The 144,179-nt window shown below is 42.6% G+C and overlaps 1 protein-coding gene across 1 annotated transcript; it reads left to right on the top strand.

The window, feature by feature from the left end:
• Nucleotides 1–50,285: 50,285 nt before the first annotated feature.
• Nucleotides 50,286–135,937, top strand: LOC145412626 (cytochrome P450 9e2-like). The gene is made up of 7 exons (XM_080282542.1): nucleotides 50,286–50,440; nucleotides 50,606–51,269; nucleotides 110,877–110,888; nucleotides 117,537–117,755; nucleotides 127,412–127,472; nucleotides 130,512–130,702; nucleotides 135,566–135,937. The coding sequence occupies exons 1-7, from the start codon at nucleotides 50,354–50,356 to the stop codon at nucleotides 135,736–135,738; spliced, it is 1,407 nt and encodes a 468-aa protein (XP_080138668.1). The 5' UTR covers nucleotides 50,286–50,353; the 3' UTR covers nucleotides 135,739–135,937.
• Nucleotides 135,938–144,179: the final 8,242 nt, after the last annotated feature.

Genomic DNA, 144,179 nt, shown 5'->3' with positions numbered 1-144,179 from the left:
CATAAAATGATCCACAGGTATACATGGTGAGTGATGAGAAGGGTGGGTGGTGAACTGAATGAAAGGAAGGCAATGATTGATTTTGTGTGTGTGGATGAAAGGATGCGAAGATGTGTAATGGATGCAAGAGTTTATAGAGGTTGGGGGAGTGGACTTTCTGACCACTACTTGGTGGTGGCCAGAATTAAAGTTCAAGTAAGATGGAGGAATAGAAGAAGGGAAAGACGAGAGGAAGGAGTAGTTGCAAGGAGAGTGGAAAGGTTACAAGAGGATGAGAAAAAGGCAGACTATAAGAGAGAAGTGGAGGAACGATTGGGCAAATATGAATTGGAGCAGATGGGAGACGTGGAAGGTGTGTGTAGAATATTTACAGAAGAAATATGTGCAGCATGTGATGTGGTGTGTGGAAGGAAGAGAAGACGGAGGGGGGTGCAAGGAACAGCGTGGTGGACTGAAGTTGTGAAACTGGCTGTGTCACAAAAGAAGAAAGCATACAATGAATGGATTATAAATAGGGCGTGGAAGAGGTTGAGAGGCGGAAGAGAGAGTTATATGTAGAAAGAAAGAGAGGTGAAAAGATTAGTAAGAGAGAGTAAGAAGAGAGTGGATGAGGAATTTGGAAGGAATTTGAGTGTAAAGTGGAGGGACTGTAAGAAAATGTTCTGGAAAGAGGTGAAAAGAGTAAGACAGGGTGGAAGTGAAGTTAGCAGGGGAGTGAAAGATAAAAATGGTAGATTACTAGTGGAGAAGGGAGAAAAAGTGAGCATATGGAGAGAACACTTTAAGGAATTGTTGAACGTAGAGGATGGAAGTAATACGAGTATAAGTGGCTGGGGAATGGCTGGGAGAAGGAGGGAGGTGAGAAGACAGGAAGAAATCAGTAGGATAGAAGTTGTGGAAACAATGAAGAAAGTTAAATCAGGGAAAGCCCCAGGAATTGATGGAGTGTGTGGTGAAATGCTGAAGCATGGGGGAGAGATAGTAGTAGAATGGATGTGGAAGATGTACAGATTGGCCTGGGAGGAAGGTAGAGTCCCGGAGGATTGGAAGTCAGGTATAATTATTCCCTTGTACAAAGGAAAAGGGGAAAAAGAAGTGTGTGGTAATCATAGGGGCATTTGTCTTCTTAGTATAATAGGAAAAGTGTATGGTAGGATACTTATTGACAGAGTTAGAGAAAGAACAGAGAAATTAGTTGGAGAAGAACAGGGAGGCTTTAGGAAGGGAAGAGGTTGTGTAGATCAGTTATTCATTCTCAGATCTTTAGTGGAAAAGTTTCTAGAGAAAGGAAAGAAGTTGTATGCGGCTTTCATGGATTTGGAGAAAGCATATGACAGGGTGGATAGACAAGGATTGTGGAAAGTGTTAAGAATATATGGAGTAGATGGGAAGTTGTTGAATGCTGTGAAGCGTATGTACGATGGTGCGAAGGCTGCAGTGCGTGTGGATGGTGAACTAAGTGAATTTTTCTCTTTGAAAGTTGGGTTGAAACAGGGATGTGTCATGTCTCCATGGTTGTTCAATCTGTACATGGATGGGGTAATAAAAGAGGTACAAGGTAGGGTAGTGGATGCTGGAGTGGCCCTGGTGAGAGAGGATAGTGTTTGGAAACTCCCTGTACTGTTGTTTGCAGATGATACTGTGTTGTTGAGTGAAGACGAAGGGGAGCTGCAAGGCTTGGTGGATGAGTTTGAGAGAGTGTGTAAGAAACGGAATCTAAAGGTGAATGTAGGGAAGAGTAAAGTGATGGTCTTTGAGAGAGGTGAAGTCAGTGAATGTACAGCGAGGTTGGATGGTAAGGAATTGGAAAATGTGATTACGTTTAAGTACTTGGGTAGTGTGATGAGTAAGGATGGAGGTTTGGAGGGTGAAGTGCTTGAAAGGGTACAGCAGGGAAGAAAGGTTGCTGGTTCTTTGAAAGCAGTGATAAGAAACAGGGAAGTGAGCATGGAAGTGAAAAAGTTACTACATGATAGTATTGTGATACCAACTTTAACGTACCGAAGTGAAGCTTGGACGTTGTTGGAAGGACACAAGTGAAGAGTGAGAGCAGTGGAAATGAGTTATTTAAGAGGAGCCTGTGGAGTCACATGGAGAGACAGGCTGACGAATGAGGATATAAAGGAGCATTGTGGTGCTGATGTGGATGTGATAGGAAGCGTTATGAGGAACACACTGAGGTGGTTTGGCCATGTGGAGAGGATGGAGGGTGAAAGACTGACGAAGAGAGTGTATATGAGTGAGGTGGAGGGGGAAAGAGGGAGGGGGAGGCCGAGGATGAGATGGAGGGATGGGGTGGAAAGGTATATGAGAGAGGGGGGTGTGAGTTGGGAGCAGGGGAGTGAAATGGCGGGGGACTTGTGAATAGATGCTTATCGCACTGGAAGCCACACGTGCTCATTTTTTGTGAATAAACAGTGAATATACTGCAATACCCCACCTCTAGACCACATGGGAATTTACAGTGTTGTGCAGTGTAAAGAAATTTGAACTTAGAGTGCAAAGGATCAACTGTGGAGTGCAAATTGGCAGTTTATCTGGCGGTTAGAACTGCAGTGATGCAGTTAAGAACAATGTGCAGTGTTAAACAATTATAACTCACAGTGCAAAGAATTAAGTGCTGCACAACAATGGATTACTGTGCGTGCTTCAAGAGCATTTTCAACACTGCCAAAACCTTAGAAAGGCTGCCACAAACGTGATGTAAGTACCCTGGCTGTGGTACAGTCACTTCTAGTTCCTCATTCTTTGGTTCCTTTTCATTTATTTCATGCTTTATGTCCATTATTGGTGTGAATAGGGTCTTAAATAGGTTTAAATAGGTGCTATGCATGTCCGGTAGGGAGTAGTAGTAGTAGTAGTTGTTCCTTAGGCAGTCTGGCCGAACAGCCCCCAGTCCCTTAGGAAGGCCATGGCCGAGATCGGGGTTTCCCCCAGAGCTCTCAAAGAGTGTATGTTGTGTTGTTGGCGTAGGTGATTATGTGCAATACAGTCTTCCATAATGTGCTTAATAGTATGGGGTGCTGTGTTGCATCCTGGACAGGCATCAGTGACAAAGTCATCCAGCCTCTTCTGGTAGCTTAAGAGGGCTGGATGGTGCCCACATCTCAGCCTGGCCAGGTGGACCCTGTCCTCACGAGGAAGATAGGATTCAGAAGGGTGGATGTCAGGAGGCCGTGCATGCAGCTGTGTGTTGTCTTTAAGTGACTGAATGGAGCGGCGAGTGATCTGAGTGTGGATATGCTTCTGGAAGCTGGTCTGAGGTGGGCGAGGGGGAAGAGATGACAGTATTTGTGTATGGTATCGTGTGCTGGGTGTTGTTTTGATGTTCCTTGGTGTGGGTGGATGTGCTGCCATGTACTGTAGTGGATGTTGTGGGTTTGTGGAGGCTGCAGCAAAAAACTGGGTGCCTCTCATGTCTAGGTGATCCTTGACTTTTAGGACTTTGGTTTCTTGATGTAGGTGGTCTGTGGGTGTAGTAGCTGTGCAGCCTGTGATTATTTTTAGGGCCTTGTTCTGTATGGTCTGTAGAGTGTTGTAGTGTGTTTTGGTTAGGTTAGAAGCCCAGGCAGGGCTTGCATAATTCATCACTGAACGTATGTATAGTTTGTATACTGTGGTGATGGTTTCTTTGTTGTGTCCGAATGTTGTATGGGCAAGTGACCTCAAAGCATTGAGTCTTGGTGTTATTCTATTTTTAATGTTTGTGATGTGTTGTTTAAATGACATTGATGTATTGTATGTTACACCAAGGATTTTGTGTGTGTGTGTATGTGTGTGTGGTAGGGGAGTGTTGTTTATGGTGAGGTGTGGGATGTGACTGTGTTCTGCTTTCCAGTTTGTGAGAAGAGTCACTGTAGATTTGGCTGGGGCTATTTTGAGCCTGTTTGTGGTGAACCATTCGTGTAGTGTGTTGAGGTAAGGTTGAATGATGTGTGCAGCTGTGTTTGCATTTTGGTGTGTACATGTAAGTGTTATATCATCTGCAGAGGAAGCTATGTGTATCTGTGGTGTGTGGGGTGTGGGTACGTCGTGCATGTATACATTAAAGGGTGTAGGGGACAAAGGAGTTATTTAGGTGGTTTTCAAAGTTAGGCTGAGTTAGGGTCCATAAGTACTAGTCCAGGAGGCTGGTGCCCACTATCCGGACAGGACCACTTTCTGGACGTGCCTTTGGCTCTATTACGTTGGATAGTGGAGGGATTACTGTATATATATATATATATATATATATATATATAGACACATTTTCCCCTCCTTCTATATATATATATATATATATATATATATATATATATATATATATATATATAGACACATTTTCCCCTCCTTCCCCAAACGTTCCCCCAACACATGATACAATATTTCCCACGAACACTCGTGGCACATATCACAAACATTTTAGATAAGAATCATAAATTTCAACAATTGTTTCTGAAAGGTACACTACCTGTCCACTGACGGCCGTGGTTGTTCGGCGTTGCAAGGTACAGTACCTGTTCGATGACGTCCCTCGTTCCTTGGCATCGTTACCTTTCACAGCACACCTGCCGCTAAAGTATCGCTCACCTACGCTATGCACCTAAACGAACACTCATCGCACAGTTCACGTATATTTTACATAAAGTGTAATTTATCACTAAATGTCTGACCAAGGTACAGTACCTGTTCAGTGACGTCCCTCGTTCCTTGGCATCGTTACCTTTCACAGCACACCTGCCGCCAAAGTATCAATCACCTATGCTACGCACCTAAACGAACACTCACGGCACAGTTCACATATATTCTACATAAAGTATAATTTATCACCAAATGTCAGACCATGGTACAGTACCTGTTCAGTGACGGCCCTCGTTCCTTGGCATCGTTACCTTTCACAGCACGCCTGACGCTAAAGTATCGCTCACCTACGCTACACACCTAATCAAATACTCGTGGCACAGTTCACGTATATTTTACATAAAGTATAATTTATCACTCAATATCTGACCAAGGTACAGTACCTGTTCAATGACGTCCTTCGTTCCTTGCCATCGTTACCTTTCACAGCACACCTGCTGCTAAAGTATCGCTCACCTTCGCTACGCACCATAATTTATGCAGTCATGAGGATACGTGGTACATTTCACTTACACTTGGCACAATATCATACACAAATACATGACTACCACAATGATTCCACCCTAACCTCTGCAATTACTCCCTTCCCTACTACAGTTCAACGTGACTGTGATGCAGCATCCTCCGCCGGGAGAATACGATGCAACTCTATTGTATTGGCACACACCACATTCCTTCACAAACACCCGCAGCATGTTTGATGTATATTTCACACAATTCCATACGCATTTTCACTATCAGAATCACAATAATTCCATCCCTAAACACGTCTAATTCTCCCTTATTGACTATAAAAACTGTACATGATGTCTGCCCCATTCCACACTATGGTTCATGGCGTCCACAATGCTAACTAATTCCATAATTTCACCAAGCCAGCCACAATATCTTTCACACAAAAAACAGTTTAGGCATTGGCTTCATTATATACGTATTTGTATTCACGCCATAAGGCCTTGAGGAGGGCGATAGGGGAAACCCCGCAACAGTGAACACGCATATCGGCTGTAGGCCTAACGCTTGATAACGGACACAATTCCTTTTCGAGACATATATCTGTGTTCCATCGACAATATCACATACAAATATGCTCACAAATATTGCATTATCACACTGAGTCCATTGGGGCTTCAGCTCAGGCAGGATTAGGAGAATTAGTAGGAGTTTAAAGGGACAGTACACGTGACGCAACCCCACCACCTGGCTGCTTGGAAGAGACTGAGGTTTCTCGGTACGTGCTGGGCCCCGTGAGGCAGCTCAGTGTTGCCAATGCCTTACCATTGGAAAGTGCTACAAGCGTTATGACGCATCAGAATTTGACGCAAATCCGCCAGAAACCTAATTTTTGGCAAATTTTTTTGGTACTTATAAACGCGATTTGCGTGACTGAAGAAATTTAGAACAATCCACATGACATGCAAATCGCGTGACTGACACTGAGAGGGTTAATAGTGTGTCGTGTACAACTCCCATTCATATTGTACGAAGGTTGTAATTTGGATAATACACATGTAAGGTTGTTGTCCAGAGGTTTTATGCCCTGCTCTTCTCGTTGTGCTCTAGCTCTGGTCTCAAAAGAGGACCCCGGCTCTATCGCTGGTGTTTGAGGACGAGAAGTCACCCTTAAAACACCTAACATAACACTGTTGGCCAGTAATGGTTCTTGATTAGGGCAGAATACAGGGAGGAGCAAACAGGGACAACAGCAAAATGGCAACTAAACCTCACATACAATTACCTGAATTCGACCAGGAACAATATGACATACACACATACCTATCCATAATCAAACCGCTGCTAGACATATGGTTTGAGGATGACAGACAAAAGATAGCAGTCACCCTACCCCTTTTGGGTAAAGCAGCGACCAGCATCGCACCCAAAATCGTCCCAGAGCTGACGTGGGCAAACTTTACCAAAATAATCGTCGAGGCCATCACGCCATCACTAGGAAGAGTTGTTGCAACTCTCGCACTCAACAGCTTAACCTACAACGAAAACCTGGATGACACACTCATCCAGGCCAGGAGACTTGTCATTGCCGCATACCCAGATACTGATGCAGCAACCCGGGAAAGCTTTTGCTTAACATACTCCTAAGGATCCTCCCCAGTGTCATCAAAGAACATTTTATAATACATGACCCAATGGGAGACCTTGATAAAGATATCCAACTGATGAGATGCCTCCTAGCTGCCCACTCCACCCCACAACTCATCGGCGCAGTCAGTAAATCCCTCTCACAGAGGATGATACCCCATACCCATGCAAACCTTTTAGCAGCACCCACCCCCAAGGAAATTACTAATATCATCTCCATTAACCCATGGGAATTTTCTGCCTGCAGCCACGGATGGCCTATCCACGACATCTGTGAGCAGCTGAAAGCTACTCAGCAAAGGACAACTACCCAAGGGTGTCTACAAGTCTCCTCACCAGACGACAAAGGATGACACCTCATACACCGATTACTCTGAGCCTAGGGGAAGCAGAGCTCGACAAAGAAGGCACACAGGAGGCAGAGCTCACGGAAAAGACGCCCCACACTGCCCCTGCACTTACCCATATTGGCGGGGGCCACCTTACAAAAACATCACTCCCCAGTCTATGATAGGGTGAGACTGAACGCCTCATTTTACTCTCCTCCCGCTATATCTTCTACCTTACCCTTTCCTGTCCCTAACCTTCCTACTCCTCCACACACCACTTTCCTCACTACCATCGCCTCCTCCCATCCTGTTCTTCCTCAGCACAAAGCTTGCCTCCACACACAGGCCCACCAAAGCCCATACCTTATCCTCCCCTAACCAACCTCCTGAAACCATCTCATGTCTACTGTATCCCACCTATCACTCCTCACCACCCACCTCACACTGCCTCCCAGCCGTGCCACACCCACTCTCCCACCCAGCACACTGCAGCACCACTACCTCCCTCACCAACACGGCTAACTCATATGCCTGCTTTATCATGCCATCCTCCTCCTCACCCTCAACCAAGCCAAAAGAAATTATGCTGCCACAAAAAGAGAGTGCCTTGGTATCATCTGGGCACTAGAACACTTCCGGGCCTACCTCTCGGGTATGAACGTCACCATCATCACAGACCACCAATCACTCCAGTGGCTTCGGCAGTCTGACACACAATGCCCAGCTTATTAGATGGAGGGAAACACTAGAAGAATTCAGCTACAAGATTTCCAACCACCCTGGCAAACTACGTTCCAATGCCGACGTCCTATCCTGATTGCCCATCAACTCAATCCACGGCGAATCTGAACTCCTATAACCGTGGCACAACAAAGACTGCCCCCAGTGGCTGCCCTCACACCTGTTCTCTAAACTCCACCAGCAGGGCAACCACCTATTTACCCAGGTGGGACATATAGTGCTTGACCCCAAGACCACCTTGGACACCATGACACACCTCCACTCTGACAGTGGGATTCACCTGGGCATCAAAAAACTGCTACAGGTATTTAACGATGCCTACTGGACCCCTAACCCCTCCACCCTAGCCAAACAAGTCACCCAGTCTTGCCGAGCCTGCGCACTAGGCCCGTCGGGGAGCATCACCGCTCACAAACCCTGGCAATTATTATCTGTCGATGTTGTGGGCCCCCTACCACCCAAATCTGGCTACAGGTATATCATCACTTTTGTGGACACCTACTCAAAATTCCTCATTGCCTGCCCAGCCAAGGAACACCACACCGTAGCTGTGTCTGACGTCCTCGTCCACCACGTCTTCCCTTATTTTGGGATTCCCCAGGCCTGCACTCAGACAATGCCCTCGAGTTCACCTGTGCCGTGTGGCAAGAGCTCGTGAACATCTTTTTACTGCCTCTCACACTCCTCCCCATACTGGCCCCAAGGAAATGACATATGCGAGAGGAGCCATTGCACCTTCGTGAACCAGGTGCGAACCCGAATATAGGAAACCAAAAATGAGGACTGGCTAACCCATGTCAAAACTGTTCAGTGAGGGATCAACTCCTGCCTCCAAGACGACAGTATATCTCCCCACAAAAGGGTATTTGGGGAGGCTCCCCTCCTCCTGCCCCTATGACAACACCTGCAGCCTCCTGCCACGTCCCCCATGTCTGACCCTCTCTACCACCTCAAGAGGCGATCACACCACCTACAAAAAAAACTAAATCTTCAGCCAGACAGCACCCCTTCCAGTCCATACAAGATGGGTGACTCAGTAGTGGTGGCAAAGCTACCCACACCTAGTAAAATCTCCCAACGCTTCATGGGTCCATATACCATCACTTGCATCCCGAACTTCTACCAGGTGGTCATAGACTATCATAACACACTGCGCATGTATCGCAATCGCCATGTGTGCCTGTTTCTGACCACCACCACCCCACACCATGATCCTGCTTCCCCCATCACCTGCCTTGCCTCACCACCATCCACCACCCCAGATCCTGCATCCGACTCATACAGTTGGTACATCACACCTTCCTCCTCCCTGCCCTCATCCCCCACTCCTTCCCCACCAGCCCACTCCCCCGCTACACCTCACACCTCCTCGGCTGCCACCTCACCATCACCACAAATCCATGACCCAGGAACCCTTAATCCATCCCACTCCGTAGTGCACCCACAGCCCTACCTGCCACCCACCACTGACTCCACCCCTGCACCATCCCCCCCACCCGCCACTCCTTGTACACCACCCACAACCCATCCCACACCTCAAGCACTGCCCGCCACCACCACCCACACCACCCCGTCACCGAACACCCAGAAACCATGCTAACCCCTGACACCGCGTGGCCAAACTTCCTCCTCACCACCTATACCATCACCTCACACTCGAATAGCACACCTGACCCTGGCACCACGAGGCTGCACTCCCACCTCACCACCCACACTAACCCTCAAAACTACCATCACCCACTCCGGCCGCCTTTCACACCCACCAGCCAGATTCTTCACCACATCTTCCTCTACTCCCCCCACCTCTCCTACAATAAACCACCAGAACAAACCTCCCCTATCTCACACACACCTAACACGGCCCCCATGACACTAACACTACACCAGGCCCATTGGAAACTTCCACCAGCCCTTAGCCCCAAGGAAAAGAGCCGCACCTGCCCTCGACAGCTGCATAAACCCCCACCACCTCACTGGTCACCAGCATGCACCTAGGACATGCTGAACACCAACCATCACCAGCCATGAAGGTACAGCATGTCACCTGGGCCCCAACCTATGGAAGAAAACAACGCGTCCATGGGACAGACCACCTCCTACGACTCCTCTAGAAAACACCTCAGGCCTCCACCCTATACTTCACCAATGCCCATCACCAGGACCCAGACCTAGCCACCCAACACTGGACCACCCTCCTTCAGCACCTGGCACCAACCCACAACACTGCCACCACAGAGACCTACTACCTCCAGCTATGGGGACATGACTTTCCCCCCCAAGACGGTGGTGATATACCCGTCTTAGCAGCAGAACACCGCCGAGACGTAGCAACTCCCACCCCAGGAGGAGACCATGGAGGGGCTTTGAGGGCATGTGCACTATCCAGGCAGTATGGGCATATATCTAATACTACCTTGCGCCCTTATTCCCTGCAACAGACCCAGTGAGGACTGTTCAGTGCAAGGGCATTACCCTCCAGCCGGACCAGCCCTCATCATGTTCAGAGTGGGGCTGAAAAGACAATCCTGAGCAGCACCCCTGTGATGGCCTCTAGCCACACAGACAAGGAGACAGCCTCTAGCCACTCCAAAATACTGATGGCCTCCAGCCACACACCAAATGTGATGGCCTCCAGCTGCACACCAAACGTGACGGCCTCCAGCAGCACACCAAAACGTGATGGCCTCCAGCCACTCAGGTGCTGCTTGACCCCCCCCCCCATTCCTGCAGAAACCAGCGATGGCCTCCAGCCACACTTGGGGAGAGCTAGGTACACCCCCTCTCCCTCTGCAGCTGCCTGCAGGAGTATGACACCGGTGACGACCTCCAGCCGCACCAGCAGGCAGATGATGGCCTCCACCTGCACCTTGACTGCATGTCACTCCCCTTGCAGGATACAGGTGACGGCTTCCAGCCGCACCCTTGGACAGGTGAAGGCCTCTGCCCACACCTTGCCCATGGTCCTGCTAGGAAGTCGGGCCTTGATGATGGCCTCCAGCTGCACCAACAGAGAAGGGACGGCCTCTAGCTGCCCTCCTCCTGTTTCCTATGGAACCTCGGCGACAACCTCCAGCCGTGTCAGGGAGAGCCAGCACCACCAAAGCCCCTCATCCCCTGTGACTTCCTCAGCGATGGACGACCCTAGCTGGCTCGCCCCTCCTGTAGCCGAGTGGGACGTTCCTCCGCCCCTCTTCACCGAGGCAGCCCCCAGGAAGAACCATCCTGCCTGGAAGAAGTGTGGCGAGGTCTGGTGCTGTCCCCGGGAATGTGTGCCATCCAGCCAGCACCTGTGGGAAATGACCAACTGATGGGCCCCTGCTGGAGGCGATGCTGCAGTCCAACCCTGATGGCTGCCCGATGGAAGGGAGACCGCAGTTGCCGGACTCCCCAAGGCACCCCTACAACCCTGGAGCGTGACCTCTCCAGCCTGAGATTAAGGCGACCTTCTCCCCAGGGTATGCGCAGACAAGCGTGCCTGCTCACGCTGTTTGGCCCGAGCCTCAAGGACCAGACTACCCTGCCTCCCACCACGCCCGATTGTAGCTCCCAGCAGATGATGTCACCTTTGTGGGTCATCCTGTGGCCCTCGAGAGAAGGGACACCAGATGGGATCCCTCCAACACCTGACTGACAACTGGAGACTACCCGGTCCCTGCAGCCAGTCCCCCGGCCTGCCCAGTGTAATAGTGACTGCCCAGACCTATAGTGACTATAGTGCTCAGGATATATACAGTGTCAAACTAGTGGCCATGTAGTATGCCTGTGTGTCTACAGTATGTGTGTATACTGTGTTGTATAAGTGCTTTTGCCACTGTGTGATACATGGTGAGATGCATACATTTAGACTGATATCAGAGCCCGAGTAACAAACTGTGTTAAATCTTATATCTTTCATTGTGCAGTGTCCGTCCAGCGTCCTTCTGACTGGCTAGTATCCTGTGTGATACCCACAAACCAGTCGGGACCCACTAGTCTGTCCAGCACAGTTGATGGTAAATAGTGTGTCGTGTACAACTCCCATTCATATTGGACGAAAGTTGTAAGTTGGATAATACACATGAAAGGTTGTTGTCCAGAGTTTTTATGCCCTGCTTTTCTCATTGTGTGTTCTAGCTCTGGTCTCAAAAGAGGACCCCGGCTCTATCGCTGGTGTTTTGAGGACGAGAAGTCGCCCTTAAAACACCTAGCATAACAGTATACATTAAAATAAGAAGAGCTGTAGATTTACATCGTCAATGGCCAATCAGCAGCCGCGAATGAAACACACCCTATTTGCACAGGTCAGTCAAATAGTGTGTAGTAGGCTAGGTGGAGCTCATCAGCCTTGGTTGCCAATCCCCCTAGAAGAGAAACTCTGAGGTAAAACCTGGATAGCCATAGTCTGGGATTCCACTCTCCTGTCTATAGTCTAGCTGTGAGCCCTCCCCTGACTTGGGAGGTTGGGGTGGGATTTGCATCCCTTCCCTGTAAACAAACAACCTCGTGTAAAACAAGAGAAGGAAGAGGGGCAGGGGTCAGTGCATGTTGCTTAACTCTGACCCATTCTTGCTGGGGGGTCCTCCTTCAGGTGCCAGCCTGGCAGGGCTTTTAGGGCCTTGTCATGCTGGCACTCATCATGATGGTTGTTGGGTAAAGCCTATGGGACTCCAGCAATCAGATGATGGGGAGGGTTACCCCCTAGTCCAGACCCTGCTTTTGGTGGTTTTATATGTTTTGACACAACTGTTTGGACACTGTCGCTTTGGCACAGCAGTTTGGGCACCAAATGCAGTTTGACGCGCGAGCCCATTTGTCGACGGACGTTTTGGTGCCAAGAACATTTTTTTTGTTTGTAACTCTGTCTGTATGGACAGTTTTAAGGGAACAAAATTGCAATATATCTATTATAAATTGAGCTAGAGCGATGATAAACACATATTTGGAAACAGGAAAACTAACTCTCCTCTTTCAGCTGTTTGTTCTGTCTACAGATGGTGCTACTGTTCCTGCCAACAAACGACATATGAGTTACTGAGTTACTCCTTAGTCTCAGTTGAGTTTGTTGTGGGTGTGCTGCTACAAGTGTTTTGTACTTTTGCCATCTTTTTATATATTTTTTAAGCTAATACCGTCATTTTATCTATAAGATGGTTGAGGAAGCATTATTGAAACGTGGTAAAGAAAAATTTGTGCATAATGGATTCCTCTACATCTTTGACAAAGCAAGCAAAGCTGATAGCGAGCTGCGATTCTGGCACTGTGAGCAAAATAAATCGGTGCAAAGCAATGCTGCATACGAAAGCTGGAGAGGTGGTGAGGGACCTGAACAACCATTCGCATGAAGCTCCTTCTGCACAAGTAGAGGTTGCACTTGTGATAACTAAAAAAAAAAAAGAGAGCAGTGGAAACTCTTGAGTCACCAACTATAGCTGTTTATGTCAAAAAAAGAGAGCAGTGGAAACTTTTGAGTCACCAACTGTAGCTGTTTATGTATGTTTGACAGACATATCCCAGGCTAGTTTAGCTGCCATTCCTAATGTGTCTGCTTCGAGGAAAATAATATGTAGAAAGCATAACTCAGTGATGAACGCCCCCATGAATCCAACCAATTTACAACAATCATTTCTGCCAGAATGCTAAAGAATGTACTGTATGTTCCTCAACAAGGGTGGAAGAAAATTTCTTTCTGTGTGATATTAGACCAGGTCCCGACCAGATGTTAATCTTCGGGAGACAGAGCTGGGCTCCAACACTTAAGTGGAAATTGGAATATTCATCATCTACTTTTATTTTTCTGTTGCTGAGATGTAAGGGAAGCAGACAGTGGTGGGCAGCACAAACGAAGAAGGACCTTGCGCAAGCGCAATGCACAATCCACAACTCACTACCTTGTGCAAGCGCAAGTGTGCAATCTGACAAATATTTAGCTTGCACAGTGTCGCAAAGTGCAAGCACAAACCATCTGGATATATTTGAGGGAATTACTGTAAAATATTGAGATATTTACATAAAGTAGCATACTTATTTTTATTTATTATTTTTTATTATTTGTAATTTGCACAAGTGCGCAATCTAATATTTAGCCTGCGCAATGTTGCTAAGCACTAGCACAAACCATTTGCATATATTTGTGGGAATTACTGTAAAATATTGAGATATCTCAACAATTTAACATACTTACCTTTATTATTCTTCTATCTATCTATCTATTGCTAGACGCCTAAATCAGGTAAGGGGTGGCCACTGGCCACAAACAATCAACAAATCGCCTCCATGCGCCCTGTCCCCCGCCATTTCACTGCCCTGCTCCCAGCTCACACCCTCCTCTCTCATATACTTCTCCACTCCAACCCTCCATCTCATCCTTGGCCTCCCCCCTCCATCTCCCCTTCCCCACCTCACTCACATACATTCTTCTCGTTAGCCTCTCACTCTCCATCCTCTCCATATGACCAAACCACCTCAACATGTTTCTACTAACGCTTCCTATCACATTCACATCCACACCACAACGCTCCTTCACTTCCTCATTTGTCAGTCTGTCTCTCCATGTAACTCCACAGGCACCTCTCAGATAACTCATTTCCACTGCTCTCAGTCTTGACTTCTGTCCCTCAAACAAGCTCCAAGCTTCACTCCCATACATTAGAGTTGGTATCACAATATTGTCACGTAGTAACTTTTTCACTCGTGGAAGATCAAACAGAGGAGTGAGAAGGCTACGAAGCAGAGGGGCAGGGAAACAAAGGCTGTGATGTTGCCAGTTTTACTTTTATCTGCATGTGTAATTCCTTACAAAAATCATTAAAACATTTTATTTAAATCAAATACCCACAGCCTAATAAATTATTAGGCTGTGGGTATTTGATTTAAATAATATGTTTTAAGGATTTTTGTAAGGAATTGCATCTGCTACTCTTAATAAATAATGTATTTTTGATTTATTGTTATTTACTAATAATAATAATTTAAAAAATATTAAAATACATTATCTCGAAGCATTTTAAGAAGTGCTACTACCCTCCGTCCCTCCCACCTCCCCCCAGCAGAACCCTCGCGGCCCGCCCGAGCGTCCCCCATCCCTTGTCCAGACATACGGGAAGCTCCCAAGACCACGTGTCCCTTCGATTACGCAGTGCGCAATCCACAGGACAGGTGTGCAAGGCAAGTGCGCAAGCGCAATATTGCGCATGGTCTCATGCGGTGCACAATTTGCAAACGATATTCACCGGAGCACAATGGTGCGCAATTGCGCTTTACACAAGTGTTTGCGCACCTGCCCAGCACTGGAAGCAGAGGAAAGAAAGACGTTAGTCCATAGGAAGGAAGTTTGGACAGCAGGGAACGGTACCATACTCTGTCGAAAGCTTTTGAAATATCAAGGGCTACTGCATAAGTTTCCCATGTAGGTCGATTGATTGATGGATGGTATGAGTCAGGAGACTGAGTTTGTCAATGGTGGATCTTTCGTGTCGAAAACCATGTTGTTTATCACTAATTAAGTTGTTGGATTCAAGATGTTTAACTATATGCATATGAATTAAAATTTCAAATACTTTACCAAGAGAAGATGTGACAGCTATTGGTCTGTAATCAGAGGGGTCAGAGGAACTTCCTTTCTTTGGAATTGGGTGGATATTGGCTTCTTTCCATGAATTAGGGAATGAAGAAGTACACATGCATAGTCTGAATAATTTAGCTAGAACAGAGGCTAGTTCTGTGGAACACTTTTTCAAAACAATTGGAGAAATTCCATCTGGGCCTGGAGCTTTGTTGGTAGGTAAAGTGTAGGATGGATTTACGTATCTTCTCTGTATTTTAAGTGGAACAGTTTCGGGAGAGTCAACTTCTAATACTGGGACGTTCTGGCTGACTTCCACTATGGTAGAATTTCTGGCAAATATACTGGCAAAGATATATATATATATTTGCAGTCCCACGCGGGTCATTTGTAGTGTTGCCGTCTGAAGACTTTAGTGGGGGAATGGATGATGACTTGTTGAAGTTATTATTGAAAGAAATGAGAGCTGACCAGAATAACCTATTGTCATAAGGGTTGTTAATTAGTTTTGATGTTTGATTTTGAAGAAAGTTTGATTTTGCGGATTTATAACAACTTTTGCATGATTACTAGCACTATATATATATATATATATATATATATATATATATATATATATATATATATATATATATATATATCGTCTGACCTCCTTTCGCTCCCTAGGGCAGGGTGAGGAGTAGCAACGTCCAGACAGTTTAAGTTTGCCCAATTCATGGGCCACGTTCCATTAACTCATCATTCAAGCCACCCTGAATCCAGGGTCTCTCTGATACGCCAAAAACTCTCAACACATTTTGTAGCTTCACATAAACGTATCCGATAGAGTCAGTTCGAACGCTGTCACATCAAAAAGGAGTGCAAGATCCCTAATCATGCACTTCATCGCACAAAATTCATCCAGCCAGCTTGTCCCCTATCGTCACCGACTTCCATACCTCTGTTCCTCACACACTCATTTACCATATCCCTCCACCTTCACCTTGGCCTATCTTGCCTCCTTCCTCCTTCAGATTCACTTAAATATATCTTTCTCACCACTCTATTGTTATCCATTCTCTCCACATAACATACCATCTCAGTACACTCTCTTCAATTCTGGTGTCCACCGACTTCCTCACTCCGCATCTTCCACGAATCACATTGTTTCGTATCCTATCCACTTTCTGTATTCCACATACATTCCTCAGCAGTCTCATCCCCACTGCTCTCACTCATGCCACACCATAGTCTCACAATCATATGTTAAAGATGGCACTAACACTCCTTCATGTAAGCCTCGCGCAGCTGCAACACTCAAGCCTCTCATTTTTATCAAGGCCTTCATAGAACCACCTACTTTTCTTCTGTGGGTCACTCTACTTTCCACTTCTTTTGCACATTTTCCTGTCTTTTCTATCACTGTACCCAGGTATCTGAACTCTTTCACCATTTCCAGTCTCTCTCCATTCACTGTAACATCACACTTGGTGCCACCTTCTCTCTCGACAACATCATTTTACACCTTTCTACATTTACTCTCAAGGCACGACGCTCACAGACATCAACAAAACTCTGCACTTGTCTACCAAGTTCTTGTCCTGTATTTGCAAGTAGCATTGCATCACCAGCATACAGCAAGTTTGATATATTCCATCCATCATCATTCATTACCAACGCCATCTGTCACTCCATAACTCGTGTTTTCACTTCTCTCATCATCCCATCCTCATATATAGTGAACAACCATGAGGACATAACACAAACTTGTCGCACGCCGACATTGATCGTGAACCTTTCATTAGATGTCCATTCACCCTTACACATGCCTGACTGCCATCATAAAAGCTCTTGACGGCACCTAGCAGCTTACCATCTACACCGTGCATGTGCAGAACCTTCCACAATCCTTCTCTGTCTACTTTTGTCGAATGCTTTTTCCAGATCCATATATGCCATAAACACCTTATAGTCCTTCTCACTAGTCGTCTCCACTATCTGTCTCACTGCAAATATTTGATTCACACTTCCTCTGTCAGTCTTAAACCACCCTGTTCATCACTCACTAGGACTTCTGATATCTCTTATACTTTCTCTTTGATATTTCTTCCCTATACCTTCCCTACAACACTCAATAAACTTATGCCACTCTAATTCTTGCACTCACTTTGATCACCTTTATTTTGTACGGAGGAACAATCACAGCCTTTTTCCACTCTGATGACACAGTTTCACTCATCCATGCCTTGTTAAATAATTATCTCCGACAAGCACTTCATTCCGCCGCTCTTTCCACTACACTTAATCATCTCTGCATACACCTCATGAACCCCAGCTGGGTTACCATTTTTCAGCCGCTTCACAGCGGTGTTCACCTCTCCGAGTGTCACGTTTCCTGGCACTGCATTCCATCTCCGCACCCCCCACAAATCAGTCATGTTTACAGTCGCCTTGCTCTCTCTATTCCCATTCATCAGGCTCTCAAAATATTCTTTCCATTTGGTCTTTACTTCATCCTCATAGGTTAATAATCTACCACTTGCATCCATCACACTTTCACATCTCTTTCCGGTGTCACAGCTACATTTCCGCACCTCTTTTCAGATCAACTTCCTATTTTCATAGTAATTTGCATTAATATTTCTTCCTAGATCATCATTTACCCCCTTCTTTTTCCTCTTCACCAGTCTCTTTACGTGCGTCTTGCTCTTAGTATATTCAGTTCATATTTCAGTTTTCTTCCTAGATCATCATTTACCTCCTTTTCCCTCTTCACAAGCCTCTTTACGTGCTTCTTGCTCTCAATATATTCAGTTCTTATTTCAATTGAATCTCAGTTCTGTTACCACACTAGCCACTTCTTTCTCTTTTCCTCCACTGCTCTTTTAACCTCTTCATCCCACCATACCATACCTTTCTTCTTTGTTGTTACTCTTGCCACACCACACACCGCTTTAACATTCATAACTAAGCAATCCCGATATGCATCCCTCAGGCTGTCCAGATCAATTTCATTCCAGTTCACTGATTCCAGCTCCTCCCCTACTTTGGTCCTGTATTCATCTGCCATTCCTTTGATCCTCAGCTTCTCGACATTCAGTTTTTCTCTCTGACTGTTCCTCTCTCTCCTTGTCCACCTCACTCCTCTCAGCTTGCATACCACAACCATATGATCTGACAGACCTCCGCATCGTCCTCTCATGGTCCTCGTATCAGTAACCATTCTCAGCATCGATATGTCTACTAGCACGAAATCAATTAGGTTCCTTTCAACATACCATATATATTTATGTGCATCTTTGTGTTTGAAATACGAGTTACAAATGCACAACCTCCTTCCTTGACACATATCCTTCAGTCGCTTCCCATTATTATTTTCTCCTGGTACTCCACTGAGAGTTTGAGAGAGTGTGTAAGAAACGGAACCTAAAGGTGAATGTAGGGAAGAGTAAAGTGATGGTCTTTGAGAGAGGTGAAGTTAGTGAATGTACAGCGAGGTTGGATGGTGAGGAATTGGAAAATGTGAGTACGTTTAAGTACTTGGGTAGTGTGATGAGTAAGGATGGAGGTTTGGAGGGTGAAGTGCTTGAAAGGGTACAGCAGGGAAGAAAGGTTGCTGGTTCCTTGAAAGCAGTGATAAGAAACAGGGAAGTGAGCATGGAAGTGAAAAAGTTACTACATGACAGTATTGTGATACCAACTCTAACGTACGGAAGTGAAGCTTGGACATTGTTGGAAGGACACAAGTCAAGAGTGAGAGCAGTGGAAATGAGTTATTTAAGAGGAGCCTGTGGAGTTACGTGGAGAGACAGGCTGACGAATGAGGATATAAAGGAGCGTTGTGGTGTGGATGTGGATGTGATAGGAAGCGTTATGAGGAACACACTGAGGTGGTTTGGCCATGTGGAGAGGATGGAGGGTGAAAGACTGACGAAGAGAGTGTATGTGAGTGAGGTGGAGGGGGGAAGAGGGAGGGGGAGGCCGAGGATGAGATGGAGGGATGGGGTGGAGAGGTATATGAGAGAGGGGGGTGTGAGTTGGGAGCAGGGCAGTGAAATGGCGGGGGACAGGGCGACTTGGAGGCGATTTGTTTGTGGCCACCCCAAACGGGATTGAGGCGTCTGACAATAGATAGATAGATAGACTCCACTACAGAACGTTGTCAATCACTGGAGCAGTGCACACTCTTCCATTCATATCGCGAATAAATATAAATATAAATAAATAAATAAATAAATATATATATATATATATATATATATATATATATATATATATATATATATATATATATATAACAGAACAGAGAAAGGACAAACAAAGGAATACAAAATAATCCATACACCAGGTTACTGGCGTCCTCCATTCATAAAAAATCTGAAACAGGTGGACTTGAACAGCTGTAGGTTGAAGTTTGGGGGGAAACAACTCCAAGGAAGTGAGTTCCACAGAGATGAAGTTCGGGGAATAAAAGAATTCTGATAGAAGTTCTGCAATATAGCTGTGTGACATTCCAGTCATGAGCACTATCAGATGCCCATGTAGCACGAGGGAAGGCATGCAGAAGTGGCACAATGGACGCAACTTCGTCTGAGCATTTGCCACAAAAACATCTGCAAAATATTGCACGGGAGGCAACACTCCTTCCCACTTGCAGGGGAGGCAGCCCATCTATAATAGCAGGGCCATCAACAATTCCAACAGCCTTGTTCTGAACTTTGTCCAGATGTTCCACTGCAACCTCTCCACATCTAATCCACAAGGGTGAGCAACACTGAAGGTGAGAGCGCACATGACCCATATAAATCACAACCAACTGCTCGTCAGTGAAGAAGTTACAGACTCTGCACAGCAATTCAAGTTTCTATTAGGCGGTTTTAGCAAGAGATCTGACATGAGAGGTCCAGGTGAGGGCACTATTAAGTGGGACACCGAGAATTTCAATACTTTTAAAGATGGGAATATTAGTAACACTGAAGGTAATATACAAATCTGGCAATATCTGTCTATTAGTAAATTGTATATAATTGGTTTACTAGCATTAAATGAGACAAGGTTGTTTTGTCCCCATTCACTGATCGTAGATAAGTTTTGATTTATGAAGATGGCTGTACTGAGTTGAGAGTTACTGTAGAGATATTAAACTTTGTAAATGGGTGTCTGAATGTGAATGAACTGTGAAGTGTTGAGTCATCTGCATATGAATGGTTAAGACTGTGGTTCGGAAGATCATTAATATGAACCAGGAACAAGGTTGGCGCCAGAACTGATCCCTGCAGCACACCGGCATTAATTAAGTGAAAATTGGAATATACATCATCTACTTTTACTCTTATTTTTCTATATCTATCTATCTATCAGTCTATCTATTTATCTGTCTATCTATATATACAGTATAAACATATATCCATCATCCAATCCTAAGTTTCCCCATGAGGAGCATAGAAGCCCAGGGTTAGGCAAGTTGGTCCTCACATTTAAGATGAGAGTGATCAGCCTCACTCGTCCCTGAGTGGCATTACGTGAGAAATACACTCCAACCAATCCTTGGATATAAACCTTCACCGGCTCAATCCGACTGGAGTGCCGTAATTACCCACTAAACCACCAAGCACCATAATTTGGTTATATGGTTATCAGCCAGCGTAGAAAATGGTTTCCTGGAGTACAGAAAACCATTTGGCTTGTCACTCAGTGTAGAGTCACCTATAAGCAGAGGAAGAGGAAAAAATGAAGGAAAGATAGAAGAGGGTGTGTAAAGTCACCCGTCGGCAGAAACACGAGGAAAAAAAATGAAGCAAAGAGCAACAGAAGAGGAAGGAAAGAAAGAAGGACGGAGGAGAGGAAAAGACAGACACCCGAGAGCAGCACTACATCAAGTGAGTGAATGGTGAGCACCCCCACCTACCTCTAATATATATATATATATATATATATATATATATATATATATATATATATATATATATATGCTGTATACAGATATATAAAATATGCATATATCGCCTTCATATAGCCCTGTCCCCCTCATTTCACTGCCCTGCTCTTTGCTCACACCTCCCTCTCTCATGTACCTCTCCATTCCATCCCTCCATGTCACCCTTGGCCTCCTCCTCCCTCTCCCCCCTTCCACCTCTCTCACATACACCCTCTTCGTCAGTCCCTCGCTTTCCATCCTCTCCACATGGTCAAACCACCTTAGTATATTTCTCCTAACGCTTCCTATCACTTCCACATCGACACCACAATGCTCCTTTACTTCCTCATTTGTCAGTCTGTCTCTACATGTGACTCCACATGCTCCTGTCAAATAGCTCATTACCACGGCTATCACTCATGACTTGTGTCTTTCTAACAAGGTCCAAGCTTTACTTCCATACGTTTGAGTTGGTATCACAATACTGTCATGCAGTAACTTTTTCACTTCCATCCTGACTTCCCATTTTCTTACCACTCCTTTCAAAGAGCCAGTAACCTTTCTTCCTTGTTGTACCCTTTCAAGCACTTCACCCTCTAAACTTCCATCCTTCCTCATTGCCCTACTCATGTACTTAAACGCACTCACATTTTGTATTTCCTCCTCATCCAACCTCACTGTACATTCAGTGACTTCATTTCTCTCGAAGACCATAAATTTACTCTTCCCTACATTCACCTGTAGACTCCGTTTTTTTACACACTCTCCCAGACTCATTCACCAACCCTTGCAGCTCCCCTTCGTCTTCATTTAACAGCACAGTATTATCTGCAAACAATAGTACAGGGAGTTTCCACACACTGCCCGCTGTCATTAGGGCCGCTCCAGCTTCCATTGCCTTACCTTGTATCTCTTCTATAACCCAGTCCAAACATAGATTGAAGAACCGTGGAGACATGACACATCCCTGTTTCAGTCCAACCTTCAAATCTAAAACTTCACTCAGTTCACTGTCCACACACACTGCAGTCTTAGCACCCACATACATATTCTTCACGGCATACAACAACTTCCAATTTACTCCATATATTCTTAATACTTTTCCACAATCCTAGTCTATCCACCTTGTCATATGCTTTCTCCAAATCCATGAAGGCCGCATACAACTTCTTTCCCTGTAGAAACTTTTCCACTAAAGATCTAAAAATAAATATCTGATCTACATAACCTCTTCCCCACCTAAAACTTCCCTGTTCCTCCCCAGCTAATTCCTCTGTTATTTCCTTAACTCTGTCAGTAAGTATCCTACCATATACGTTTCCTGTTACACTAAGAAGACAAATGTCCCTATGATTACAACACAATTTTTCCCTTTTTCCTTCGTACAGGAGAATAATTATTCCTCTCTTCCAATCCTATAGGACTTTACCTTCCTACCAGGGCAATCAGCACATCTTCCACGTCCATTTTACTACTATCTCTCCCCCATGTTTCAGCATTTCACCACACACTCCATCAGTTCCTCGGATTTTCCCCATTCTGACTTTCTTCATTGCTTCCACAACTTCCATCCTAATAATTTCCTCTTCTCTTCTCACATCCCTCCTTCTCCAAGCCATTCCCCAGCCACTTATACTTGCATTACTTTCATTCTCTTTATTCAACTTTTCCTTAAAATGTTCTCTCCATCTCACTTTTTCTCCCTTCTCGACTAGTAATCTACCATTTTTATCTTTCACTCCCTGACTAACTTCATAAAACCCTATCTAATTCTCTTAACCTCTTTCGGGAACATTTTCTAACATTCCCTCCATTTTACACTCTTCATCCACTCACTTCTTACTCTCTCTTACAAATCTTTCACCTCTCTCTCCCTCTCTACATATAACTCTCTCTTCCGTCTCCCAGCTTCCTCCACACTCCTATTTCTCATCCACTTGCAATATGCTTTCTTTTTTTGTGCTACAGTCTGTCTCACTTCTTCATTCCACCATGCTCTTTTCTTGCACCCCCTTTCGTTTTCTCTTCTCCCCACACACCACCTCACATGCTAGACAGATTTCTTCTGTGAATATCTTGCACACACCTTCCACATCCCCCATCTTTTTTTTTTTTATGTGAGGAAGAAGGAACCAAAGGCAACGAGCCGGCAAAACTGTTCCTTCCAAGAGAAAAACAAAATACAAGAGAGCCAAATTCAAGATCCGATCATTTCAAGATGCCTGGGCACACTGCATTTGAAAGACTGGAGATCATAGGAAGCAGGAAATACAGACAGAGGGAGACAGTTCCAGAGTTGACCTGTTGCATAAATGAAGGACAGGAGTAACGGTTAACTCTTGCATTAGAGAGTTGGACAGAAAAGGGATGAGAGTTTGCTGCTAGACGGGTACTACGCGGACGTCGTAGAGGTGGAGGAATGTTTGCAGACAGTTCAGAGGAGCAATGAGCATTGAAGTAGCGATAGAAAAGAGAGAAAGATGCAACAGTGCAGCGAAGAGGCAGAGGTTGAAGGGAGTCAATAAGAGGAGGAGAGTTAATGAGGCGAAAAGCCTTTGACTCCACCCTATTGAGAAAAGCTGTATGTGGGGAGTCTCCCCACACATGAGAGTTGTACTCCACACAAGGGCGGATAAAATCCCATTATCGAGTCAACAATTGTGCAAGGGTAAAGAAGGAACGGAGTCGGTTTAGGACACCCAATCTCTTGGAAGCAGATTTTACAAGAGATGTAATATGATCTTTCCAAGATAAGTCCCGAGTAAATGAAACCCCAAGCATGTTCAGGATGATGCGGGATTTAGCTGAATATTATTAAACATTAGTGGGTATACCTGTTGAAGATTTTGTCGGGTTGATAGGTACAAAAACGAAGTCTTTGATGCATTAAAAACAACCAGATTATTTTTACCCCAATCAGAGATACGAGCCAAGTCAGACATTAGCTGTGCCATAGCCTCATCCCTTGTCTGTTGAAGTAACTGCTGAGATGGATGTTGCGGGAATCGAATGGAAAGGTGAAGGGTGGAGTCATCAGCATAAGAGTGGATAGGGTTAGATGTACAGCTTAGAAGGTCATTGATGAATAAAAGGAAGAGGGTTGTTGATAGGATAGAGCCCTGAGGAACACCACTGTTAATAGATCTAGGAGAAGAACGATGGCCGTCTACAACAGCGGCTATAGGACGACCAGAAAGGAAGCTATAGATGACGGCACAGATAGAAGGATAGAAACCGTAAGAGGGCAGTTTGGAAATTAAAGATTTATGCCAGACTCGATCGAAAGCCTTTGAGATGTCAAGTGCAATGGCAAAGCTTTCGCCAAAGTCCCAACAGGAGGATGAACAGGAGTCTGAAAGGTAGGTGAGAAGATCGCCAGTGGAGCATCCCTGACGGAACCCATACTGACGATCAGAAAGAAGTTTGTGATAGGAAAAATGCTTTAGAATTTTTCTATTAAGAATAGATTCGAAAAATTTTGAGATACAGGATGTTAAAGCAATTGGACGATAGTTAGAGGGTTGGGAATGGTCATCCTTCTTTGGGACTGGCTGAATGAGAGCAAACTTCCAGCAAGAAGGAAAGGTACAAGTTGATAGACAAAGGCGAAAGAGTTTGCCTAGGCAGGGTGTAAGCACAGAAGCATAGTTCTTGAGAACAATAGGAGGGACTCCATCAGGCACATATGCCTTATTAGTATTGATGCCTGTGATGACAGAAAATACATTAGCTGGAGAAATTTTAATGTCAGCCATGAGGACGTTTGAGCTGGGAAGTGATGGAGGAACTGCATCGGAATTGTCTAAGGTGGAATTGGAGTAGAAAGTCTGAGCGAAGAGATCTGCTTTTTCAGTAGAAGAAATAGCTACAGAGCCATCAGAGTAGAAAAGAGGAGGGAAGGATGATGAGGTAAAGTTGTTAGAAAGGTTTTTGGCAAGGTGCCAGAAGGAGCGGGAAGAATTCGAGTGAGAGAGTTGACAGCATTTAGTATGGATGAAATTATTTTTAGCAGAGTGAAGAACAGACTTAGCACGATTCCGGGCAGATCATATTTACCCAATCACTCCTCTGCTTTCCTCTTATATTCTGCCTTTTTTTTTTTCCATCCTCTTGTAACCTTTCTACCCTCCTTGTAAGACCTACTTCCTCCTGTCCTTCCATTCTTTTAGTCCTCCACTTCATTTCAACCTTGACTTTCATGAAGTCCAAGTGGTGGTCAGAAAGTCCACTCCCCCAACCTCTATATGCTCTTGCATCCAGTACACACCTTCTCATTCTATCATCCACACACACATAATCAGTCACTGCCTTCCGTTCATTCAGTTCGTCATTCACCCTTCTCATCACTTGCCATGTATACATGTTGATCATTTTGTGTCTGAAGAGGGTACTGGCTATCACCAACCCCCTCCCAGCACAAATGTCCACTAGAGCACTGCCATTCACAGCCACTTCTGCAGGCATACCCCAGTCACCAACTGTTCCATCCGTCTTCACATTCCCTACTTTTCCATTCATATCTCCAATCAAAAACACGCTCCCATTCCTTTCAAACTTTTCCATGCATGTTTCCACATTTGTCTAGAAATCTTCTTTAACTCTGCTTGCACGATCTTCCATTGCTGCACACACACACACACACACACACACACACACACACACACAATCGTTCACGTTTGTAGTCCAATTTTCAATCCTATCCACACGATCCTAGAGCCAAATGATCCATTCTCATACATACATACATATACATATATATATATATATATATATATATATATATATATATATATATATATATATATATATACAGTATATATATATATATATATATATATATATATATATATATATATATATATATATATATATATATATATATATATATATATATATATATATATATATATATATATATATATATATATGTATATATATATATATATATATATATATATATATATATGTATATATATATATATATATATATATATTTTATGCGAGGAAGAAGGAACCAAAGGCCAAGAGCCCGCAGTAACAGTTCCCTCCAAGAGAAAAACAAAATACAATAGAGAGCCAAATTCAAGATCCGATCATTTTGAGATGCCTGGACACACTGCGTTTGAAAGACTGGAGATCATAGGCAGCAGGAAATACAGACAGAGGGAGACAGTTCCAGAGCTGACCTGTTGCATAAATGAAAGACTGGGAGTAATGGTTAACTCTTGCATTAGAGAGTTGGACAGAAAAGGGATGAGAGTTTGCTGCCAGACGGGTGCTACGCGCCCGTCATAGAGGTGGAGGAATGCAAGCAGACAGTTCAGAGGAGCAGTGACCATTAAAGTAGCGATAGAAAAGAGATAAAGATGCAACAGTGCAGCGAAGAGACAGAGGTTGAAGGGAGTCAGTAGGAGGAGGAGAGTTAATGAGACGAAAAGCCTTTGACTCCACCCTATTGAGAAGAGCTGTATGTGGGGAGCCTCCCCACACATGAGAGTTGTACTTCACACAGTGACGGATAAAACCCCTGTATAGAGTCAACAATTGTGCAGGGGTAAAGAAAGAGCGGAGTCGGCTTAGCACACCCAATCTCTTGGAAGCAGATTTTACAAGAGATGTAATATGATCTTTCCAAGATAAGTCCCGAGTAAATGAAACCCCAAGCATGTTCAAGGATGATGCAGGATTAAGCTGAATATTATTAAACATTAGTGGGTATACCTGTGGAAGATTTTGTCGGGTTGATAGGTGTAAGAACTGAGTCTTAGATGCATTAAAAACAACTACATTATTTTTACCCCAGTCAGAGATACGAGCCAAGTCACACATTAAGTGTGCCATAGCCTCATCCCTTGTTTGTTGAAGTAACTGTTGAGATGGGCGTTGCGGGAACTGAATGGAAAGGTGAAGGGTGGAGTCATCAGCATATGAGTGGATAGGGTTAGATGTACAGCTTAGAAGATCATTGATGAATAAAAGGAAGAGAGTTGGTGATAGGACAGAGACCTGAGGAACACCACTATTGATAGATCTAGGAGAAGAACGATGGCCGTCTACAACAGCGGCTATAGAACGACCAGAAAGGAGGCGATGAAGGCACAGATAGAAGGATAGAAACCGTAAGAGGGCAGTTTGGAAATTAAAGATTTATGCCAGACTCGATCGAAAGCCTTTGAGATGTCAAGTGCAATGGCAAAGCTTTTGCCAAAGTCCCGAAAGGAGGATGACCAGGAGTCTGAAAGGTAGGTGAGAAGATCGCCAGTGGGGCGTCCCTGACGGAACCCATACTGATGATCGGAAAGAAGGTTGCGATAGGAAAGATGCCTTAAAATTTTTCTATTGAGAATTGACTCGAAAACTTTTGAAATACAGGACGTTAAAGCAATTGGACGATAGTTGGAGGGTTGGGAATGATCATCCTTCTTTGGGACTGGCTGAATGAGAGCAAACTTCCAGCAAGAAGGAAAGGTACAAGCTGACAGACAAAGGCGAAAAAGTTTGCTTAGGCGGGGTGTAAGCATAGAAGCACAGTTCTTGAGAACAACAGGAGGGACCCCATCAGGCCCATATGCCTTGTTAGTACTGAGGCCAGTGATGGCAGAAAATACATCAACTGAAGAAATTTTAATGTCAGCCATGAGGAAGTCAGAAAGGGGAAGTGATGGAGGAACAGCACCGGAATCGTCTAAGGTGGAATTGGAGGAGAAAGTCTGTGCGAAGTCAGTAGAAGAAATAGCTACAGAACCATCAGAGTAGAAAAGAGGAGGGAAGGATAATGAGGTAAAGTTGTTAGAAAGATTTTTGGCAAGGTGCCAGAAGGAGCGGGAAGAATTCGAGTTGGAGAGTTGAGAGCATTTAGTATGGATGAAATTATTTTTAGTAGAGCGAAGAACAGACTTAGCACGATTCCGGGCAGAAACGTAAAGATGATGTGACTCAGGGGTGGGTTGGCTCCGGTACCTTTTGTAGGCCCTCTCCTTGTTGCGGACAGCATTAGAACAAGCGTGATTAAACCAAGGCTTTCTTGCGTTAGTCAAAGGATATGAGAAAGGAACGTATGCTTCCATGCCTGAGAGAATAACCTCCGTAATGCGAAAGGCACACTCAGATGGCTCCCGGCCATGGAAGCAATAATCATTCCAGGGAAAATCAAAGAAGTACTGCCTGAGGGCCTCCCAGTCCGCGGCTCCAAAATGCCACAGATGACGTTTCCCTGGAGGGTCCACAGGCCGTACCGGAGTGATAGGACAGGTTAAGGTAATAAGGTTGTGATCCGAGGAGCCGAACGGAGAGAAAAGATGAACAGAGTAAGCAGAAGGATTAGTTGTGAGGAAGTGGTCAAGTATGTTGGAGCTCTCTCCAAGGCGGTCAGGGATACGAGTAGGGTGCTGTACAAGCTGCTCTAGGTCATTAAGGATAGAAATGATGTAGGCTTGTTCACCAGGTGGATCCGTGAAAGGAGAGGAGAGCCAAAGGTGGTGGTGAACATTGAAATCTCCTAGAATGGAGATTTCAGAGAAAGGAGAAATGGATAGAATGTGTTCCATCGTAGAAGTAAGATAGTCGAAGAATTTTTGATAGTCAGTAGAATTAGGGGATAAGTAAACAGCACAGATATATTTAGTCAGAAAATGACAGGAAAGCCGAAGCCAGAGTGTAGAGAATTCAGAAGAATAGAGTTCAGGAACACGAGAGCAAGATAAGTTGTTGCGTATATATACACAACAGCCACCTTTGGCTTTGAAATGAGTATAGAGAAAGTAGGAGGACACAGAAAAGGGTTTGCTGTCAGTTGCCTCAGACAGCTGAGTCTCCGTTAGAAAAAGGTGAGGTTTAGAGGAGGAGAGGTGGTGCTCAACAGAGCGAAAGTTAGAGGAAAGGCCGCGAATGTTGCAGAAATGAAGAAGAAGAGAGTCAGACAGTGGGTTCCGGGCACCTCGAGTCGTCATCGGGAGAGGGGCGGATGGTGGGGGCATTTATGGTCCACCCCCCTGGGGACTCCGAGGCTGGGTGATAAGATGCCATGTTTTTTTTTTAAATTTTGGAAAACGAAGTGTAGTGTGTACTGTGCATGTAGTTTGGTGTAGATAGTTAGAGAAATTTGTACTGGAGAGCATGCTGGCCTACTCTCTGTGTAACTGAGACACTGAAAAAGTTCAGCAAAGGGGGATAGTGAGGAACTAGTCCTGATTGCTGATGAAACGGGAGCTCCAGCACTCCCTGTCATCAGCTTTCCATCCACCTCGGGAGTACTGCCCTGCTCGACTAGTGCTACAGTCTACTCCTCTGAAATATATATATATATATATATATATATATATATATATATTTGGATGGTCCTTATTTTCGAAGTTGTTGATTTTTATGGGCCACCCCGCACTTTTGTTCCTTTTGGTACAAACACTCTCCGTGCAAAATTTCAGTCTTATACTGTAGCATTTACTGGTGCCCCAAAGACCCAGAAGTTCACACTCTCTGCCATCTGGATTGAATACCCCGCCGGTGCACCTAGGTCCCCCTTACAGTGTAAGTATTTGCTCCTTGTTGGGAGAATGTCATGGGAACCGATCCCCCACTCATTGTTGCCTAGTTTGAGAGGTCATGCTGCCTTTTGAGTGTCTGGGAATCACAAACAATGAGCCTCTATAACCTGGAACAAGAACTGCCGCTGCTTCTCACTTTCGTAATAACAGGGAGCGCAAATCTTCGCTCAACAAAACTGTTCGTGACATTCAATGACTTGATGCATTGCTTGGCTTTCTTGTAGTCATCTCGTTCAACCCATGTGGATGGGTTAACATCCAGAAAACCATTGGAGGAGCCAAGGAAAAACGGAAAGCAGTGAGTGGTGCTCAGTGCGAAATCAGGGAGGTTTTTCACTCGAATAACAGCCACATACAGCTCCAGGGTCCTCTTCTCAGGCTCATCTTTAGAGCTGTGACCATGGCCCTCTTTGTTTCTAAGTCAAGGGACTTGTCAAAGAATGCCAGGCCAACCAGCTCCTCATAGAGGTACCAGGGATGAGGACTGAAAGCCTTCATAGCAGTGGATGAGAAATCAAAGTCACTGTAGTCTAGGATGTCTTGAAGAAACATGAGTTTGTTCTGAGAAGCAGATACAGCAACCGGTGCTGTGAACCAGTATGGGACGTAAATCATGTTGGCAAATATGAAAAACCACTTGAGTGTAGCAAGCTCTTGCACAGTTGGCTTGAACTGCCTGCAAAAGAGGCAAACCTTGACTGAGTAGATGATTTTGGCCATCCAATGGGCAAGGTGGTAGGAACCAGGCCGCGAAATGTGGAAGCCACGAGGAGGAACTCCAATGAGGATGATCACCATGAGCTCAAGCAAGTCCCAGTAATCTTCACGTGGCTGTTGGGTGGTGAGTTGAAGATGGCAGAAGATGATGACCTCGTTGCAACGGGTTGGAAGGTTAGCGAGCAGTTTCAAACGATCATCTACAATGAAGGGCAATTCCTGCTTGAAATGCTCAAAGAGAGGGATGTCCGGCCCTAATGTGATGATCCTTGTGTAGACTGTGAAGACTTTCTGGATGCAGATCTCACTGATGTGCTTTCTGCATGTGAGTGCAGGCCCCAGAGCGAATTCCGGTGTTGCTAGCAGTTGTGTAGAAGGTCATGATTGTCACCGAATCCACCAAGTCCCATTCTTGCAGGGTAGCAAAGATCACCTCCACCATGGCAGCTTCTGTTTCTGATTGCAGTTTGGGGATGTTCAACAGCTTCACAGCTCCCTCTCCAGACACCAGGATGGGTAAATATTCGAACATTTCTTGGCCAGGTTCGTCAGCAACCAACGTACTGTCCCAGGGAATAGTGAATAGAATATCACGCTTGATGGATAAGTGCAGAGATACTGCCTGTTTGCCACTGGCCTTGATTTGCCCCCAATGGGTGCTCTGGTGGTTCAAAGCCAAACTGAAGGATCCTTGCCATACTCAGATGCTGCAGCGGCCAAAATGTGGACAGCATTGTGGTTGCAGATTTTTGTGTGGTCCAGAGCATTAGGCAACTCCAGAGTGATGACAGGTGCACGAGATCGGGATCGTTGTCGTTTGGGTGAGAATGTTGTAGCTGACGTGGATGGTCTGGGAACAGGGTCATTGTTTTCTTTGCCTTCTTCAGAGTCCTCCAATTCAACAGAAGATTCCAATGCTGCCAGCCGCTGCTGCTCTCGTAGTTTCCGAGTTTGGGAAACCTCCTCTTTCTCATGCTTCTTCACTTCAGCATCACACAGCTTCCAGTCAATACCGAGCATGATGCCTTGCTGGCTTTCCTCCCCTTGAGACTTCAGAAACACTTTGTCTTCTTCATTCCTCAGCAGCTTCATGGCATCCATGTGCGCCAAGTCGAAGAGGTTCTTCAGTTTCATTCTGAAGTCAACTTACTTCCCCTCTTCCACTTCTGTCTTCCTGTCCTTACTATTTCTCAGGGAACGCCATTCCTTGTATAGATTATCGTCTTCAGGGATCCTGTGCTTGCTTTATGTCACTGGAAGTCTGGCACAGTATCAGAATCCAACGACCTCAGAGTCCACGATCTTTGCAGTATCAGGTATGATCCTCTTTTCCTTCCACAGAAAATGGAACAGCTACTGGAGGTCCTCACTGTTAGATGGCAACTTACCACCTGTGAACTGGGTGAGGGGCTGTCCATCCAACCAGATCTCGTTCTTCTACCTGGGTTCCTTGTCTTTCTTACATTTGTCGTGGTCGTCATTCTCCTAGAAATAGGGCTGTTTGCCAGCTGTAGCCAATGCAATCAAACCTCAAGATTGCCTAGTTCCCTCCCCCCCCTTGCCCTACCCCCACCCTTCCAGGAGCCACCACATCTCTCCTCCCTCCCCGTCGCTTTCCCGCATGACCACGCCCTCTTGCGGATCGATGAGAGGTTCCCAGGAATATGGTCCCATTCTCCTATACAGGGAGAAACTTCAGGGCCGTTGGGGCACCAGAATTTTTTGAGCAATGTGCAAAAAAATTTTACATACGGTGTTTCATATCAGTGGCACAATACTAGGAGGTGGCCCGTGAAGATTTCCCATATTTAGTTTTCACTATAAACCTAAGGACTACCCTAATACATAGATACATATATATATATATATATATATATATATATAGAGAGAGAGAGAGAGAGAGAGAGAGAGAGAGAGAGAGAGAGAGAGAGAGATGTCTCTCTATCTATCTATATCTATATCTATCTATCTATCTATCTATCTATCTATCTATCTATATCTATCTATCTATCTATCTATCTATCTATCTATATATATATATATATATATATATCCTAATAGTTTAACGAAACTTTATAGCATACCACGTCTGCCAGGCGATGTGATGTGGCGAGTTGAGAGTCATCGTATAAATAAGTGGGGGAAAACCCTAGAGATAAGTGTTGGCAATCCACAAGATTGAAAGGGAAACAACTGCGGGCAGTGTATATGAATACATGAAGGTGCCTTGCCTTTATAATTAGACAATGATGAAAGATATTCGTCAAAGATAATTTTCTTGAGTGAATTTGTTCTAAACGTTAACTACATGTGGGGAAGAGTTAATAACACTGGGTTCCGATGTGTCAAATTATGTTGGCTGAATGTGATAGATTCCTATTTTTTTTTTTTTTTTCTGAGTAATGACTCATTTCCCTGTGTATATATGTGTCTGAGATGTCGCTGTGTTTCATTTTAACCTATGTTAATTAACATTATACATCCCCTTCCATTTATTTCCCTTAGTGGCTTATCCTGCCCCAGTATGAAAAGGATATTGGATCTGGTTACTTTCAAATGATTCTATTGATTTGTAGTACTGAAACCTTGTATTGTATAGTAGTGTACTTTATGTAACAAATTATGAATCTTGCCATACCCTTAAAAAACTGACACTGTGAGTCTGACTTTTAATGCATAGTCATCATCATCATCATCCGGCCACCGTACGGCAGGGTGAGGAGTAGCAACGTCAAGACAGCCCAAATTTGCCCAAATCCAATGGGCCACGCTTCCATTCACCAACCATTCAAGCCCCCGGAATCCAAGCTATATTTGATACGCGAAAAAAAAAAAAAAACATTCATCACGTTCTGTAGCATCATATAAACGTATTCGATAGAGTCAATCCGGACGCAGTCACATTAAAAGGGGATGCCAAATCGCTGATCACGCGCCACTCACAATATTCATCCAGTCAGCTCGATCTCTTGTCAGTCCCCTAGCCTCACCGACTTCCAAACCACTCTTCCTCACACACGCATCCACCCTTCTCCTTGGTCTACCTCACCTCCTTCCTCCTTCCAATTCACTCAGATATACCTTTTTCACCACTCTATTGTTATCCATTCTTTCCACGTGCCCATACCATCACAGTACACTCTCTTCGATTCTCGTGTCCAAGGACTTTCTCACTCCACATCTTTCACGAATCACATTATATCGTATCCTATCCACTCTCTGTAGCCCACATATAATCCTCAGCATTCCCATCTCCACTGCTATCACTCCTGACTTTTCATTTTCATGCCACACCATAGTCTCACATCCATACGTTAAAGTTGGCACTAACATTTCTTCATGCAGGCCTCATGCAGCTGCAACACTCAAGCCCGCTGCCCCTGTTTGTTATCAAAGCCTTCATTGCACCAGCTACTTTTCCTTCCTTGTGTCACTCTACTTTCCACTTCTTTCGCACATTTTCCTCTCTTTTCTATCACTGTACCCAAGTATTTGAACTCTCACCAATTCCAGTCTCGCTTCATTCACTATAACATCACGCTGGGAGTCACCTTCTCTCTCAGTGGCCATCACTACTCTTCTCTACATTTACTTTCAAGGCACGACACTTACAGACATCAGCAAAACTCTGCACTTGTCTACTAAGTTCTTGTCCGGTATTTGGAAGTAGTACTGCATCATTAGCATACAGTAAATTTGAGATATTCCATCCATCACCATTCATCCCCCTTTCTATTACTCGTGTTTTTACTTCAATCATCACCACATCCATATATATATATATATATATATATATACTGTAAATATAAATATAAATATTTATATATATATATATATATATATATATATATATATATATATAATGTATATATATATATATATATATATATATATATATATATATATATATATATTGTAAATATCAATATATATATATATAAATATATCTATCTATCTATCTATCTATCTATCTATCTATATATATATATATATACATATATATATATATATATATATATATATATATGTATGTATGAGGTGCTATCCAAAAGTTCCAGTAATTTGAATATTGTAGGAAAATAAGTTACCCTACCTCCTAGTTCTCACTCTCTCCTTTGAAGTAGTCCCTTTGGGCATGCATACAGTGGTCCCAGTGCTTTTTCAACGAGTCCATGCATCCCTGGAAGGCTTCAGGCGTGATGGTCTTGAGCACCTCCTGCGATTCTGTCTGGGGAGTCAAATCGACGCCCTTTCAGTCGTAATTTCAGCTTGGGAAACAGGAAATAATCGCAGAGGGCAAGGTTAGGTGAATAGGGTGAGTGGGGAATGACTACTATGTTAGTGGAACCCAGGAACTGCTGGACAACAATTGATGGGTGGGCTGGGCCGTTGTCATGATGCAGGACCCAGTCCTTGTTCTTCCACTGTTCTGGACGTTTCCGACGGATGTTCTCCCTCAGACGCTGCAAAACTTCACATTAAAACTTTCCACTGACAGATTGACCAGGTGGGACGAATTCCCTGTGAACAATCCTTTGGATATCGAAGAAAATGATTAGCATTGACTTGACATTGCTGCGAACTTGACATGCTTATTTTGGCCTCGGTGAATTGGGAGACTTCCATTGTGATGACTGCTGCTTTGTCTCTGGGTCATAACCATAAACCCATGATTCATCGCCAGTTATGACCTTGGAGATGAAGGTGGCATCATCTCTGACCTGATTCTCTAGCTCCGTGGAAACTGCAATGCGATGTGCCTTCTACTCGTCACTCAGCTGTCTTGGCACAACTTTTGCAGCGATGCGTCTCATGCCCAACACATCCAACAAAATGCGTTACACGCTCCCGTACGACAGTACAATGATATCACAAACATCATGGATAGTTCGTCTATGATCTGCAACGATAGCCTGATTAACATTTCCGACGTTTTCTGGTGTTGTTGCCGTTGACGGTTGTCCAGAACGGTCATCGTCTTTGACAGACGTTCGTCCTTTTTTGAACCGCTTGTACCAGAAAAATGTTCTACTTTGGGACATAGCATTGTCACCAAAGGCTTGCTGAAGCAACTGGTGAGTTTCTGCAGCCGTCTTGTTGATCTTGAAGCAGAAGTGGATGCATGTTCTTTGTTCCATAAGGTCCACCATTGCAAAACCGCCAAACCACGTACACACCACGTTGCAGTAGTAAGCATAGCTCAACAACACATCCGCTCACAGACACGGCCGGTGCCACACTGACGCACAAGGGTGCTGCTGACTCCTGCTAGCGGCAAAAGGCAAAACTGCGAACGGTTGACTCCCTCTGTTCAAATTACTGGAACTTTTGGGTAGCACCTCGTATATACTGAACAACCATGGGAACATCACACAACCTCGTTGCACACCCACACTGATTATGGGCATAGTACTTGAAATTCAAGCGTTGTTGCAATAATATTCTATTTCATTTTATCACAGTAGGCCAAATGTGGTAAACGCAAATTATACAAATACGGCATATATTGCAACTCTACTGCCTTACATTTTCTTCTTTGGAGATGAGAACATTAGAGGGTACCTGCTGGATTTTATGTTTGCAAATCAGTCAATTACTTATATATGATTAATTATGAGCCTTCTTTTCAACAGACAAAACTGCCAAACAATTCTTTGCTGTTTCTTGACACTCCTTAGCCATGTGTGCAGCCTTCTCAAAGAACTGTATGACTGCACACAGCTACAGCTGGTGATTGAATAGTTGGTGCCACTTGAAATAGTTTCTACGGTGTAGGGAACACATCTTCATCCAGCAGCCTGTCGACACTGATGATATCAGGTGTGACTGACTCTTGCAAAGTTTTTTTTTTTTTCCCCTCCACAATCAGACCTGGAGCTATTCAAATAACTCCCCCTCTAACAACGGCCCTGGTAATGCCAAGTGGCCACACAGGGTTTCTCATATATGACTTTAGTCATCTCCAAGTATATATCTAGTAATAATGTACTTGTTGCACACGTACTGCATCGCTATACTTCCAACAAAATTTGTACAGAACTCAAAAACATATTGGTTATATGGGGTTTCTCAAGTAGCAATAGACGGCTGCTTCCAGATGAATGTAGATTCTTATTTGAAAAACGATTTTAGTGCAAAAAACACAGCACAGACATACCCTTTATGGGAGTGACTGGGTATTCCTTGGTGTTTATAACGGTTTGTATTGTTGCAAGAATCCATTGTAGGAATAGCTTTGTTCTGTGAATAAAGTGTGAATTCCAACTTGGATAAAGGGTGTTTGTGAAAAAGTAAGACGACTCGTATAAGCGAAAAACTGGATTTTGGTCATTTAGATACCGGGGTTTGCCAGTAACTTTTTTTTTTTTGTGGGGTGGGAAGCAAAAAAATACGCAGTAAAAAATTGTCTTAGTTCATGATTTAACCACCCAAAGCCACCATTACGTCCTCATCCCACACTACCACAGACCCCAGTGGCAGTAGTACAGTACAGGAATGACATCGCCCAGTGATTTGTTCCTTGTACGGTAAGCTTTTCAATGTTCACAAGATCAACTCAGGCATCATAATAACACAGGTTTCTCGCGTTCGAAGTCTTTATTTTCCAAGTAAGTACAGTGTCTGCTTAACTAATTTCACTAGTGCCAGAGCCACACTAATTTCACAAGACCAACAAGTAAACTAACTCCTATACTCTCTCCCCCGATCCTTTTTACATCCTTCCTTGATACTCAGACATTTCAAGGTGCTCCTAGTAGCAACAGAATTGTAAGTCGGAGACATCCAAAATATTCCAGAGATTTTTTTTTTTTTTACATTAAGTAGCACTTTAAATGCTTTAGCATACAAACTAAAGTATAATATGAATATTACATAATTTAACAATCATCCAAATAAAACATTATAGAAAAAAAAAAATACAGATTTATAAAATACCTCCACTCACGACAGCAGGCTACCCTGCAACTCTGACTAGCAACTAAAACTGCAAGAATTACTTGGAATTTTCCACTACCACATAACTAGCACTCCTGCTTCTTAACACTTCCCCTTCCTTAGTCATTTTCTTGCACCGACAAAACTGCACAATATATACAAATATAATCCTTATACACAAAACAATATATACAAACATAATCCTTATACACAAAACAGTCATTTAACTCATCAGGTTGTCTCCTATCCTGCTTCCAATTGCTTCCCTGCTCCACCACACAGTCCACTCTTCCTGGAATGAATTGGTCCTCTTCCTGATTCACTATTTCCCTAGGGAAACTGTCACCATCCTCTTGCACTGCAACTCTTTGGTCCTCCTCAAATCATTGGCTGCGGGGGGTGCTCGATTCATTGTATTGTCCTGGTCCATGGCACTGCCACAGATAATTCACATGTACCACCTTTGGGTAAGACTTCCTGCCTTTCTGAATCAGGTATGTTATGTCTGACAGGTGCTCCTTCACAGTATGAGGCCCACCCCACGGGCTCTGCAGCTTTGGTGAATGTCCCTTCTTCCACTGAGGATTGTACAGCCAAACTTTGTCAACAGCCTTCAAGCTCACCTCATTTGCCTTGGCATCATACTTGCACTTTATCACTTCGCCTGAGAACTTCAGAGCTCCTCGAACTTGATGATGTCCCTCATCCAGGCTTTCCTGAAGATGCTTTGCATAGCTGGAGGTGTCTGTATGCAGCTTTTCACCAGCTGGTCTTCCCATTAACAGATTAACTGGCAATCGTAACTCGTGGCCCAGCATCAGTTTTGCAGGGGTGTAGTCGGTAGTCTTGTGGGATGCAGACCGATATGCCATCAGCAAATCAAGTAATTTCTGGTCCCATTCCATCTGTCCCCTACACGGTACTTGGCCAGTTTTTGTCCAAGGGTCCAGTTGAATTTCTCCACCATACCATCTGACTGTGGGCTTAGTGGAATTGTCTTGGTCATCTCGATTCCCAGTAACTTGATTCACTCACGGGACACAGCAGACTAGAAGTTTCTACCCTGACCTGAATGTAGCTCTTGTGGCATCCCAAAATGACAGGTCAACCAATGCCTGCACAACAGTTGTGGCTTCCTGATCTGGGATGGTGTAGGCTTCTAGCCACTTTGTGAAGTAGTCCATGGCAACACATACAAACCTGTGTCCCTTTTCAGTGAGTTGCAGAAGTCCTCCAATATTCACTGTGTTTCTTTCCATTGGTGCACCCACTTGGCACAACTGAAGAGGGGAGCAACGTTTCTTGGTCTCTTCTTAGCACAGCATAGATCACAGGCCCAACACCACAGTCGACTTAGAGTTATCTTCACTCCCAAATGCCCGGTAGTGATCCGGTTATGAGACTCTTCTAAGAAATTTGACCTCATTTTCTTAGGAATAACCAGCTGTCAATATTTGCTGAGGCCATCAGGTTTCTCCAACTGATGCTCCAGAAGTCTGTTGCTAAAATGAAGAAGGTCCCACTGCTTCCAGTAGCTCTTAGTCGCAGGGCCAAACCTGGAAACCTCTTCCCAAGACTGTTGCACTGAACTCCACTGCAGCCACTCTAGCACTGGTTGTAAATCTGCATCCTCCATCTGCATCCTCTTCAGGTCTTCTTCAGCTGACATTGGCCCTCACACTGCAGTACAGCAGAATTTCATGCTAAGATTTTCTTCTCTACTACACTACTTGCACACTGGGTCACAGGGCCGATGACTCAGGCTGTCAGCATTGCTATGTACCTGCCCAGGATGGTGTTGCACGTCATGGTTGTGCTGGTCCTGCTTCTCAAGCCAGTGTGCCAGTTGTCCTTCTGGATTCATTAATGTCTTCAGCCACTAGAGTGCTGCATGGTCCGTCCTGATGATAAAGTAAGACCCATACAAGTAGGGATGGAAGAAGTCAAAGCTTTTCATCACTGCCAAGAGCTCCTTATGGGTTACACAGTAGTTCCACTTCAGTGGGCAGAGCTTCTTGCCGTAATACGCAACGACATACTCTTTGTCATCTTTCTTCTGTGACAGGACTCCACCAATGCCATGGTCACGAGTGTCACAGTCCAGGATGAATGGTTGACTCTGATCTGGGTACGGCAACACTATAGAGCTTGTCAACGCGTTTTTTAGTTCTTTGAAGGCCTTCTGAGTCACTGCAGTCCACATAAACTTCTGCCTCTATCCTGACGACTCTTGCAGAGGTGCAGACTGCAGCGACAATAGCAAAGTCTTTGACAAAGCCCCGTTACACAAATACAGGAAACTCTGTAGCTCCTTCACACAAGCTGGAACCTGCCAGTTTTTCACAGCTGTCACCTTCTCCAGATCAGTGCAGATGCCGCCTTTGCCTACAATGTGTCCCAAGTACTTCACTTCCTTCTGGAATAAGTTGCACTTTTAAGGGTTCAGCTTGGGATGCACTGCTTGGATCCTGCTGAACACCTCTGACAACCTCTCCAGTTCCTGGTCAGAAGTCACTCGAAACACAATTACATTATCAAGATAGATGAGAGCTGTCTGCCAGTGAAGGCCTTCCAGTATTTTATCTATGAGGCACTCAAAAGTAGCCAGGCCAAATGGCATCACTCTGAACTGCCATAAATCCTGCCTGTAAGAAAAGGATGCTTTCTCCTTGTCATTTTCCAGGACCTTGACATGGTGATATCCTGCTTTCATGTCTAGGGTGGAGAACCACTTGGCACCTGACAGAGCATCCAGTGTGTTATCAGTTTTTGGCAAGGGGTATGCATCATTCACTGCCACTTCATTTAGGGCTTGATGATCTTCACTGAGCCATCCTTCCTTACAAGAACAACAGCTGATGCCCAAGGAAAGTTGGACTTTTCTATCACTGTTTGGCTTTGAAGATTCTCCAACACCCTCTTCATTTCTTGTTGTTGAACTGGCACCATCCTCCGAGCAGGCTGTTTAATCAGACAGTGATCCCCGGTGTTGATACATTGCTCCACCAGATCTGTGCATCCGTGGTCTAGGTCGCCGATGGAAAAGCATCAGCAGACTCCACTAGCAGTTGCCTTAATTGCAGCACTTGTCTCATCCAGGCACTGGCAACTCCTTGAAAATAGGTCCTGTATGTGGTCTGGCAGATTCTAATCCTCTCTGACTACAGTCTTTTTACAGGCCTTCCATGGTTGCCACTCAGGGTCCACTGGCTGGCACAATCCCATTACTTCTCCCTCGTTGATCTTCTGTGCCTTGTGGGAGAAATTAGCCACCACGAGTGGCACACCATCTGCGCCAGTCACCACAAAAGTCTCTCCACCATCACTCTATCCTTCATCTTCTACCGTCCATCAGGCTCCACAACCTTAGATAGCTGTCAAAAGTGCCACTCACCTTACATTGGAGCAATAGTTCTAATCTTGGGGGTATTACTGTAGTGTACAGTGTACTCACCTCACCACCGGAACTGGTATGTCTCACTGTCGTGACGGGAACCGACTTTCCTCAGACTTTGAGCTTCATGGAGCAGAAGTCCAGCTCACATTCCATGGACATCAGATAGTCTAGACCAAGATAGTGGAGCAGATAAAGCCCAGTTTCGAGAAGAGTCAAGCAAATTGTGATACAAGCAAGAAATTTAGTATGAACATTCTTTGGAAATGTTGAACTAATCAGATGTGCCCAACTGGCCATTTGAAGTGTCAAGATGGTGATCATTTTTCAAGATGGCCACCATTTTGGACTGCTGAAACCGACATTCCGTTAATTTTTTCAAGAATTTGTCTGTTTTAAGGTGTGTTTATGTTGATATCCATGTTTTGTACATGGAAAAACTGTATGTTACACTGACAATCATGGAAGGTATACATTGAAACTTAAAGCTGAACTTTAGGGAGCCGGTACGCACATTTTTAATGATTTTCTTATATTTGGTAAACATTCAAACTGCACTGAATATATTATGGCGTAAGACATGTAAATAAATACTTATTTTAAAATATCATATGAAAAAGTTGAAAGACAATAAGAAATGCAAGTTTAAAACTCCATATTCAATTGCATGAATATATACTGACATTAAACCAACAAACAGTGTGAACTACACAACAACTACAGTATAAACAATGAAAAGTTTCGAAAGCTTATACTAAATACTCTTGTACTTTACAAAACAATAGTATTTCCCTCTTACAGGACTAGAAGTAACAACTAAAACATGGCATAAATGAACATGAACAAGAATAAACAACAAATAAAACATCATTGTTTGATTACCCATGTAATGACAAGTATATAACATGTTTAGGACGGAAAAACATTCAGTGCGAATTGTTATAAACTGTTAACTAAATTCTGAACAATATTGTTCAAAGACACAGCTGCATATTGCCGTGCAAAAAAGGCCTTATCAAGAACATCTGCATTTCTTCTAGCATCTTTTTTTACAAGCATATTTTGTTAATTCCTCACAGCCTGTTGCAGTTGGTGGAGGGGTACTCCAGCATATTTGTCATTTTACCCCATTCTTTTGCCAACCCCAGTTAACAGGAAAACTGATATCTGGGTTGGAAGTAATAGTTTGACCCCACATAATGCCGGCGTGGTAGGCATCATGTTTTGCATGTTCGTTTTAGGGCTGATTTTCTTTTTTTATGCAAGAGAGAAGGAAATAAAGGCCAGTAGCCCGCCAACTGCTCCTTCCAAGAAAAAAACACACACACACAAAAGAGAGCCAAATTCAAGATCTGTTCATTTCGATATGCCTGGACACACTGCATTTGAAAGACTGGAGATCATAGGAAGTAGGAAATACAGACAGAGGGAGACAGTTCCAGAGTTGGCCTGTTGCATAAATGAAGGACTGGGAGTAACGGTTAAGTCTTGCATTAGAGAGTTGGACGGAAAAGGGATGAGAGTTTGTTGCTAAATCGATGCTACACACCCGTTGTAGAGGTGGAGGGATGCAAGCAGATAGTTCAGAGGAGCAATGGCTACTGAAGTAGCGATAGAAAAGAGATAAAGATGCAACAGTGCAGTGAGGAGACAGAGGTTGAAGGGAGCCAATAAGAGAAGGATAACTGATGAGACGAAAAGCCTTTGACTCCACCCTATTGAGAAGAGCTGTATGTGGGGAGCCGCATAATAAAACCCGTGTATAGTGTCAACAACTGTGCAGGGGTAAAGAAGGTACAGAGCGGGTTTAGCACACCTAATCTCTTGGAATATGATTTTACAAGGGATGTAATATGATCTTTCCAAGACAAGTCCTGAATGAAACCCCAAGCATGTTCAAGGATGATGAAGGATTTAGCTGAATATTATTAAACATTAGTGGGTACTCCTGTGGAAGATTGTGTCGGGTTGATAAGTGTAAAAACCGAGTTTTTGATGCATTAAAAATAATAAGATTATTTTTATCCCAGTTAGAGATACGAGCCAAGTCAGACATTAGGTGTGCCATAGCCTCATCCCTTGTTTGTTGAAGTAACTGCTAAGATGGATGTTGTGGGAACCAAATGGAAAGGTGAAGGGTGGAATCATCAGCGTACGAGTGGACAGGGTCAGATGTACAGCTTAAGTCATTGATGAATAAAAGGAAGAGAGTTGGTGATAGAGCAGAGCCCTTAGGAACACAACTATTGATAGATCTAGGAGAAGAATGATGGCTGTCTACAACAGTGGCTATAGGACGACCAGAAAGGAATCTATAGATGAAGGGACAGATAGAAGGATAGAAACCGTAAGACGGCAGATTTGAAATTAAAGATTTATGCCGGACTCGAACAAAAGCCTTTGAGATGTCAAGTGCAATGGCATAGCTTTCGCCAAAGTCCCGAAAGGAGGATGACCAGGAGTCTGAAAGGTAGGTGATAGGAAAGATGCTTTAAAATTTTTTTGTTAAGCATTGACTCGATAACTTTTGAGACACAGGATGTTAAAGCAATTGGACGATTGTTAGAGGGATGGGAATGGTCACTCTTCTTTGGGACTGGCTAAATGAGAGCAAATTTCCAGCAAGAAGGAAAGGTACAAGTTGACAGACAAAGGCAAAAGAGTTTACCTAGGCAGGGTGTAAGCACTGAAGCACATTTCTTGAGGACAACAGGAGGGACTCCATCAGGCTCATATGCCTTGTTAGTATTAAGGCCAGGGATGGTAGAAAATACATCAGCTGAAGAAATTTTAACGTCAGCCATGAGGAAGTCAGAGGGGGAAAGTAATGGTGGAACAGCACTGGAATCGTCTATGATGGAATTGGAGGAGAAAGCCTGAGCAAAGAGATCTGCTTTATCAGTAGAAGAAATAGCTACAGAGCCATCAGAATAGAAAAGAGGAGGGAAGGATGATGAGATAAAGTTGTTAGAAAGGTTTTTGGCGAGGTGCCAGAAGAAGCAGGAAGAATTCGAGTTGGAGAGTTGAGAGCATTTAGTACGGATGAAAATATTTTTAGCAGAGTGAAGAACAGACTTAGCACGATTCCGGGCAGAAACATAAACAAGATGTGATTCAGAGGTGAGTTGGCTCTGATACCTTTTATAGGCCCTCTCCTTGTTGCGGACAACATCAGAACAAGCATGATTATACCAAGTCTTTTTTGCATTAGTCAAAGGATATGAGAAAGGAATGTATGCTTTCATGCCCGAGAGAATAACCTCCGTAATGAGCAATGCACACTCAGATGGCACCCGGCCATGGAAGCAATAATCATTCAAGGGAAAATCAAAGAAGTACAGCCTGAGGGCCTCCAAATTCACAGCTCCAAAGTGCCACAGTTGACGTTCTTTGGAGGGTCCACAGGCCGTACCAAAGCAGTGGGACAGGTCAAGGTAATATGGTTGTGATCGGAGAAGCCCAACGGAGAGGAAAGATTAACAGTGTAAGCAGAAGGATTAGTTGTAAGGAAGAGGTTAAGTATGTTGGAGCTCTCTCCAAGGCGGTCAGGGATACGGGTAGGGTGCTGTACAAGCTGCTCTAGGTCATTAAGGATAGAAAAGATGTAGGCTTGTTCACCAGGTGGATCAGTGAAAGGAGAGGAGAGCCAAAGGTGTGTTGGTGGTATGGAATCATAAAGTATTTTCTTTCGAGCAAAATGATCTTACCTTATCTCATTTACGTTATTTACTGTACTGGTCCTGTCATACACGAGGACAGTAAACCATTCTAGCTTCTGGAGGTCAGAATCAGTGTCCTCAGTTGGATACCGACTTAGTTTGAGAAAACTTTCAGACGGTTCATGATTCACATCCCATGTTCGATATGCAGATTTTTTGCCCTTCCCACGATGATGACCCTGTATCACAACTTATGAATACATGAAAATATAGAATACCACTGGCCACTTCAAGACCCATAGCTATTGCTGTTTCATGAATTGGAATCCATCTAGTTTTTGTTCCTTGCCAAAAGGAGATCCACAAGTGTTCCAGACCAATTTTTTTTTTTTTTTTTAATGATGGATATACTTCATTGCAGAGACAGACCAAGCTATTGTAATGATGGAAATACTTATTTGCAAAGACAACTATGTCAGTGTCATTAGCTTCGACAGTCAAGTCTTTACATCCCTCTGATGAAGCATCTCTGGCATGGGCAAATATAAGTATGTCTGCTTCTTCACGTGAGCATGGTTTAACTCCATCCACAGGTTTTCACAGATGGCCTTAGCATCTTTAGTAACAATGAGTGATCTGTACACCTCCTGGTTAATTTGCACGTGACGGTGTTCGAGATGAACCGTTTGTAGGGAGACTCGTCCCTACAAACGGTTCATCCCGAACACCGTCACGTGGCTACGGTATGTTGACGACATCTTGCTCATTGCACCCAGACGTTTCGACATAGGTAATCTGAGGGACAGACCTAATGAAGTGGAACCGTCAATTCAGTATTCCCTTGAAGAAGAAGCTGACAGTTGCTTGTCCTTCCTGGATACCCTGCTTATTAGGACCGAAAATAAGTTGGCATTTAAAGTGTATAGGAAAGCCACAAATAAGAATGACCTTGTTCACTGTTATTCCAGCCATAACGATAGGATAAAGGAAAGTGTATTAACAGGCTTCTACCTCAGAGCCTTCAGGATTTGCAGTGAAGATCATTTGAAAGAGGAATTCCAGTACATAGGTAGCACATTTTCTAAACTGGGGTATCCAAAACACATGTTATCCAGTGCCAGAAAACATGCTATATAGGGCTATCAGGGAACGGGCAACGGCTGAGAAATCCAGTGATGTGACACGTATAATCCTGCCCAATAACAATACGAGCAACAACAATGATCGGTTTCTAAGAAATGCAGGAACTGAGGTAGCTTTCATGACATCTCAGACAGTGGGTGATCTGGTCAGACACAAGGTACGAACCTGCAACACAACCGAGAGAGGTGTTTACTCCATTCCATGTGCAGTATGTGATAAGGTTTACATAAGTGAAACAGGACGTGATTTGAAAGAAAGGATAAAAGAACATAAGTATGCAATGAGCCGGTACAACACCAACAAGGCATGTGTAGCTCACAGATTTAATACAGGTCCCGTAATGAAATGGGAAAACGCTAAATTTTATACAAGGAAGCAGACTTAAAAAGACGCAAATGCCTGGAGGCAGCAGTTATACTATGATCCAATACCATTGAAAAGAACAGCGGATCTTACCACCTCTCGGAATCTGTGGCCAAATATATTGTCAATAGGATAACTTCCCCACACCACCACCCCTAAACTCATAACATCACCCCTCCTTCCCTCCCATCCATCCCCAACCCCTCTCATCACCCAGCTGCTTGCTCACATATGCAACACTTGTGCGCACACACACACACACACACACACACACACACACACACACACACACACACACACACACACACACACACACACACACACACACACACACACACACACACACACACACACACACCTGTGCTGGGATCGGTAATCCCTTTCCCCTTGTGACCTGTATTTCCTTACCCAACACCCCTTCTCTCTCCCTAAGGATTTCTCACTTCACGTGTCCCTTGTTTCTCTCCGTCTTTGTGCCGTGATCCATAATCCCTTTCCCCTGGACCTCCCTTTCCTTACACTACCGCCCCCCCCTACCACCCCTAACCAATACCTCACCCCCCTCACACCCCCACTGCCTTCTGCTATATATACAGGAAATGTGGTGTATATTCAGCAATTGTATTCTGAGGAAGCCATGAGGCGAAACGTCAATACACACTAAGTCCCACATCGGTGTTTCTTTCTCCAATTTGTCAACAAAAAGTGAATTAACACCGTTTTGTTGCAATCGTAGATTTCCTTGCACTGTTCTGTTCTTGCTCCTTCTATTTGTAACAATCCTCCTTGTGTCCTGGCGCAGAACCAACAACCTCCTCTGATCATCTCCTGTTCACTCTTCCACTTGTAGCAGTCCTCTTTCCTATATCCTGACTTCTCATAATACCCTTCAAATTTCTCTGTTTCACATACCTGCCCCTTTCTTGCTCTGAATCCTGCACTATGTCCTACATGCAAACTGGATGTACTGAGCTGACAGATGAGTCAAATTCCAGGGCCTTGACTAGTGTTTCTTGCATGCATCTTGGTTGTGCCTGCTTCATTTGCACATTAAACTCCACACTAACAAGAGAATCAATGAACTGGTTCCCCAGAAAAATAGCCGACAGGTTTGGTGGTGCTTCAGGGTATGCATTGTGTACCATACTTTTCAGTTCTTCAGCAAGCTGCTGAAGGGATTTATCTTGAGCCCGTAGCCTAATGGATCCGGAATCTCGTGCTGTAGACCTTAGTCTGGTACATGGTCCCATATCAACACTCCCCACTTCTGCTGGGGACTGATAACTGTTCCTTTCCTCCACTGACGTCTGGCCAAGAATCTCCATTGCGGCACCCTTAAGGCTAATAGCAAGGTGCACAGCCCTCTGCCTATCGTCCCAACCATTCTGGTCATCAAGTAACTCAAACAGCACATGAAAATTTCCTAGTATACTTTACCATGAAATTCCTGAGGTTTCTTTTTAATTGGACACCCATTATAACCATGTATTTGGCTGGTTTGGAGCATAAAAATCTGGGACATTATAATTAAATCCAAGACTCAGAACTTCTACATTCTGATTATTCAACCCTGTATTAGATGCATGGGATTTATCAAGATTCACCCTACACTGTCTATTTTTTACATATGCTCCCCGTACACTAATCTGAGGCTCAGCAACACCAGATTTCTCTATAATCTCAATTCCAACTGGTTGCCTACATGCATTCTGCACTCCATCACATCATTGCTCACCTCATGCTTCTGCTGCTGTAGCTCAGCATATAGTTCCTGCTTCAGCTGTTGCTGTTCTTCCTCAGTTCTTCCCTGAAAGTGTCTACTGTTGCTGTCCCTGCATTTTCAGTTGTAACTCCTTCTGTTGCTCCTGTAACGCCTTTTGAAGCTGCTCATATCGTTCTATTTGTTCTTCACTTTGTGTTTTAGTTGTTCTCTGAGTTTTTTCCTTAGCTTTTTCTGTCCTTCACTTTGTTCTTGTAATTGTCCACTTTGTGCTTGTAGTAACTCCATGATTGCAGCCACAGATGCTTCCTTTTGCCTACCTTGGCATTTTGTCTGTACACCTTCTGGCTCCATGTCGAAGATTTGACTCTTTTCTATCTCAATTCCTGACACCACCTATTACGTCCTTATCCCACACTGCCACAGGCTTCAACAGCAGTAGTTCAGTTTAGGATAGATGTACCCCAGTAAATCACTCCTCATAGGATAAGCCTTTCAATGTACACAAGATCAACACAGGCGTCATAATAACACAGTCTTTTTGCATTCATAGTCTTTATTTTCCAGTTAATTACACTGTCAGCTTAACTAATTTCACAAAAGTCAGAGCTACACTAACTTCAAAGGGCCACAAGTAATCTCACTCCTGTACTCACTCCCCCCATCCTTTTTATAACATTCTTTACTACTCGAACGTTCTAGGTACTCCTGGCAGCAACAGAGTTCCAAGTCGGAGATATCTAAAATATTCCAGAGCTTTTTTACATTATGTTGCACTGTATGTGCTTTGGCATACAAACTGAAACAAGAGGCGGTGCCAAAGCACAGCAAACCCGTTCCCGGCAGTCATCTTAGTTTTGACGTATAAACACAACAGGATATCTAGTCAAAGATGTCACATATCAAATTTCGAGTAAATTGGGTGAAAATTGACGATTTTTATGCCCATTCGAAATTTTAGGCCCAACCTCCTTACACTGACCCCTCCCTACCGCTAATTGGTGAGGGGTGACCCCCCTGATGTATTGAGGCATGTTATAGGATGCAGATTTGAAAGATACACCTTTAGGTTTTGGTTTCCTGTCGATATGACGAGTTTGAAAGGATTTACGGCGGAAAAAAAAAAAACATTTTGTTTTACATTTTTTGGTCCTACAGTCTGGGCTTTGACTCAGTTTGGCCTCAAATTTATTCAGATGATGAGAATATCATAGCCCATTATCCCTGCAGATTTAGTTAAAAATCCCACAAGTAGTTTTTGAGTGAAGTTAACAGACAAACAGACACCGAGTGAAAACAATACCCGTGCCCTAATCCCTCCGCGGGGGGGGGGAGGGTAATGAATCTGAATATTACATAATTTAAGAAACAGTCATAAAAATAAAACATTATAGAAAGATAGAAAAAAAAATAATGCAAAATTTTACAAATACTTCTGCTCACAACGACTGGCTACCTGGCAACTCTGACTAGCTACTAAAAATGCGAGAATTATCCGGAATTTTCCACTATCACCTAGCTAGCACTCCTGTTTCTTAATTCCACTTTTGTCCCAGTCCACAAAGCAATTTTAGACACTTGGGAAACTGCTCAGTTAGGCTACCAAGAGGGTGTTGTGTTTATACTTCTGAGTTTGCCTGCAAAGCTGCTCCTGAATAAATTGATATAGAACTAGCATGGATAAGACAAACTATGAACACGATGAAGAAAACAGAAATCATAATTCAAATAATAAGGTAGACAGGTAGGTTGAACGATAAAAATTCAACTGCTGTATCACCTTTATACACAGATTTGCTCACTGTGGATTATTTAAAAGACAATGATAGATTTTTTCACACATTCGTATCCTATAACTCTATAAAACAAACTAGCACTTGACACATTTATATCATAATCAGTTACCTCACTGCAGAATATACAGGAGGATTACATTTGCTATGTTCCAAAATGCCAGCAGCCACAATCAATAGCATTTAGTATAAGGGTTTTCACCTAGCACTGTATGAGTTATTAGCTATATTTTTATGAAACCCAAGAACGAAAAACCAAGAAGGAACACGATAACACAAAGAAAAATAAGATAATCAAAATAGTAACTGAAGTAATGTACCGTAAACACACATTGATGTTATGTGCTATTGCTAAACACTTCAAACACAACTATACGATCATAAGATACTCGACATAGGACAGGAATAATTTAGACCAACACTTCCTTCAGTGGCATGGATGTAAATTTACTACCCAGCACGTTCCTTCCATTTCATGTTCAGACCAAAAATGCATGGAACGAACCTGGATTGTCCCTACCCACCCCTTCAATTGCCAATGCCTATTTGTTGCTACCTTCAGTAAGCTAGGAAACACGTTCCAATAAGGTTTCATGCCATTTAATCAAATAGTTCCTGAGGTACTGATAGTTGTGCCAAGTGGGGTTACCAAGGTTCAATGATATTTTACATCAAAAATTTCACATACTATACTGTAGATGCTTTTTGAGATCCAGTCTCCTACTGCAGGTGTTAATGTAAGTTTTCTCCACCACAGACATTGTAGGTGAAGATGCTATTGGAGCTTTCACTAGTTTCCTTGACTGTGGTGGTGTCTGCTTGGTGGTACTCCAGGTGGCGCCACAGTTACTGGGCTTCAATGGGCATCCCAACAGAACCCGGCCTACCATTTATTGGCAACTTACACGAAGGCATCATAAAGCCTCTATGGATTGTTTTTGATAATGTGAGTCACATAAGATTACTGGTAGCAATTTTGTATATTTTTCCGCCCTTTCACATGCTGTTACGTATGTTGCATGATAACTAAGGCAATGATTGTAAAAACTGATATTAAAAATATAATTCACTGCTGGGCAAGAATGTTAAAAATGTTACATTACTGTTGCAGATATACAAGAATTGTGGTGGGTCGAAGTTATGTGGGAGATATGAAGGTTTTCGACCAGTGCTGGTTATTGGTGATCCAGATATTCTGAGGGATGTTTTTGTTAAGGACTTCCATCACTTCCTTGGCAGGCGATTCTTTGAGAGCCAAGATGGTGATGTGATGAATGACATGCTGATGAATAAAATTGGTGATGAGTGGAAGATTCTGCGTTCCATCCTGTCTCCAACCTTCTCCTCAGGCAAGATGAAGAAAATGTTCCATCTTGTGTGTGACAAAGCCGACTTGCTCGTGTCCTCATGTCTTAAAGATGCAGCAGAGGATCACAGTATCGACATAAAGGACAAGACTGGCAGGTTTACTATGGACACAATTGCTTCATGTGCCTTTGGTATAGAATGCAACTCTCTCACCCAAGAAAAACCAGAGTTTGCTCAAAAGGCTGACCAATTTTTCTCCATGCCACTAATGAAGGGTTTGCAGATACTTCTAGCATTTATGTTTCCAAAAGTTGCCAATGCCATTGGAATAAAGGTATTTGCATCTGAGATGGAGTTCTTCAGTGAGGTTGCAAACATGACTATTAAGTCTCGTGAGGCTGGCCAGAAGAGAGGCGACTTCTTAGACCTGATGCTGGAGGCGCGAGCTGAGGACAGTGACTCCAACAGTACTACATCAGCCAAACATGGTTAGGTCTTTGTGTGTTTTATTCCTATCATGCCTCATTACTCTCATTCAGTGTGAGGTTAGAGCCATTGTTTATGTAATCATTATCACTTTTAGTTTTACCTCCTTTTCCATGTAATTTGGGTCAGACTCGTTCATTTGATAGCACTCCTCCATCTTCCTCTGTGCTGCATCAGCTCTATATCACCTATAGATCTGTGGTCACAACACACCAACTTATCCCCTGTCTTCCTCTGGTTATATTTGCCAACGGCCTGGAGACTCTGCCCTACTACAGAATATCTCTATGCCCATCTCCCTGAGTCCATCATTCCAGCATGCCCAAACCATTCCAGGATCCTCCTTTCTGCATCCCTCCTGAAGCTTTCCACGCCCAGCAGCCTTCTCACCTCTTCTGATAATGTTTTGTGATTTGGCTTCACTCCACATAACGATCGGAACATGCAAACGTCATTTTATTCCAGCAGAGTAGCCAGGCCTTCAAAAATGGGGAAGAGAAGAGACTTGAACACAGTGTGCACACATTAAATAATCTAAAATTTCATATAGGGGAGCCAATGGGGATGAGTCAAAGTTCTAAGCCCCTCCCCTTATGGCAGCACCGTTGTTTTGTTCTCATATTAGTATCTCCTTTTTTACACCCCTTGTTTGAATCCCATAAGATATGACACTCCCAGCAAAGGTACCAAACTTTCCCTTGTGGACAATGAATGCACTCGAGATACAAGAAGGGGTAGCAGTTCTCAGAAAAATTTTTAGCATCTACACAACCTTGCAATGGCTTTCTGATCAGCAACACACACACAAAGTAGCGACAAAAGAATATATGGCTTACACATACCGTGATGGTCGCTGGTGGCGACCATCATCCACACACACACACACACACACACACACACACACACACACACACACACACACAAAGTAGCTGACAAAAGAATATATGGCTTACACATACCGTGGTGGTCACTGGTGGCGATCGTCATCCACACACTTGAAGTTGGGCTACCTACTTCTTCCTTCACCTTTTTCATTCTTTTTCTGTTGCTCTACACTTCAGGTGACTACTAAGTGACAAAACTAGTGGTTTCCTGTAACCCAGATACCATGGATAATTCTGGATGGTAACCAGATAACCAAGTAACGGCGTGATGTGGCGCCTACTACGGTGCCCCTGTACACTGGGTAGAGTCGCCAATGCGTTTCCAACCAGGACATCCATCCAGGAACACACCTCTGCATTCTTCCCTGTGTATCACTGTGGCGAGGCGTTGTCTGCCCCAAGGGAAGATCAATTCACTGCAAGAGACGGCCGTGCAGGAGCGTTTGCATGCTTGCTGCGGTTGATGGGTATGCTCGGCCAGACGGATCGTCGCTGATCAACAACAACATATACCGTTTGCACCATGTTGATGATGCTGTTGTTATGGCTGCATTGCAGTGTGGACAAAGTGCATTCTTTGGGTTGTATTTTGTGAAGGTGTTATTGCGGGGAAGTGTGGTGATCGTGTAACACTCTGGCTAGATATATTTATTTCTCTCTTGATAGGATATTTTCTGACGTAGATTTTGTCTGGTTGAAGTTTAGGATGAGTGTGGTTTTTGTCTGGCTGAAGAGATTGGATAGCTGTGGTGTTTATGTGTTTATAAGTTTGTAGTGTGGTGTTATACGGAGGAGGGGGTGGGGGGATGTGGCCGAGATGTCTGTGTAGTGTTGGGTATTTTTTTTTATTTTTTTTATGCGGTGATGTAATATGATATTATAAGAGTGTAAAAAGTATTGGGCTAAAGCAATAATGTGCGAGCCACTCATATGTGCATGATCTTCAGTTGGAAGTATTTTTGTTTCTTGTTGCAAGTTATCTAGGTTTGTATTTCTTCGCACCTTCTGTTATTACATACACGGTTTCGTTTTGTTTAATTTTTTAAGCTTATGCATTATTTTTGTTTGGGGCTCAACGTGGGTTAGGATAATTCAGAATTGTAATCCTGAAATGTCTGAACAATTTTCAGACATTTTTTTTTTTCTTTTTTGTCTTGTCCACAGATAGTGCATCTGAGTTTCTTCATGTTCTCGAGTTTGCAGGATGCTTTTGAACTAATATTATTCGTATGCTGACAAAAGACCATGTATTTAGGTAAAATTGGTCATAGAATTTGAGGGTGTTTTCCAAGAATGAGTGATTAAAGTAAGTCATACAAATTGGGGCGTTTTCTCAAAGAGTGGTTAGCTGAAGAGGGGTATTGAATGTTGTGTTTCAGATTCCTGTATTTATGGACTTAAAAGGGTAATGGCTATTTTGACTGGTTAGGCAGTCATTCTATTTTGTCTGAACGAAATTTCTAGCAAGTATACTAATATTTACTGCTGAAGTTCAGCTTATTAAGTTTTGGATTATTGTGAAGCTATGACCAAGTAGCAGGGATATACTGAAAAGGGAGGAGGACTTGGCATGAGATAGAGGAAAATATTAGAGTTAGGATGAAAGGAGTGAGCCCTGTGGAATACCACTGGCTAGTATTCGGACTTTAGAAATTTGGTTTTGGTGGAGTATCCTGGCTTGTCTGCCTGAGAGAAAGTTGTCCAGCATTTCTTCTCTCTCATTTTCCTCGATTTTTGAGGGGACTAGGGACCCCCTCCTCTGTTTTTCAGTTCCTAAAAAGAGACAGGCCAGAGAAAGGGATGGGGGATGGAGTTATCCCCGTACGCTGAAGATTGGGTCTATGAATGTGCGTGGATGTAGTACGATTGAGGCTAAAAGGGAGGACATTGGGAGAATGTTTGTGAGAAGAAAGTTGGATGTGTTAGCTTTGAGTGAAACGAAGATGAAAGGGAAGGGGGAGTCTATGTTTGGAAGTGTGAATGGAAGATTGTCAGGTGTTGATAGAGGAAGGGCAAGAGAAGGTGTGGCCTTGTTAGTGAGTCCGGAAGTACAGCAATGTGTGACTGAATGGAAGGAGGTGTCATCGAGACTGATGTGGGTGAAAGCGAACTTTGAACGTGAGTTGTGGGTGTTTGTGAGTGCATATGGGACTGGTAGTGAAAAGGATGAAGAAGAGAGGGAGTCTTTCTGGAATGATGTTGATGAGTGTCTGCGGAGTTTTGGAGCGAATGTGAATGTGGTAATGATGGGAGATTTGAATGCTAGAGTGGGAAATGTAGCAGTTGAAGGCGTAGTTGGTATGCATGGTGTGCCTGGAAGAAATGAAAATGGGGAACGAATGATGGCGATGTGTGTTGAGCGAGAGATGGTGATTGGGAATATGCTGTTTGAGAAGAAAGATATTTATAAGTATACATGGGTGAGACAGGAGGGTGGAAGGGTTGTTGATAGAGCTTTGATGGAGTATGTGGTTGTGTCTAGGAATGTAATAGGAAGATTGTTGGATGTGAGAGTTCTGAGAGGGGAGGGTGGAGGTATGTCTGACCACTACCTGGTGGAGGGAAAGTTAAGAGTAGGTAAGAGATGGGTGAGAGCTAGGAGGGTTAGGTGTGGCAGGGAGGTTTTGAAAGTGAGTGAGTTGGATAAAAGAGAGAAAAAGATAGAGTATCAGGAGAAATTGAAAGATGAGTGGAACGCAGTGAAAGATCGGGAAAATGGCAGCGTGGAGGAGGAATGGCAGTTGTTTAAGAGTGCTGTGGTGGGGCATGCAGAAGAGGTGTGTGGTGTGAGACGTGTGGGTGGTGGTGTAAGAAAAGGAAGTGAATGGTGGTGCGAGGAAGTAAGTATGGCTGTGGCTGAGAAGAGACGTGCATATGAAGTGTGGCTGCAGAGGAAGGATGAGATGTCATATGAAAGGTATAAGGAGAAGAGGAATAGAGCGAGAAGGGCTGTGCGTGATGCTAAAGTGGCAGCTGATGAGAGGTGGGGTAGGCGGCTGACAGAGAATTTTCAACAGAATAAGAAAATGTTTTGGAAGGAGGTGAAAAGGGTGCGAAAGGGAGAGTCTGGGAAGGAAGAACGAGTAAAAGCAGAGGATGGAAGGATGTTAATTGAGATGGATGCAGTAAGGAAGAGATGGGCAGAGTATTTTGAAAGATTGTTAAATGTAGAGGAGGAAAGAGTGGCTGAGATTGGGGCGGATGGGAGGGTGCAAGGAATAAATGTGTTGGGAGAGTTGAATGATTCTTTGATTACGAAGGAGGAAGTGGAGAAGGCAGTAAAGGAGATGAAAACAGGGAAAGCTGCAGGTATGGATGGGTGTGCTGTGGAATGCCTGAAGGGTGGTGGAGTGACTATTGTTGACTGGTTAGTAAGATTGTTGAATGTGTGCTTTGAGAAAGGTATGGTGCCAATTGACTGGGCAAGTGCTTGTGTGGTCCCGTTGTATAAAGGCAAGGGTGATAAGTATGAATGTACTAGCTTTAGGGGTATAAGTCTGTTGAGTGTTGTAGGTAAGGTGTATGGTAGAGTGTTAATTATGAGAATTAGAGAGGGTACAGAGGGAGTGATTGGTGATGAGCAGTGTGGCTTTAGGAGAGGGGAGGGGATGTGTTGATCAGGTGTTTGCTGTGAGACAAGTGTGTGAAAAGTATTTAGCGAAAGGCAAGGATGTGTTTTGGGCATTTATGGATTTAGAGAAAGCGTATGATAGAATTGATAGGGAGGCTTTGTGGACTGTTTTAAGTTTGTATGGACTTGATGGTAGGTTACTAAAAGGGGTGAAAAGTTTTTATGTAAATAGTAGAGCGTGTGTAAGAGTGGGAAATGCTGTGAGTGATTGGTTTCCCGTGAGAGTGGGGCTGCGACAGGGATGTGTGATGTCACCTTGGTTGTTTAATATTTACATGGATGGTGTTGTAAGGGAGGTGAATGCAAGAGTTTTAGGTGGAGGTCTGAGTCTGGTGAATGTTGATGGTGGAGAGTGGAATCTGAAGCAGCTGCTGTTTGCAGATGATACTGCACTGGTGACTGATTCAGAGGAGAGATTGAGACAGTTGGTAGAGGAGTTTGGAAGGGTCTGTGAAAGGAGAAAATTGAAAGTAAATGAGAATAAGAGTAAAGTGATGAAGAGTACGAGGTTGATAGATGGTAGGGGGATGAATATAGTTTTGAATGGTGAGTTGCTTGAGGAGGTAGATTGTTTTAAATATCTAGGGTCAAATGTTGCTGTGGATGGAAGAATAGATGCAGAAGTGAAGTTTAGAATAAATGAAGTAGGAAAGGTGCTGGGAGGAATGAAAAAAGTGTTTAAATGTCGTTCGCTAAGAATGGATGTAACGAGAAGGCTGTATGAGGGTGTTGTGGTACCGACTGCGTTATATGGGGCTGAAACATGGAATATGGGTGTAGCAGAGAGGAAAAGTTTTAATGTAATGGAGATGAGGTGTCTGAGGAGTATGTGTGGAGTGATGCGTATGGATAGGGTGCGAAATGATGAAGTGCGAAGCAGAACTGGAGTTGTTCGGGAGATGGCTGGTAGAGTTGAGCAGAGGGTGTTGCGATGGTTTGGGCATATGGAGAGAATGGATAATGAGCGATTGGTGAAAAAGATAACTATAGTGTTCCTCCTCGTAACATAGGGTTTGGGTGGAGTCACCCCCTCCCTACACTATTGCCATGTTTCCTAACCCTACGATGTATAACGCCTGTGGTTTGTGTAGTAGGAATGATACATAAACATAACTTATACTAATATAACTGTAATGAAAGTGCTGACATGTATCAAGGAAGAATAAAACTATTCTGCATACTATATTATACGATAATAGAGAAACGTGGCATAAAAATTTGGCAGTGTTGCTCTAAAAATATTCTAATTATTATTTACTTCCCCAACACTTCTAACATTGCTAATTAATTTAGCAAGTATAATTGCAAGAAAATTTGAAGGGATAAAAGTGGGAAGAGGCGATCCTTTCATAATTAAAATAAATATATCAAACAGCTCTGGGGTGGCAGCACTCACGCGACACGTGTTTGTGTGTACGCTGTGGGAGGTCACCAACCCCCTACAGGATTTAGGCCTATTGGGGAAACCTCTATAAAAAAAACGCGCCGTGACTTTTACCTCAAGGGTGGTGCGGAAATAAAGTCAAAATTATAATCCATACATAAAAATGGAAGTAAAAAACCATGGATGACACATAACAAAATCTAGCGAGAGAGAGAGAGAGAGAGAGAGAGAGAGAGAGAGAGAGAGAAATAATAATAATAATAATAATAATAATAAAACTTTATTTCCACTAAACAGTGGGTATTCTTATACATTATACAGTAGTACAGCATACAGTATGAAAGTTCTATACACAATATAATACAAGTTGATACATATGGTGGAGAATAGTGACAGAGAGGTAAATGGTTTAAAAGGTGTGGGGACACTTAGGTTAAAAATAGATCAATTAAGGGATTTAGGAACGAAGGCAGTGGGAAGGATTAAGACAGATGGGATTGTAAGATTAGGGAGTTTGAGCAATAGGGTAGAATGTATGCTCTCAATAAAAGTATAGCAATTATCAACGGCTAATTATTATACAGGTGTTGATGGTGGGGGTCTATATTTATAGGAGGTGTTGGTGGTGGAGGTATAGCGGGTGTTGTTGATGGGGGTGTTGTTGGGGGTAGGGGTATAGGGGGTGTTGGTGGCAGGGGTATAGGGGGTATTAGAAAAACGGAGATCACAAGAGGGAAACAGTGTCAAGGTCATCGCTGATGGAGAGGTCAGCTCGGAAACGTGGCAACAGTGCAGGGAGGGGGTGACTCCACCAAAACCCTACGTTTCGATCTGTCAGACTATAGATCTGATGTGAGAGGTGTAAGGCTGAGAGGAAGACCACGAATAGGATGGATGGACAGTGTGAAGAGAGCGCTGGATGCGAGAGGGATGTCTGTTGAGCAAGGAAGAGTGGCTGTGCGTGACAGAAATAAATGAAGAGAAATTGTGAATGAATAAGTGATGACGCAGCCCTGAGAGGATATTCTCCCGCATTTGGTCTGATCAGCTAGTCAGGTCAGGTGCGGGTAAGGGGATGGGTCAGTTATGATGTGGCAGGGGTAAACCAGTTCTTCTGTCGGGCCCTGCTGCGGATGTCACTGATTGCATTGAGCAGTTGACCCTTGTGCGGTGAAGATCTGTCCGTTCTCCCCTTTGGGGCTAAGATGCGAATGAATGTGTTTGAATGGATGAGTAAATGGGGAGTGTGTCGTCCTGTCTCGGCTACCTCCCTTTCCTTGGGGGAAGCAGCCTAGGTATATAGATAGATAGATATTTACTAGGATGTGTTCTAGTAATGTGTCAAAAACTTTGTCTGTTTTTGCTATGATAGTTCTTAATGGTGTTGGTTTCTCGTTGAAGGCATCAAATATGAGTTATTTTCGAGAGGTGGGTGGTAGTTGAGTGTTAAGTCGAAATCCAAGTTAGTAGTCAGACAGAGGAATGTGGGGGTTATGTTCTTGAAGATTAATTTTTTCATGATTTTTTAGATGGTGTGTACAGTAGATATTTTGGTCTTTATGATGCAGGACTGTTGGAATTTTTGTCTAGGTCTGATCTAATGGATAATGGTGGCCTTCTTCTAGTTATTAAAGATTTTAATGCAAGTCCAGATGATGAAAATTAAAGTAAGGGCATTTATTGCTATAGGGCCAAGATGTTTTAAGTGGATGGTTGAAATACGATCAAGACCCACTGTTTTTGAGGTTTTTGCATTTTTGATTATTTGTTGTACTTGCCAATTGAATGGAGGTGGTGCTTGTATGTTTCCTTTAATTTGTCTGATTTTCCTTTTGATAGCTCTGTACTGACTATTCATTTTTTCGCTTTTTGGTGCATAATAATTGATACGATTGCTCTTTTGTTCATTCCTTCTGAGAATGATTCTACCACTGCCTAGCAGAACTTCGTGAGTTAGTGAAGGCGAGACTTTGGATGTGTTGATATTTCTTATTGCTTTCTGGAACTTGCTTCAGTTCCAGTTTTCTTGCTTATGTGTTTTACAAGTTCATATAATTGTGCTGTTGTTTGGGTTTTGCAAGATTTCAGGCTCTGCTTGGGAGGACTGAGTTTTACCTTTCAGTTTGTTTCTGTTTTTGGCAAGCTGTTTAATTTTAGGGGAGAAAATGGGGTTCAAGTTTTTGATGTTGCTACTAGGAATAAGAAGTTTGATGGATTCTGTAATTTTTTTAAAGGTTGTAATTGCTTTGTCAGTGTTTACAAAAAAAAAAAAAAATCTAGGGTAAAACTTAAAAATCTTTCCTTTACTGTATGTCTTCAGTGAATTGTGTCCAATTTGCTTTCATACAGTTGTGAAGTTTTTTCCTTCTTTGTATGTTTTTTCTTTTGTTGTGTACGACAAGATGAAGGGGAGGTGGTCTGATGAGAGATCATGTATTATTTTCCATGATGCTTGTGTGTCTGGTGTTGGGGTACACAGAGTGATGTTGTAATAACCGAAATGAAACTTAACAAATTAATCACAGTCCTGGCCGAGATTCGATCCCTGGCCCTCGCGCTTGTTATGCATGGACGTTACCACTGAGCCAAAGAGAGGATCCCCACTTTGCCTCTAGGCAATGCGGGCTTTTATACACCCCATTACACCCCTCTTTTCCCCCCTTGGTGATTTCGAACACACAAGGTAGCGTAAGCATCGGAGGCCACCATGGGGAGGCTGCGGACCATACCGAAACAGCCCATCCCCGGGATGAGGACAGGGACGCTGTCAGCTAACCAAGGACAAACATCAAATTGCCAACCAAGCCCCGCCTCACATCCCACACCGCAGCCAACCAATGTAACAATCGAAATGAAACTTAACAAATTAATCACTGTCCTGGCCGAGATTCGATCTCGAGCCCTCACGCTTCATACACGCGCACGTTACCACTGAGCCAAAGAGAGGATCCCTTCCCCTTGCCTCTGGGCAACACGGGCTTTTATACACCCCATTACAATGTCTGGGGAGGAGTCCGTCGCATAGCGTTTGTGTGGTCGTGCTAGAGTTTGATGATTATTTAAAACAGAAGTTCCCAAACTTTTTTGGTCGTTCCTCACTTCTAACAGAAAATACTTGATGATTTACCCACCTCCCCCGCTATGAAGGAAGGGTCCTATCCCCTTCTGGTGAGTTATTTAATTAACTCTAAATTCTTGAGTTACTCGTCTCAAATTTGTGGTAGCGTACTATTTATCGTGTATGGAGATTTTTACAAAGTGAGAGGAATTTTTTTAGATTTTTTTACAGTCATGTAGCGTGATAATTTTTGAAGAAAAGAATTGTGGCCTGATTTAAAAAACAACAACTAATTTTAAGCCAAAAGTCATCAGGCCATAAAGTAAATGAAGTCGCAACATATAAATAAGGCTATTTTGACATTTTGGCTTTATGTGTTTGATCCCCGCGTCTGTGTGGCTAACCATGAAGGGTCTGCAGTGCTTAAATCTCCTGCATCAATTACAATGGGGATGTTCTGGAGCAGATTGAGTGATGGGGTGTATCCTGGAGGGCATGATCTGGATGGTGACATGTAAGTAGGTAAGTCGGTATTTATTGACCACAATATCCAGTTACTCATACAAGATTTCAAGCAACAATAAACATTAACGTGATAAACAGCACATCAGATATTAGCAAACAATTATGGTCCATAAAACAAGCGAAGTATTAAAGGGTTGATCAGTGCACCTACTGTATATATCCTTAATGAAAGCAGGAAATCATTATATTTCTGAATAGTACCATAAGTACAACTTGACCAATCACGTGTTCACAAGAATTCCTAATCGTATATCGTGGTTAGAATGGGAACATTCAAAATGAACTGAATACACTTTGAATAACATACGTTATTTTAAACATTATGGTACACACTAGCTGAAACAGGAAAGAACCTTATACACTATCTCCTCAGTGGGAAACTGAGCATCGTCACCAATGATTTGACTCTAGGAAGTAAAGTTATACCTTTTACGTATGTGCTGAGTCAGTGGACACACCTCCAGTATGTGCAACTGTGTTTGCACAGCACCACATGGACAGAGCCGCTCTGCTACCGGGAGACGTCTTTCAACGGCCTGTCACAATCGCCAGATTATGACTGACTACCCACAGCCGATTAATTGCAATTCTATGTACCTCACTGGTTTTACCACGAGTTTTAGAATAATCGTGAACTGTTAAAAGTAGGGCTCATAAAGTTATAAATAGTCTTCTAGAAGATGTAGAGTTAGATTGATTGCTTTGAAGATTCAGTGCCAACTTTAATATCGTCAACAGAATTATCAATTAAACTCTTTATATGTTTACTTGTTGGTGTGTTGCTGGCCATGATCAGCCTGACGCCGTGCACCCATGTGTCATCGGGCATACCAGGCCTCTCCCCCCCCACAGTCGCTGGAAAAGTTTCCTCTGCCTTTCTAATACTGAAGATTTCAGTGGCGGGTATCCGAGTTCCATGTACCAAACGTCCATGCGCGCCGTCATATGAGCCCCCAACAGCTGTTTAATACCCCAGTTATACAATTTTTCCATGAGTCTCAAGTTCCCATTGAACCAGGACTCGCAGCCACATAAGATGGTTGACATAAAGGCTGCCTCAAACATTTCTTTTTGATATAAAACAGTGTGTCTATATTCCTTTCCCAGAATGACACAAATTTTAGAGTGCAGCACATTTTTGCTTGTGAATGGGCGATGATGGCTGATGACAGGGTCCCAAAGCTTGTGAACAGATTGCCCAGATACTCATACCTGCCACACCACTGCACGACCATCTCACCAAAGCAGAAAGGCTCTTGATCCCCCACCGACGCATGGATTGCAAAGAACTTGGTCTTAATATTATTCACAACCATAACGTTATTTACACAGAGCTGATTCAGAAGTATAAGTTTATGTTCCATTTCGCGTCTCGTTGTCAAATGAAGAACAGTATCGTCCATAAGGAGAAGGAGGTGAAGCCACTGTAAAAAATCACCTGGTCCACAATTGGACTTCATCAAATTAGTCATGCTGTTTACAAAAAATGATAAACAATAAACAAGATGTTGGGGACCCCTGTCTGACGCCGATCCTGGACGTTACGACGGCTGTCCCAGTATTGCTCAGAGTAACCCCATTTATCGCGACCAGAGCAGCTAACATTCTCGACCCACATTCCCGCTCACGTAACATGTGAAAGAATTTGGAGTGAATGGCCTGATCGTACGCCACTGAAAAGTCGAGAAAGCAGACAAAGAATTAATGCTTTCACCTGTGAGCTAAATCTATTAACACTACTGTATTGCATGTTTCATTGTGTATTTTCATATTTTCGTTATTTCTGCAGTGTTGTCTTTGGTTACGTGTTGTTCGATTTGTTATGTAGTGGAATGTTTTTGTGCACGACGGTGATATGTCCACTCCCCCCCGTTTTTTTTTTGCTCTGCCTTATCTGACTGTAGTGCAGTTCGTAAAGTGTGGAGTGCTGGATCTGTTTTTGAATTTAGTATCTTGTATTAATGCATTGGTAATGCTGTGTGTAGAGAATGTTGTTTAATTCTTTAGTCTTTGTGGTAATTCCGTTGGTGTTTGTAATTTTTTTTTTTTTATCATCTATGACTTATAATTACACAAATGTGATCTTTGGTGTGTGTGTGTGTGTGTGTGTGTGTGTGTGTGTGTGTGTGTGTGTGTGTGTGTGTGTGTGTGTGTGTGTGTGTGAATTGTGATGTGTTATGATTGCATGATGGCAGATCTGAGCAATTGAGATGCAATCACCTTGTACAACGGTTGCACTCAACCCATCAGTGTTTGCGTATAATTTTGTTGCATCAGTGGCATGTATTCATGTGTAGACCAGGGTTGTGTTAGACATCTTCGGCTAGGAGGGGCAAGACAGACTGGCATTTGGGAGTTGCTGTAGGTCCTCTGGACCAAAAAAAAAAAAAAAAAAAAAATAATAATAATAAGTGTAACAACGGAAGTGTGGCTTTGTGCAGTCACCGTAGCACACAATCCACCTTCTCAAGGGATGCTGAGAGGTGAGGGCTGTTTGTTGACCCAACTAGAGTCTTTATTCGGGCTGAACTGTCTCCTTCTCTGGGCAGGTCTTCCATCCAGGCTTTTCGACGATACCATGGGAGGCGGCCCACTCCAGTGTCCATTTGCATCATAAAGAACATTAATGCTATTAAGAATACACATGTTCACATCTCATGCCAGAAAAGTGTAACCTCACACACACCTCTCGCAACATAAAGAAAGCAACTACATCAGTTCATGAAGACAGCACTGTGTAATGGATCCCCTCAAACGTTACAATGGGAAGAACCTAAGCTTAGATTAAGTGGCCAAGCCTAACATTGTCTAACCTGATTCCAGCTTAAGCAAACCTATCTCTGCTTTGTAAGTGGCATATAAGGCTTCGTAGCAGCTTTTTTCTTGACGATTTGTACGTATACTATACTTCACCCAATCTTTCTCTTTTCTGTATTTCTACTGCCATCACAGTCGGCTGGAATAACGTAAAACATGGTACATACTCGTAGGTGTAGCATTAAATGTTGCGAAAGACTCACTACAGCGTCTCATATCTCACTTATTAAATAATCCCTAAACTCGCTATGAAGCATAAATATTACCCAATTCTACCAAACCTGTTACGAGAGATATCTACAGACCTTCCATAAAACTAGGATGGTGGTGTGATTTGCAAAAATTCATCTTGCTTGCCTCCACTATTCATTTTTATACATGTACAGAAAAAAGGGTAATTCTAATACACAGTCTGTAGATACCATGCGTTTCCCTTGGCATCTGAAACACTGATGTCAGTTGATGAATTTCTCATTGTCCTTCCTTTCGCAATTCCATTTACGTTATCTTAATTTACACTGTCTTAATATCCTTAGCAATCTTGCACTATGCTAGTATATTATTTTTCACTTAATGATACTTCTTAGCACTTTAACACCAGGGAATGTCAGACAGGACAATTTCAGAAGACGGTTGGATGTACATATATGTTGTTGCTTCACGCTTTGTTGAGAGGTAGTAAGCATTTTACAGTGGTTAAGACGAATGACTCACATGGTTGAAGATGTTTTGCCTAGATCGCTGATTTTTAATTGAAAGTTAAATCTTCTGTTGATAATGCAGGGTGGTGAAGATAGACACATGGTGAGAGGAGTTCCTTGGTGTGAGATAAGGGGTTTAGGCCTCGCACGCGTTGGTCATCTTTCATGATGGGAGTGCTTACTCTACAGAAAGGGTAGGGAAGAGAAGTCAGTCTGGAGATTGAGTGTGGAGAGTAAACACATAAGAGTCCGTGAACTGCAGTTGTGGGTGTGCCACAACCGTGGATAACAGTAACGTCAGCAGCCACACGCTATGCCCCCACGAAATCACAGACCCTCACCACGTCAGTTGTCATCACGTGTGGTAGCACTAAGAGTCTAAGGATTTATGTAATTGTGGCATACACATGTGTGTATGTATGTATGTGTATATACCAGTAATTATGATGGATATGATAGATCAGTGTACTTAATAATGCTGGAGTAAAGATATGGTGTTCATACTGTGTGTTAAACGCTGGGCAGAGTGGATATAGAGTCTCTCTGTTGTTATAGGTTTGACAAATATAGGAACGAGTCCAACTGGCAGGTCCTGTTATTATCCTGAAGACTAGGGTTTAGCAGTGTGGCGCTCACAGTGAAACGTGAGGTCTGTCAACGAGCAGGACCTACAAGCCCTACAAGCTACGAGTGGAGTATACCTCTCTATCTATCTATTGCCAGACGCCTTAATCCCGTACGGGGTGGCCACAAACAAATCGCCTCCACGTCGCTCTGTCCCCCGCCATTTCACTGCCCTGCTCCCAACTCACACACCCTTCTCTCATATACCTCTCCACTCCATCCCTCCATCTCATCCTCGGCCTCCCTCCCTCCTCCCCACTCCACCTCACTCACATACACTCTCCTCGTCAATCTCTCACCCTCCATCCTCTCCACATGGCCAAACCACCTCAGTGTGTTCATCCTAACGATTCCTATCATATCCACATCCACACCAAAACGCTCCTTTATATCCTCATTTGTCAGCCTGTCTCTCCATGTGACTCCACAGGCTCCTCTTAAATAACTCATTTCCGCTGCTCTCACTCTTGACTTGTGTCCTTCCAACAACGTCCAAGCTTCACTTCCATACGTTAGAGTTGGTATCACAATACTGTCATGTAGTAACTTCTTCACTTCCATGCTCGCTTCTCTGTATCTTATCACTGCTTTCAAGGAACCAGCAACCTTTCTTCCTTGCTGTATCTTTTCAAGCACTTCACCCTCCAAACTTCCATCCTTACTCATCACACTCCTCAAGTGCTTAAACGTACTCACATTTTCCATTTTCCTCACCATCCAACCTCACTGTACATTCACTGACTTCATCTCTCTCAAAGACCATCACTTTACTCCTCCCTACATTCACCTTTAGATTCAGTTTCTTACACTCCCAAACTCATTCACCAAGCCTTGCAGCTCCCCTTCGTTTTCACTTAACAACACAGTATCATCTGCAAACAACTGTACAGGGAGCTTCCAAACACTACCCTCTCTCACCAGGGGTACTCCATCATCCACCGCCCCACCCTGTACCTCCCTCATCACCCCAACCGAGTACAGTCATAAGAAAAACTATCGTTACCCTTCAGAGCTATGCATTATGACACAACGACGAAGTGTTGTGGAATGACGGGACATGAAAGTTTGTACTGCAGACTCGTCAATGTCCGTTATGTGTGACACAGATATTTGAATTTGTGCTAGAGGTACTAAAAGCTAATGAGATCGTTTGGCGTCTGTGCATAGAGACAATTCGTTTTATTATCCGGCACCGAATTCATTAAATAAAAATATAAACAATGGTGTATAGTTGGCAACACACATGCAGACGGGAAATGAGTATGTGCACCCATACTAGACATATGATAGTACTTCAGCCGATACAAATCAAGTTAATAAATTTAAATGTAATGATGATACGTATTGCTTGCTACATATAATAAATGTTGAGTAGAAGGAAAATAATAATACTGTTACATCCCAGTCCCCACACTGCCACAGGCTCCAACAGTAGTAGTACAGTACAGGAAGGACGTTGCCCAGTGAGTTGTTCTTCTTATGGTCAGCCTTTAGGTGTGTAGTACACAAGATCAGCTGTGGCGAAAATATACACTGGCTCCTTAAAGTTCACTGTCTTTATTTTCCAAATAATTCCGCTTAGTGCTTATCAACTTCACTGTTCTCACAGGCGCTGGAGCTATACACACTTTACTAACTGCTATTACACTTAATGCTTAATAACACTTCACAGTTATTACACTTAATACTTGACACTTCACTGTTCTCTCAAGTTCCAATGATATACAAACTTCAGTAACCCGTCACTGTTTGCCACTGTTTTCACAAATACCAAAAGTATACAATCTTCACTGACACCAGACTGACTGCACTTCACTCAAACTGACCTGAAACCCAACTAAAAACTCAAAACAGTCTCTACCTCATCCTTATATAAGCTTGCATTACTCTCGAAACTTCTACTTCTCCAACATTCTAGGACATACTGTCTTGCATCAGCCCCTTGCAACAACAGTTACCAACTACTAGACATCAAAACATGCTAGAGTTGTCTCACATTACATAAGACTGTAAATCATTTACCATACGAACTTAAAGTACATAATTTAACAAGCAATCACTGAAATAAAACATTATAAAGAAAAAGAGCATAAAAATAATTTAATGTTTAACTTACGAAATAACTACGCTCACAAACAGCAGGCTAACTGGCAACTCTGACTCGTACAGGAACTTACGGTACCAGAAACGTCTCGAAGGTACGAGACTACCAAACTGGCAAATCCCCCCTTCATAACACTACCCCCTCCCTAGTTCTTTGTCGTCCCGACAAAACTGCACAATATATACAAACATAAACTTTAATCTTAATAAAACATCTAACTATACAAAAAATGATCTTTCAACTTATCAGGTCTTCTATTCCGCTTCCGATGATGTCCTTGTTCCTCCACATAGTCCAATCCTCCAGGAAGGTCTTGGTCGTCTTCTTGACACAGCACACATCACAGGTCTGACACCACTCTTCAACAACCTGATGCATGCCAATCCAGTAGAACTTGTGTCGCAGCCTGCTTAGAGTTGTCTTCACTCCCAGGTGCCCACAAGTGATCTGATTATGGGACTCATCCAAGATCTCAGACCTCATTTTCTTCAGAACCACCAGTTGCCAATACTTGTTGAGGCCATCGGCTGTCTCCCACTGACGCTCCAGTAGTCTGTTGCAACGAAGGTCCCACTGACTCCAGCAGCTCCCGGTCACAGTACCTGGAAACACCTCCTCATGATGGTCGTACTGCATCCCGCTGCAGCCACTCCAGCACCAGTTGCAAATCAAATCTGTACTCTCCATCTGCATCCTCCCCAGGTCTTTTCCATCTGACACTGGCCCCGCACTGCAGTACAGCAGCATTTCTTCCTATGATTCCCATTCCTACTATGCTGCATGTCGTCTGTCCTTCTGTCTTCTTGCACACTGTTCATCAAGGTTCTCTTGTATTTCTTCAGTGGTGGATCTTCTGCAGCCTTCTTCTTGTCATCCCAACCATTCTGATCCGCAAGTAACTCAAAATGTGCATGGTAAGCTTCCCAAGTTACTCTACCATCACTTTCTTGAGGGTTCTTCTTAACTGGATCCCCATTATAGCCATGCACTTCCCTAGTTTGGGGCCTAGAAACTGAGGCATCATAATTAAGGCCAGGACTTAAATCTCCTACATTCTGATTATTCAACCCTGCAATGCTACCTTTAGATGCTTGGGATCCGTCAAGATTCACCATACACTGTCCACTTCTTTCATATGCCCCCTGTACACTAACCTGAGGCTCAGCAGTGCAATATTTCTCTACAGCCTCAATTTTCTCACTCAATATCTTCACATGGTCAACTACATGCTTCAGCTGGTTATCTACATGCTGTCTGCACTCCGCCACTATTCCCTCACTAATCTTCAGCTGGTTGTCCACATGCTGTTTGCACTCTGTCACTATTTCCTCATTAACCGTCTTCAGTTGGTCATCTACATGCTGTTTACACTCCATCACATTATTGCTTACCTCATACTTCTGCTACTCCAGCTTAGCATCTACGTCCTCCTTTAATTGTTCCTGTTCTTCCTCCATTTCCCCCATGAAAGCATCCAGCTGTCCTTGCATCCTTAGTTGTGATTCCCTCTGTTGCTCCTCTGATGCCTCTTGAAGCTGTTCATCTCGTTCTTTTTGTTCTTCACGTTGTGCCTCTAGTTCTTCATACTGTGCTTGCAGTTGTTCCTTGAGTTCTTTAGTATGTGCCTGTATCAGTTCTTTGAGTTCTTTAGTATGTGCCTGTATTTGTTCTTTGATTTCGTTTCTAAGCTCCTTCATTTGTTCCTCTAATAGCTTCACGATTGTCGCCAGGGAAATTTCCTCCTCCTGTCCAGCTCGAGACCTTGTTTTCACACCTTCCGCTTCCATGTCGAAGGTTAGACTCACTGCAGCCCTGAAATAATATTCCTCACTTCTGACATCAGTGTTACGTCCCCTCCCCACGCTGCCACAGGCTCCAACAGCAGTAGTACAGTACAGGAAGGACGTTGCCCAGTGAGTTGCCTTTAGGTGTGTAGTACACAAGATCAGCTGAGGCGAAAATAAACACTGGCTCCTTAAAGTTCACTGTCTTTATTTTCCAATTAATTCCACTTAGTGCTTATCAACTTCACTGTTCTCACAGGCACTGGAGCTATACACACTTTACTAACTGCTATTACACTTAATGCTTAATAACACTTCACAGTTATTACACTTAATATTTGACACTTCACTGTTTTCTCGAGTTCCAATGATATACAAACTTCAGTATCCCGTCACTGTTTGCCACTGTTTTCACAAATACCAAAAGTATACAATCTTCACTGACACCAAGCTGACTGCACTTCACTCAAACTGACCTGAAACCCGACTAAAAACTCAAAATAGTCTCTACCCCATCCTTATATAAGCTTGCATTACTCTCGAAACTTCTAATTCTCCAATATTCTAGGACATACTGTCTTGCATCAGCCCCTAGCAACAACAGTTACCAACTACTAGACATCAGAACATGCTAGAGTTGTCTCACATTACATAACACTCTAAATCATTTACCATACGAACTTAAATTACATAATTTAACAAGCAATCACTTAAATAAAACATCATAAAGAAAAAGGGCACAAAAATAAATGAATGTTTAACTTACGAAATAACTACGCTCACATACAGCAGGCTAACTGACAACTCTGACTCGTACAGGAACTTACGGTACCAGAAACGTCTCGAAGGTACGAGACTACCTAACTGGCAAATCCCCCCTTCATAACAATACATATTCAGTCTCACTGCTTTAATATTTTGTATACCCACTCCCTGCTTACAAACAGCCTCTAGACGTCTGAAGCATCCATATGAAGCATTTAATCACCCATCTAAAGCAAAGAAATGAACTCGTGCACCCCTGCTACACTGTCATTAAAAAAAAAAAAATAACAGTCAATGCCTATAGATTTAAGACCCTTCAAAATAATTTATTTGTTGTATTCTATAGATCATAGGTGTTGAATAGTAGGAAAATAATAAACGTGCTGAGTTTCATTATTAATCCTCGGCAGGATGCTGAGGGTAACGCTAACATGTCCTATATACTTCCCCCCCATATGGCTCATTCTTGCTCATTATTCCAACTCTTATCATGGGATTGTGATATGGCAACACTAGATAGGAGAGGGGCGAACAGCAAGGAACTGCCCACATAACCCTGCTGACTTTCGTTTCACATCGAACATTCCTGGGGGTAGTGATAGTTTTTCGTGTGATCATACACACTGAACAACCACGGAGACATGATACATCCCTGTTTCAACCCAACCTTCAAAGAGAAAAATTCACTCAATTCACCATCCACACGCACTGCAACCTTAGCACCATCATACATACTCTTCATGGCATTCAACAACTTCTCATCTACTCCATATATTCTTGATACTTTCCACAATCCTTGTCTATCCACCCTGTCATATGCTTTCTCCAAATCCATGAATGCCACATACAACTTCTTTCCCTTCTCTAGAAACTTTTCCACTAAAGATCTAAAAATGAATATCTGATCTACACAACCTCTTCCCTTCCTAAAGCCTCCCTGTTCTTCTCCAACTAATTCCTCTGTTATTTCCCTAACTCTGTCAATAAGTATCCTACCATACACTTTTCCTATTACACTAATAAGACAAATGCCCCTGTGAATATCACACACTTTTTTTCCCCCTTTTCCTTTGTACAAGGGAATAATTATACCTGACTTCCAATCCTTCGGGACTCTATCTTTCTCCCAGGCCAATCTGCACATCTTCCACATCCATTCTACTACTGTCTCTCCCGTATGCATCAGCATTTCACCACACACTCAATCAATTCCTGGGGCTTTCCCCAATTTGACTTTCTTCATTGCTTCCACAACTTCTGTCCTACTGAATTTCTTCCTGTCTTCTCACCTTCCTCTTTCTTCCAGCCATTCCCCAGCCACTTATACTTGCATTATGTCCATTCTCTATGTTCAACAATTCCTTAACCCCTTAACAGCAGGGCGTCACTTTTGTGATCCTCGGGAGCAAGGGATCATACCACGGGGCGTCACTTTTGTGATTCTGTGTTATTTTGAATTCACCGGGGCTTTCAAGTGGTGGCTTGTATCATCTATCAGTACTGCCAGTGTCCAGCTATACTCAGTTCTGCTAATGTCACCTGTACTCCTATCCACTGTTGACAGTTTAGCCATTTTTCTCCTCTCCTTGACTCCCCCCCTCCTTACCTCCCCCCCATTACCCTCTCCTCCACCTGACCAGCTGCGTTGCACTACACAAATGCTGGATGGATTTTTCCACTCATTTTATCCATTGAAATGTGCCCTTTGCCCTATTCTTATACAAAATAATATATACAGTAAAAGAAAGAGAAAAGGTAATTGATACTGCCATACATCTGGAATGGGCTAATTATCACCTGGCAACACCTCACGTGCACTCGTTCGCTAATTTTCCCTGTTTATCTCCCCTTGAAATATGCCGTATGACCTGTTCTCATAATAAAAATATATATAAGAAAGGAAGGGAGAAGCCTAAGTGATATTTCCATTCACCTGGAACTACCTAATTTATTATGTATTGTTTAGATTTCCTGCCAATCATTTCACACCATATTTATTAGCAGCTGTCACCATGCTGACATTGGCAGCCCTTCACTGCCCCTAGGCCACAGCATTCAGTTTACTGTCGTCTTTCAAGGTGAAACCACGTCGGATTCGCGCCTGTCTAATTCCGCCGCTTTTTAGCCCCATGCAAAGGGCCCTGTGACCTCTACCCCTACTAAACCTCATGTGGAAAGGGGTAAAGGGCTAAGTGACTGCTGTGGAACGTGAACTGGCTAATTAACAGTGATAATGATGGAAATTGACTATGATCTTTCTGGTGACTCTAAAACAGTGCAAGTGGAAATGTAAATAATGTGTAAACAGCAAGTGAAAGCAATAAATGTAAATATAACTGAACTCTGGAAAATAGTTTTATAAATCACTGCAAGTGACAGTGCATAACATTGTGTAAATATAACAGAAATGTAAATAATGTAAATAAAATAGAGAATGTAAACAGAAATGTAAAAAAAGTAGTAATATAAGAATATGAGTATATATACTAGGAGTAATGAAAGTGAAAGTATCACTCTAGCATGATGAATACTGGGAGTAATGAAAGTGAAAGTGACAGATTCGCTCTCAATGCTAGTATACAGGATGAGAAAGAGAATGCCTGGAATAAAAATAAACTACTAGTACTGAAAGAAACTTAGAGATAAATATTGTATATATAAATATGTGGTAGTTGTTTCAGAGAGTCTCGGAGGGCCCAATACCTGCCCAGGGCCCCAACCAAATGGGCAGACTCGCTTGGCCATGTGGAATGTGAGAGGTGTGAATGAGAAGAACAAGAGGGTTTAAGTGGTGAATGTGTTCAAGAGTGCGAGATATGCTGTGATGGCATTGTGTGAAACGAAGATGATAGGGTGTGAAGTGGAATGGGAGGGTGTGAAATGCGTAAGATCAGGAATGAATGGGCGAGGAAGATGCAAGGAAGGAGTTGCTTTGTTGATGAATGAAGTGTGGCAGAGTGGAATGAGAGATTACAAATGTGTTAGCTCGAGATCTATGTATGTCAAGTTCAAGTTTGAGAAGGTGAAAATACCAGTGATTGTAGCATATGCACCATGTGAGGACAGGAATGAGAGAGAGAAAGACAGGTATTGGGATGAGCTGGGTGAAGTAGTGGGAGAAATGCCCAGGAGCTATAAAGTGATTGTGATGGGGAATATGAATGGAAGAGTAGGCACTGGTCCTGAGGATGACATAATGGGCTGCTATAGAGTACCAGGAGAAAATGATAATGGGAAGAGACTAAAGGATATGTGTCAGGAGAGGAGGTTGTGCATTTGTAACTCGTATTTCAAACACAGAGATGCACATAAATATACATGGTATAGAGGGAATGGGGATCATGTTGAAAGACGCCTGATTGATTACGTGCTCGTAGAGAGGTCGATGATGGGAATGGTTGCTGATACGAGGGCTGTGAGAGGACGATGTGGATGTCTATCAGATCATATGATTGTGGTATGCAAGATCAAACTGAAAGGAATGAGATGGATCAGGAGAGAGAGAAGCAGTCAGGGAGAAAGACTGAAAGTTGAGAAGCTGAGGATCAAAGAAATGGCAGATGAATACAGGACCAAAGTAGAGGACGAGTTAGTATTACTGAATTGGAATGAAATGGATCTGGACAGACTGTGGAATGCATATAGGGACTGCCTAGTTAGGAATGCTAAAGCGATATGTGGTGTGGCAAGAGTAACAACAAAGAAGAAAGGTAAAGCATGGTGGGATGAGGAGGTAAAGAGAGCGGTGGAGGAAAAGAGGAAGAAGTGGCTAAAGTGGTTACAGGATAGGGGTTCAGTTGAAATAAGAACTGAATGTGTTGAGAGCAAGAAGCACGTAAAGAAACTAGTGAAGAGGAAAAAGAAGGAGGTAAATGAGGATCTAGGAAGAAAAATTAATGCGAACTACTCAGAAAATAGAAAGTTCTTTTGGAAAGAGGTGAGGAAATGTAGAAATGAAAGCGGTAAGAAATGGGATGGTGTGAAGGATGCAGGTGGTACATTATTAACCCATGGAGATTAAGTAAGGACCAGATGGAAAGAATATTTTGAAAGCCTGATGAATGGGGATAGAGAGAGCAGAGTGGCTGTAAACATGAATGGTTTTGGGGGCGTGCAGAGAAGGAATGCAGTGCCAGGAGACGTGACTCTCGCACAGGTGAAGAGTGCTGTGAAACGGCTGAAAAATGGGAAAGCAGCTGGGGTTGATGAGGTGTATGCAGTGGAGAGAATGGAATGATGTGCTTGTTGGAGATATGTAAGAAGGCATGGATGAGTGAAACTGTGCCTGCAGAGTGGAAAAAGACTGTGATTGTACCCCTGTACAAAAATAAAGGTGAACGAAGTGAGTGCAAGAATTATCGTGGCATAAGCTTACTGAGTGTGGTAGGGAAGGTATATGGAAGAATTATTATAGAGAAAGTAAGAGAGATATCAGAAGTCCTAGTGAGTGATGAACAGGGTGGCTTTAGGAGTGGCAGAGGATGTATGGACCAAATATCTGCAGTGAGACAGATAGTAGAGAAGGCTTGTGAGAAGGACCATAAGGTGTTTTTGGCATTCATGGATCTGGAAAAAGCATATGACAAAGTGGACAGAGAAGGATTGTGGAAAGTTTTGCGCATGTACGGTGTGAGGGTAAGCTGTTAGGTCCCGTCAAGAGTTTTTATGATGGTAGTGAAGCATGTGTCAGGGTTAATGGGCATCTAAGTGAATGGTTCACAATCAGTGTGGGCGTGCGGCAAGGTTGTGTGATGTCCCCATGGTCGTTCAATGTATATATGGATGGGGTGATGAGAGAAGTGAAAACACGAGTAATGGAGAGAGGGATGACATTGGTAATGAATGGTGAGGGATGGAATATCTCAAATTTGTTGTATGCTGATGATGCAGTACTGCTTGCAAGTACCAGACAAGAACTTGGTAGGCTAGTGCAGACTTTTGCTGATGTCTGTAAGTAAATGTAGAAAAGAGTAAAGTGATGGTTATTGAGAGGGAAGCTGATTCCCAGTGTAATGTAACAGTGAATGGAGAGAAACTGGAATTGGTGAGAGAGTTCAAATACCTGAGTACAGTGATAGAAAAGAGAGGAAAATGTGCAAAAGAAGTTGAAAGTAGAGTGACACAAGGAAGAACAGTAGCTGGTGCAATGAAGGCCTTGATAAGAAACAAAGGATTGAGTGTTGCAGCTCCATGAGGCTTACATGAAGGAGTGTTGGTGCCAAAGTGAGACTATGGTGTGGCATGAAAATGAAAAGTCAAGAGTAAGAGCAGTGGAGATGGGACTGCTGAGGAATGTATGTGGAGTACAGAGGGTTGATAGGGTACGAGATAATGTGATTCGTGAAAGATGCGGAGTGAGGAAGTCGGTGGACACCAGAATTGAAGAGAGTGTAATGAGATGGTATGGTATTGTGGAGAGAATGGATAACAATAGAGTGGTGAAGAAGGTATATCCGAGCGAATTCGAAGGAGGGAGGAGGCGAGGTAGGCCAAGGAGAAGGTGGAGAGAATGGTGGATGAATGTGTGAGGAAGAGAGGTTTGGAAGTCAGTGAGGCTAGGGAACTGACAGGAGATCGAGCTGGCTGGATGAATTTTGTGAGGAGATGTGCATGATGAGGAATTTTTGGAACCCCTTTTTAACATGGCAGAGTCTGGATTGACTCTGTCGGATACGATATGTGAAGCTACAGAACGTGGTGAATTTTTTTGGCGTATCCGATAGAGCCAGGATTCCGGGGGCTTGAATGATGAGTGAATGGAAGCGTGGCCCATTGGATTGGGCAATTTTGGGCTGTCTGGACATTGCTACTCCTCACCATGCCCTTGGGTGGGAAAGGAGGTCTGGATGATGATGATGATGATGTAATAAAGTACTAGGAATATAAAGTGTGAGTGTTTTTAAATAATAAATGACAGCTCTGCCTCAGAATACTATCGGGGAACCAGCACGGGAGGAAAGCTCGTATGCGCTCGTAATTTACATTGCTTTCACGGTGTTTTTTTTTTGGAATATGGATTCCAAATTACTTAAAATTCATAGAATAGTGTTTGTAGTTATAATATCAGGCAGTGGTAACCATATTACGAGGTATCGGAAAGTGTAAAGTGGACACTTCGTTACCCAACTTCAGAAGTCTCCACAAGTCCTACGATAGATGACGAAGGCTCAAAAAACACCCCAGGGGAAAGCTGAAGGTATGTGCCATAAGCAAATATAATTTTAATATTCTAGGACTAATATCTGATTTTTGGCAAATATTTTTAAAAAGTCAGTCAGAGCACGAATATCCTCGCGGGATGTGCAAGGAGTACAAAAACATCCCCGCAGTGTAGGGGTTAAAGTGTTCTCTCCATCTGCTCACTTTTTCTCCTTTCCCCACTAGTAATCTACCATTTTTATCTTTCACTTCCCTACTAACTTCACTGCCACCCTGTCTCACTCTCCTCACCTCTTTCCAGAACATTTTCTTACAGTCTCTTCACTTTACACTCAAGTTACTTCCAAATTCCTCATCCGCTTTCTTACTCTCTCTTACTAATCTTTTCACCTTTCTCTTCCTTTCTTCATATAACTCTCTCTTCTGCCTCTCAACTTCTTCCACACCCCTATTTCTCATCCATTCATTGCATGCTTTCTTCTTTTGTGCCACAACCTGTCTCACCTCTTCATTTCACCATGCTGTTCCTTGCACCTCCTTCCGCCTTCTCTTCACCCCTCACACCACATCACATGCTGCACATATTTCTTCTGTGAATATCTTGCACACACCTTCCACATCCCCCATGTGCTTCAATTCATATTTACCCAATCATTCCCCCACTTCTCTCTTATATTCTGCCTTTTTCTCATCCTCTTGTAACCTTTCAACTCTCCTTGCAACTACTCCTTCCTCCCGTCCTTCTCGTCTCCTATCTCTCCATCTTACTTGGATCTGGATTCTGGCCACCACCAAGTAGTTGTCAGAAATTCCACTCTCCCAACCTCTATAAGTTCTTGCATCCATTACACATCTATCTTCGCATCCTTTCATCCACACACACATAATCAATCATTGCCTTCCTTTCATTCAGTTCACCACCCACCCTTCTCATCACTTGCCATGTATACCTGTGGATCATTTTATGCCTGAAGAGGGTATTGGCATCACCAACCCACATCCGGCACAAATGTCCACTAACGCACTGCCATTCTCATCTATCTCAGCAGGCACACCTCACTCACCAACTATGCCATCCACCTTCACATTTCCTACTTTACCATTCATATCACCAATCAAAAACACTCTCATTCCTTCCAAATTTTTCCATGCACACTTCCACATGTGTCTGGAACTCTTCCCTCACTCTGCTTGCATGATCTTGCATTGGCGCATACACGCACACAATTGCCCACATTTTTATTCTGACTTTCAATCTTACCCACACAATCCTTGAGCCAACTGATCCATACTCTTTTATGAACATCTTTCATCTTTTACTCACAACAATACACACTCTTTCTTTTGCCCTCTCATTCTCACCTACTCCTGCACATATACCTCATTCATACTCCCATTCTCTCTCACTCTCTCCTCTCCATTTAGTTTCAGTTACTCCACATACATCCACTTTCGCACCCTCAAGCACCTGGTCAATCTCTCTCTTTCACCTCATCATTCGCACCCTTTACATTCCATGTCGCGATCCGTACCATGTCCTTTGTCCGGTCCTTGGTCGTCATCTTTTGGTCAGTCCTTGTCCGAGGCTTCTTGTTCAGCTTTTTAGTTAGCTGTTTTCCGGGAAGGGGCACTAACCCTCCGCCAACCCATTTAGTCGCCTCATACGACAAGCAGGGATACACGTGGAGTATACCACGAGACGATAATTATTCATCTCAGGGACAAGCTGGGCGAGTCGGGCCTCCCGCCTTATCAATTGACACTGACGGGTGTTAGGGCCAGTCACGACCACGTGTTTGCTTCACAACATGTAAGTGATGTGTGCAGATAACAAGCATTATACGGTATAGCCTACAAATTTATTCGTGGATGAAGGCAGTGCGATACGATGACACTTCGTATCATAGCGTCAAGTTATGGGATCTGTTATGCGACTTACTAGTACGTGAGGTGATGAGATCAGATAACAAGTATTTTGCGGTGTAGCCTACAGATCTATTCGTGGGTGAAGACTGCGATACGGTGACACATCGTATCGTAACATGGAGTTATGGGATCTTTTATATGAATTATTAGTACGTGAGGTTATGTGTGCAGATTTATTTGTGGGCAAGACAGTGCGATACAGTGACACTCCGGATCGTAAGGTGGAGTTATGAGATCTGTTATGAGAATAAGTATGGTAAGTGAAATAATGTGTGCAGATAATTAGTATTTTGAGGTATGGCCTACAGATTTATTTGTAGGTATTGGATTTCCGCAGACACTGAGCGAAACGCAAGTCAAGTGTGGCTAGGCTTGAAGTACGAAGTTAGACTGACTGGTAATATTTATTGTTGTGAAAGTTACAGAGCACTTAAACAACAAAGGGGGGTGGTGAATTTTGTCACGCACCTCCTTCAACAAACACTATTTTTATGCAATAAGTGGGTATAAAATGGAGCCATTTAATAATTATTAGCTATAGTATGCGTTGAAAGATGTAAATGGACATATAAAGTATATTACATACAGGAGTGAGTAATAATAGTAGGGCATCAGGGAAGTACAAGATGATAGCAGTCGCTGCTGCCAAAGATGCTGACGGCACAACGCCCTATCAATGAGGCAAATGGGGTCGATGAGTGGTGGGCAAAAACACCCTCCCACTCGACACCACACGCTCCCTCTGGCTAGCTCTCTCCCAGCTTCACAGTTCTCTATTTATTTAATTGTTCTATACAAGTTAATCGGTGGTACACGCCAGTGTTTTCTTGTGCATTGTCTTGAATGGTATAATTGTTAGCGGCAATTGCCGGGCTGTTCGTTGTCTGTGCGGTTCTAATGGAGATAGACAGAGTACGTTTAATACTGAGTAACATTATTTTGTATCTTTACTACTTTGTGTTGTTCGTTTACTTGCCCCTGTCTCTCATTTGTACACAGTAGTGTTTTATCCCTTACACTGGCTGGAGGAGGACATTTATTAGCGACTGTGGCTAGGTAGCGTAGAGCTTGATGAATGTTGCTGGTCTGTGTAAAATAGAAGTGTTAATCAACCACATATGATACTAGTTGTGAAAATACTGACCAACACCGGAGTGAGATGCCTACAGATCTGGCAGTAGTCAGCTAATAACACGGTTATCCTGTAAGAGTGTACTGTTACAAAGGTATGTAGCGTAAGTGAGTGTCAGATGGTCCAAATGTTGGGTCTGACGAGTTAGCTAAGTGCGCTATGGAAAGACTAGTATGAGCGACGCTTAAGTATTGCAACTAATGTGCAAGGTTAATGTAATACAATGGAGCATGAAGATTAGAAGAAAGGAGAAGCAACGTGGTTTATATACGGTAAAGGAATCGAACGGCGAGAATGTAGGTGATAGGATAAATGAAGATATGATGAAATGTATTGATTTATTTGAGAACTTCCTAGGTATAAAACCAAGAGCACAGGATAGTGAAAGTAAGAAGACTGTGGTGAAACAGGGGACGGTCAAAGGGACAGACCTATGTTGGCGGAGATGGCAGAAGAAAATGAAAAGTGGATGGTTCTGAAAATGCTAGAAATCTATATAAATAGAGCGGAGGATCCCGAGAAGAGGAAATTAAAATAAAGAGGGACATGGCAAAGCAGGAAAGAGACGATGAAAAAGGGGACATATCTAGAACTGAGACAAAGAACAGAAAGGTTACTACCTAAAAAACGGCAAGTTGTGCAGAGTAAAAGAGGTAAAAGAAAGGAAATAGTTAACAAATAAGTGGCGATAAGAAATGTAATGGAGTTTATATTTGGAGTAGGGAAGACAGGAAAGTGCTGTGGACCTTTTATTAGTTCAAAGAAAAAGTACAGTTGGTTTACGGGGAATGAAAATAGATGAGGACATAAAGACAGTTGTATACGACTGCAGGTTAATAGAAGCAAAATTCCCAGAGGAAACAGAGAACAAGACCTATAACAATAAAGGAAAGAAGTGTGAAGAGATTGCATATTATAGTATAGAAGAAGAGCCCGAGAAGGGGGAAGAATTGCCAAGGAATAACCGTGGATACTACCAGATCAGAGAAAGGGTTAAATCGATTAAAGGTATATGAAAGAAACGAGGAAGAAAGGGGAAAGCTAAATGAAAGATATTGAGAGAGAGAGAGAGAGAGAGAGAGAGGTACAGGGCCTTGTGTGTGGGTCGACGACAGAACATGAGGAGAAACTGATTAGGGAGATCAGAGAAAGTAAGGACATGAGTAGAAAAGGTGGGGATACATTAATGAACTAAGGAAACAGGAAATCAACAAACACGAGAGGGTAGAGATGTATGCTGAATGATAACCAATGAAAGAAGATAGAAGATTAGGAAGCTAAGGAAAGGATGGTAAGATTTCGGAGTGGGATAAAAAAAATGAAACAAAAAATGAAGCTGGAAGATGTATGGAAAGAGGAATGAAAACAGAGCTACAAAGAGATCATGGAGAGAGAACACATGGATATGGCTGGAAAAACAGGATGGGAAATGATATCATACCCACGGAGAAAGAAATATGGGTGTCTTTGAACAGGTTAAACAGAAAGGTAGCAGGCCCATACAACACCGGAAGGGTACAAGGCTTTAAAGAATGGTAAGGAAGGAATGGTAGCTCTAACAAGGTGTATGCCAAAAGAGATGAAAAATAAACTTAAGCCTGAAGGGTGGAAGAAGTCCAGAATAAAATTAATACCAAAAGGGAGAAGGTTTTAAAGGTGAACATTTGAAAGGTGCAACCTTGTTTCTTGCAGAGGATGGGCTGATTATGGCAGAAACAATCCAGAGAGGTGAAGAAAATACTGTACTAAGTTTCTTGAGGCCTGGAGATTAATAAGGAGAAAATCAACATTATGATCATTAATGTGAAGGACCAATTACTGGAAATAAATAGAATAAATTTGGGCAACTCTATCAAGTATTTAGGAATAAGGGTGGAAAATAACAAATTTATTTAAAGGGCACGAAAGGGACATGTCGCAGAGAGCAAAAAAGGCAGCAAATATGCTCAGTTATGGAGAAGAGTTGTAATGAAGTATTAGTGGGAAAAACATTATGGACAAGTGTAATTTTCCATCAGTTTGTATGGAACAAATGTAATATAATTCAGTAAGGACGAGATGAAGGCATTACAAAGGGTAGAAAACGGAGTGTATAGAGGAATATTACGCGCGCCAAAATATTCGGCGGTCTGTGCTTTGCAGGGTGATATAAGAAGCACTGAAATAAGACAAGAGTAAAGACTGGGAAGTTCCAATACATAAATAGCATCATAAAGGGAGAAAATGAGTTGCTGAAGCAAATACTAAGAAATATGAAGGAAGAGTAAATGGTGGATGAAGATAGATGCAGATATGAAGGCAATAAATACAAACTTTAATGAAGTACGTATTGAAAAATAAAAAAGAATATTGAAGAAGTAGTGAGGAAACGAGACACAAAGAAATGGGAAGGACTGAGAAATAAAATCTCTAGAGCTATACTGGTAGAGGAAAGAGAAGAATATGGAGGAAAACTGGTATGATAACAAGCAATCATTAATAATAATGTTCAGGGAAAGAAGTGGAAGCCTAACATCGAGGGAGAGAAGAGTAAAATGGATGAAAAAAAAAAAATGAGTTATGTGGGGATGATGAACAGGACATTAATTTTCTCATTTTGTTCGAATGTGAGGCACTGGCAGAATGGAGGGATGAAATACAAGACTTTCAACACGCATATACAGAAATAAAATAAAATTGTAATGGACTTCCTCTCAAGTATGGAGAAGATAAAGGAAAGGAAGAAGGGAATATTCCTAATGTGGAGGAAAAGGGACAAAGGCTAAGAGAGTTAGGCTGAAACAACAAGGAGCCCAGTATGACAACTTCTATCTATCTATCTATTGCCAGACACCTCAATCCCGTTTGGGGTGGCCACAAACAAATCGCCTCCAAGTCGCCCTGTCCCCCCCCATTTAACTGCCCTGCTCCCAACTCACACCCCCCTCTCTCATATACCTCTCCACCCCATCCCTCCATCTCATCCTCGGCCTCCCCCTCCCTCTTCCCCCCTCCACCTCACTCACATACACTCTCTTCGTCAGTCTTTCACCCTCCATCCTCTCCACATGGCCAAACCACCTCAGTGTGTTCCTCATAACGCTTCCTATCACATCCACATCAACACCACAACGCTCCTTTATATCCTCATTCGTCAGCCTGTCTCTCCACGTGACTCCACAGGCTCCTCTTAAATAACTCATTTCCACTGCTCTCACTCTTGACTTGTGTCCTTCCAACAAAGTCCAAGCTTCACTTCCGTACGTTAGAGTTGGTATCACAATACTGTCATGTAGTAACTTTTTCACTTCCATGCTCACTTCCCTGTTTCTTATCACTGCTTTCAAAGAACCAGCAACCTTTCTTCCCTGCTATACCCTTTCAAGCACTTCACCCTCCAAACCTCCATCCTTACTCATCACACTACCCAAGTGCTTAAACGTCCTCATATTTTCCAATTCCTCACCATCCAACCTCGCTGTACATTCACTAACTTCACATCTCTCAAAGACCATCACTTTACTCTTCCCTACATTCACCTTTAGATTCCGTTTCTTACACACTCTCTCAAATTCATCCACCAGGCCTTGCAGCTCCCCTTCGTCTTACTCAACAACACAGTATCATCTGCAAACAAAAGTACAGGGAGTTTCCAAACACTATCCTCTCTCACCAGGGCCACTCCAATATCCACTACCCTACCTTTTATCTCTTTTATTACCCCATCCATGTACAGATTGAACAACCATGGAGACATGACACATCCCTGTTTCAAACCAACTTTCAAAGAGAAAAATTCACTTAGTTCACCATCCACACGCACTGCAGCCTTCGCACCATCGTACATACTCTTCACAGCATTCAACAACTTCCCATCTACTCCATATATTCTTAACACTTTCCACAATCCTTGTCTATCCAACCTGACATATGCTTTCTCCAAATCCATGAAAGCCGCATACAACTTCTTTCCCTTCTCTAGAAACTTTTCCACTAAAGATCTAAGAATGAATATCTGATCTGCACAACCTCTTCCCTTCCTAAAGCCTCCCTGTTCTTCTCCAACTAATTTCTCTGTTCTTTCTCTAACTCTGTCTATAAGTATCCTACCATACACTTTTCCTATTATACTAAGAAGACAAATGCCCCTATGATTACCACACACTTCTTTTTCCCCTTTTCCTTTGTACAAGGGAATAATTATACCTGACTTCCAATCCTCCGGGACTCTACCTTCCTCCCAGGCCAATCTGCACATCTTCCACATCCATTCTACTACTATCTCTCCCACATGCTTCAGCATTTCACCACACACTCCACCAATTCCTGGGGCTTTCCCCGATTTAACTTTCTTCATTGCTTCCACAACTTCTATCCTACTGATTTCTTCCTGTCTTCTCACCTCCCTCCTTCTCCCAGCCATTCCCCAGCCACTTATACTCGCATTACTTCCATCCTCTACGTTCAACAATTCCTTAAAGTGTTCTCTCCATCTGCTCACTTTTTCTCCCTTCTCCACTAGTAATCTACAATTTTTATCATTAACTCCCCTACTAACTTCATTGCCACCCTGTCTGACTCTCCTTACCTCTTTCCAGAACATTTTCTTACATTCCCTCCATTTTACACTCAAATTCCTTCCAAATTCCTCATCCATTCTCTTCTTACTCTCTCTTACTAATCTTTTCACCTCTCTCTTTCTTTCCACATATAACTCTCTCTTCCGCCTCTCAACTTCTTCCACGCCCCTATTTCTCATCCATTCATTGTATGCTTTCTTCTTTTGTGCCACAGCCTGTTTCACCTCTTCAGTCCACCACGCTGTTCCTTGCACCCCCCTCCGTCTTCTCTTCCTTCCACACACCACATCACATGCTGCACATATTTCTTCTGTAAATACCTTACACACACCTTCCACATCTCCCATCCGCTCCAATTCATATTTGTCCAATCGTTCTTCCACTTCTCTCTTATACTCTGCCTTTTTCTCATCCTCTTGTAACCTTTCCACTCTCCTTGCAACTACTCCTTCCTCTCGTCTTTCCCTTCTTCTATTCCTCCATCTTACTTGCATTCTAATTCTGGCCACCACCAAGTAGTGGTCAGAAAGTCCACTTCCCCAACCTCTATACACTCTTGCATCCTTTACACATCTTCGCATCCTTTCATCCACACACACATAATTAATCATTGCCTTCCTTTCATTCAGTTCATCACCCACCCTTCTCATCACTCGCCACGTATACCTGTGGATCATTTTATGCCTGAAGAGGGTATTGGCTATCACCAACCCCCTCCCAGCACAAATGTCCACTAACGCACTCCCATTCTCATCTATCTCAGCAGGCACACCCCACTCACCAACTATTCCATCCACCTTCACATTCCCAACTTTACCATTCATATCACCAATCAAAAACACTCTCTCATTCCTTCCAAACTTTTCCATGCACATTTCCACATTTGTCCAGAACTCTTCTCTCACTCTTCTAGCACGATCTTGCGTTGGCGCATACACACACACAATCGCCCACATTTGTATTCCAACTTTCAACTTTACCCACACAATCCTTGACCCAACTGATCCATACTGTCTTATGCTCCTCTTCCATCTTTTACTCACAACTATACATACTCCTTCCTTTGCCGTCTCATTCTCACCTACTCCTGCACATATACCCCATCCATACTCCCATTCTCTCACACTTTCTCCTCACCATTTTGTTTCAGTTATTCCACATACATCCACTTTCGCACCCTCAAGCACCTGGACAATCTCTCTCTCTTTCACCTCATCATTCGCTCCTCTTACATTTCATGTACTCATTACCAAGTCCTTTGTCCGGTCCTGGGTCGTCATCGTTTGGTCAGTCCTTGTCCGAGGCTTCTTGTTTGTTTTTTTAGTTAGTTGTTTTCCGGGGAGGGGCACTAACCCTCCGCCAACCCTTTTAGTCGCCTTTTGCGACAAGCAGGGATACTGGGGGAGTATTCTTGAAAACCCCCCTACTTGTGGAACAATAATCAAAACAAAACTGAGGAGGTGCCATTGCAAGGCAAGGCCCCGCCAAGCAATTGAACCGAACTGTATTGCGGCATCGCTCAACAAGCGACAGCCATCAGTGTGGCATTGCCCCAACAGGCAATGACCAATGAAGTGGCATTGCCCCGACAGGCAATGACCTACTATGTGGTGTGGCCCAACAGGCAATGGCCAACTATGTGGCATTGCCTCGACAGGCGACGGCCAATAATGTGGCATCGCCCCAACTGAAACAGGACTAGGTGGTGAAGGGTAACCACGAAGTCCGTCGTTGGCTTTCTTCTTTATTCTGACTAGATGTAACAGAGTTGTGCCCTAGATGGTGCACTGGTTCGAACTCTGAACTGAACAGGAAGCCGGCGCACTTCTTGCTCCAGCTTCTCAGACACAAACACAGCAGAATCCAGGGTAGTGTCTACGACTAGCTCAGCGAATAGTCACATACATTTCTCGCATCTACATATAGTTATACATAGTTACATATTATTCATATTAACACATAAGAATAAACAAGGTTGACAAGTTATACAATGCCCACCTCATAAGAAAATCCTTAGACACCCGGCAGCCAACGGCCAATCATGTGGTGTCATCCCGACAGGCGATAGCTGACAATGTGGCGTCACTCCTCCCCCCCCTCAAAAAAAAAAAAGGTGACGGGCAATAGTGTCCCATAGCCCAACAGGCAATGGCCAATAGTGCAGCATCGCCCCGACAGACAACGGCCAACTAAATGGCGTCGCCCCAACAGGCAATGGCAGAAAATGTGGCAGTGCTTCAACAGCCGATGGCCAATTGTGTGACATCGCCCCAACAGATAATGGCCAATAGTGTAGCATCGCCCCAACAGGCGATGGCCAATAGTGTGGCATCGCCCCAACAGGTGATGGCCAATAGTGTGCCATCGCCACCACAGGCGATGGCCAATAGTGTGGCATCATCCCAAAAGGCGATGGCCAATAGAATGGCATTGACTAACAGGCGATGGCCAATAAGCTAAACACCATACCAAGCGATAAGAAAATAGGATGCTATATATGTGATAAATGCATAAAATTCATTAATTTATTCTGAGGGAGTGGTGCTTATGGTTCCCACAGCAGATGCTCTCTGGATGCTTATTGATCCGCGTCAGGCTGATACTAATGTCCATGATAATATTTACAATGCCACAAAACGGAATGCATGGTATTTACCTCAAAGAGCTCCAAATTCGACTACTTGAAATCGGTATGGCTTAATGGATGTGCTCTTACCTTTGTTGATAATTTAACTTACCTTGGTCATGTCATAACAATGGAAAGAAAGGATAACTGTGACATACTAAAGCAGCTGAGGAAACTTACAGTAATATGCAATATCATGCTGAGAAATTCTCTTATTGTATCCAGGAGGTGAAGCTAGAGCTGTTTAGGAGTTATTGCTATTCTACTTGCCGTGACTATTGTCAGAGTACCGAAGGGCTACATTTAACAAGTTAAGAGTATGTCACAATGATATACTGAAAATGCTCTGGTTACCAAAATGGACGAGCTCGTCCTGGATCTCTGTCACATACAATGTAAAGAGTTAAACATGATCAAAGAATCCATACTGTATAGCCCTGAGTTAGGAAATGAAGTAATCCTACTCTGTTATCACTGCAGTTAAACAAGGAAATGTGCATGTAACTGGTACGATGCACCGGGAATGGATGAACTTATTATATGGGTAGAAAGATTCATCTATCTATCTATCTACTGCCAGACGCCTTAATACCTTATACTGGGTGGCCACAAACAAATCGCCTTCGTCACCCTGTCCCCCGCCATTTCACTGCCCCGCTCCCAATTCACCCCCCTCCCCTTTCTCATATACCTCTCCACTCCTTCCCTCCATCTCATCCTTGGCCTTCCCCTCCCTCTCTCCCTCTCCACCTCACTCACATACACTCTCCTTGTCAGTCTCTCACTCTCCATCCTCTCCATATGGCCAAACCACCTCAGTGTGTTTCTCCTAATACTTCCTATCACATCCACATCCACACCACAACGCTCCTTCACATCCTCACTTGTCAGTCTGTCTCTCCATGTGACTCCACATCCTCCTCTCAAATAACTCATTTCCACTGCTCCCACTCTTGACTTGTGTCCCTCCAACAACGTCCAAACTTCACTTCCATACGTCAGAGTTGGTAACACAATACTGTCATGTAATAACTATTTCACTTCCATGCTCACTTCCGTGTTTCTTATCACTGCCTTCAAGGAACCAGCAACCTTTCTTCCTTGTTGTACCCTTTCAAGTTCTTTACCCTCCCAACTTCCATCCTTACTCATCACACTACCCAAGTACTTAAACGTACTCACATTTTCCATTTCCTCATCATTCAACCTCACTGTACATTCACTGACTTCACCTCTCTCGAAGATCATAACTTTACTCTTCCCTACATTCACCTTTAAAATCCGTTTCTTACACACTCTCCCAGACTCATCCACTAAGCCTTGCAGCTCCCCTTCGTCTTCGCTTAACAACAGTATCATCTGCAAACAACAGTATAGGGAGTTTCCAAACACTGCCCTCTCTTATTAGAGCCACTCCAACATCCACTGCCCTACCTGGTATCTCTTTTATAACCCCATCCATATACAGATTGAACAACCATGGAGACATGACACATCCCTGTTTCAACCCAACCTTCAAATAGAAAAACTCACTCAGTTCACCATCCACACACACTGCAGCTGTAGCATCATTATACATACTCTTCACAGCATTCAACAATTTCCCATCTACTCCATATATTCTTAATACTTTCCACAATCTTTGTCTATCCACCCTGTCTATGATTTCTCCAAATCCATGAAGGCAGCATGTAACTTCTTTCCCTTATCTAGACACTTTTCCACTAAAGATCTAAGAATGAATATCTTATCTACACAACCTCTTCCCTTCCTAAAGCCTCCCTGTTCTTCAACTCATTCCTCTGTTATTTCCCTAACTCTGTCAATAAATATCCTACTGTATACTTTTCCTATTACACTAAAAAGACAAATGCCCTTATGATTACCACACACTTCTTTTTCCCCTCTCCCTTTGTACAAGGGAATAATTATACCTGACTTCCAATCATCTGGGACTTTACCTTCCTCCCAGGCCAATCTCCACATCTTCCATATCCACTTCACTACTATCTCCCATACTTCAGCATTTCACCACTCACTCCATCAATTCCTGGGGCTTTCCCCAGTATGCCTTTCTTCAGTGCTTCCACAACTTCCATCCTACTGAATCCTTCCTGTCTTCTCACCTCCCTCCTTCTTCCACCCATTCCCCAGCCACTTATACTCGCATTATTTCCACTTTCTGTATTCAACAACTCATTAAAGTGCTCTCTCCTTCTGCTCACTTTTCCTCCCTTCTCAACTAGTAATCTACCATTTTTATCATTAACTCCCCTACTAACTTCATTGCCACCCTGTCTGACTCTCCTTACCTCTTTCCAGAACATTTTCTTACATTCCCTCCATTTTACACTCAAATTCCTTCCAAATTCCTCATCCATTCTCTTCTTACTCTCTCTTACTAATCCTTTCACCTCTCTCTTCCTTTCTACATATAACTCTCTCTTCCGTCTCTCAACTTCTTCCACGCTCCTATTTCTCATCCATTCATTATATGCTTTCTTCTTCTGTGCCACAGCCTGTCTCACCTTTTCATTCCACCGTGCTATTCCTTACACCCCCTTCCGTCTTCTCTTCACTCCACACACCACCTCACATGCTGCACATATTTCCTCTGGGAATATCGTGCACACACCTTCCACGTCCCCCATCTGCTCCAATTCATATATACCCAATCGTTCCTCCATTTCTCTCTTATATTCTGCCCTTTTCTCATCCTCTTGTAACTTTTCCACTCTCCTTACGTCTACTCCTTCCTCCCGTCCTTCCCTTCTTCTATTTCTCCATTTTACTTGGACCTTGATTCTGACCACCATCAAGGGGTGGTCAGAAAGTCCACCCCTCCAACCTCTGTATGCTCTTGCATCCATTACACATCTTCACATCCTTTCATCCACACACACACAATCAGTCATTGCCTTTCATTCAGTTCACCACCCATCCTTCTCATCACTCGCCATGTATACCTGTGGATCATTTTGTGCCTGAAGAAGGTATTGGCTATCACGAACCCCCTCCCGGCACAAACGTCCACTAAAGCACTGCCCTTCTCATCTATCTCTGCAGGCACACCCCACTCACCAACTACTCCATCCACCTTCGCAAATCCCTACTTTACCATTCATATAACCAATCAAAAACACTCTCTCATTCCTTTCAAACTTTTCCATGCACACTTCCACATTTGCCCAGAACTCTTCTCTCATTCTGCTTGCAAGGTCTTGCATTGACGCATACACGCACAAAATCGCCCACATTTGTATTCCAACTTTCAGTCTTACCCACACAATCCTTGAACCAACTGATCCATACTCTCTTATATTCTCCTTCCATCTGTTACTCACAACAATACACGCTCCTTCTTTTGCCCTATCATTCTCACCTACTCCTACACATATCCCCCATCCATACTCCCATTCTCTCACACTCTCACCTCTCCATTTAGTTTCATTTAACCCATATACATCCACTTTCGCACCCTCAAACACCTAGACAATCTCTCTGTCTTTCACCTCATCATTTGCACCCCTTACATTCCACGTCACCATCCGTTTAATGTCCTTTGTACGGTCCTTAGTCATCTTTTGGTCAGTCCTGGTCCGAGGCTTCTTGTTCGTATTTTTAGTTAGTTGTTTTCCGGGGAGGGGCACTAACTCTCCGCCAACCTTATTGCTGTCACGTAGGGAACACGAGTTGGTTGGTTATAAGGTTACCACCCAGCGTTGTTAATGATTTCCTGGTTTACAGGAAATCATTTGGCTTGCCACTCGATGTAGAGCTACCCTAAAAACAGGGTACCACTACACTAAGTGGGTGGATGATAGGTGCCCCCACCTACCACAAGATATACATAACTAATATAAGTATATTTTATTATCCCAGTCTTTTATCAAACAATCCGCTCCATTATACTATACATGCAACACATAAATATCCCTGTTTCTAGTTGTAACTATGTCTACTTTTAGACGAGACAAGGTTATTATTACAGTAGTATTATTATTTTTGTTGTTGTTATTATTATTAATGTTAATATTATTATTAATAGTGTAGCACCGCCCAATAGGCAACAGTGAACAGTGTGGTGTCGCCCTATCAGGCGACGACCGATAGTACAACGTCACCCAACAGGCGATGACCAAAAGGGTGACATTGCCCCAACAGGTGATGGTCAGTAGTGTGACGTTGCCCCAACAGGCGATGGTCAATAGTGTGACGTTGCCCCAACAGGCGATGGTCAATAGTGTGGCATTGTCTCAACAGGTGATGGTCAATAGTGTGAGGTTGCCCCAACAGGCTATGGTCAATAGTGTGATGTTGCTCCAACAGGCAATGGTCAATAGTGTGGCATTGCTCTAACAGGCGATGGTCAGTAATGTGGCACTGCCCCAGCAGGAGATGGTCAATAGTGTGGCATTGCCCCAGTAGGTGATGACCAATAGTGTGACATCGCCCCCAACAGGGGATGGTCAGTAGTGTGGCATTACCCCAGCGGGAGATGGTCATTAGCTACACCACCCAATGGGTGCTGGCCAGTGTCATCGCAGCCAGTGTTTTGTTTGAGCGTGGCCACTCATGGGAGAGGGTGTTGTCACTGCACGCTTTGTTGATGGACAGTAAATGTTTTACAGTAGTTAATGCAAATTATTTTCATCGATAAAGATAGTTACACAGATCATTGATTATTAAATGAGAGTTTAATTTACTGTTCATAACTTGTTCGGCCCAGTGGTAGGCGACGACTAACAGTGTGGCATCACACTGACAGGCAATGGCCAATAGCATAGCAACACCCAACAGGTGATGGCCGATGGTACGACGGCTTCCTGGTAGTCGATGGTCGATAGTGTGGCATTGCCACAGCAGGAAACGATCAGTAACATCATCACCCAAAGGATATTGACCAGTGTCGCTGTAGCCTGTGCTTGTTTGAGCGCGGCCGCTCAAGGGAAGATGTGTTGTCGTTGCATGCTTTGTTGAGAGGTAGTAAGCAGTTTACAGTGGTTAAGACAAATGACTCACATGGTTTAAGATGTTTTGTCTAGATTGCTGATTATTAGTTGAAAGTTAAATTTACTGCTGATGGTGCAGGGTGGTGAAGATAGACACATGGTGAGAGGAGTTCCTTGGTGTGGGATAAGGGGCTCAGGCTCCGCACGTATTGGTCATCTTTCATGATGGGAGTGCTTACACTACAGAAAGGGTAGGGAAGAGAAGTCAGTCTGGAGATTGAGTTTGGAGATTTAACACATAGAGTCCGTGACCTGCAGCTGCGAGTGTGCCACAATTGTGGGTAACAGTAACGTCAATAGCCACACGCTATGCCCCCACGAAGTCATAGACCCTTACCAAGTAAGTTATGTCATCACGTGTGGTAGCACTAAGTGTCTAAGGATTGATGAAACTGTGGCATACACGTGTGTGTATGTATGTATGTGTATATACCAATAATTATGATGGATATAATAGACTAGTGTGCTTAATAACGCTGGAGTAAAGATATAATGTTCATGCTGTGTGTTAAGCGCTAGGCAGTACGGATGTAGTCTCTCTCTGTTGTTGCAGGTTTGACAAATATAGGAACGAGTCCAACTGGCGGGTCCTGTTATTATCCTGAAGACTAAGGTTTAGGAGTGGCACTTGCAAATATATCTATATCTATATCTATATCTATCTATCTATCTATATATATATCTTATCTCAACCGTTTGAGTAGTCCACTGCAGGACCGGCCTATCCCTACTGAAGTGGGGACGATAAAGCCAATGTATCTCTACCAAGTGGCTTAGGGTGTCTAGTAGAGATTGTATGTAGGGTGAGAAGTGCTTTTAAGTGTAATTGTTGTGTTGGAGTGGCTTTGGGTGTGTGTGTGTAGTCTGTGAACCAAGTGTAATCGGCCCACGCAAGCTGACTGGGTGCAAGCATATTTTATAGTATGCGACACTGTTTAAGCCACAGCACCCTTTGTGTCAGCCAATGCAGTACGTGGTCAGAATTAAGCTCCCAAAGTTTATTACCCTGGCAGGGCGCGAACCCTCGTTCTTCAGTGTATGAAAAAGAACACTTTACCACTGTACCACAGAGGATCTATATACAGTAAAAGTCCTATTATTTGACAGCTGATAATTCGGTAGATCCGACATTTCGGCAGTTTTGAGAAATAGTCCCATTTACGAAAAACTTTGATTGTTCGGCAGATGTCCAAAATCATCTAGGCAGTCCAGGAAGTGTTATCTGTGACTTGTAGGCCTAATGTTTCATTACACTTCTGTATTTTCACTATTTTCTATATTTTTCAGATTCAGGTATAGTACTGTATTGAGTACAATATTGCACAGTATCGTACAGTACAGTAACCACCCCTACCAAATTAGCGAGGGTTACGTTCCAAGTCCCCTCGCTAATTCTTGAAATTCGTTAATTCTTGACACCTTCCTGAAAATGACATTTACCGGTAATTGCGTAGCCCATGAACCACTGATATTGTAATGCATACCATAAATAAATGTTGCTTGTTAAATCAGTTTCCCCATTGTTTTTAGCTGTATGGCTGTGACAGCTCTAGTATTTTTATTCCTCAGCATAATGGCGGAAGGGACTGTCCTGTTTAACTAAACCTAACCAAACCGAGTTTAACTGCACCTAATTATTTAACCAAACCTAACCTAACCAAAAGTCAGAAAAATACTTAAAAATAAGCTGGTGGAATATGAATTGCAAAAGTCTTTCTGATGAAAGTTAAACGTACAGTTACCTCCACTTCTAACGAGTACAGTGGGTGGTGTGTTTGGTGAAATGTGGCACCGCTGTGTTTATTTACAATGTAATAATAGTAACTGAATTGGCAGACCCGGCAGAGCTTCCCCTCCGCTACAGTACCTAGTACCCACAGAAACAATGTTCTATCAAGTCATACTCTGCAAATACAAGTGTTTGTCACGTATGTACAGTGGAAGGCAAAGAGAAAAACAAATAGTAATGCCACTGGCTCCCATTGTTCCTCTGGCTGGAGATGACTCTGAGGCGAGTTGGATGGAATGAAGAGGAGGTAGTGGGGGCGCATGTATCGAAACCTCGTATTGTTCTGTTTAGAAAGATGAAGGGTGTGATTATACAGATGCTCTGAGGTGATCTGTAACTCCATATGCAATAACGTGTATTGCATGAATGGGTCTTAATGTTCGTCATACTAAGTGGTGAACAACTGTAATTGAGCATAAATATTAGATGTGATGTCCGGTGTCTCGAAACGTGGTTCACCTGAGTCTAGCGAGTGTGCGACTCAACTGCTGTAACATTTTTATGGCTGAACCAGGGTGGCCCAAAATGATTCATGACTATGCATGTGACACAACGGTCTTGTCATGTTGTGCATCATCCAGTCTGTTTTATTGTGAGGAAAAACAATCATTATATTCACAAACCATGTTATAAGTAGATGTCCTGTTGCATAGGAATTATAGCTACTTTGGGTGTTGGATAGCTATTGGCTTGTTGTGCGAAAATGTTGTGCAGTCATCATACTGATGGATCACGCAGAGGTAATGAGTTACTGTATTTGCATAATGAATGGATATCTTGTATTACAAAAATTGAAATATCGGTGTTACGGGTGTCCAGTCCACAAATGATGTCGCTTTCTTCGAGGTGCTGTTTCATCAGTCTGGATAGTTGTGACACAACATCCCCAAACATTGATCATCTTTTATTATATTCACTTTAAAACATTCATACATTAGTTCCAGACGCATTATACCATTTAATCGTGTGTCTACTCTCACACACTGTTCATCCAGAGGGAGCAATATTTCCCCTACCATGCATGTCTGTCCGTTGTCTGCCATTATAACGCAAGGTTTTAGTATGTGGCCACGGCTACACAAGATATGTCGGTGGCGTGGTGCTGCTGGTAGAGTGTAGAATTGTGTATAGTCTACGTGTGTTTGTGCAGAGTCTGGTAATACACTTCGCCAGCTTATTCACACTCACGCCAAGATAGCAGCCAAAGTCGCTGTTTTAGTGACTATACTGACTGACCATTCAACACACTTTCACCTCCCAGCAGTCTGAATGAGGTCCTGTTTTCAGCCAATAGCACCATTAAGAAGTAGTGAACAATGCAAATTTATATGTAAGAAGTGTTTTATGCACCGTGTCACCATACAGGCTTATACAGTATAACACAGCAAAGGATAAGCTGGACCTACGGTAGGATTAAGGTTGAATGCTGCTGGAGCGTCCAAGTAAACGTAAGCAACGTTGGTGCACCAGCACCTGGATGGTAAAACCCAACCACTGCGCATTAGGTAAAATACCCCTGGGTTCTCGAGCTACCCCACGTCATCCAGTAGATTTACAGGTCATTGATAAGGCTGCAATCTCGACGTAGTGATGCGATATCATACGGAAGTCAGTATCAGGCCTCGTTACCCATTATACGAGGAAGTGCCGGAATTTAGTGTGTGTGTGTGTGTGTGTGTGTGTGTGTGTGTGTGTGTGTGAGAGAGAGAGAGAGAGAGAGAGAGAGAGAGATTCAGAACTCGGGGGTATTTTCCAACAGCTCGGTGGTTGGGTTTTACCATCCAGGTGCTGGTGCACCAGTGTTGCTTACGTTTACTTGGACGCTCCAGCAGCATTCAGCCTATATCCAAACTTTGGTCCAGCTTATCCTTGGCTGTGTTATACTGGTTAAGCCTGTATAATGACACAGTGCATAAAACACTCCTTACTTTAGATATCTAATTGCATTGTTCACTGTATTACTTAATGTTTGTATTGATTGGAAACAGGACCTCATTCAGACTGCTGGGAGGTGACACTGTGCTCAATGATCAGTCAGTATTTTTTTCTTTTTTAACGCTAGGAAGAAGGAACCAAAGGCCACAAGCCCGTAATAACTGTTCCTTCCAAGAGAAAAACAAAACACAAGAGAGAGCCAAATTCAAGATATGAACATTTCGAGATGCCTGGACACACTGCGTTTGAAAGACGGGAGATCGTAGCTAGCAGGAAATACAGACAGAGGGAGACAGATCCAGAGTTGATATGTTGCATAAATGAAAAACTGGGAGTAACGGTTAACTCTAGCATTAGAGAGCTGGACAGAAAAGGGATGAGAGTTTGCTGCTAGACGGGTGCTACGCGCCCGTCGTAGAGGTGGAGGAATGCAAACAGACAGTTCAGAGGAGCAGTGACTATGGAAGCTGCGACATTGGCTGCTATCTTGGCGTGAGTGTGAATAAGTTGGCGAAGTGTATTACCAGACTCTGCACAAACACACGTAGACTATACAAAATTCTACATTCACCCAGCAGCACCACGCCACCGACATATCTCGTGTAGCCGTGGCCACATACTAAAACCTTGCGTTATAATGGCAGACAGCGGACAGACATGCATGGTAGGGGAAATATTGCTCCCTCAGGATGAACAGTGTGTAGTGTAGACACACGATTAAATAGTATAAAGAGTCTGGAACTAAGAAGGACCTGACTGTGTAATACTTGCATGAAAATTAATGTATGAATGTTTTAAAGATGATCAATGTTTGGGGATGTTGTGTCACAACTGTCCAGACTGATGTAATTGCACCTCGAAGAAATGCGACATCATTTGTGGACTGGACACCCGTAACACCGATATTTCAATTATTATAATACAAGATATCCATTCATTATGCAAATACAGTAACTCATTACCTCCGCACGATCCATCAGTATGATGACTGCACAACATTTTCGCACAACAAGCCAATAGCCATCCAACACCCAAAGTAGCTATAATTCCTGTGCAACAGGACATCTACTTATAACATGGTTTGTGAATATAATGATTGTTTTTCCTCACAATAAAACAGACTGGATGATGCACAACATGACAAGACCGTTGTGTCACATGCATAGTCATGAATCATTTTGGGCCACCCTGGTTCAGCCACAAAAATGTTACAGCAGTTGAGTCGCACACTCGCTAGACTCAAGTGAACCACGTTTCGAGACACCGGACATCACATCTTCTAACATTTATGCTCAACTACAGTTGTTCACCACATAGTTTGACGAACATTAAGACCCCAACATTCATGTAATACACGTTATTGCATAAGGAGTTACTTATCACCTCAGAACATCTGTATAATCACACCCTTCATCTTTCTAAATGGAACCAGACGAAGTTTCGATACATGCGTCCCCACCACCTGTCCCCCCTCCCCTTCGTTCCACCTCGCTGCAGAGTCATCTCCTGCCGGAGAAACAATGGGAGCCAGTGGCATTACTATTTGTTTCTCTACCTACCTTCCACTATACATACGTGACAAACACTTGTATTTGCAGACAGAGTACGACTTGATAGAACAATTTTTCTGTGGGTACTAGATGCTGTAGAGGAGGAGGGGAAGCTCTTCCGGGTCTGCCCATGCACTTACTATTGCTACGATGTAAACAAACACAGTGGTGCCACATTTCACCAAACACACCACCCGTTGTACTCGTTAGAAGTGGAGGTAACTGTACTAAGTTAGCGCTCATTCTTTTGTTCGTTTTTGTGTTTAATGTGAAGGAGAGAGTATTGATGCAAACAGTAATATATCCCATTAACCCCTTAATAACCCCCGGCATTGAACAACCCTTTACAGTACCGATGTCAGTGATGTCAAGTTAGTGTGAGCTATAAAGAAAACTGAACAATTATGGGAGGGAACGAAGGTCACTGGTATAATTACACGACTCTACGCTACGATTCCAAGCAGTCAGGGGGTTGGTTAATCTCAGATATTTTCGCCCATTTGGTAAATGCACCGTAACTTTATCAATTTTTCCGTGACTCAAAGCGAATCATAGGATGGGTTTAGGAAGCTAAATAACACACTGATAGATGAGCCAGACGATTATCTTCACATCTTTACGAAAAATAAATTGATTTCAGAAGAATGGAAGACACTCTATGTACTTGGAAAGGGATTAAATTTCTTCAATTTTCTTAAAGATGTGAGGATAATCGTCCGGCTCACCTAGCAATGTGTTATTTAGCTCCCTAATCCCATGCTATGATTCGCTATGATTCACGGGATAAATTACAAAATTACGGTGCATTTACCAAATGGACGAAAACATCTGAGATTAACCGACCCCCCGGACTGCTTGGAATCGTACCTTAGAGTCGTGTAAACATACCTGTGACCTTCGTTCCCTTCCCATAATTGTTCATAGTTTTTCATTGCTAACTCTACATCACTGACATCGGTACTGTAAAGAGTTGTTCAATGCCCGAGGTTATTAAGGGGTTAATGGAATACATTACTGTTTGCATCAATACTCTCCCTTTCACATGTAAATAAAAAAATGAACAAAAGAATGAGTGCTAAATGTACGTTTAACTTTCATCAGAGGCGGTGGCTTAATCGGTAGAGAGGTGGCCTGCAGTCCTAACTGACCCAGGTTCAAATCCCGGCTGGGGCAGGGAACAGTTTAAGGATTTGAATTTCATTAATGAAGCTTTGCTGATCTCTCAGAAGACCCGCCGACATGTCGCAAAAATACCCCCGCTAATACCAATACACCAGTCCTGTATGAGACAGCCCTAGCATGTATTCAATATGGACTCTGGGTGTTAGCGCCGAAGTGGTGACATGTAGAGGTGTATGGTATGTAGGAGGGCTGCTGGGCCTTGATAGCAGGCTGTGAAGCCTATGCCCAGAGTCGGACACATAAAAAAAAAAAATCATATTCCTTCACTTAATTTTATGTAATTTTCCGACTATTTGATTTTGTGTTTGGAAAAAGTACTGTATACAGTACTCACTCCAAACATATTTGTAATCATACAGGTAGTGATGAGTTCACCAATACAAGTGATGTACTGAGCTGGTAGGTAATATTCCGCATCATTTCGTCCATCCAGGAGGTGTTATCTGACTTGTTGGCCTGCTGTGTCATTACACTTGTATATGTTCACTAATTTATATATATTGTTACGGAACAGAGAAAACTGTCCCGCAAAGCTCCAGGTTCAAAACAAAAGAGTTAGGTAAAATTACAAGTTAAAGTTTAATGCTCAAACTAACAACTAAACATTCAGGACTCATAAGGATAATGTAAATGGCAAAAAACAGGTTAAATATATGGTTAACTGCAATAGCCTCTATTAACACGAAATTAGCAAGAATAAATTTATCTAAGTCAGCCCTGATAAAATGAGAAAACCGGATAGTGCTCAGTTGATGCAAGATATATTATTACAGATACAAAATATTGTTAACAATGGCTGACACCAAAACCTCCACACGAATCACAAAAACCTCACCAGGCCTACGAATTAATAACACCTTATGCTATACAGTACAAGAGAAAAATGTAATAACACATATACTCAAATTACACAGCAGCTAGATGGTTGGAGACTTCCTGAGCACTCACAAAAATAATAACAATTGTACAGGGGAGGACAGAGATGTGAACAAAATGAGGAGTAGATCTAAGTGGCAATTAATGTAGAGACTGAGCTCATTATATAGGGGCCGGCAGAGCTTGATACAACTTGTAAGAAGGACGTGCAAATGAAGCCATAGGGGACAAAGAGTTGACAATCCTGCTCTGAACAATAGAAAGAACAACTTACTCTACTATAAGGGTAGAAGGGGGGAGTGAGGTAGAACATACTCGTGATCAAACATGCAGTATACTGTACGTTAGAATTACACAAAGGATGATGAAATCATAGGCTATGTAACACCTCCCCACAAAAAAAAAAAAAAATTTACAAAGGAAATTTCTTATTACTCTAAAACAATCTGTCTAAAGTCTAGATAAACAATCTGTAATAACATTTTCTTTCCCTTTGACATGTTGTATGTCTAATGAATACTCCTGAAGAAGTAGACTCCATCTTGTCAATCTCTGATTTTTATCTTTACACTTACTAAGGAATTTCAGTGGGTTATGATCGGTATAAATAACTATGGGGTCAAAACCAGAACACAAATAAAATGAAAAATGCTGTAAACCCAAAATCAAGGCCAAAAGCTCTTTCTCAATAGTTGAGTAGTTCTTTTGAGGTGGAGTGAACTTCTTACTGTAATAAGATACAGGGTGTTCAATACCCTGATCATCCTCTTGCAGCAAAACAGCCCCAGCTCCTGTATCACTTGCATCAACAGCCATCTTAAAAGGCTTAGCAAAATTTGGAGTAGCGAACACTGGCTCACTTAATAGGATAGCTTTAAGTTTGCTGAAAGAGGATTCACAGTTATCGATCCAGACAAATTTAACTCCCTTTTTCAGTAGGTCTGTAAGTGGTGATACAAGAATTGAAAAGTTAAGAACAAATCTCCTGTAATAACCTACCATTCCCAAAAATCTTTGTAGCTCTTTCCTACTTTTAGTTCTAGAAAGATCACTTATAACCTGAACCTTAGCTGCTGGTGGTGCAACATGTCCATCACCAATTACGTACCCAAGGTACTGAACTTTAGCTTGACCAAACTCACACTTTGATAAATTAGCTACAAGATTAGTCTGAACCAAACGCTCAAGAAATTTACTGACATGGCATAGGTGATCTTTCCAGTTGTCACTGAAGATTAATACATCATCAATATAAACAACACACCCTGCCAAACCCTCTGTTACAACATTCATGAGCTTCTGAAAAGTGGCTGCTGCATTCTTCATACCATATGGCATTACAGAACATGCAAAAGTCTTTCTTAGTGTTACAAAACATGAGATCTCCCTAGCACGTTCAGTCATAGGTACTTGCCAGTATCCCTTTAACAAATCAAACTTACTTATGTACCTAGCCCCTTCGATCTTGTCTATGCAATCTTCCACACGAGGGAGAGGGTGTCTGTTTTGGTTATCTGATTAACACGTCTGTAGTCGATGCAAAGCCGCTGTGACCCACCTGGCTTAGGGAATAGAGTGACAGGAGAACTCCACTCGCTCTGACAGGGCTCAATCATCTTGTGGTCCAACAGGTAGCCAAGCTCCTTCTGGATGAGAGGAACTTTCACTGGGTTCACACGGTAAGGAGGCAGTTTAATTGGCTTTGCGTCTCCAACATCGACATCATGCATCAACACAGTGGTTCTTCCTGGAGTGGCACGGAACACTTACGGGTACGCCTGCAGTAATGCCGAAAACTCCTGTCTTTCCTCGGGAGCTAGATGAGAAAGCTTAGTCTGGAGATCATTCATGATATCAGGATTCTTCCCCAAACTATCACTCAGGCTCATGCTGCATGGGAGAACTTCACTTGCAGACTCGGGTGGAACAGCTACAGTGCAGACTGGGTTATTTTCATCCTGCCTGTGATATAACTTTATCATGTTGATGTGACAAAGTTGCTTGTCCCTTTCTATGATCTGGTGTGGCGATGACATAGTTGACATCACTGAGATTCTTCTCCATGAAATAAGGACCACTAAACTTGGCTTGAAGAGGTTGCCCATGCACCAGTAGCAGAATCAAAACCTGATCTCTTGGCTGAAAGTGGCGTAACCTTGATACTTATCATACCAAGTTTTCATCTTCTCCTGAGCAGCTCCTAAATTCTCTCTCACCAGCTGTAAAGCAGTGGACAGCCGTTCTTTGAACTTCATCACATACTCCAGCAGGTTGACGTCATCTTCCTCCAACAGCTAGCATTCCTTGAGTAGCTTAAGGGGTCCTCTTACTTCATGGCCAAACAGTAGTTCAAAAGGTGAGAAGCCCAGTGATTCATTTGGAGATTCTCTTGCGGCAAATACAACGAATGGAAGACCTTTATCCCAGTCTTTCTGATGTTCCAAACAGTATTTCTTGAGCATCGATTTGAGTGTTTGATGATATCTCTCCAACGCTCCGTGGGTCTGGGGATGGTAAGCTGAAGACGTGACCTGGGTGATGCCCAACTCTTTCAGAGACTGCTTGAAAACATTTGACATGAAATTACTTCCCCAGTCTGACTGTACCTCCTTGGGCAGACCAAACTTTGTGAAGAACCCTAGCATTTCCTTAACCACGTTCTTTGCTGAGATATTTCTAAGTGGAATGGCTTCAGGATAACGAGTAGCCATATCAATCAGGGTCAACACATAAGAAAATCCTGAAGAAGTCTTAGGAAGAGGGCCCACAATATCCACCAACACACGGGTGAATGGCGCCTCAAAAGGAGGAATGGGAACTAGAGGTGCAACCTTTTCGGTCTGATTACACTTCCCCACAACTTGACAGGTGTGACAAGACTTACAATACCAGGAAACATCCCTGAAGATACCTGGCCAGTAGAAGTGTTTCAAAATGCGTGCCACAGTCTTCCTCACTCCAAGATGTCCTGCCAAACTGGAATCATGAGCCACTCTAATGATATCCTGCCTACAAACACGAGGGATGACAACTTGATGTACAACCTCCCATTCACAGTCGGCTGATGCTGTTGGGGGTCTCCACTTCCTCATAAGTACTCCTGACTTTATATAATAACAAGTAGAAGCACCAGCTGACTCTTCCTCACTGCAAGCAGAGTTAGCTAGACTTTTCAACTCAGGGTCAGCAACCTGCAACTCAACCAACTCTTGACGAGACAAATTATCAACACTACGGGGTACTGCCTCATCTGGTGAGTGGTCCAAATTAGCAAGAAAAGTGTCAGCTAGGATAACATCATCATCGCCATTATCCTCTAAGTCACCAGTAACTTTAGACTTAGCCCTAGTGACAGCACATGCAGGGAACACATCAGGGACATCACAATCCTTGGTCACAGCCACTGGCTCACTAGACAACTGAGGAGCTGGACACACTTGACTTCCACCAGTATCATTTCCAAGTAAGAAAGTTACACCTGACATTGGAAGTGTCTCAACCAACCCAACCATAACGGAACCATTAACAAAACCAGACTCTAAATTCACTCTGCACAGAGGGACAGAGAAGTAATTATTCCCTACACCTTGTAAGATTACAGTTTCATCAGAGGAATTAACATTAGAGCCTAGAACACTGGTCAGCATAAGGGATTGGCAAGCACCTGTATCACGATATATTTTAACTGATTTCCTGTCATTACTGTCCAGAGGACTGACAAAACCATCAGACAGGAAATTAGCACATGAACTCTTGAGAGTGTCATCCACGTTACTGCTCAAAAGAGGAGCTTCATCATGAGAATTTAATTTACCCCTCAAAGCAGGTTCAGTTAACTCGGTTAAAGAATTCTGGGAACTCTCAAGGGTGGACACTAGACCAATTGACTGAATATTTAAAGACTCCTTTTTGTTCACATCACGCTGTCTCCTGAAACATTTCTCCGTACTATGACCAAGCTTACTGCAACAAGTACATTTACTTTTCTGAAATCAAGAGGTGAAGCTGGTATTTACTTCCTGAGAAACATCATCTTTACACTCTTTCCTGTTGCCTGTACTCTGAGTAAAGGCAATGTACTTACTCTCAGCTTTCCTTTTTTCTTTAGAATATCTCTTGTGAGTGAGAACATATTCATCAGCTAAAACTGCAGCATCAGACAAATTATCTATTCTTCTCTAATCAAGATATAGACTTACATCATTATTAATACACCTTTTGAAGTCCTCCAGCAAAATCATCTGCTTAAATTTACCAAAATCAGAATCCACATTCTTAGAATTTAACCACTGCTCTAACAGATCTTCTTTGATTTTTGCATACTCAACATGGGATTGCTTATCTTGCTTATAAGTTGTCCTAAATTTTACTCTATAGGCTTCAGGAACAAGCTCATAGGCCTTAAGAATCAAGCTCTTAACTACATCATAATTATCGCATTGATCCTGAGGCAAAGATGCATAAGTTACTTGAGCTTTACCGGTGAGAATAGTTTGAAGGAGTACTGGCCAATACTTTTTGGGCCAATTAAAACCTGTAGCTACCCTCTCAAACAACTGAAAATACTTTGTTAAATCAGATTAATTAAAAGGAGGGACAAGTTTAACATTTTTAGCCAATCAAAATCATCAGAGCTAGATGATCCAGTTCCACCTTGTTTCATGCGATACTCATGGTCTGCCTGAATCCTAGCAAGTTCAATTTGTGCCTCCTGAATACGAGCCTGAGATTCAGCCTCCTTAGCACGAGCCTCCTGCAGGGCTAGCTGTAACTTAGCTATTTCAATCTGCGTTTGCTCATCTGGAGGAGTTACATTAAACAAGCTTTTATTAATCATGTCAACAATTTGATCTTTAGACTGATGAGAGCGAACAGCAATTCCCAATTGTTGAGCAACAAGCTTAAGTTCATTCTTTTTTCTGTTTTCTACATCACACACTGTTTGCACATTTGACAAAAAATCTTTGGCTTCATCAAGAGTAGTAATAGTAGACATCATGAATAAATCACAGTCACAAAATATCAAGCAATATCCTTATGATAATATCCCGAATATCCTGATAAGAGGTCGCCAAATTTATATTACGAGACAGAGAAAACTGTCCCGCAAAGTTCCAGGTTCAAAACAAAAGAGTTAGGTAAAATTACAAGTTAAAGTTTAATGCTCAAACTAACAACTAAACATTCAGGACTCATAAGGATAATGTAAATGGCAAAAAACAGGTTAAATATATGGTTAACTGCAATAGTCTCTATTAACACGAAATTAGCAAGAATAAATTTATCTAAGTCAGCCCTGATAAAATGAGAAAACCGGATAATGCTCAGTTGATGCAAGATATATTATTACAGATACAAAATATCATTAACAATGGCTGACACCAAAACCTCCACACGAATCACAAAAACCTCACCAGGCCTACGAATTAATAACACCTTATGCTATACAGTACAAGAGAAAAATGTAATAACACTTATACTCAAATTACACAGCAGCTAGATGGTTGGAGACTTCCTGAGCACTCACAAAAATAATAACAATTGTACAGGGGAGGACAGAGAAGTGAACAAAATGAGGAGTAGATCTAAGTGGCAATTAATGTAGAGACTGAGCTCATTATATAGGGGCCGGCAGAGCTTGATACAACTTGTAAGAAGGACGCGCAAATGAAGCCATAGGGGACAAAGAGTTGACAATCCTGCTCTGAACAATAGAAAGAACAACTTACTCTACTATAAGGGTAGAAGGGGGGAGTGAGGTAGAACATACGCGTGATCAAACATGCAGTATACTGTACATTAGAATTACACAAAGGATGATGAAATCATAGGCTATGTAACAATATATATATATATATATATATATATATATATATATCAGATTCAGGTATAGTACCGTACTGATTGCAGTATTGTACAGTATACAGTACTCTCTCCAAACAGTTGTAATACCATAAGTTGTGATGACAGTGTTCACCAATATATTTAAGGTACTGAGTGGGTAGTTTTTTTTTTTTATTATCCGGCAAATCCAATTTCTCGGCATTACCCTGGTCCCATAGATGCCGAATAATAGGACTTTTACTATATATATATATATATATATATATATATATATATATATATATATATATATATATATATATATATATATATATATATGTACGTATGTATAATAACCTAACCTAACATAAACTTAACCTAACTTAACCCAACATAAACTAACTGCACCCAAAATTAATCTACTCTAAATTAACCCATCCCAGTTTACACTGATTTCACAAATAGCTGATTTCACAGTCTGCTGTAACATACATTAATACATACATACAAATATATATATACTTTTTTATGCGAGGAAGAAGGAACCAAAGGCCATGAGCCCGCAGTAACAGTTCCCTCCAAGAGAAAAACAAAATACATTAGAGAGCCAAATTCAAGATCCGATCATTTTGAGATGCCTGGACACACTGTGTTTGAAAGACTGGAGATCATAGGCAGCAGGAAATACAGACAGAGGGAGACAGTACCAGAGCTGATCTGTTGCGTAAATGAAAGACTGGGAGTAACGGTTAACTCTTGCATTAGAGAGTTGGACAGAAAAGGGATGAGAGTTTGCTGCCAGACGGGTGCTACGCACCCGTCGTAGAGGTGGAGGAATGCAAGCAGACAGTTCAGAGGAGCAGTGACCATTAAAGTAGCGATAGAAAACAAATAAAGATGCAACTGTGCAGCGAAGAGACAGAGATTGAAGGGAGTCAGTAAGAGGAGGAGAGTTAATGAGACGAAAAGTATTTGACTCCACCCTATTGAGAAGAGCTGTATGTGGGGAGCCTCCCCACACATGAGAGTTGTACTCCACACGGGGGCGGATAAAACCCCTGTATAGAGTCAACAATTGTGCAGGGGTAAAGAAAGAGCGGAGTCGGCTTAGCACACCCAATCTCTTGGAAGCAGATTTTACAAGAGATGTAATATGATCTTTCCAAGATAAGTCCCGAGTAAATGAAACCCCAAGCATGTTCAAGGATGATGCAGGATTAAGCTCAATATTATTAAACATTAGTGGGTATACCTGTGGAAGATTTTGTCGGGTTGATAGGAGTAAGAACTGAGTCTTAGATGCGTTAAATACAACCATATTATTTTTACCCCAGTCAGAGATACGAGCCAAGTCAGACATTAGGTGTGCCATAGCCTCATCCCTTGTCTGTTGAAGTAACTGTTGAGATGGGTGTTGCGGGAACCGAATGGAAAGGTGAAGGGTGGAGTAATCAGCGTATGAGTGGATAGGGTTAGATGTACAGCTTAGAAGATCATTGATAAATAAAAGGAAGAGAGTTGGTGATAGGAGAGAGCCCTGAGGAACACCACTGTTGATAGATCTAGGAGAAGAACGATGGCCGTCTACAACAGCGGCTATAGAACGACCAGAAAGGAAGCTAGCGATGAAGGCACAGATTGAAGGATAGAAACCGTAGGAGGCCAGTTTGGAAATTAAAGATTTATGCCAGACTCGATCGAAAGCCTTTGAGATGTCAAGTGCAATGACAAAGCTTTCGCCAAAGTCCCGAAAGGAAGATGACCAGGAGTCTGAAAGGTAGGTGAGAAGATCGCCAGTGGAGCGTCCCTGACGGAACCCATACTGACGATCGGAAAGAAGGTTGTGATAGGAAAGATGCCTTAAAATTTTTCTATTAAGAATTGACTCAAAAACTTTTGAAATACAGGACGTTAAAGCAATTGGACGATAGTTGGAGGGTTGGGAGTGGTCACCCTTCTTTGGGACTGGCTGAATGAGAGCAAACTTCCAGCAAGAAGGAAAGGTACAAGTTGACAGACAAAGGCGAAAGAGTTTGCCTAGGCAGGGTGTAAGCACAGAAGCACAGTTCTTGAGAACAACAGGAGGGACTCCATCAGGCCCATATGCCTTGTTAGTACTGAGGCCAGTGATGGCAGAAAATACATGAACTGAAGAAATTTTAATGTCAGCCATGAGGAAGTCAGAGGGGGGAAGTGATGGATGAACAGCACCGGAATCGTCTAAAGTGGAATTGGAGGAGAAAGTCTGTGCGAAGAGATCTGCTTTATCAGTAGAAGAAATAGCTACAGAACCATCAGAGTAGAAAAGAGGAGGGAAGGATGATGAGGTAAAGTTATTAGAAAGATTTATGGCAAGGTGGCAGAAGGAGCGGAAAGAATTCGAGTTGGAGAGTTGAGAGCATTTAGTATGGATGAAATTATTTTTAGTAGAGCGAAGAACAGACTTAGCACGATTCCGGGCAGAAACGTAAAGATGATGTGATTCAGGGGTGAGTTGGCTCTGATACCTTTTGTAGGCCTTCTCCTTGTTGCGGACAGCATTAGAACAAGCGTGATTAAACCAAGGCTTTCTTGCGTTAGTCAAAGGATATGAGAAAGGAATGTATGCTTCCATGCCCGAGAGAATAACCTCCGTAATGCGCAAGGTACACTCAGATTTTCCATGGAATGATTATTGCTTCCATGGCTCATGGCCATGGAAGCAATAATCATTCCATGGAAAATCAAAGAAGTACTGGCTGAGGGCCTCCCAGTCCGCGGCTCCAAAATGCCACAGATGACGTTTCCCTGGAGGGTCCACAGGCCGTACCGGAGTGACAGGACAGGTTAAGGTAATAATGTTGTGATCGGAGGAGCCCAACGGAGAGAAAAGATTAACAGAGTAAGCAGAAGGATTAGTTGTGAGGAAGAGGTCAAGTATGTTGGAGCTCTCTCCAAGGCAGTCAGGGATACGGGTAGGGTGCTGTACAAGCTGCTCTAGGTCATTAAGGATAGAAAAGATGTAGGCTTGTTCACCAGGTGGATCCGTGAAAGGAGAGGAGAGCCAAAGGTGTTGGTGAACATTGAAATCTCCAAGAATGGGGATTTCAGAGAAAGGAGAAATGGACAGAATGTGTTCCATCATAGAAGTAAGATAGTCGAAGAATTTTTGATAGTCAGTAGAATTAGGGGATAAGTAAACAGCACAGATATATTTAGTCAGAGAATGACAGGAAAGCCGAAACCAGAGTGTGGAGAATTCAGAAGAATCAAGTTCAGGAACATGAGAGCAAGATAAGTCGTTGCGTATGTATACACAACAGCCACCTTTGGCTTTGAAATGAGTATAGAGAAAGTAGGAGGATACAGAAAAGGGTTTGCTGTCAGTTGCCTCAGACAGCTGAGTCTCCGTTAGAAAAAGAAGGTGAGGTTTAGAGGAGAGGTGGTGCTCAAGAGAGTGAAAGTTAGAGGAAAGGCCGCGAATGTTGCGGAAATGAAGAAGAAGAGAGTCAGACAGTGGTTCCAGGCACCTCGAGTTGTCACCAGGAGAGGGGCAGATGGCAGGGGCATTATGGTCCCCCCCCCTGGGGACTCCGAGGCTTGATGAATCGACGCCATTTTTGGTGAATTTTGAATAGGAAGTGTAGTGTGTACTGTGCATGTAGTTTGGTGAAGATAGTTAGAGAAATTTGTACTGGAGAGCATGCTGGCCTACTCTCTGTGTAACTGAGACACTGAAAAAGTTCAGCAAAGGGGGATGGTCAGGAACTAGTCCTGAGGGCTGATGAAACGGGTGCTCCAGCACTCCCTGTCATCAGCTTTCCATCCACCTTGGGAGTACTGCCCTACTCGGCTGGTGCTACACTCTACTCCTCGTAGATATATATATATATATATATATATATACAGTGGGCTCGCACAGTGTGCGAGAGATTGGGCAGTGCACGAGCTCGCGCACTGGGAATTCGCGTACTAGGAATACATAATCTTATGGGAATAATTACATATGGGCTGTACCCCCTCATACCTGGACATTTTTTGGCCCTTAGAGACATAATAAAGGCCATATGTTTCAGACATTGTACTAAAGCTATAGCTACAGTAACAAAAATATGGGTAGTCACCTTAACAACAGTAGACAACAGGCCTGATGACCTTAAATAACAGGGGTTCCGAGGCGCGGCAACACTTACAGCGCCACACTCCCCACCGCACCAACACTTTCCTCCGCAGAGTCCTCTTGATCACCTTCCCCAGGAGCACCAAAGTCACTCACTTCGGCCATAAACCCTTCAAAGTCCAATGCTGACACTTCTGACATTGCATCCTCTTCATCCTCAACAGGATCAGGAGCAGACGATGTCGATGGTTCCGCTATTTCACCAACTTGAGCCCGCTGTGTGTAGTTTGTTATGAGCGTCTGTCTTCTCCTGTTTATTTCATCCCTGTGCCTGTCTGTGTAGAAACGGAAGAGTTTGTCGATACCAACCAGAAGTTCCTCCGTTCTTAGGTTGCTCACTTCCTGTTCCTTCACTTCTTCCTTCAGCTTATCCACGGCAGCAAGGATCTTGCAAATGTTTGATATACACAGCTCAGTCCTGCCTTCCATCACGCTAGGCTGCTCAACTTGACTCTGTCTGGCGCATCAACATGACGACACGTGACGCGGTCTGTGAGGGGTTGTCGCGCACTAGTAGAAAATGGCATTTTTGAGCCACTCCTTGCCTCTGCCTCGCGTTCTGTGCGGTAAACTCGCGCATTAAAGGGTTTTTGGTTATGACTTTTGATCACTCGTGCACAAGGCGAATCACGCACTTTGGTGGACATCTGTGCTGGTAAGGGGTTGGCAATAGCCAACACCTACTTTCGTCATAAGATGATCCACCGGTATACATGGAGAGTAATGAGGAGGATGGATGGTGAACTTGTTGAACGAAAGGCAATGATAGACTACGTGTGTGTGGATGAGCGAATGAGAAGACAAGTGTTGGATGCAAGGGTGTGGAGAGGGTGGGGGAATGGAGTCTCGGACCATCACTTAGTGATGGCCAAGGTAGAGCTGCAAAGAAAGTGGTTGAGGAGACGAAGGGGAAGACAGGAGGAAGCAGCTCCTGTGAGAAGAGTGGAGAAATTGCAAGATAGTGAGAAAAGGACAGAGTATAAGAGCATAGTGGAAGAAAGATTGGGAAGGTATGAGCTAGAGCAGATGGAAGGGGTGGAAGATGTATGTAAGATATTCACGGAAGAGATAAGCACAGCGTGTGAGGCGGTTTGTGGAGTGAGGAGGAGATGCAAGGGTGTGCAAGGGACAGCATGGTGGAATGATGAGGTGAAACGAGCTGTGGAACAAAAGAAGAAGGCATATGGTGAATGGTTGGCGAGCAGAGGTAGGGGAGAAGATGAGAGAGAGAAGAGAGAGGTATATGTGAGCAGGAGAAGGGAGGTTAAGAGACTGGTGAAGGAGAGTAAGAAGAAAGTGGATGAAGAGTTTGGGAGGAATCTGAGTGTGAAATGGAGGGAGAGTAAGAAATTGTTTTGGAAGGAGGTAAAGAAAGTAAGGCAGTGTGAAAGGGGAAATAGTAGTGGAGTGAAAGATAGGAATAATAGATTGTTGGTGGAGAAGAGAAAGAAATTGAGGAGATGGAAGGAGCACTTTGAGGATTTGTTGAATGTAGGGAGTGAGAGCAGTATGAGTATAAGTGGTTGGGGAATGGCTGGGAGAAGAAGAGATGAGAGGAGGGAGGAAGAGATCAGTAGGTCGGAAGTAGTGGAAGCGATGAAGAAGATTAAGCTGGGAAAGGCCCCAGGAATTGATGGAGTGTGTGGTGAAATGTTTAGGTATGGGGGTGAGATTGTTGTGGAGTGGATATGGAAGTTGTGTAGATTAGCTTGGGAAGAGGGAAGGGTTCCAGAGGACTGGAAATCAGGTATAATTGTTCCTCTGTACAAAGGAAAAGGGGAGAGAGAAGTATGTGGTAACCATAGGGGTATTTGCCTTCTTAGTGTGACTGGTAAAATATATGGTAGAATACTCATTGATAGGGTTAGGCATATGACAGAGGAGCTAGTTGGAGAAGAACAAGGGGGATTTAGGAAGGGAAAAGGGTGTGTAGATCAGATATTTGTTCTAAGATGTTTAGTGGAGAAGTATCTAGAGAAGGGAAGGAAAGTGTATGCTGCCTTCATGGACTTGGAGAAAGCTTATGACAGAATAGATAGGCAAGGTATGTGGAAGGTATTAAGAATATATGGAGTGGAGGGGAAATTGTTGAGTGCTGTGATGAGTATGTACGAGGGAGCTAGGGCTACGGTGCGAGTGGATGGTGAGCTGAGTGAGTTCTTTGATCTCAATGTGGGACTGAAACAGGGGTGTGTGATGTCTCCATGGCTGTTTAATATATATATGGATGGGGTTGTAAAGGAGGTGCAAGGTAGGGCAATGGATGTGGGGGTGGCCCTAATGAATGAGGGTGAGATTTGGAAGCTTCCGGTGTTGCTGTTTGCTGATGATACAGTATTGTTGAGTGAAGATGAATGGGAGTTGCAAGGTTTGGTGAATGAATTTGGGACAGTGTGTAGGAGGAGGAATCTGAAAGTTAATGTAAACAAAAGTAAAGTTATGGTGTTTGAGAGGAATGAAGTCACAGAGTGTGCAGTGAGGTTGGATGGTGAGGATATGGAAAATGTGAGTGCATTCAAGTACTTGGGTAGTGTGATGAGTAAGGATGGAACTTTGGGGGATGAAGTACGTGAAAGGGTACAGAAGGGAAGAAAGGTTGTTAGTACACTGAAAGCAGTGATGAGAAATAGGGAGGTGAGTATGGAAGTTAAGAAGTCACTGCATGATGGTATTGTGATCCCTACCCTGACGTATGGAAGCGAGGCGTGGACCTTGCAAGAGGGGAACAAGTCAAGAGTGAGAGCAGTGGAAATGAGTTACTTGAGAGGAGCATGTGGAGTGACGTGGAGGGACAGGTTGACGAATGAAGAAGTGAAGGAACATTGTGGGGTAGATGTGGATGTGGTTGAAAAGATTAGGAGAAATACACTGAGGTGGTTTGGACATGTGGAGAGAATGGAGAAAGAAAGACTGACTAAGAGGGTGTATGTAGGTGAGGTGGAGGGAGGGAGAGGGAGGGGGTAGACCGAGGATGAGGTGGAGGGATGGAGTTGAGAGGTATATGAGGCCCGGACGGGTGTGAGTTGGGGGGAGGGGAGTCAAATGGTGGGTGACAGAGTGACTTGGAGGCGTTTTGTCTGCGGCCACCCTTTGCGGGATTAGGGCGTCGGGATATATATATATATATATATATATATATATATATATATATATATATATATACCAGTAAAAATGGTAGATTACTAGTGGAGAAGGGAGAAAAAGTGAGCAGATGGAGAGAACACTTTAAGGAATTGTTGAACGTGGAGGATGGAAGTAATGCGAGTATAAGTGGCTGGGGAATGGCTGGGAGAAGGAGGGAGGTGAGAAGACAGGAAGAAATCAGTAGGATGGAAGTTGTGGAAGCAATGAAGAAAGTTAAATCGGGGAAAGCCCCAGGAATTGATGGAGTGTGTGGTGAAATGCTGAAGCATGGGGGAGAGATAGTAGTAGAATGGATGTAGAAGATGTGCAGATTGGCCTGGGAGGAAGGTAGAGTCCCGGAGGATTGGAAGTCAGGTATAATTATTCCCTTGTACAAAGGAAAAGGGGAAAAAGAAGTGTGTGGTAATCATAGGGGCATTTGTCTTCTTAGTATAATAGGAAAAGTGTATGGTAGGTTACTTATAGACAGAGTTAGAGAAAGAACAGAGAAATTAGTTGGAGAAGAACAGGGAGGTTTTAGGAAGGGAAGAGGTTGTGTAGATCAGATATTCATTCTTAGATCTTTAGTGGAAAAGTTTCTAGAGAAGGGAAAGAAGTTGTATGCGGCTTTCATGGATTTGGAGAAAGCATATGACAGGGTGGATAGACAAGGATTGTGGAAAGTGTTAAGAATATATGGAGTAGATGGGAAGTTGTTGAATGCTGTGAAGAGTATGTACGATGGTGCGAAGGCTGCAGTGCGTGTGGATGGTGAACTAAGTGAATTTTTCTCTGTGAAAGTTGGTTTGAAACAGGGATGTGTCATGTCTCCATGGTTGTTCAATCTGTACATGGATGGAGTGGCCCTGGTGAGAGAGGATAGTGTTTGGAAACTCCCTGTACTGTTGTTTGCAGATGATACTGTGTTGTTGAGTGAAGACGAAGGGGAGCTGCAAGGCTTGGTGGATGAGTTTGAGAGAGTGTGTAAGAAACGGAACCTAAAGGTGAATGTAGGGAAGAGTAAAGTGATGGTCTTTGAGAGAGGTGAAGTCAGTGAATGTACAGCGAGGTTGGATGGTGAGGAATTGGAAAATGTGAGTACGTTTAAGTATTTGGGTAGTGTGATGAGTAAGGATGGAGGTTTGGAGGGTGAAGTGCTTGAAAGGGTACAGCAGGGAAGAAAGGTTGCTGGTTCCTTAAAAGTAGTGATAAGAAACAGGGAAGTGAGCATGGAAGTAAAAAAGTTACTACATGACAGTATTGTGATACCAACTCTAACGTACGGAAGTGAAGCTTGGACATTGTTGGAAGGACACAAGTCAAGAGTGAGAGCAGTGGAAATGAGTTATTTAAGAGGAGCCTGTGGAGTCACGTGGAGAGACAGGCTGACGAATGAGGATATAAAGGAGCGTTGTGGTGTGGATGTGGATGTGATAGGAAGCGTTGTGAGGAACACACTGAGGTGGTTTGGCCATGTGGAGAGGATGGAGGGTGAAAGATTGACGAAGAGAGTGTATGTGAGTGAGGTGGAGGGTGGAAGAGGGAGGGGGAGACCGAGGATGAGATGGAGGGATGGGGTGGAGAGGTATATGAGAGAGGGGGGTGTGAGTTGGGAGCAGGGCAGTGAAATGGCGGGGGACAGGGCGACTTGGAGGCGATTTGTTTGTGGCCACCCCAAACGGGATTGAGGCGTCTGGCAATAGATAGATAGATAGATAGATATATATAAAGGAGCGTTGTGGTGTGGATGTGGGTGTGATAAGAAGCGTTAAGAGGAACACACTGAGGTGGTTTGGCCATGTGGAGAGGATGGAGGGTGAGAGACTGACGAAGAGAGTGTATGTGAGTGAGGTGGAGGGGGGAAAAGGGAGGAGGAGGCCGAGGATGAGATGGAGGGATGGGGTGGAGAGGTATACGAGAGAGGGGGGTTTGAGTTGGGAGCAGGGCAGTGAAATGGCGGGGGACAGGGCGACGTGGAGGCGATTTGTTTGTGGCCACCCCTGACGGGATTGAGGCGTCTGACAATATATATATATATATATATATATATATATATATATATATATATATAAATCATTTCCTTTGGCACCCCACGGGATGCATAAGGCCTCAATGAACTCTCTTCACCAATATTTGTCTCTTGCCATCTCCTTCAGGTCCCACCAACACTCTTTTCCTGCTTCTCTTTTCATTGTCCTCAACCAGGTTTCCCTCGGCCTACCTCTTCCTCTTCTTCCTCTAGCAATCCACTCTGGCACATCCTGTAGTAAATTGCCTTCTTTTCTATATATGTGCCCCTGCCATTTCCAGCAAGACAGTCTCACATATTCATCAACTGGTTCCACTCTCGTAATATCCCTTACTCTTTCATTTGTAACTCTGTCTTGCCACTTTACGCCAAGAATCCTTCTCAGTATTTTATTCTCAAATCCTAATACTTTCTGATCTGTTGCAACTGTACTGTACCATGACTCATGCCCATAAATTAAAATTGGTCTAACCATGGACTTGTAAATTCTTACTTTAGTATGTACCGAAAGCATAATATTATTCCAAAGAGATTTCAACATTCCAACAGCTCGCCAAGCCTGTCTAATCCTCTCCTCAATTTCATTGTTTAATGATCCATTAGATGATACAATCGCTTCCAGATATTTTAAATTTTCTACATTCTTCACCACACTATTTCTAATTACACAATCGATTTGGTTCTCCACGTTCATATTAATATTTTCAGTCTTTCCTCAATTTGTTACCAATCCCACTTTTTCTCCTTCCTCCACCAGACAATCAAACGCCCTCTGCATCACGTAAATTCTTCCACAGATCAACTACAATATCATCAGCATAGTTCATATCCATCAGCCTCTTAATTTCTTTCCAGTTAATTCCTGCACCTGTTCTCCTTACAACCTTTCTCATAACATAATCCACAACCAAAACAAACAGCAAAGGCGAAAGAATTCCTCCTTGAATCACTCCTGACCTAACTTCAAATGGATCACTCAAAGAACCACCCACCATTACCTTATAAAATGTACCTTCATGCAGGCTTCTAATAATATTTACAAACTTTTCCGGTATACCATAGAATCTCATAATTTTCAACATAGCTCCACGTGAAACACTATCAAACGCCTTTTCAAAATCAACAAAACACATATTAAGTGGAATTTTCGTCTCATTAGCTTGTTGCATTAGATGCCTTACAGTAAAAACCTGATCATTACAACCTCGACCCTTTCTAAATCCAACTTGTTCTTCTCTTAAAATATTATCAATTACTGGCTCTATTCTGTTCACCAAGATTTTGGAAAAGACTTTTACAACTACAGGTGTCAAAGTTATCCCCCTCCAATTTCCACACAAACTTAAATCTCCCTTTTTTTGGTATTTTTATAATTACTCCATTTTTCTGCTCTTCTGGAATTCCACCATTATCCCAAGCCACTTTATAAAGTTTCAAAAGCCCATTCATCAATTCATCATTTTCCACCTTAAGCATTTCAGGAAATATTCCATCCTCTCCTGGGGCCTTAAAATTCTTTAACTCCTTTATAGATTTTGCTACCTCTTCCAAGGTTATATGCCCTGTTTCTATCTGCAAATATCTCTCGGCTGGCAAAATGTCATCTTCGGCTGGGATTGGTCTGTTTAGAATAGATTCAGAATGTTCCTTCCACCTTCCTTTTATATCCAAATCTTTAGTCATCAAGTTACCATTTCTATCTCGTACAGGTATTTCCTTCCTTCTCTTTTCAGTCCCAGTTAACTCCTTTATGGCCTGATACGCTGCTCTTGTGCTCTGACCGTCGTTTTTACTTAACTTAGTTTCTGTCTCATTTGCCTTTTCATCATACAACCTTCTCTTATCACGTCTAATGAGTGTTTTTACTTCAGAATGTATACTTCAGTACTTTGCTTTAAGTACTTCAACTACCTGGCCATCAGCATGTTGTTCTTCACTTCTTAACTTTGGCTCATTCCTTTTCTGAATTGCATTCCATGTTTTATCTGACATCCACTTTTTCCTTTTCGCTTTTCCTTTTTTCTTAATAGTAACCTTAGCACTCTCATGCAAACCTCTTTTACCCCTCTCCATATTTGATTAATATCATTGTCTTCAGATTCCATCAAAGTCTGCAGGACCAGGAGCCTGTTCCTACATTCCCACCAAAACTTCTTCGTGTTCTCATCATTTCTCAGCTCATAAAATCATATCCATCACGTCCTGTACAATTACCATTAACATTTCTCCTAAGTTTTATTTTAATCCTTGACACAACAAGTTGATGATCACTACCTATATCTGCCCCCCTCCTTACGCAAACATCTTGCAAATAACTCCTGTACTCCTTTTGCTAATTGCAATGTGGTCAATTTGATTACAATATTTACCACATGGTGAAATCCATGTAGTTGTATGTATTTTTCTGTGCTCAAAGATGGTTCCACCAATCATAAGGTCATTTGCCAAACAAAAGCTTCCAAATCGCACCCCATTTTCGTTTCTTATACCAACACCCTTCTTACCCATACAATCTTCAAAGCCATCCCTACTACTGCCAACAATCGCATTAAAATCACCAGTGCAAACTAACACATCATGTCTTGCCACTCTGTTCACTACATCCTGCAGCTTCTCATTAAAGTCATCTTTCATTTCATCAGCAGCCTCATTCGTCGGAGCGTACCCTACCACCATACTGATATTACCATGGTCAGATTTTAAACTTGCATAAAGCAAGCGCTCATTAATTGGCTCAAACTCACATAATGCCTTGCAAGCATCTCTACTCAGCAATAAGGCTACTCCTTGGTAATGATTTCCATCACTCCTACCAGAAACCAACAAAGTAATACCATCTTCCAAATTCATTTTATTAACACCAAGCAAACCTCGTTTCTGTAAGAGCACAAATATCTATACTGTATTCCTTGAACACTGAAACAAGTTCTTCCATTTTACCAGCCTGATTGAGAGTTCGAACATTCCAATTTCCTATTCTTAAGGTTCTTTTTGGATGTATAAACTTATTCTAACACCGTGGGATTCTTAGCACCCCATGCCCACTTAAGGGCTGCACGGAGCTGAGGGCCATTGCTTCGTAACCAGAGTTCAAGATTTCTTAGGCAGAAAAATATTTTACCCTGAAGCCAATGCCAGTGACTCGCAGGAACCAGACAGTGGAGAGATGAAATTAACTAAAAGAAAATAAAATGCAGAGGGTTAGGACAGACCAAGTACAAGAGAAAGAGAGACAGCACATTATATATATATATATATATATATATATATATATATATAGAGAGAGAGAGAGAGAGAGAGAGAGAGAGAGAGAGAGAGAGAGAGAGATAGTTAGGTAGATAGGTAGATGGATAGATAGAGGAGGGGGAATTTACGTAACCAGTGATTTCATGAAATCCCAAGGGAATTCGTGAAATGAGTGTAAATTAGGATAGGGAGGGTGCTGTTAGGTTAGGCTGGGATAATCTTGGTCAAGTTTCGGTCAGGGTAGGTTAGGTTATTTAGGTTTGGTTATGTTGGGTTAATTTATATGAATGCATAACATAACTCAGCATTTATCTAAATTAAATTAACCTAAGCTAACCTAACCTAACCTAATCTTAACCTAGATTATCCCAGGCCAACCCTACCACAGCCTAAATTAACCTATGCTTAATTAACCCACCCTAATTTACTCTCATTTCACGAATTCCCTAGGGATTTCATGAAATCACTGGTTACACAAGCTCTATCACAGACACACACACACACACACACACACACACACACACACACACACACACATACACACTCATATATATATATATATATATATATATATATATATATATATATATATATCTGCTGGAAGCTCTCATGCAGCCCAGAGAAATGTTCCTATATATACCACTATCCCCCCACCATGCACGTGTACACATTCAAACAGGGGCATAAAACTCATGTCAGTACACACGAATGATTCTGGTGTCTGCCCATAAATGATCAAGTTAGTGTTTTGTTCAAGTGCCCTTCATACAGGGGCTAATATAACCCAACCCATCTGCCTTACTTTAATGTCTAACCACTGGCTTCTTTCATCCCTGTTAAATCAGTGCTAGATAACAAAACTATAGTGGCGCAGAGTGCGATGTTCCTGGTCGCTGGATATGACACATCTGCCTCGAACCTTGCTTTTGCCTGTCTCCTGCTGGCTAAAAACCCAAAAGAACAGCAACATCTGCGCGAAGAACTGCTGGAGTTGGTTAAGCAAGAGGGTGAGCTGACGTACCAAGGCGTGATGGAGGCCAAATATCTGGATGCATGTATACAAGGTTAGTTGAAATCTTTATTTTGAGAGCCATTGCGGTACCACAGCAACGCTTTTTGAGGTCTCCAGCATTCAGATACCATGATGGGGTGAAAGCTGTGTTTCTGTTTGACTTTGAAGATTTGTAATACATGTTTCTTGATTATTCATATTGGATATTACACCTTAATACTCCTGTACGTCATCAGTATGTCAATATTAACATTGGCTTACTCTTCATGAACATCATTCATATGAATAATTATAGCAATGTATCTCTCTAAGGAAGAAGTACTAGTGTATCTCCAAATGTCTCGCAATATAGAACTGATCTCCAGTTTGACTTTGTGTGCTAACGGTTTAGTCTGAACTTTTGAGGATATCAGACTATCTCCTGAACTGATTCTCGCTTGCTCTAGAGTGCAGTACAGCCCAGATATCCCGAGTCACTTTCTACAGAAAAAATCGTGTTTATTACGCTTTAGTACTGTATTCGGTTAACGATTTAGTTATAACAAAGATAATTAATACTTTCACTGCAAAAGCCTAAGTTCTTAACCGTCCATTCATGCTCTTGCCGGAGTGTCCTTATAACGCTTTGAAAATGGCGATTTTTTTTTTTTTTTTTTTTGTGTAGAACTGTAGAAGTACCTATGACACGCTTACCTACAGCAATTATCACTTCCAAACGCTACCTGTCAGAGACGTGCCGATTCTGCCTTTTGACTCTGAAATAAACTGCACTGTGTTCCGGGTGTATTTTCTGTATGGAAGTATATGAGCTAAGTAAGAGAAAAAATAATACTTATAGACTTATTTTCAAGTGAAATAGTTTAACATATTAATGAAACTTTCCCTGAATCATCTCCAAAGACCGATAATAAAAGCAATATGGCCAGAGACTGAGTGGTTTTACATGGTTTGTATTGGATATATTTTTTTTAAATAAAAGGAAAAAAGAACCAAAGGAAAGAAGCCCGCAAAATAATTCCCTGCAAGAATAATAAAGAACAAGAAAATAGACAACCAAATTCAAGATCTGTTCATTTCCAGATTACTGGACACACTTCCTTTAAAAGACTGGGGGCCATAAGCAGTGGGAAATACAGAGAGAGGAAGACAGTTCATATATGAAGGACTGGGAGTAACGGAAAACTCTTGCATTAGAGAGCTGGACAGAAAAGGGATAAGAGTTTGTTGCTATAACAGGTGCTACACGCCCGCCGTAGTGGTGGAGGGATGCAAACTGACAGTTCAGAGGAGTAGTGACCGTCGAAGTAGCAAGATAAAAGACATAAAGGTGTAACAGTGCGGCAAAGCGACAGAGGTTGCAGGAAGCCAGTAAGAGGTCACCGATCAGAGGTCATTTGAAGTCACCGGTAATAGTAAGCAAGTGCCCACACATACTATGCATTAGTCTGTAAAGTTGAAATAGAAAGTTGCTGGACCTTTTATACCACGATGTAACAAACTTAAACATTTTTTTCTTTATGTTGATTTTTACGATATTTCTGGTTAATGTCAATGCATAGATTCCGAATATGATATTTGATTTTGTGTAAATCTAGAGTTACAGGATTACACAACAACATATGCATCATACAAGGACAGGAACTGCAAATTTTTACCGTTTTGAGAATTTTGAGAATGTCTTAGAATTTATATATTTCTGGGTGTATATTATGAATATAACTAGAAAATGAGCAAAGAGTAACATCACAAGGAATGAAGGGCAATAGTATTTAGAAATTCACTTTTGATCTTGACTTTCTTCTGTAGCTTTGATGACAACGCAACAGTTGCCAAAAGTAATCGCCCATCATCACCTCATTCCACGTGCCCTGATATCTGTTTCCATCAGCAGAATGTCGTGGTAGAACTGTTTGCCATGCTCCTTGCTGACTATACCCAAGTTGCTTTTGAAGAAATGAAGGTGGGAATGTAGATAGTGCAATTTGATTGACATCCTCCATCCAAGCCAATGCAATGCACTGATCAGGTCATTGACCAGCTGTACGGAATCTGGACTCCTCTGGTTGCCAAGGAAACCTTCCACAACCCCTCTGAAAGCATTCCAAACACACTGTTCATCATCGGCCATTTTACCCTGGAGTTAACGACTTGCAAGCATTCTTCAAACTTGCGGCACAGTTAATATGCCAGCCGTCACCTTTGCCATGCTCAACTTGGGAAACATTGATCGGATATGCAAAAAAGCATCGCCATCCTTGTCGATGGCTTTCACGGATTGTTTCACAAGATGAAGTTTTTGTGTAGCAGCGGTAGCAATACCTTCTCTTCGGAGATCAGTGGAGCTCTCAGAACGTCGCATGAGCCTGGTGTAAGACTCTTTCTAAGAGGCCAGTCTTTCCTCATGAAATGTTTTCTTTGCTCAGGCTGTCCCACAAACATAAAAAACATGAGTACTTCTTATAACTGCCTTGCATTCCAAGTAGGAGCGAAAGCATTTTGACATCCCGCAAACCTCCTGATTGTGATCTGGGTACTTGATCTTTGTCAGACAAATCTTCACATTCCCATAGCCTTTTTCCATTTCCACAGAATGTGCAACTGGAATTGATGGGAGTTCATTGCCATTGTGCAAAAGTGAAGCTTTCAAACTCTTCACGGACCTGTCTATGAAGAGTTGCCATTCTGAGGCCTTGTAATCCACTCCCCTGGCTTGGAACAAACCCTCAACATCAAAACAATAACACAACGAGGTTTCTGCATAAAATTTGAAGAAGGGTGCAAACTTGCCATGGCGATTCCTATAATTCAACTTGCAACTGGGATCCAACAAGTTCCATTCACTTAGATGTGATGCCAGTAGCCCAGCACTGGACTTGGTGAGTCCAAAATCTCGGACCAAGCCATCCAGTTCTTGCTGATTGGGAAAGTGTAGAGTGTCTCTGGAACATTCTCCAAAATACGATTCATCATCACTTTCCCTTCATCATCAACGAAGTCTTCATGGTCACAAAATAACTTCCATGTCTGCAAAAGGGACAGGCATCGCCACCTCATCGTTGCGAGGCACTGGAGAGATTGAAGAAAGCAAATTTGGATATGCAATGTTCTTTCTGTCCTTAATGCTCTTCTCACCACTTATATCAACCATGCAAAAATAGCAATTGTTGTGGTGATTCAAAAGCTCTCACCACACTCTTGGAACAGCTGAAGGCATCTTCTTTCTTGCTCCTCATAGCCAAGCTTCAAGCTCAGAGCGACAGCTACCAAAAGTGTAGTGCAGAACTCAATTCTTATCTTGATTGCCCATTGCCATGCCAAAATATACTTTCTATGCACGAGCAAAATTTTTGATATCAAGATGGATTTTGTGTTTGATCATCATCGGTCCACTATATTCTCCACATACATAATAAAACGTATTAGCTGACAGCTTGCAAGAACGTCTGCTCCTCATTTTCATTAATAGAAACACCTTTAGCAACAGCTCAAAAACACATTAACTATTCAAACTCGCAACATGAGACTAGCTCATCGAATGAACTGACATGGTTCGCATTACATGATGCAAAAATGGTCATATCAGCAACATTTGCATGGACATAGATGGTGTGTGTGTGTGTGTGTGTGTGTGTGTGTGTGTGTGTGTGTGTGTGTGTCTGAGATGTGGTAAACAATACATCAGCCATTACATTGACTCGCAGTAACAAGACTGGAAATAAACATTCGCCAATTGTTGACAAAAACCTAGAGACACACAAAACATACACCACTGGAATCAGTGTGGAAAACAGAGTCTATCAAGACCAAAAAAATTAATACACAAATTCTTTATTAACCCCTTAACTGCGGAGCGTCACTTTCGTGTTGACACTTGGGAGCAAGGGATCATACCGCGGGGCGTCACTTTTGTGATTCTGTGTTATTTTGAATTCACCAGGGCTTTCAAGTGGTGGCTTGTATCATCTATCAGTACTGCCAATGTCCAACACTAGTCAGCACTCCTAATCTCATCTGTACTCCCATCCATTGTTGACAATTTAGCCATTTCTTCCCGTTCTTGACTCCCCTCCCTACCTCCCCTCCATCACCCTCTCCTCTCGCCTGCCCGGCCGTGCTACACTAAGTAAATCTTCCTTGGAATTTTCCACTGATTTCATCCATTGAAATAAGCCGTATGTCCTATTCTTATACCAAATAATATATACAAGAAAGAAATAAGGTAAGTGATAGTGCCATACACTTGGAATTGGCTAATTATCACCTGACAACACCTCACGTGCACTCATTCACTAATTTTCACTGTTTATTTCCCCTTGAAATATGCCATATAATCTATTCTTGTAATAATAATATATATGTGAAAGGAAGGGAGAAGCCTTAGTGATATTTACATTCACCTGGAACTACCTAATTTATTATGTATTCTCTAGACTTCCTCCCAATCATTTCATAGCGTATGTATTAGCAGCTGTCACCCCGCTGACATTGGCAGCATTGCACTCCCCCTAGGCAGGCCACCACACTGTATTCAGTTTATTGTCGTCTTTCAAGGTGAAAGCACGTCGGATTCGCGCCTGTCCAATTCCGCCGCTTTTTAGCCCCAAGCAAAGGGCCCTGTGACCTCTACCCGCTACTAAACCTCGTGTGGAAAGAGGTAAAGGGCTAAGTGACTGCTGTGGAACGTGAACTGGCTAATTTGTCAATGAAAATGATAGACAGTGACTATGATCTATCTGGTGAGTAAAACAGTGCAAGTGGAAATGTAAATAATGTGTAAAGAGCAAGTGAAAGCAATGAATGTAAATATAAGTGAACAGTGGAAAATAGTTTTATAAGTTACTGCAAGTGACTGGATAACACAGTGTAAATAAAATAGAAATGTAAATAATGTAAATAAAATAGAGAATGTTAATAGAAATGTAAATGAGTAGTAATATAAGAATACGAGTATATATATTAAGAGTAATGAAAGTGAAAGTTTCACTAGCATGTATGAATACTATGAGTTATGAAAGTGAAAATGAAAGTGACAGATTCACTCTCAATGCTAGTATACAGGACGAGAAAGTGAATGCTACGTATTTAACTGAAAGAGAAATTGAATGCCTACAGTGACAATAAACTATTGTTACTGAAGGAAACTTATGGATAAAGACTGTAGATATATATGTTATATAGTAATAGAAATATAAAGTGTGAGTGTTTTTATGAATAATAAATGACAGAACACCAGCGGCGAACGATCGCTAGTGGTAAGGTCATACGCACTCGTAATTTTCATTGCTTTCACAGTGTTTTTTTTTTTTTGGAGTATGGATTCCAAACTATTTGAGAATCATAGAATAGTGTTTCTAGTGATAATATCAGGCTGTGGTAATCATATTATGGGTTGTCGGGAAGTGTAAAGTGGAGACTTCGTTACCCAACTTCAGAGGTCTCCACAAGTCCTACGGTACTCGACGAAGGCTCAACAAACATCCCAGGAAAAAGCTGAAGGTATGTGCCATATGCATATTTAATTATAATATTCTAGGACTAATAACTGATTTTTGGCAAATATTTTTAGAGAGTCTGACGGAGCGCAAATATGCCCACGAGACATGCAAGTCAGGCAAAAACAACCCCGCGGTTTAGGGGTTAAACAGTGTAATCCCTCTTCAAAACCATAAGAGGTATACGGTCTTTCTGGAGTAGAAAGAAAGAGTGAACTAGAACAAATAGAAATAAAGTGTTTGCCTTTTGGGCCTGGGCAATATCGGGTACCCCTGCTAGTATAATACACACACACACATATATATATATATATATATATATATATATATATATATATATATATATATATATATATATATATATATATATATATATATATATATATATATATAGAATATATTATTTGTGGTCACTTTGTACAATTGAAATTAACCTGTCACGTCCCGTCGACAAATGGGTGCATCACTTTTTTTCATGCTGAGACCTAACAATGTACCAGTACGTTCTGGATTTGCGAGGTCCGTCATTAGCACATTTTTCAAGTTTTGCTGGTGATTTTTGGTAGGCATATGTGGGAGATCTTCCTCTACCCAACGCCTGGCGGCAACACTCCCTGACCCCGTGACCCCCCCACGCCATTGTTTTGGCCATTCACGTGCTAGCAGTGACCCAGTAAAGACATGTTGCACCTCAATCTCTCCAACGACGAAATTCAAGCCATCCTTGATGCCTTCACGGGTGAGAGTGATTCCCCAATCGATGACGATGTGGAGGATAAAGATTACATGGTGCCAGAGGATGAAACAAGCAGCAGTGATGAGGAGGTACCATCGCCAAGGAAGTTTTTTTTTTTTTAATGTGTCCGACTCTGGGCATAGGCTACACAGCCTGCTCTCAAGGCTCAGTAGTCCTCCTACACATCATACACCCCTACATGTCACCACTTCGGCGCTAACACCCACCGTCCATATTGAATACATGCTAGGGCTGTCTCATACAGGACTGGTGTTTTGGTATTAGTGGGGGTATTTTTACGACATGTCAGCAGGTCTTCTGGTAGATCAGTAAAGTCTGCCTTTATTAAATCCAAATCCTTAAACTGTTCCCTGCCCCAGTGGGGATTTGAACCTGGGTCCAGTAGGACTGCAGGCCAGCTCTCTACCGACTGAGCTACCGCCTCTGCTGTATATAAGGTACTGCAGGGCCAGGGAAGGCCTGCCTGCACCTCTACCATGTGCACACACTTCTCTCCAGCCTGTGAACGAAGGGTCTGACGAGGACGAGGACGAGGAAAGAGCTGTAGTTCGTGGTGTTCCCTCGTGGTTGGGAAGGGAGAGGATTTCGTCGCTGGGACCCGAAGGAGCAGCAAGGAGAAAAATAAGGTATGGGCTTAGTGCTTTGTCTGGGGAAGGCGCGAGAGGTAGGGCAGGCGTGAGTAGTGAAAGGGAAAGTGGTGGTGGCAGGGAGGCAGCTCCTGGGCGAGCATGTTGTGCACCTGGAGAGCAAGCAGTTGGGAAGCACCCACGCCCCAGCACCTCTTTCGCCCAACAAGCTTCCCATGCTTCCTTCCCACAGCCCTGTGATGTGGGGAAAGGAAGCAAAGGGAAGGGAAAGGGGAAAGGAAAAGGGAGAGGGAAGAGGAGCACGAGTGGGGAAGACCACCCTCACCACCCTCTCCTCCCCACCCCAATGAAGGCGAGGATGGAGACAGTGGTGTGTAGTGTGACTGGGAAGATGGGAGTGACTTCACTCCCATCATTCACCGCTTCAAGGAAGAATGGCGGTCTGGATGTACGGCACCTGGCCTCCGTGCAGGCTCCACCAGGCTGGATTTTTTCCACCTATACTTCAACAAGGAGTCTGTGGAGAGAATAGTGGAGCAGACCAACACTTTCTCTAGCAACCATCTCCACAAAAGCGAGTGTGAATGAACAGCAGGCAGGCACTCCCAGCAGTATGACTACCCAATAACCACAGGTGAAATGTTCCTTTTTCTTGTCCTGGTTCTCTTGATGAGTATTGTAAGGAAAAAACAAATTCCAGCATACTGGTCTACTGACCCTATGATCAACACATCTTTCTTTGGCAAGGTAATTGGTTGTAATAGATTTCAACAAATTCTGAGCCGCCTCCACTTTTACGATGCTGAGGACCTTGCTAATGCTAATAACACTGATAGAATGAGGAGAATAAGGATGGTATTTGATCATCTCTGGGAAAAGTTCCGCACATCCTTCTATCCTTACAGAGACCTGGTCATAGACAAGAGTCTTGTGATGTGGAGAGAATATTTCTTTTTGGCAGTACATACCCAGCAAGAGACACCTTTTTGGGTTCAAGATCTTCATTATCTGTGACTGTAAGACTGGTTATGTGCAAGACATAGTCTTGTACACCGGCGCACAGACAGACAGAACAGAAGATCGGAGTATAGGACTCTCTGGGGCGGTGGGGAAGACCATGATTGAGGAGCACCTTCATCATGATCACGTCTTGTACCTGGACAACTGGTACACTAGCCCCCTTCTCGCTCAGTACCTCCATCTTCACGACACCGGAGTCTGTGGCACAGTCAAGAAAAACTGTCGGCATATGGTCAAGACTGGAAAAAAGCTTGACAATAATGAGGTGGTATTTTTCAAGGCAAATAACATCCTCACCATCGACTGGAACCACAAAAGGGAAGTCTTCCTCCTGTTGATGGTACACTGCCCCCTGATGCACAGCACCAACTCCGGGGATTACCGCAGTGAGAGGAGCTCCACGTTTGGAAACCGGGGTCAGTACTTGACTACATTGTCAATATGAGGCAAGTTGACCAGTCTGACTCCATGATTTCCAATGTGGGTTGTGCCAGGACCACGTTGAAGTGGTACAAAAAGCTGTTCTTCCACTTGCTGGACATCACGGTCCTCAACTCCTGCTACCTCCACACCTTGACTATGGTTGCCTCAGAGACCTTCAAGGGGTTTGTGAGGGAGCTGTCCCGCAAAATTATCTCTAAATATGCAGAACACTGGCCCTACCACTGCCCACGCCCTGCCACTGGTGGCCAGACTCCCCTACGCCTCTCCAAATGCCACTTCCCCACCACAGTCCCTCCTCAACTGAACCGTCCTTGACCCCAGTGCCACTGTCACGTATGCAGTCACTCCAAAGTCAGAGCAACCACTCAGAGAAAAGACACGAGGTACGAGTGTGTTGAGTGCAACGTTGGAGTTAGAGCCCTGTTTCAAAGAATACCACACTTTAGTACATTGCTGATACTGTGTGTGCTTGCGATATATGATGCTCACTATAATAGTAAGGCCTGTAAATATGCAATAACAGTTATATAAGGTGGAAACTGGTATAATGTTTGTGGAATAGTATAGTGTAGGTTGAAAAATAGAATGTAAGTTGAAACAACAGTCATAGTGAGTCAATTGTGCAAGAATTTGGGGATTTTGATGTGTTCGATGAGTGAAACAATGCTTATATCGCCATTAATATTGTGTGAAAACCAATATATTCTTGTACTACATATAAATTCGTACCAAATTAATAAATATCTACTTATTCTGAGTGGTTTGCAATAGTTATCCCTACCATAGAAAACGTGACAGCAGCAGCGCGGCTCCAGAGAAGACAACACCATGTGTTTGGGGGATTACCTGTACAGAACACTTATGAGCTCAGGTGAGCACTTTATTTGGTATTTTCCAATGTCTCTCATAAAAAGCGAAGGTTTGAGCCAAAAAAAAAAAAAAAGTCGGAAATCTGCCGAGATCATTGGGGGTGGAAGGGGGGGCAATGGTGAAAAATCTGCCGGGACACGACGGGTTAAACATATTTATGTGAAATGATTTTGGTTCCTTACCTACGGTCGTATATTTTCTCTTTTCGTAGAGTTGTCAACAGTTAACATTGATCATATATTTAGTCATATTCTTTTCGAGATGACTGTCATCGGAACTCAGTCATTCGTATTTCTGATCCAGCTACAAACCATAATAAATTTAGATAAATTAAAACCCTGTTCATTAGTGTGTGAGTTCACAACCAAAACAAGTTCATCTATGAACTTTGCAAAGGTTTCTTTGGCATGAGATCAGATTTCGATAAAGAACAACATGTAAAGCAGACCAAGGCCGTTTGTGCACCTACTCAACGATTAGGGGTTGGAAGGACTTTTACAGTAACTGCACTGCATTTTTCTTTTTCTTTTTTCCACAGAAACTCTGAGGCTATACCCACCGGCTGTCTTCGGGGAGCGGATGTGCACCAAGCCATACAAGTAAGTTGGAACGTCATGTTTCTATTTCCTTTGAAATTACTATAGTGGTTTACTTATTCTATGTATGGGCGTTCACCATTTATCGTCCAGGATCCGTATATACAGTCTGGAAAAAAAGTTCTTTGTCGTAACTAAGATTCAATTTTGCAGGAAGGGAAGAGAAAGGAAAATGAAGAATCTCTATGCGTAGTTATTCTCGCAAAGACACATTTTACAGTAGTTACGTTTTGGGAGCCACAGTAGTGGCAGTATATCGAGCCCAAAACTGGAAGAGCTTTAGGTGGATCGATCTTTAGGACAGTCAGACTGTTGGAAAAAAAAAAAAAAAAGTTTACCCATGTACAGATGCTAAAAAAAAAACCTTCCCTTACCAAGCCGGGCCACCGACATTGTGTTTTGGTAACTGGATAGTAGACACACATACGAACGCACAAACACTTATCTCTCTTGTGTTTATATGTTTATTAGATAATTACGTCTGTAAGGAAAGTCGAACACATATTTTACCCAAGATATATCACCACACAACGAGTATCAGGTCATATTTCTCTATGCACAAAAATATTATTCACTTTTCTTCATACCGTTGTCTTATTCTTCCATGGAAACCTCTTGCTACCACACCTCGCTTATTATTAAAGTAAGGATATTGTCTGTGTTTTGTAGTCGTAATATATAGTAAAAATATTTTTCACGAACAGTTAAATTCCACACTATAGGATTCATCTTTTTCACGGACAGTTAAATTACTCCATTATAGAATTCTTGTTTCCTATCCCTGAACCTGATGCTCGAGGGACAGCCCCTTATGATTCGTTTTACAGGAGTTGCAGTCAAGTAAAGTTTCGGATCAGTCCTGGGGTTCACAATGACAGTTGAAGGGAGTGGGAAGGCAGGGTATGGTAGGAGACGGTGTGTCTTGTATATCTATGGAATTATAGTGTGCTCAGTCACTTGCAGTTATACAACACAGCAATTATTTACATAGGGATAAATCTTTAACACGAACATGATAATCGGAAAATGACATAGCCTCGCCGCTCCTAACGTCATGACGTCACATAGCAGTCCCCCAAAACGTTAACTAAACTGCAAACACACACACACACACTCACACACACACACACACACACACACACACACACACACACATATATATATATATATATATATATATATATATATATATATATACTATGCTAACAAGTTAATAAAAGAAAGAAAAAATTAAGGTACATATAGGTATCATCATTAAATCAACACAGAAGGAGACTTTTAATTACATCAGAAGTAAGAAGGCACTAACACTAACAAGAGGCTAGCTGGTTTTAGAAAATAGAGAGCATGGAAATGACGAAACAAATATGGCCAACATTCGTAGTGCTTTCTTTGTATCATTATTTATAGCAAAAAAATCATGTTCAGTTCCTGTCTTCTTTCGTACACACAGAACAAGGTAGCACAATTAGTGACATCGCGATCAGGAGAGACATTGTGATCAGGTCCCATTGATTTCCTGCGCCGTGTTGGGCCAACCACCCGTACTAGAATTCAGACCCTGACACTGTAGGTCCGGCAACTTCATTTGATGGTTGCATGTACTTCATAAATTGGGAGCATTAGGAGTTCAGCTGGCACTGAAGGGGAACCTGATATAGTTTCCCCTCTTATGTTTGCATGTGATTCCTATGAAACTAGAGGTATATAAGATCTAAGATCAATGGAGCACTTTATTGACTTTACTCAGATCGTACTGGCCTTACTAGATAATGCTTTGGGAGAGATCTACAGCTCCTACATTCCCAGGCATCAGAGGGTTGCCTCTTCCTTTCAGGTTAGCAGTAGGGGAAACTATTTTGTATATATTTTCACCAATATTCCTACCTTTGAAGTACTGAATCAATGAATTAGAATAGCAGGTGTATAAAAGTTCATTGTTATTGTATTTCGAGCAACAGGAAAGGATAAGAATGCTATACAGTATACAGTATATAAGTACTTATTTCATAGTTACTGTGTGGCTTTCTTTAATTTAAGTGAGGAAGGAGGCACTGTGGATGCTCTGACGTCACCTAAACTAGTGCCGTCCTATACTTTGGGGGATCTTAGTACTTAAAAAAGAGTTAGACTAAAAAAGGTCTAAATCTGTTGCAAATATTATTTATTTTGCATCATTTGTAGAAGGCAGCGAAAAGGTTGTTATACGAAGTAATGCATGAGAGTACGATTTTTGTGTAGCACTGCAGCTGTGCTCTAGGAAGAAGCAGGTCGCCCTTTTTTTTTTTTTTTTTTTTGTCAGTCCACAGTCAGATACTTAGACCTAAGGACGGGTTAACAAATCTCTGACTCACGCCTGGCACGTCCCAAGAAGCCCTCCTTTCAAATCACGCGTGTCTACAGCTTGAAAACTCACACAAGAGACATATAAGCTTTTCCTTTAAAACTGTGGCAATATTGTTAGAATTACTTAGGCTTGACTAGAGTTGTCAGTTCTAAAAGGAATTTTTTTGTTCTTATGTATTTACGACATGGGGTCTTAGTTTCGTTGCATGTCGCATCCTCCATGTGGAAGATTAATAGACCACAAATCCCTCTTATTATCGTCTGTGATTTATGTATCAAAATATGACTTTTTCCCGATAATATTTGGTATTGCAACACTGTTTTGACCGTAACCCACATTCTCGTCCTTTTTGCAGCTTGTTTCATGTAGCTCACTTGTAATATAAGGCATTATTATGGCTCAATATAATTTTCATAGCACTTCTTCGTGACTAGCATCATAGTGTTAATCTCTTGTTACAACTCAGCGTTCAAGATGCATAAATGATAATTTTAGGTCACGTTAGAGTAAGAAGGGTATAACACTCATGTTAAAGACAACTCTATTCTTGAACATCTATGCCAGACGATTTCATTCAGCTGAGGGTGAGTCAGTAGAGACTATGATTGTTACCACTGGCACCCCATTAACCCGTTCATGGCCGGGAAAACTCAAGTGTCCTATTCCCTCTGACGTCAGTTCATTTGATTGGCTAGAGTGTCCGGGACAGAAGTGGTGCTAAGGCCAGGGGATTTGGTAGAGTTCCCTATCTGGAGTATCCACCGCGACCCCCGCTACTGGCCCCAGCCTGACAAGTTCCGTCCAGATCGCTTCATGCCCGAGAACAAGGCCAACATCAAGCCCTTCACTCATCTGCCCTTTGGAGCGGGACCCAGGAACTGTATTGGTAATGTCACATGTGTTTTTATACCTAACCTAACATAATCTATCCTAACCTAACCTTATCCAGCGTGACCTAACCTAACACGCTGCAAACAAGGCAAGCATCCAGCACTTCACTCGTCTGCCCTATGGAGCGAGACCCAGGAACTGTCTTGGTAACGTCACATGCGTTGTTCCTTTTCTGTTTCCTAACCAAACATAATCAGACAACCTAACCTGATCTAAGCTAATCTCCCTAAGATAACTCTCCTAACCTAAAACGTAATGTAACCTACTGAAGCTAACCATAGTTAACCTAAGCTAACATACTTAGCAGCAAAGCAGGTCAACGGCAAGCATTTGCTAATGTGGCATGTGTTTTCGGTTTTATGATACCTAACCTAAGATAATCTAACTTAACATAACCTGATCCACCTTAGTCTCCATAACCTAACCTAAACGAAATAAACTTATCCTAAAACCCAGCCTCACCAAACTCATCCTGAAAAAAAAAAAATGTCAACATGCAGCACTTTACACACTTGCCTTTTGCAATTGAACCTGTGCACTATATTGGCAACTTGCCATGTGTCTTTTGTATACTGATACCCTAACTAACCTAACCTAACCCGACCACAAACGAAATTTAACCTAACTAAACCTAAACTAACCTTACGTTACCTTTCCTTACCTTATCTTGATTTCACATAAGCTAATCTCATCTAATCTATAGCAGACAAAGTCAGTGTTACGTAGCCTACTTGACACACATGTCCGTTGAAAAGGGACCCAGAAACTGAACTGGTAAGGTGATGTATGTTGTATTTTTTCCATATACGTAACATCCCCTAATCTGAAACTAACCTAGTTCAACCAAACATATCTAACCTACTTCAACCAAAACTAATTTAATCTAGTTCAACCTAACCTCATCTAATCTAGTTCAACGTAATCTTATCTAACCTAGTTCAACATAATATAATCCAGCCTAGTTCATCCTAACATAGCCTAGTTCAATATGACCTAACCTAACCTAGTTCATCCTAATTCACCCTACCTTAATCTAGTTCACCCTAGCCTAACTTAACCCAATTCACCTTAATCTAACGGAACTAAACCTAACCTAAGCTGGTTCATCCTAACTTAACCCAAATTTATCTTAACATCTACCAGCACACAAAGTCTCCATGAATACCGGCTCACACACTTTTTTCTCTCTCTCTTTAATAATGGGACGCAAGAACTGCAATGGTTCTATGCAAGGAACAGTGTCAATGAAACCTGAGGTCGATTCTCGGGCCGGCAAGGCTCTTGGAATGAATTTATTTCCTTTGCAATGATTGTTATTGTATTTTTTACTAATAAGTTATTTTAGCTAATGTCCATGCTAAACAAGTCCATTAAGCAGTTAGTATCGGAAATAACTTTGCTATGTCGTCTTTACATCCGTGCACGCAGCGGGATGGGATTATGTGTTTGGTCCGGTTTTTCTACTGTCCTTTTGTCTGTCTGTCTGATTCTTAGCAAGATTATATTAAAAAAAAAAAAAAAACTGTTGGATGCAGTTGCACCAGATTTCTCATAATGACAGGACCAAAAGGGAAGCAGATGATTAAATATGACGTAAAAAGGTCATTGGTCACAGATCAGGGTCAAGGTTAACTCAGTTTTGATACGATTGTAACCAAACTTGGTGGAAGAATTCAAGGATGAGAAAACGTGCACTGATTCAACTTTGAAAACTATAGGACAAAGATAAAGGTCACAGGACGAAGTCCAATATTCGACCGTTTAACTGAAACAGGTTAGATTTGTTTTGGATCATAGTTTGTGAAAGGGGATATTGTTAAACGAGGATAAATTACACTGTTTTCAGAACAGCAGAACGAAGGTAATGGTTATTGGGTACGGTCAGTTTACACTTTCCATGCATTATGAACCAATCTTGGTGGATGGGTTTAGGGTGAAGTAACGATTAATTAATTTTGCCTCTGCCCACCTGTGGTGCAGGAGGCATTAAGCGATTGGTCTGCTGTTCGTGCATGCATTCATGTGTGCGTTCATAAGTGCTTGGGTCCATGCATCCGTAACATCATTTTGGACACGATATCTCCTGAACCCACTGACGGACTTCTACCAAACTTTTGTCAATGATGCAGTATGAGCTGACGAACTGATAGGTCAGTTGGGTTAAGGAGTAAAAGGCGAAGGTCATAATTATGAGGTCAGCTTAGTTTACCTTGTGGGCACGATATCTTCTGTAGCCATCAACGGATTTTGAACAAACTTTTTATCAGCGATACAGTATGACGGGAAAATGAACTACTTAGGTCAACAAAGTCAAGGTCATATGGGTGTGGGCACTATAGCTCCTGAACCCCTTAACGGATTTCGATCAAACTTTTGCCAGTTATACCGTATGAAGAGATGAACTGATTAGATCAGCAAGGTCAAGGGGTCAAAGGTCAATGCCACATAGGTGTGGGTGCGATATCTCCTGAACCCGTTGATAGACTTCAATCAAACTTTTGTCAGTGATACAGTATGAAGGGACGATTACCTGTTTAGGTCAAGGCCAAGGGGTTAAAGGTCCAGGTCATGGATGTGAGTTCAATGTCCCCTGAACCCATCAACGGATTTCAGGCAAACTTTTGTGAGTGATACAGAATTAAGGGATGATAGACTGATAAGGTCAGCAAGGTCAAGGGTCAAAGGTGAAGGTCATATGTGGTCAACTTAATTATCTTTGAGGGCGTGATATCTCCTGAACCCCTTGACGGACTTCAACCATTTTTTTTTTTTTTTCACTAATACAGTACAAAAGATTGGAGAACGGACTAGGTCAGTAAGGTTAAGGGTCATAGGTCAAGGTCATATGAGTGTGGGCACAATATCTCCTGAACACCTCGATGGACTTCAAACTTTTGTCATTGATATGGTATAAAGGGACAATGAACTGATAAGGTCAGCAAGGACACAGGGTCAAGATTAAGGTCATATGGGTGTGGGCACGATACCTCCTAAATCTCTCGATGATTTCAACTAAACTTTTGTGAGAAATACAGTATGAAGGGATGATGAACTGATTAAGCCAGTTAAGTCCAGAAGTCAAAGGTCAAGGTCATATAGGGTCAACTTAGTTTATCCATTTGGGTGCGATATTTCCTGAATCCCTTGATGGAATTCGACTAAACTTTTGTCAGTGATACAGTATGATTGCATGATGAATCGATTAGGTCAGCAGGATCAAACAATCGATGATCTAGGTCGTATGGATGTAGGCGCGACATCTCTTGAACTCCTTGACAGATTTCAACCAAACTTTTAGTCTGTGATACAGTATGAAAGGACGATAAACTGGTTAGGTTAGCAAGCTCCCTATGTCAATGTCAAGGTCATAAAGGTGTAGTTGTGATATCCCCTGAACCACGTGATGGATTTCGACCTAACTTCTAAGTGACACAGTATGACAAGAGGATATGTTTATGTCAGCAACATTAAGGGACCAGAGCTCAAAGTTGCATGGGTGTGGGCACAATACCTGCTGAACCCACTAACGGATTTTGACCAAATATTTGCCGGTGATACAGTATGAAGGGATGATGAACTTACTGTATTAGGTCAGCAAGATCAAGGAGTCAAAGGTCAAGGTCATATCAGTGTGAAAGTGATATCTCCTGAATCCTTCAATGGGTATCGACCAGACTTTTGTCAGTGATACAGTATGAAGGGATGATGAACTGATTAGGTCAACAAGATCAAGGGGTTCAAAGGTCAAGGTCATATCGGATCGACTTAGTTTACCTTTAGTCTACATTGACCCCTGTCCTGGAGATTTATGGTGAGGCTTGGTGGAGGCATACCAAGCGATACTTTGCATCGAAAGCTCAGGGCCCGAGTTATTGGCATTTTATTTGAATGGAGAAAAATCCGTCAAAGGTTAAGGGCAGAAGGCTAGACCAAAATGTTGACTATCGGGTCCTCCCAGACTATTAGTTTCAGCGTGTCATGTCTGAGCTCATTACTGTACTTTTCTGTTTTACAGGACTGTGAAAAAACAAATTATAAAGTCAGTTAGAAGCAGGTATGTGTGTAAATTAAATTATTTTCCAGGAATTCTTCATTACAATACTTCAAAACCACAAACGTCCTCTGATCATGTAGACAAGCTTTCGGACTGTTTACAGCACGGATGTTGCATTTTGGGGATAATTCTTCTTTGTCTTCTTCTTTTAAGATTCTTCTTCTTCATCATACTCTTCGTCTTCCAAGCTTCTACTTCTTCATCTTCTTCTAAGACTCATCATCATCTTCTTCTTCTTCTTCTTCTTCTTCGTTGTCCTCCTTCTCCTCCTCCTCCTCCTCCTCCTCCTCCTCCTCTTCCTCCTTCTCCTCCTCCTCCTCCTCCTCCTCATCTTCTTCTTGTAGTTATTATTCATTCTATTTAATTTCTAAAGTATTTGGCAGTTGTGAGTAATTATAAATATATAAACAAATGCACCATGACAGAAAATTTTAGAATATATGAATATCGTAGAAAAGTGTGGACAAGCTCCTAATATTTATTGCGATATTTACTCAGTGACGATGACTGCACAAGCCTCATCCTGATGACTGCACTTTCTGATGTGATGGAGCCTGACCATATCTAACAACAAATGTTCCATAATTAACCATTAGATATTCGGAACGCACACCTGCCTACACTGAGTATGAATAATATGGCCCTAACATCATAATCTTTCTCTCCAGCAATGCGGTTCCATCAGTACGAGCACTTTGATGATGATGATGTTTTTTCCTTCTAGTACTGCGGTTCCATCAGGACGAGCACACTGCTGCTGCTGATGATGATAATAATGATGATAATAATGATACTTCCTTCCAGCAATGAGGTTCGCCCTGATGGAAGTGAAGGTCGCTCTGGCCAAACTCGTCCTGGCCGCTGAGTTGGCCGTGGCTGCGGGTCATGAAGAAATTACCATCGATAGAGCTTCATTTATGATCCGGCCTAAGAAGGGTTCCAAACTCCTTCTTAAACCCCTGAGTCCGATGCCGTAACTGATGTGTGTGTGCGTGTGTGTGTGTGTGTGTGTGTGTGTGTGTGTATTTGCTAACTGCAGCCGGTTTTGTGCACCTAAGGGGTATTTCTTGTTTTGGAATGGTTATTTAAGTCTCTATTAAAGCCTTTTAGTTCAAAAGTATATCCTGAACCGAATAAAATCGTCTTGAGGTAGCAAGAATAAAATAGAATATACGTCATTGGTGTGAAGAGGTTAATCCGTGAGAGGAATTATGAGGCTAAGGAGTCCACGGGAGAAAAACAACATAAGCAAATGCTATGAGGATGAGAACTTATAGGAAAATTACTTGCACGAAATAAGCCCCAATATGGTCGGGACAGCTCTGAGATTTCATCGGAAAAGACGCTATACAGTTTTATGCAGTTGGGAGTGAGTTGCGTGAATATAAAGAATGTGAAGTTTATATGGGGACACGCCTTCAAAAGCAAAGTCTAACAAGAGAAGATTTATCAACATGATTATCTGAGAAGAAAAGCTGGTAGATGAAAGAGGAATTGCAAGAAAAGTTAAAGATTATATAAGAGGACAAGAGTTAACAAGGGAGAAAGTTTGGCACACAAAAAATAATAACTACAAGAACACAGTCAATAAATTATTAGAGCCACAATCCCAAACAACTGAAAGGACCCTCACTATATCGTACCTCGTTATCCCGAAATTTGGATGCAGTGACCACCCGGACCCCACTCCACCGAACAAACTTCGCATAAAATGTAACAAAATGTTGGTTTAGCTAATTTTTTTTTAAATTGAAAATATTTATTATTTACCAATCAACTCTCAGGGTACAGCAAAATCATATGAAACACTGAAAGACAGTATTGTGAACACATCCATATGTTGGGTATCCATAGTCAAAATTTAGTGTATAATGCACCTAGGTTTGTTACAGCCCCCCCCCCCCCACCAAGAACATCTGATGTAGCAAGTTATTGGATATAACATCAGCCCCTTCCCCCTTCCCATAATATGACACATTTATTCTACCCTTCATCTCAGTTGGATGGCTGGCCAAGTTGGAGGGCTGATTAAATTGACTAATAAATAACGACTCATTCCTAACTACTGTATAGTTCCTTCACTTTAACCTGGCCCAGATTTTTGCCCCCTTCCAACTTACTTCAGGTTGCTCAGTGACAGAGAACGACAATACTCCAACTCCACATCTTTTCTATGGGACTATTGTATTCTAAGAGTAGCATTACATTCTAGTGCTAATCTATTACTTCGACTCTGTGCTCATGAGGAAGAGATGGCAAATTTAGGCCAAGTTAGAGTGAAAAGAGTGTAGTAAGCAATGGATGGCTGAATTTTATGCAAGGACAACGAATGTTCAAGTTGTGAGAAGGACTCAGTTCCGTCAGCTGAAAACAAACAGAAGATAATATATAATTCGTACTGAGATGATACAGTATCAGGAAGCAAATTTTTGTGATGTTTAAGTTAATAAGAAACTAAAAAATAAAGGAGGCTACTGTTCTCACGAGAATATAAATCGCCAGACTAATAATCAGGGTTATCTTGGGGCAGAACGGCTTTTGCTATCAGAACAGTATAATATGGTCTTCTATACTACCACTTAGTGTCACGTCTATTAATGCCTGATTATTATCATCGCCCGAAGATTATTAGGTCCAACAAGAATGTAAGGTTTAGATATTTAAGATTTAATAAATTTAATACAAAATCTATGTTTCCACCAAAATGCAGCTTGGGTTAAGAAAGTAGAGCTACTCTGTTTCATGAAACCATCAGCATGACCTGTGCTTCACTTATGTGACGCTAACCCCTTAGCTGGGAGCAAAAATGTTGTCCACATCGGTGGTGCCAAAAATAGAATTTTTATTTTTCCCACTTAAAGAGTTTTCATAGAAATACTGAATGTATATTAACCCTTTCTTTGTCGTTGTCACATACTGACACCCATTCCCACCACTGGATTTAACGTTAGTCAAGCAGGTTTTTATTAATAAAACCTGCGAGCAGTATTCCCAGGAGAATTCAAGTATGTCAGCTGCCCAGCTGCCTTCAGGCAACCAGGTTGTCATCATGTATTCTATAAGTATATATATATATATATATATATATATATATATATATATATATATATATATATATATATATATATATATCCCATTGGATCCCAGAGTTGCTGGGCGAGGCACCGTGCTGGGAGGGTACTAGGCGTACCGCCCTCCTCCTATCGGCTCATAGTCGCGAAGCTAACAGGTCCCTACCCGGGGTTCCCTATTTTATTAAGATTTGAAAATTCCCAGTTTTGTCAAAAACTGTGGACACTGGGCTCCAATGGTATATATATATATATATATATATATATATATATATATATATATATATATATCTGTATATATATCTCTATATATATCTATCTATCTATCTATCTATCTATCTATCTATCTATCTATCTATATATATATATATATATATATATATATATATATATATATGAGCCTCTGTGGTACAGTGGTAAAGTGTGCGCTTTCGTACACTGAAGAACGAGGGTTCGCATCCCACTAGGGTAATAAACTTTGGGAGCGTTCTTCAGGTAACGTACTGAATTGGCGGACTAAAGGGGTGCTGCGGTTGAACCAGTGTCGCATACTATAAAGTATGCTTGCACCCAGTCGGCTTGTACGGGCCGATAACACTTGGTTCACAAACTACACGCGCATCCAAAGCCACTCCAACACTACAGTTACACTTATAAGCACTTCTCACCCTACATACAATCTCTACTAGACAGCCTAAGCCACTTGGTAGAGATACATTGACCGTATCGTCCCCACTTCGGTCGGGATAGGCTGGTCCTGCAGTGGACAGCCGTCATATATATATATATATATATATATATATATATATATATATATATATATATATATATATATATATATATATGATATGTAGATAAACACACACACACGGATATCCAAGTATATGTTAGTATATAATGTTATGCGTTTAGATTTTCATGAATATACCCATTTCGCCACGTATTATTTCTATGCAAATACTGTATAATGATGGACTATATAGGAGCAAAACGCTGTATGTGTTTTTGAAAGGTAAATGTATGTATTTTCCAGTTGATAATACGGAGTTATTGTATTTGTAATTTTTCTCAGTCGTCAGCGAAGACTTACCGTAAATGGGATGAGGTCAGAGACCTGTGAGAAGATTTACAAGCTGAGTACTGCATGCAGTGACGAGTTATCATAATGAAAATATGCAATAATGGTACCAATTACCTAGGCAGTATGCACACCAAATATAGTTACAAATATAACGAATACATTGTATATATATATATATATATATATATATATATATATATATATATATATATATATATATAGTTTTACGCCAGGTATCCCCGAAGGGCTAAGACGATGCCTCTGGGTAGAGGACTTTTGGATTGAAGCGTGTAGCAGTTTATGGCCGGAAGCCCTTCCTGATGTCTACCAATGACCCTTGGGTGGATTCGATCCTCCGACCCTTCGGTCAGAGTGGAGCGCACTAACCTACTGAGCCACGGCTGCTATATATATAATGATTATCAAGCTTTGTATATTAATGAAAAAATATTACTTTCATCAAGATACTGTCAATGCGTGCAATGCCCATCTATTCATTGTACTATCATATCCAGCCACAATGAATTAATATTTGTTTTCGTTGGGGACTGAGGGAAAACGCATAATAATACTTCCAATTCTACTATATGAAGATATTGACATTGAACCTTCAAATAACACTTGCTGTACTTTCTTATCTACTATTTAGCACATAATTACATACACCCCTTATATGTCGTTGATTTTCTCAGCCATTAGTCAGATTCAAAGCATCTGCTGTAACTGGCAGAGACTGAAAAGGATCTAGTCAGGAGGAAATATTGCTGTAGGTAGGTACGCCAAAGTTCTAATAATTTTGAAATCAGGCTTGGTAGATAAACGATTAATAAAAATCTTAAAAATAAATACTTTTACTACACTTAATTTCAAATGGAAAACGTTGGTAGCTGTCCATGTTCAAGCAATGTCATGAGTTGAAGTCACATGTTTTTTGGCCATCGGAACATATTTTTGTCGACCAGCTCCCAGGCAGGTTGGAGGTAGGTGCCGCCGACCACTGCTCCAGACAGTGATTGCATCACTCCGTATCAGGCCATTCATCAAACAAAAACACACTCTTTGTGTCATAAGGAAACCGAAAATAGTAAAACATTGAGTGTGCGAGAATTTGTATTGCATGGCGCAGGATAATGGAAATTTTTTTAGGAAGGCATCGTGCAGGTATTCAGTGAAAAAGTTTTGTAGGAGTATAAGAGTTACAGTCTCGCCACCTGTAGGGAACACCGTGGTTAACACTGGTGTCAGTCTCTAATTACTGTACTTGTATAATAAAGCATACCAAGAGTCTGTATATAAGTTTTCATTTCCTAAAGCAGTCGCTGTACAAATTGGAAAATTTAGATCAGCCACAATGCAAGCACCCTTCACTCCAGAACAGGTACATAATATTATGTAGAAAACAAAAACTCTGCAGGTACCGGGCCGGATGGCATCAACCGTTTCAAGCTGAAATATATAGGACCAAATGGCATCCAGGCCCATGCAGACATTAGGAACCATTTGTATTAACACAGTAACATTCCCAGTACAGTATTTGCATACATGGAACAGTTATCACTACACGTACCTCAAACAAAGAGAAAACACCTCCTTCCTCTTAGATTCATAACATTACTTAGCACACCATCCAGAATAACTGAAGCCTCATTCTCAACAGCTACATCCCATCATACCTCACTTGCTCCTTCAAAACACGGATTTAGAGCACTACACTAGACAAAAACCTTACTAATCTGATAAAAAAAACATCAGCTGGCATCAACTCCGCGATACCCACACAAAGAGGACTTTTCACAACAATAGATATTAGTAAAGCCTTCGATGCCATCCCCTGATGCAAACTAATCACCAAGATATACAACACATAAGAAAAACACAACAATAAGCTCTTGCTTGCCAAATATTTGTCTGGTAGCCAAGCACATGTTATATTCCAGGTCAAGTTCCACAGGGGCTCTGTTCCCTCACCCACGCTGATCAGCCTATACATACAGGATATTCCCACACCCCAAACATCCACAAACATTGCCTCATTTTCAAATGGCATCACCACAACAACTACACACCATACTGCAGACACAGCCAGCACATTGCAACAGGATTACCTAAATAAAAGGCAGACTTGAGTCAAGGACAACAGGCTGACGGTGTTCCCAGCCAGATACCCCATTACATTCAAGACCAGCCGTAAACATGAACACAGGCACTCCCTTCACATCACACGTAACAACGTACGTGTGACACACACACACACACACACACACACACACACACACACACACACACACACTTCTTGCTGGCTTAGTGGTAATGCGCTTGCTTAGCATCTGCTAAGACGGGGGTTCGCGCCTTGCTCAGGATGTGAAAAGTTTCACTGACGAAGCAGGTGGTCACTGTCCTCCTTGAGCATGTGTGTGCATGTGTGAAGGTCAAGGCTTTGCCCTTAGATCGGACTATATGAGCTCTCAGCTCTCTTCTAGGAGGGTAAAATGCTGATGATGACAGCCATCACGTGATCCTGACAGCCCTGGTGAAAAAAGAATTACACAAACACACACACACACACACACACACACACACACACACACACACACACACACACACACACACACACACACACACACACACACACACCACACTAAGGTCCTGGGAGTGACATATGACACTGGTTTCCCCCTCAAGGACCATGTACAATACATCAAGAGGAGGTGCATCCCTGGACTCACTCAGGGGAACTACACGGCCAGACTTTGAGTAAAGAAAAAAAATTCTCCTTCCTTTACAAACAATACATTAGATTAGTGATATCTTACAATTTGTATGTTTCCCCGGCCTTAGCTCCCCAAAATAACGCCTTGGAAACCATACAGAACAACACTATGCATAACCACTGCTTGCACCTAAACAACCGCCACAGCTCACTTATATTCTGAAACTACAATCCTTGTAGTAATAGACTACCTTGATATGAAAGGCACACAGCTCACTGTAGCATCTTGTGCCAATACACAACACCCCTGGCACTACGTTAAAGAGACATGCAACGCACCTAGGGACATAAAATTATTATCACACAATCATTATCAAACCCTCTGCAGCAGATTCAAACACTAGCAATGAAGAAATACCTACATACTTTTCGCACAAGATGATACAACAGCTCGATCAGAACATTCTTATTATAAGTCCCCCTCCCCCCGACACCTGCTCATAGGTGTCCTTAGCCCCTAAAGTACTAATAGGATCGATTGATTCATTCCAGAATTTCGCCAAATGCCGAATATGATCGATCGAGGAGCCTTTGTAAAAAAAACTGCTGACACTAGGGTTTGGCCAAACTATGATATACTGTATATCGATGCAAACCAATGAGAACTAAGTCCTGAGCAGGGAGGGGGGAGGATCCGAGTTCCTACCCATGTTAGGGGGGTGATTCTCCTATTGCCCTCTTGCTACCTTCCTCTGCCCCAATACCTTTGTTTCCTCTCCTCCTCCCTCGCCTCTGACCGCCTCATGCTCCCTCCCTCCCCCTTCCCCACCATCCTCCATCATGCCACTGTGGTTCCCCCCGTTTCTCCCCTTCCCTGTCTCCCTGGGGAGGGTTATACAGTATCCCCCTACCCAGCTTCCACACCCCTGCACTCCCTCTTCGCCTTTCCTATTTGTCTTGTGGTGTCTGTCTCCCACATCAATACCCTCGTACCACCCCTCCAGGCCTCTCCTCACCCCACCCCCCATTCCCTATAGTGTGCCGTCCTCTTACATTTCCCCCCTTCCCCTGCCTAGAATATTATACGTCATTGTTACCATTCATATCGTGTGTTTTCATTCAGTACCAGATTACTGTTTGTGTAATTGCATACACCGATGAACAAAACATAGAATATTTACTTTTTCATGTATGTTTTTTTTTTTTTCATTTTGACAGCTACACAGCTATGAGGGAAGGGAATGGGGGGAGGGAAGGTGGGGAGGGAAGAAATGTTGAGTGGGAAGGGTGTAGGGAGTGAGTGAGGAACACCGACACAATAATTTTGCATGCTATTGTTTGAAAAGAATGAACTGGAAAATTCTGAAGAGGCGAAGGGAGGAAGGGGGTAGCTCTAGCTTTTTTTCCCCTTGAAATTCTTACAGCTACTTGATTTGACAGCTCTGAGGGGAGGGGGTGGGGGGAAGGGGTGAGGGGAGAGGGTGCTGGAGTGTGTGAGTAACAACAAGAAAAAGATCTTGCATGCTTTTGTTCAATATTTGTTATTTGGACAGCTACACAGCTATGAGGGAACGGGACGGGGGGAGGGAAGATGGGGAGGGGAGAAGTGTTGGGGGAAGGGTGTTGGGAGTGAGTGAGGAACACTGACATAATTATTGCGCATGCTATTCTTTGAAGAAAAAAACTGAGCTGGAAAAGTCTGAAGGCTGGGAGTAGGGGGGAAAGAGGGGAGAAGGGAGGGGAGGAAGAGATGGGGGGATGATGGAAATGGGTGTGGAAGGTCATGGAAGGGAAGGAATGAGGGAGGAATGGGGTGGGGGCGCATGGAAAACTAGAGTCGCCCCACCTGTCAGGGTAACTTTTTTCAACTTTGACGGTCTATAGCTTATGAACCAGTTGGTCTTAAATGCTCTGGTTTGCGGCATAAGGTGTGTAAATTCAAACTGTAAACCTTGGGCTTAAAACTTTTTGCTTATGTAAGAGTCGAAAAATCGGCTCCATATACAGGTATTTAGGTAAGTACAATCGATCAAATTGCGTATCCTAGGGGTTTGAGGTAATCAGGTTCACCTAGCTAGGCTTAAAACAGGACATAACCCAGCCTTCCTCAAGTACCAGCTCAGATTTGGGTTGGGTGGAATCACAGATGAATGTCACACTAAGATGCAGATTCAATATACATGGTGTTGGGAACTAATGGAGCAACCGTATTGTTTACCTGCGATCGACGAATCTGCTCAATCAAACAGAGCAGGTTTAAGTAAAAAATATGTAGAGTAAAATTTCGAGTACACAAGTTGTAAGAGTCCACATTGGGTGTACTGCAGGACCGGGCCTTCATCCTCAGAGGTAAGATGGTTGCCAGATACAATCCCTACCCTTAAGGAAGGGGTGATGCATGTAAAAGTGCACATGAAGTGACTATGTTTTTGTGTGTATCAAAGCCTGTATATACCATGTGTTTGGAACCACAGACTACAATCATATGTACTGGTATATGAAAGGACAAACTGCCATCACCCACTCTAAAAACCTACGACGGTTTCCGTTTTGAAC

The sequence above is a fragment of the Coenobita brevimanus genome, chromosome 93 (assembly GCF_032717465.1).
Source record: "Coenobita brevimanus isolate Jiangsu-jjx chromosome 93, ASM3271746v2, whole genome shotgun sequence".
Lineage (NCBI taxonomy): Eukaryota > Metazoa > Arthropoda > Malacostraca > Decapoda > Coenobitidae > Coenobita > Coenobita brevimanus.
Note: the sequence above shows the minus strand (reverse complement) of the source record. Positions and strands in the feature narration are given on the sequence as shown.

Excerpts from the sequence above, each read along its gene's own strand:
- LOC145412626 (XM_080282542.1), top strand. The coding sequence starts at position 50,354 with ATGGGCATCCCAACAGAACCCGGCCTACCATTTATTGGCAACTTACAC. Across the intron at positions 50,441-50,605 it reads TATGGATTGTTTTTGATAAT|ATATACAAGAATTGTGGTGG; the intron begins GTGAGTCACATA and ends TTACTGTTGCAG. Across the intron at positions 130,703-135,565 it reads GGGACCCAGGAACTGTATTG|CAATGAGGTTCGCCCTGATG; the intron begins GTAATGTCACAT and ends ACTTCCTTCCAG.